At 43.6% G+C, this 113,579-nt stretch overlaps 4 protein-coding genes across 6 annotated transcripts; 1 reads left to right on the top strand and 3 right to left on the bottom strand.

Moving 5' to 3' along the window:
• Nucleotides 1–2,541: 2,541 nt before the first annotated feature.
• Nucleotides 2,542–19,356, top strand: sytl3 (synaptotagmin-like 3). Of its 2 annotated transcripts, none has more exons than XM_031581828.1 (16): nucleotides 2,542–2,957; nucleotides 9,292–9,881; nucleotides 10,327–10,542; nucleotides 11,188–11,255; nucleotides 11,871–11,922; nucleotides 12,371–12,443; nucleotides 12,537–12,621; nucleotides 13,115–13,224; nucleotides 13,418–13,546; nucleotides 14,519–14,688; nucleotides 15,035–15,137; nucleotides 15,801–15,971; nucleotides 16,658–16,760; nucleotides 17,295–17,388; nucleotides 18,084–18,289; nucleotides 18,664–19,356. In XM_031581828.1, exons 2-16 carry the CDS (start codon nucleotides 9,784–9,786, stop codon nucleotides 18,753–18,755), a joined length of 1,770 nt encoding a protein of 589 aa, XP_031437688.1. In that variant the 5' UTR covers nucleotides 2,542–2,957; nucleotides 9,292–9,783; the 3' UTR covers nucleotides 18,756–19,356. The 2 variants fall into 2 exon arrangements, with proteins under 2 accessions (XP_031437688.1, XP_042565860.1); XM_042709926.1 differs by having other exon boundaries at nucleotides 2,939–3,019.
• Nucleotides 19,357–23,159: 3,803 nt separating this feature from the next.
• On the bottom strand, nucleotides 23,160–53,112 carry ezrb (ezrin b). Of its 2 annotated transcripts, none has more exons than XM_031581579.2 (15): nucleotides 52,860–53,112; nucleotides 51,613–51,712; nucleotides 45,220–45,303; nucleotides 35,485–35,580; nucleotides 33,214–33,336; nucleotides 32,489–32,640; nucleotides 31,951–32,034; nucleotides 31,499–31,645; nucleotides 29,037–29,133; nucleotides 28,725–28,888; nucleotides 27,834–27,964; nucleotides 26,883–27,043; nucleotides 26,136–26,228; nucleotides 25,488–25,739; nucleotides 23,160–23,371 (listed from the first exon to the last, which is right to left on the bottom strand). In XM_031581579.2, exons 2-15 carry the CDS (start codon nucleotides 51,622–51,624, stop codon nucleotides 23,207–23,209), a joined length of 1,761 nt encoding a protein of 586 aa, XP_031437439.1. In that variant the 5' UTR covers nucleotides 51,625–51,712; nucleotides 52,860–53,112; the 3' UTR covers nucleotides 23,160–23,206. The 2 variants fall into 2 exon arrangements, with proteins under 2 accessions (XP_031437439.1, XP_031437440.1); XM_031581580.2 differs by lacking the exon at nucleotides 52,860–53,112 and adding an exon at nucleotides 52,146–52,273.
• A 1,813-nt stretch (nucleotides 53,113–54,925) lies between these two features.
• rsph3 (radial spoke head 3) lies at nucleotides 54,926–62,797 on the bottom strand. Its single transcript, XM_012820964.3, has 9 exons — nucleotides 62,487–62,797; nucleotides 62,246–62,333; nucleotides 61,766–61,907; nucleotides 60,961–61,106; nucleotides 59,286–59,489; nucleotides 57,015–57,177; nucleotides 56,586–56,672; nucleotides 55,779–55,845; nucleotides 54,926–55,078 (listed from the first exon to the last, which is right to left on the bottom strand). The coding sequence occupies exons 1-8, from the start codon at nucleotides 62,597–62,599 to the stop codon at nucleotides 55,787–55,789; spliced, it is 1,002 nt and encodes a 333-aa protein (XP_012676418.1). The 5' UTR covers nucleotides 62,600–62,797; the 3' UTR covers nucleotides 54,926–55,078; nucleotides 55,779–55,786.
• A 7,909-nt stretch (nucleotides 62,798–70,706) lies between these two features.
• Nucleotides 70,707–98,876, bottom strand: tagapb (T cell activation RhoGTPase activating protein b). Its single transcript, XM_031581705.2, has 14 exons — nucleotides 98,467–98,876; nucleotides 91,843–91,928; nucleotides 84,255–84,419; nucleotides 80,751–80,915; nucleotides 77,737–77,778; nucleotides 76,588–76,672; nucleotides 76,293–76,346; nucleotides 75,816–75,885; nucleotides 75,457–75,629; nucleotides 74,433–74,594; nucleotides 73,839–73,948; nucleotides 73,199–73,397; nucleotides 72,796–72,901; nucleotides 70,707–72,387 (listed from the first exon to the last, which is right to left on the bottom strand). Exons 1-14 carry the CDS (start codon nucleotides 98,509–98,511, stop codon nucleotides 71,168–71,170), a joined length of 2,682 nt encoding a protein of 893 aa, XP_031437565.1. The 5' UTR covers nucleotides 98,512–98,876; the 3' UTR covers nucleotides 70,707–71,167.
• Nucleotides 98,877–113,579: the final 14,703 nt, after the last annotated feature.

The following is a 113,579-nucleotide window of genomic DNA, read 5'->3' as shown; positions in this document are numbered from 1 at the left end:
AGTAAGTGAGTAAAAGGATTTAAGATATGGGGCATTCTGGTTGCACTTCTGACTCTCCTATTGAGGAAAACGTTGCTATTTTAGTGTTCAACCACTAGGGGACAGGATGGATTTATCATCACTGTAAGACTGCTTCTGCCTGAGCTTATTGATCTGTGTCTACAGAGACATCCACTGATTAATAACAAATATGGCACAAACCTCTCTGCCTATTCAGCGTTTCATTAGCTTTTATTAGCTAGAGGAAGAATTGCTTTGCTGTTTAAACTTTGAACACGGATAGAAATCACCTCCCCTCTCTTTGTCAGTCACAAGCACACATCTGGGGTACAGTGGCTTTGGGGTAAAGCGTCAAACAAACACACATCTGGGGTACAGTGGCTTTGGGGTAAAGCGTCAAACAAACACACATCTGGGGTACAGTGGCTTTGGGTTAAAGCGTCAAACAAACACACATCTGGGGTACAGTGGCTTTGGGTTAAAGCGTCAACAAAAAAAAATCAATTTCCTTTCTGCATTGTGGAAGAACTGAGCTAATCATCTCTCATCCGTCCTCTGGCTTCTGGTTTCAGAGCAAAAATGACTTCCATCGGGTGGAAGAGTGGGCCAAGCTCCATGTGGCGAGAGTCCGAGATGTGGAACTCCTGACGGGGCTGAGCTTTTACCACGACCAGCTAGAAATAGACAAGACCTTACAGCTCAAGACTTCCCTGAAGACGTTCTAGAAAACCCATCGCTGTGGACCGAGACACTCACTCTTCAGTCATTTTTTTCATAGTCAGGATTTTTTTTTTTTAAGGCTTTATTGTACATTTGACATATCACAAGGAAACAGCGGTGGACCAAAATGGAGGTTTACCTGCCAGTGCGGCCAAAGAGTAGTACACACTGTCTCATGTCCTGTAGTGACGGAGTTGAGATGTACAAATGCTGGAATGAAAAAAGGGCTCAAATTAACTCATTCTGGGCGCAGCTCTCTTTCTGTTTGTGAAACAGCAAGTGATTTTTAATAGCAGCATCCCTCCAAGAAACCACAGCCACTTTTGGGCAGAATTTTTGACAGAATTTTTTTTTTTAGTAAGGAATCTTGGCAGCATTTTTAACTTGATGTCAGTCATTTGTGTGTGAGGCCAGTCGGGAGCTGTGGATAGCCACAGCAAGTATAAAAAAAATAAATAAATAAATAAGTGAATAACAAGACAATAACAGGAAGGGAGCACACATATACACACACACACCATTCTGGGGCTGCTATTTGCCCAATGTTGTGAGAAGGCCTTTGTGTTTCAATTTGTTTGTTTATTTTGTCTGTTTGTTTTTGTTGTGTATATTTATGATTTGTTTGTTGAATGGTCAATGGAGAGGTCTATTTTGTTTATTTTGATGTTTTTATATTTGTTATTTTCTTGTAATTGTGAACTTTTGTCAAAGTATAAGTAAACTATTTGATAATGGTTACCGCCTCCACAAATGTGCTTGTGTAATGTTTGTACCAGTTTGACAAAAAAAACAAAACACTGGTGTCATGGCTAAATTGCGTGACTGTAATTTATGTCATCATATTTATGTCATCAGGACCATGTTCAGTAGTAGAGTTCATTTTACGGCATGATTTGGTCTTAATTTTGTGTCACCAGTTCTCAGTGAGTCTGGGTTTCTCAATCAAAAGTTTGATCTATCATAAAGCCATTTTCCATATGTAGTAAGTGAGTAAAAGGATTTAAGATATGGGGCATTCTGGTGGCACTTCTGACTCTCCTATTGAGGAAAAAGAAACGTTGCTATTTTAGTGTTCAACCACTAGGGGACAGGATGGATTTATCATCACTGTAAGACTGCTTCTGCCTGAGCTTATTGATCTGTGTATACAGAAACATCCACTGATTAATAACAAATATGGCACAAACCTCTCGGTATGGGAAGTATACAAACCAGATGAGGAATGAATTACACCACTTTTTCAAGCAATGCCCTTGTTACAATGCATGATAATGTTACGTTCAATTACATTGTTACTCCATGTGTTGCGAATGTACCACACTGTACTTAACTGAGTAGGTGAAATGTCACACTGCTACCCAGATAGTAAAGCCCAGGCCTGACGGGAATATAACATTCTGGCTATGCCACTGCTGTCTGGGTTCTGTAATAATTACTTAATTATATTGGGTACGATATTGAGAACTGTTAACTGTATTGGTTAAAATGAATTAAGAGTAATAGCAAACAATAAGGCGTTACGCCTAGGTCCACTATGTTGCCTATATCTACATTAACAAATGTTTTAGTGGACTTGATGGGTTACAGAATATTATAAATATATAACTATACCACGGATTAAATGACTGCCAACTTGTCTCTTTAAAAACGTGTATGTCACAAAGCTTTCCAGAAATGTATGGTCTACCAATTACTAACAAGTGGGCTACGAATCAAGTCCAACACCCCACCCATGCGAACGAGCCTTCATATCGACTAGTGAGTCAGTCATTTTCCTTTTCCTTTCAGAATACAAAATAATTCACTTTAGAATCCCCAAATCTAGATGTAAGCATTCTCTCTATCAGAGATTAACACATCCTGTAGTTACATGTTCGGTTACGCAACCGTCCTAAATGTTTCGCTCCGGGATACCATTATGTTGTGAAATTTCTTTGGCCAAAGGGTAACAATGAAAGATGAGGTTGGAGAATGAGTTGTAAAGGCCTACAATTCAAATAGTCACCTGCTGTTCTGCTTGATAGAAAAGCTGTGTCAGTCTCTTTTCTATTAAAGCCCCTGGCTGACCACCATCGTGCACGAGAATTTTGTATCGCTCAGGAAGGAAGCCACAGGTGACGCCTATTTCCGCTCTCAGGGCCCCCTTTAAAACTCTAGCGCGCATCTCCGCGGTAACCAGGACAGCAGTCTGAGACGAGAGGCCTCGCAACGGATGCTAAAGTGAGTCTCTGGCTGAAGTATGTCTCATGTTGCCTGTCACTTCTAATTGTGGGTTCCCATAAGTGCTTTGCTATGGCAGGTATACTTGGCGTCCCGTTTTATGTCATGTCATTAGCCTTGCTTTTGTTGTGTTTACATTGTAGCCTAATATGCAAATGTGTCCCTTTGCTCATTTCGTTTCATTGGACTCAGTTTTACCTGCCACTTATTTTAAGGGGAGAGGTGATGTGTATTGGTTAATATGAAGACTCAGCATTATTTGTGGAAGATGAGGACAGAACTGGTTTGTCTACATTTAATAGAACACATAATGTAGAAAAAAAATGTAGTGCTTTCATCTGTACTGCAATGTTAAATGTTTTAGCAGACACTCTGGCACTTGCTGCTGTGCGACTTATGGGAATAGGAGAGGTCAGTTCTATTTTCTATGGACATAAACATTTTTGGATAGAAACCCGTGTTTTTTAAGTATGCTACTTTCACGCCTTTCCCCAATAGCATAGGCTACGTACTGTGTGGTGATGCAAAAGAATAATCTTAAGCTTTTAATCTACTGCAACAGCACATTAAGTTCGTCTCAGTTGACTATGGTATTCAACGCTAATTAGATTTAAATGTTATCCTTTACTTGGCTTTTTACGTAGTACTGTTATGGGAACAAACTGTAAGCTATTTAGTGCAGTTGATGCATCCAGAATCCCTGCATAACCGAACAAGTGAGTGAAAGCCTGTTTAGCTGACCACTGGATCAGCGGGAGAGAGTGGACCTAAATGTAGCCTATTCATTTGTGTAACACCAGGCTACTGGTGACTGTATGTGTAGATATACTAAGGATATAGGATATCCCAGAGGCAAGGAAATAACCTGATGCGTAAAATGCGAGAGCAGCAGTAACTAGTAGGCTACACAATGGGGAATGCATAAGATATGAGAGGTCATATCGAGGTGCGATCAAAAAGTTCCAGGACTGCACCTATAAAGAGCAAAAAACATACCTCTCCTTCGGGATAGTTACCTTGTGCAGTGATACAGCGCTCCAAGTGCTCCTGCCACGCTTGTGACGCTCCCTGGAAGTACCATTCTTTAAGCATATCCAGCACCATCTGCGATGAGCTTTGGATCTTCTCCACTGTGTCAAAATGGTGAACCCTCAGCTTGAACTTCATCTTGGGCAAGAGGAAGAAGTTGCAGGGAGCCAAATCCGATGCTTAGGGGTGGTGGGGAGCCACAATTGTGTTGAAAACTCCTAGTTTTCTACTTGTGTGTGTGCGTGTTGTCATGACGGTGCACCACAGTTCAGGTAATTTGCGCGTCCCACACTGTCATACTGTCAATGCCAAGTTGTACTGCAATGTTCTGAGGCGTCCGAGGGTTTGAGGGACGTAACACGGTCATTATTGCGTATTTACATCAAGGATGACATTTGTTTACTGCTGACTGAGCATTTAATTCAAGTTAGACTAGGTCTACCTTTTCCCAGACGCTCAAGTCTTTAATAAGGTTTAACCTTAAAAAAATAAAAACATTTTATACTTTTTTAAAAAGTCTGCCAGGATATGTGTTTACTTAGAGGATATCCTAGATAGATTAATTGCATAGGTTTGCTCCTGCTTCCTTGCTAATACACTCTTCCAAAAAAGGAAACTTGATATTAAGATAGATAAATCACACTTGGGCAGTGATAGTTTATGATTGGTGCATTATAATGTTCACTGTCACTCTCACTGTTTTTCCCGCCATTCCTGTATTCAGAAATCCATGCTTTGGTGGATTTTGTTTATCGCTGGAGTTTGGACAACCCGCCTGGGCGAAATTGGCTGTTTCCCAAAAAATAGGGGCCATTAACTGCTAAGACAGGGTCATTGCCAAGTTTGATTAGAGAACTACAATGTCACCTTTAGTTATAGTTTGCAAAATGACCTACAGAGAAGTAAACTGCAAACAGGATTTGGAATCAGTGATGCAGTGATGGCAAAATCTGCCACCCAAACACTCATTATCATCATTATTCTGATAATGATGTGCCATTATCCTATCAACAGAACATATTGCAACATCCAAAGCACACCGTTTAGGACTTCAGTTTCTTTGGCCTTGTATTCATCAACTACAATTTCAGTGCATTCCAACAGTATTAACCACTCCGTTATCTTTTGAGAAGATGGGCCATCCATCTTGTCTGGCAAAGATTGTGTTAGCACACTGTGCATTGTAAGTCAGTGGTGCAATGGAGGAGCAGTCTGTTAGCTAACACTGCTGCTTTAACTAGAACAGGCTCAAAGAAGACAACAAAGGACACTATTGTTGCTTTTACGCTCTTTCCTACACACTTTCCTATGACTCTTTTCATATTTCTAAGTCAGATAATACTTCAGAGTTTGTCTGTGTGTAATGTGTATGAGTCTGAGTGTGCTTGTGTGTGTGTGTGTGTGTGTGTGTGTGTGTGTGTGTGTGTGTGTGTGTGTGTGTGTGAGAGAGTGAGAGAGAGAGAGAGAGAGAGAGAGAGAGAGAGAGAGAGAGAGAAAGAGAAAGAGAGAGCGCATTTAAATTTGTAGCACTTCCTCAACCCTTCCTGGATGTTGTCTGTGGTAAGATGACCCATTGTAATATTTCACGAGAACCTCTGGTCGAGCCTCAGGGGTATTTCCTACCAATGTGTCTGCATAGCCATATGATTGCTCTGTGTGTGTGTGTGTGTGTGTGTGTGTGTGTGTGTGTGTGTGTGTGTGTGTGTGTGTGTGTGTGTGTGTGTGTGTGTGTGTGTGTGTGTGTGTGTGTGTGTGTGTGTGTGTGTTCGAAAGTGTGTAGGTGACAGAGAGATGCAGCACCAGTCCTTCCTGGAAGATGTAATGCAGATTACAGCTCCCACTGTAGTGAAGCACAGTCATTTGTGCTTGTTTTAGCCTGGCATTCCCCAGCATGGAGGCAGTGCAGCAGTGCAGCAGTGCATGTGTGCCGTGTGGAGGGGTGGGTGGCATGGCTTCATGAATGAGTGAGACCATATCTGCTAGAGGTTGGCACCATGCCTGTCCCTTATCATTGTCTCAGTATGACCGTTGTGCTCTCTCTCTCTTTCTCTCTCTCTCTCTTTCTTTCTCTTTCTCTCTCTCTCTTTCTCTCTCTCTCTCTCTCTCACTCTTTCTCTCTCTCCCTCTCTCGCTTGCTCTGTGTGTGTGTGGGCTGCAAATATAGAGGGGTGGGGGAGAGAGAGACTCATGTCATGAACACTCATCAACTGTTTCTCGGTGACCACTCGTCCGCCTCAACAGTTTGAGAAGCCCTGTGACTTCAGGTAAATGAAGTCATCACCGCTGATGTTCCAACCGACCCAACGCTTAGTTTGACCTCCCGGCATTTTTGGTTTTTAGGAGGGAAGCCAAGGGTGACGCGTGCTTCCTCTCTCAGGGCCCCCTTTAGACTCTGCGGTAACTAGGACAGCAGTCTGAGACGAGAGGCCTCGCTGCAGACACCGATGGCACATATTGGACGTCACTTCTAAGGGTTTTCAGTTCCCATAAGTGCTTTGCTGTGGCAGGTATACTTGGCGTCCCATTTCATGTCATGTCTTTAACCTTGCTTTTGTTGTGTTTACATTGTAGCCTAATATGCGAATGTGTCCCTTTGCTCATTTCGTTTCATTGGACTCAGTGTTACCTGCCACTTATTTTAAGGGGAGAGGTGATGTGTATTGGTTAATATGAATACTCAACATCATTTGTTGAAGATGAGGACAGAACTGGTTTGTCCTTTCCTTGTTTTAATATAGGCATATTATCATATTGGGATATGTCATAGATCTCATGGGCCTACTAGTTTTGTATACAGCGGTGCAGTTGCCATAATATCAGAATCTGAAAAAATGTGTGTGTTACATTCACATTATGTGTGTGTGTCTGCTAGGGCTATATGAAGACTGTGTCACAGGAACTGTATTAGTCATTAACTGGTAAGACAGGGTCATTGCAAAGTTTGATTAGTTTACTACAATGTCAACTTTAGTAATATCCTAATACATAGCAATTAACTTGCGTAAATAAACAGCCATTAACAGCTAACCATAGATGTGTATTGCAAAATTGCCCACAGATAAGTAAACTGCAAACAGTTGGGATTTGGATTTAGTCACTACATTTTAGTGATGGCAAGATCTGCTACCCGAACTCCATTATTCTGATAATGATGCCACTACCCTATCAACAGGGGCGACAGTGGTACAGTGGTAGAGAAGTCGAGAAGTAGAGAAGTCGTTTAGTAATCGGAAGGTTGCTAGTTCGATTCCCTGTCGAAGCGTCCTTGAGCAAGACACTGAACCCCTAATTGCTCCTGATGTGCAGTGTGCCATCAGTGTAAATGTAAAATGTGTATACATTGTAAGTCGCACATATGTAAGTCGCTTTGGATAAAAGCGTCTGCTAAATGACTAAATGTAAATGTAACAGAACATATGGCCAAATCCCAGGCACACAGTTTAAGGTTCCAGTGCCTAATCCCAGCATTTGGATTTCTTTCACCGGAATTTGCCTGGCCTGTTCGTGCTTAATGCATGCTTCAATTTTATATTAGATTTTTAGTCTATGATTGATTTGTTTACACTGTATTTGATTTTAGACTATATTTGATTTATGACTTATGGATTTCTTGAAGGTTGCATCTCATTTAAATGTAATAGGTATTAGAAATCAAAATTCTAATTATATATTTTTTAACCCTCCCACCCCACCATACACACACACACAAGTTAAAGCTATTGAGTGCTCATCTGTTTCTGGATATCAAAACACGTAAATATGCAAGCGTGTAGTACTGTCACATGCAATATATATGTGCAAATAGTATCGTTCATTTTAAGACAGGGGACATGCACCTTGGGGGTTTGGTGCAGCGTGGGTTGATGTGGTGACACAGACCTTGCATCTTCCATCCAACCTTGCAGTGCACATAGTGTGTCAGTGTTTTGTAAATGCAACACTGTGTCTGTGTGCATGTGTATGTAAGACAGAGAGTGAAATTATATATTTTATATATATTACTGTCTGGTGCTCACTGCTTTGGCAGACGTGACTCAAGCAAAGTTAAAGGATAAAAAATATATGTACAGCGTTATTAAACAAACATGACGCAGCAATAATTGACTTCAGTGTGCCACTATCGTAACTCTTCCTTGTCATAGCTGTCCTGGGGAGCTAGTTTGCCTGCGAACAACAAAGCTAGAAAAAGACTCATGAAAATTTCACACAGGCATACTTCAGACTCTTGGGGCATATGAGGAAGTCTTTATTTAGTCATGGGTATCTTCAGTGAACCATGTACCAAGAAGCATGAATCTTCAAAAACACATTTCATCGAACTTGACTCTTTGACCTAACCCTAGCATGTTCCATTGATTTCAAATGTTAGTCAGAATGGCGTGTAAGCTGCTGAACCTCTGAACTCAATTTCTCAGCTTAATGACGTTAAGTATTGAAATACATTAGGACTGACTCAGATTGATCGAAGCTCTCATATGTAACTCAACCCATCAAAGGGAATAGCTAGTCATTATTTTGGGGCAGGTAGGTAATTCATCCCTGGCCATTTCCTCCTTGGTTTTTGAGTACTTTCCTCTGCCTTTCTTTGACTGAGCCTTCAAGAGGTCTGTCTCAAGGGGGAATGTGGAGATAACAGTCTGGCCCAGTAAAGATACAAGACATGACAGAGCACGGTCACATAACAACAATGCCCAGTGTCCCCAGGCATGGCCAAATGCACAGTCAATAGATGTACTGATTGCATTTGACGCTAATAGGCTTTTATGGGTTGCTCCTGGTTTGCCAGGATAATGCTGGGGCTGCTTTATCTCTAAGCACAAGGAACGACTGGATTACGACTGATGTGACTACCCCCCCATCTTCTAGCCTTCCAGTGTTTGAGGAACAGAGAGAGAAAAAGGGAACATTTGCCCACTGAAAAAAAAAAGCCTAGGCATCAATAATTTAAGGCTTGGCATTTACTATGTGTGCGTGTGCTTGTGTGCTTGTGCGTTTGTGTGTGTGTGTGTGTGTGTGTGTGTGTGTGTGTGTGTGTGTGTGTGTGTGTGTGTGTGTGTGTGTGTGTGTGTGTTTGTGTGTGTGGTGGTCCCTTGGTGCGTTCTGCCACACAGGTTGCGGTTTCTCTGTGGTGAAGGCTGGGGTTTGACAGTAAGACATAGACATGTTTACATGGCAGTGGGGTGGAGGGTTACTTCCATCTGTTCCCTCCTACCCCCCCAAAAAAACACAAAACAATTCTCTGCACACCGATGACAACCAGTTGGAGTCGTCCAGGAAGATAGAATGTGCAAAGGTTGTAAGTCTTTGTTTTTTGGTTTTCAGGAGCAGTAAGGAAAACACATCTCTTTGGATTGCCGACACATCAGGAGAAGAGCGATATAGCAGGACCTTAACAGAGCGCAAGAAGAGTGGATTATTTAAGGACTCTACTGAATTAGGAGTTCACTGGTTAGGACACCACACGGTCTGATGGGTCGGAACACCGTGATCAAGACATCCAAGACTTTTTTTTTTCTTTGGTGACGTGCTCTTAACGTCACCAGGAAGTCATAACTGAGGGCACTGCCCTGATAAAACTGAGTGTGTAAGGTGCAACTCATCTTTTGATCTAGGCTTTCTAGAGAATCTTTGCTAGAGATCAGTTGGACCACTTATCCTTGAGCTCTGTGGTTTAGTGAAAGAGCTTGTGACACAAGGACCTTTTTCAAAAAGACTACAAACAGAAAGAAAGGCTACCTCGGTGGTGTGTGTTTGTGGATCTGTGGGTATGTTCTGGAGTCCTAGATTCAGATAAAGAGTGAAAATCCCAGCATCATGGATCTCAGTCTACTCCAAGCTCTGGAGAGAGAGAAGGTGCTGGAAGTTCTCCAGCGGGATAAAACTCTGCGCTCTGTGGAGGAGGATAGAATAAGGTATGTCATCTATCTTTTAAAGATCATATGTGTCCACATGTTTCGGGAGAGTCTTGTGAGAGGTTTGTGTTAGTGTGAGTTTGTGTCAGAACTCACTATAGTTGAAAAATGTTATTTATTTCACCAAGTCTAATTTTAAAGGAATGTTCACTCAATGTCAAGCTATATGTTATAGCTTCATTTGGTTAATTGGTGACAAATACACTTGATGATGATGAACAGACCTGTTAATTTAATCCGATACATCAGTGAGAAGCAGTATATCACTCTTCTGATCCTTCTCCATACAGGTCTTTTTACATGTCCTCAAAGAAATTATGTATTCCTCTTTTATTTTCAATCAGTACTCTTACATACTTAGTGGTTAAGATTTGTTTTTACTGTGAACTTTAGGAAACAAAGTTTCGTGTGTTTATTTTTTCCAAACGATCTTCCTTCTTATCAGGCGACTGAAACTGGAGCTCCAGGAGCTGCGGCGGCGGGGGGCCAAGAGTTTCTGCCGGCAGTACAGCGAGCGGACGTGCGCGCGCTGCCAGCGACCCCTCGGAAAGTTCTGGAACAGCGGTGCAGTGTGCCGGGGCTGCAGCCACCGCATCTGCAGCAAGTGCCGAGTGTGTGTGAGCCCTCACGAGTGGAAGTGTACCGTCTGTCATGCCTACAGGTAGGTCAGACTAAGGGAGATGTGCCGATGTACCGTCTGTCATGCCTACAGGTAGGTCAGACTAAGGGAGATGTGCCGATGTACCGTCTGTCATGCCTACAGGTAGGTCAGACTAAGGGAGATGTGCCGATGTACCGTCTGTCATGCCTACAGGTAGGTCAGACTAAGGGAGATGTGCCGAAGCCTCTTGATACTGAGTAAATACAAATATGTAAGAATTCCTTATAAAAATTCATAAAAAAAGTAATAAAGTAGACTAATAAATTATTTGAAGACATATGCTTGCTATGTCTTTAAAAGCACTATGGAGTTCTGAATTAAGATTGGAAGGGAAGTGAACAGCCTACCTGAATCAGCCAATCTAAACGGCACTGACTGTTTATCTTTATAGTTTAAGAGTACACTGAAAGAGTTACATATTCACCACCCTGAAAGACAGAAATGGTTAAATCAGTATTCTACAAGCCTACTATGACCGGTAGAACCAAACCAACAAACAAGTCAGTTCTTTTATTGCCACAAGCGGCACACTGCAACACACACGTGTATTTTATGGAGGCGACACAGGACACACACACACAAACACACGCAGGCCAACATAATGGACGTGTCTAGTAAACCCACCCGTGTCCTCTTCTACCACAGGGATGTTAAGATCAAATCTGGTGAATGGTTCATGGAGGAGCGAGCCAAGAAGTTCCCCCGAGAGACAGGTGCGCTTGCACGGTGGTTTGGCGTTGCCGGCAGACTCCATGCTGAGCTGGCTTTTTCCATTAGACTGAATCACTACACAAGCACACCCCGTACCATACCTCCCATTCAGTTTAGAAGAAACACCCTAATCTGCTACAGACTTTACTGCCCAGAAAAAAAGGCAGGAAATTCAGATTTGACACAGTTGAGGGCTGAGTCATCTTTGAATGGTGGTCTGAAGCCACAGCATGCTTTTACTCATTGGAATTTAGTCAGAGGTGGGAGTAAGTCATTTCTATCTATTGTGAGAGACCAGATGACTTTAACGCTTGTGGGACGGCAGTATTATTCGGTAGAACAAGTTCTACTTTTGCCATCATCTCTCTCATCTCTCATTAATTGGAATGTCATACAATGCTTGACTTGTCAGACTAAACTCACAGTCATGGCCTGGTACTGTTTTGTGGAAAAAAGGAATCATTGTTCTGAATAATGTATTCATTTCCTCTGCTATGCTGAGGCATACCCCAGGAGAATAGTGCAGGAATATTTGATCAAACCGTGTGAATCGTGTGCTTCCTTTGAACCATATCCCTCATTTATTTTTTTTCATTTCTTTGACTTTCCTTCCACAGACAAACATGACACCATTGGAGAAATACTACTTAGGTCCTACCAAAGGCTCAGGTAAGTGGCCTTTGTGTTTTGTGCATTTCTACATGTATCAGCGTTTGACACTGGGGGGTGGGTCATGAGATGATGTCCAAAACGTACCCGTCTGATATAGCCTCGAGTAGGCTACAGTTGTAGCTTTGAAACTAAATTATAACAATTATAACAAAACTATCTATCATCACATGGGGCAATGGGTTCTGTTCCCAGTTTCACTGGTAGGATGCAATCACATATTGTGACTTGCACTGATCAATAAGTATGTACTTAGATTGTGTTTTTCCTATGCCCCTGATCAATGTCATCATTGAAATATTTCTGGTTTTAGAAATGTACGTTCTGTAATGTGAATTGAGTATGACATAACATAGCATACTTCATGTTTTAGAAGTAAACCTGTCAAACACCTGTTTCAACTCAATTCTGACACTGACGAGAAAATCAATTTGTGTTTCTGCTCCAGTTATATTGCAATTGTCCCGCCAACTCCTCCACCAGTGCAGAATGTGTTCACACCACCGTTTAACAGATTATCGGTAAGTGGAAGCACTGTAACGATGCACTCAAGGACTAAAATACTCATCACTGCTAATCGCTGATCATTTTATTTATTTATTAATTTATAACAGTCCTGGAAAAATTCTAAAGGAAGCCCCAAACCATTCACAAAATCCATGGAAGATCTGATGATGTCGTTCACAACCCGCATCAAAAGTAAGCACCAGTAGCTGGGTTTCTTTCCAACTTTTGAAAGCGACTTTTAACCATTTGACTAGGAAATCCTGAAAGGAAACGGTTGAAATTCACATAACTCGAATTTGCTAAATCGCTGGAGGGGGGTGGATTAACTCTCGATTTGCGTAGGGTATGATGTGATTAAGGTTAATAGAAATAGGTTTATTTGCATCAAATCACATTTGTTGTATTGTTGCAGATTGTATTCACTTTTTGATCTCACATAACAGTATGCTAATGATTTGGATGGAAACCCAGCTATTGTATCACAATGACCATTCTTATGCTTTCACGACATAACACTTACAAACATGTGGCCTTTCTGGATGTCAACTTCAACTCAAGTCGCACACATTCATTGGTACTCTGTACGTGGCTGTGAGTTGTGGTTATACTGTTCGTTTTGAATCAATCTAATAGTGGTTGATTGTTAGTTATTTATTTATGACATTCTGCTCTCACCCCAATGCAGAAATCTCCAAGTCCCAAGAGGATGTTAGGGCAGAGCCAGACCTGCTGACTGTGGAACATGGCAGCATAGACCGGAGCCAATCAGACACTGCCATCAATATATCTGCCAATGTAAGAACCAATCACATAAGGCCATGGATACTAAACTGCTACATGGATACTAAATCTACTACTACTACTAAACTACATGGATACTAAATCCAATAGTCACCACTGATAACACAATAAAGCATACCAGGAATTAGTGGTAAAAAATAAATTACCAATTTCCTTTAAATGGAAACTTTTTTTTTTGCACCTGCAGCAAGTACCGTGCTTCCAAAGCCTTTTTAAGAGGAGCAAGGAGCAGGTGCAGGAGAGGAGAAGGTCGTCCTCAGCACTTTGTGGAGATGAGGATACGTCCCAGAGCTCAGGCTACTCAGGAGAGAAGAGGGTGTGTGTGTGTGTGTGTGTGTGTGTGTGTGTGTGTGTGTGTGTGTGTGTGTGTGTGTGTGTGTGTGTGTGTGTGTGTGTGTGTGTGTGTGTGTGTGTGTGTGTGTGTGAGTACAGCGTGTGTCTGTATGAGGGAGGCGGGACAGGGTTATGTGTATGTGTGAGTACAGTGTGTGTGTGTGTGTGTGTGTGTGTGTCGGGGGGGGGGTAATGTGTATGTGTGAGTACAGTGTGTGAGTGTGTGTGTGTGTGAGGGAGGGGGGGGGGGTATGTGTATGTGTGAGTACAGTGTGTGTGTGTGTGAGTGTGTGTGTGTGTGAGGGGGGAGGGGGGGTTATGTGTATGTGTGAGTACAGTGTGTGTGTGTGTGTGTGGGGGGGGGGGTATGTGTATGTGTGAGTGTAGTGTCTGTGTGTGTGTGTGGGGGGGGGGGGGGGGGGGGGAGGGTCATATGCTAATAATGCACACATTACATGCTGTTGGATAACTTGCATGAATCATTGAATAGTACTTATACATCCAGTGGGTGGTGTTTAATAAGGTATCACATTACACAGTAAGGCTTAAGATGAAGGACTCACAAACAGCAGGCAGATTAGGCGTTTAAACGGAAGGCACTTTATCAGTAAATCAGAGCATCCTATCTTACATCCTATCCTGTCTTGCAAAATACATCAGCATTGCTCTAGTTCTCTGATAGAAATGTATGCTTGTGCTTGTCACATTTCATGCCCCGGTGGTTGGTTGTTGTACTGCAACAAAGAGAAGAGAATTAAAGTTAAAAACCAAATTGGAATTTTTTTAATAAATAACATCTCAAAATATAATACATACTATCTCCAAAGCTTTTTTATGTTGAATTTAAAATGTGTGTGTGTATCTGAGTTGATGTGTCTCTGTGCACACATGTGTTCCTGTGTGTAAGTATATTATTATTTATGTGTATTGACTTCGTCGTTGTTGTTGTTGACAGGGCAGCAGCAGTAGCACCAGCACAGATTGCGGACTGATTGAGAGCTCCGGCGTGACGGGAGAGTTGGAGCTGGCTCTGGCCTACAGCTTCAGCTCCTCCTGCTTCGAGGTGGTCGTGGGGGCCTGCAGGAACCTCACCCACGGGGACACCAAGAAGAAGAAGTGTCACCCGTCAGTACAGATATCACCTTTTAAAATGAATCCTCTAAACACTGTATTTATGACAAAGCAAAGGACTGATTTGCAACTGATTTGCATGCTATACTATTTCTGATTTGCAACTGATTTGCATACTATACTATTTCTAAGGCTGTGATGGTATCGAAGTGATTTATGTTATAAATTGACTTGAAAAATAAATCAACATCACTGCTGTGATTCCTGCTATGACTTTACACTGTGTGAAGTAAAAAATGAAAGTTGAAAATGATGATGACAGTGTCTATGAGAATGACAAGAATGAAGCTTTCTATCTCACTTGATGTTAATGTGCGCCTGTGTCCCACTCCTGTCTCAGCTATGTAAAGGTCTACCTACTGCCCGATAAATCCCAGAGCACTAAGATGAAGACAGCTGTGATAAAGAACACAACAGACCCCATCTTCCAGGAGACCTTACAGGTGAGAGCAATGACTGCCATGTCTGCATTTGATGATGTGTTCGTATTGGATTGTGTCCGATGTCTAATGAGGACTGGGAAATAAACTGGCCCCAATGGCCCAGCAATATAATGATAACTGGGGCAGTTAAAACCTGAAATGGCACTATTGACTTCTGTTCATGCTTCAGATTTGGAGAATGTCCAGGTTTCTTTCATTCTGAGCTGCTGCACACCGATGTTGCCGTGCTGTCATGAGATATTTTTTGACGTTGCATAACAGCTTAATTAGGTCAACACAAACCACTAGCGGTATTGTTTATGATACGCGCCACTAACCTACAGGAACGCTCTGCTCTATTTCTGAGAAATATAGTTCATCTTTGCAGTTTCGTCCTTACTGTAACACTTTCACATTGACCACAGTCAAATAAACTATGTGAAGTCAGTCACACCAGGGAAACCATGGATTAGCCCTTGATGAGATATAGTCACTGTCTTGGTTTAAGCGTATTCGATATTTAATGAGTTATATTATTATTGATCGTGTCATGCTGTATTAAATGCATTTCAAAGTTCATTAGAATGATATGACCTTATAAAACAGCTTATGAGAATAACGAATGGAATGGACGATTAATGAAAATGATCACTGACTAATTGTCAACGCCTTTCTTCCCCACAGCGCTCCATTGCTCGGGAGCTGCTGGCCTCACGGACGCTCCAGGCCTCAGTGTGGCATTCCGAGACCCTGAGGCGGAAGGTCTTCCTGGGAGAAGTTCTCATTCCCCTGGATAGTTGGAGGTTTGAAGACTCTAGCACACAAGGGCTCATGTGGTACCCTCTCTGTCCCAAGGTACCGTCTTTAAAATGGGTGAACTAGGCACAGCATTATACCCTCTCTGTCCCAAGGTACCGTGTTTAAAATGGGTGAACTAGGCACAGCATTATACCCTCTCTGTCCCAAGGTACCATCTTTAAAATGGGTGAACTAGGCACGGCATTATACCCTCTCTGTCCCAAGGTACCATCTTTAAAATGGGTGAACTAGGCACAGCATTATACGCTCTCTGTCCCAAGGTACCATCTTTAAAATGGGTGAACTAGGCGCAGCATTATACGCTCTCTGTCCAAAGGTACCATCTTTAAAATGGGTGAACTAGGCACGGCATTATACCAGTGTCTGCTTTAAAAGCTGGTTTAACTGCAGCGCCAAAAGAATTAAATGGCTCCTAAAAGAGCTGTAACAGTAAATATATGAAACAATGGTATTCATCCTCAAACTTTCATATAACAAGTTAATGTAGCTTGTAGCACATCTGATTGTAGGGGAGTTGAATCAGTTTTCTCACTTTCATCATTCAGGTTTTAAAAGTAATACTACAATCATACTAAATATGACAGCAGGCAACAATACCGGGCTTGTTGGCTAACACAATCACTCTGGTTCTCTGGGACTGAAATCTGAAACAGCTGTGATAAAGTACACAACAGCCCCCTTTCTGGACAGACTGACTTAGCTGTTGTTTTTCCTGTTTTTAGACAGAACAACCACAAGGGGGCAGTGTGGAGCAGGTTGCTGGGGAGCTGCTCCTCAGAGTCAAGTTCTCATCTCTCACCCAGATCTGCAAGCTGAACAGCACTGGTGAGGCAAAAATACCACTGAAACTAACACAAAAGTCATTGCTATCATGAGAACTAGCACTACCAAACCATTAATACCACCACTACTGTGACATTCACGCTAACTAATTCATCTTCCATTTACTACAACTCCTGTTTATTCTACTGACAGTGTTACATTTGCAGTTCTTATAAAGCCTATTACATATCACATTGACTCATTGACACATTGACACATGGGATTTGCAGCATCTTGATCCATGGTTTCTTTCACTATTTTCCTTACCTCCCTATATTAACCATTGGATCCAAATGGTTAGTTTAGGGACATTTTGAAGCCAAATGGCACCAATGGCACAATTTCATGAATGTATTTAATACATTATTATATTTGTTCCATTCTTTTCCATTTGTTTTGGACTCCAGTTGACATGGCTGACACTTATTTAAAACCTAGCTATTGAATCAGACACGTTAGTCTATCCTTTCTGCTCAGTGATTTTTAACCTTTAAGCCCTGGTAAATTATAAACGTAATTTCCTTTGTCTGTGTGCAGGCATTGGCCCATATGAAGTTGGCCAGTTTACTGTAGTCATTATCGGTGTCCAGAACCTGTCCAGTTCAAAACACACATCATCATTTATTAAGGGGTGAGTGACAATACCAGCAGCCTCCTGTGTGTGTGTGTGTGTGTGTGTGTGTGTGTGTGTGTGTGTGTGTGTGTGTGTGTGTGTGTGTGTGTGTGTGTGTGTGTGTGTGTGTGTGTGTGTGTGTGTGTGTGTGTGTGTGTGTGTGTGTGTGTGTGTGTGTGTGTGTGTGTGTGTGTGTGTGTGTGTGTGTGTGTGTGTTTGTGTACGTGCATAATATTAAGAGCACATATCTACCTGGTATAGTTAACACCTCTTCCATTAAATTGTATCACTTGCACTTTAAATACCATGACATTTCCAGTGCATACTATCTCGCTCTTACCTCATTAGCCTAATTCTCATCAACCACCATACAAAGCAAATTTAACCACAGTCTGTGTGTGGTCACATACATGTGTATGGTTTGTGTGTGCATCTCTCTTGTTTTTGAATGTGTCTTCTGACGTCTCTTGTACATGTCCCTTCATGTCCTGGGGGCGACACTGGTACAGGAGGTAGAGAAGTCGGTTAGTAATCAGAAGGTTGCTAGTTCGATTCCCTGTCGAAGCGTCCTTGAGCAAGACACTGAACCCCTAATTGCTCCTGATGTGCAGTGTGCCATCAATGTAAAAAATGTGTATACATCCTTGTAAGTCGCTTTGGATAAAAGCGTCTGCTAAATGACTAAATGTAAATGTAAATGTAATGTCCTCCAGTTGTCTGGCTCTGCCAGGGGAGAGGGAGATGGTGCAGAGGACCCCAGTGGTGAAGAAGGGCCCCAGCCCGGCGCAGGCCCACCAGCTGACCTTCAGCAGGGTCACCCCCCACGAGCTCCAGGACGCGTCGCTGCAGCTGGAGGTCTGGGAGCACGCGCCCTTCAGCGTCGCCGACAAACTGCAGGGGACAGCCACACTACATGGAGGTGAAGGGAAGCGCTGGAGTTTGGGGGGGGGCTGGTACTACTGAGTGAACTGATTCATTAGGCTGTGTGGTCACCTATGTTGAGAGAGAAGGAGGGGGTGGAGAGAGAGACAGAGAGAGATGGAGGAAGGGAGGAGAAAGGGTAGGAGAGAGGGAGAATGAGACAGAGTGGGTGGCAGAGGAGAACATGGAGGAGAGGAGAGTGAGAGGAGAGTGAGAGGAGAAGAGTATTTGTGAGACTGAAGAGTGATCTGGCTGTGACAGGCCTGTTTTTTTTCCCCTTCCCAGAAACAATGTCATTAACCTCTCTCTCTCTCTCTCTCTCTCTCTCTCTCTCTCTCTCTCTCTCTTTCACTCTCTCAACATCTGCTAAAGGGTTGTTATGGCAACCTTTACAACAGGCACCAAATGTGTGGCACAGCGTCAGCCTACCTCTCCGCGCCAATATAAACAACAGGAAACCATGACAACCTACAGTAGCTCGGAGAAAAGAAATGGGAAAGCAAGAGAAACATTTGTCTCTGTCGCTCTGTGAAATGGATCTTTACCCTGTGCTTCAGCATACTGTTTCTTAAGCATACATCACTGCCTAATGGTAGCCCCCTATACACACACACACACTTTACATTATTTATGAATCAAAATCTTTACATATTCACATTATATATGGATAATGAGCATTCCACACAAAACATGGAAAAGTTGATTTTATATGTCTGTTTATGTCAGTGTTACAGAACCCATACAAGACAGAATACTGACAATGGCTACTGTAAATGATGATTACTTGTTAAGGACCATCCATCATGAACAACCTAATTGAACTGTTACATGACTAAGATTATCTGATTAAATGTATGCTTCGGCATATTTACACTGGACACCAACCGGACAGTTGCATGCCTAAGACTGTTTCATTTTTGGTTGTGTATTCTTATTTATTTCTTAACTTATGAACTTGTTTTTATATGTAACAATAAAATATACAAATAAATCCAGAATTACTTTTCTCATTTCTCAAATAATCCCTTTTCAAAAAAAAAGTGCATTTCTCAAATTTGCACAAACAGCACCACAGAATGACCTGCAAACTGAGTTGCACAGAATGAAAAGTCCTTGTGTCATTGTTTATAAACAAACGTAGTCAAAATGCTTAGTCATGTTGTCAGTGCAACGGTGAACCCCTAGAAGTGTTCAACATTTTCATTTTGCTGTCTCTCTTTCACTAACAATAACTGACCATTACCACTTGTGTTCAACTTCCTGAATGTTATCCATGTCGATAATTTCAACACAAGTTCCCAAGTGGTTGTATACTGTAAACATGTAGCGGCAGGATGGAGGAAAATACCCTGAAAGAACCTGGACAGTACCCTCATTTACAGCCCGCTAAGAAACAACAGGGAAATCTTGTATGCCACGAACATTCTTTGTGAACCCAATAATTATACAGCATACAATCACAAGACTGATGACCATAGACTTTCCACCTTCATTCAAAAAGGGACCTCTAGATTGGCTGATGCAATGACGAAAAGAATAGATGTAACTAACAGTAATCAAGATTTTTTAGGCCACAAATCCATTCCCTGATGATGTTTGTGTGGCAAAAAAGTTTGCATTGACCCAAAGGACTACAAACAGTAATTTGGCACGATGTTCCTTACAAAACCTTTGTGTGCAGTAAAGGCAAATGGTGAAAATATGACTGAACACCTTGTTTTCTGACCTAGTGGCACATACTGTTACTCTAGATTTCCTCATGCTGGCCTAGCACACCCTCAAATTGGCAAATGTAAAAAAAAAAATAAAAAAAAAATGCAAAATATATCCTTGAAAAACAATAGTTTCACCATTTTACATGGAGATATTTTGGAGAGATGTGTGAAAAGGCAACCCCTCCTTTCCACCAACAGGCCTGAAACTACCTGCGACATTTAAACTTATCACCACTTTTTTACTACACGCAACAACACGGAAACACGCACACACGCATCCATGCACCACCTGCACTAACATCTCACTCACTTCCTGGTCCCGCAAACTTCCCGTCCCCCAAGAAACCCGAGCCCCAGATAATTGCCTAGTTTATTACTTGATTGGGATAGGGAGAAGCGACTGATTTGAATGTTATGTTCTTTGTTTGTAAATGATGGTAGTTTGCACTGTTCAAGTTTAGTTATGATTGAATAATAATGTTATAAAATTAAAAATGTAAACAGACCAAAATGATTGATTTTGATATTATGTAAAGCTTTGTATAAACAGATTGGGTAGTCCCCTACTGATCTTGGCATGTACCAATTTAGCTAATTGAGGGGCTTTATTTAAGCTGAGGGGGTTTCTACCTTAGGGGGTGGGAGTCTGGAGATGGTGGTAGCTTGCTGTGAGGCGGAGTATTGTTATTTCTATTGCAAATTTTGCTGTTTGAATTAAAACAACCCTCTGGTTGATTTTTTCTTTTTTAAGTATTTTAAATTTGCACAATATTTCACGTCACTTGCTGTGTTCCTCACACCCTCACCAACAACCTCTGTGAGTCCACCCTGTTGTGGAAGTGAATCGTAAGGCACATGGTTCACAAGATGACTATTCAACAGAGAAGCTGCATAATACATTTTGATCAACCTGACACATACATTCGATGCTACAGGTAACTGCAGACAGCAATAGCACACACTCATCTGCATGACTGGACCAAAGCATTTGCACTAAATAAAAAGAAATTGCTGTTATCGTGTGCACAAGTGACGAGATGATATGGAGGTTGACCAAGACCCATTTTAAGTCTGATCTAAGAAATGTGAGAAAGACCCAAATCTAAGAAAGACCATTTGTGGAACTGAATGGAATGTAAATCAGGAGTTTTTTTTATTGCCAATAAAGTTGAACACCTCATTTCAAATAAAAACAAAAAAAAAAAAAAATCCAGTTGGAATACATAACTGACAGTCAGTTATGAAGACCAGGACATTCCCATCTGCGGTGTGGATAGTGCTACATGGTAACTGAAAGCCCTTAGCCACTGTTCTGCGAACAGTCTTAACTCTAGTTTCTTAAATGGGACAAACATACAGAGCAGCCCCTGTATGCACATAAAATGTTAACATTTTTTTTTTACAGTACATTCAGCTTTGTCATTTGACTAAAACAAGACCGAGTAGGGATTTGCTGGTACTTTTAAAAAAAAAAAAGAGTCTTTCTGGAGTGGATAATAAGGGGTGTTCTTCGCAGGTTAGCTGCTGACCTACACCCTCCGCACCACGATAAGAAGAGGTCGTCTCTGTAACTGCCCGACGGCAATGACGAACCAGAATAAAAGTCTTCCAGGAAAGACTGAACGGAATGAGCGTTGACAAGCAGACTGACCACCCTGCTGGAGGATAAGAGGTGACAGTTTTCTCCGGCTGCCGTTAGAGGAGTAACAGACTCTAGGGAAAAACTTCCTTTATCTTTTTATTTGAGATGGAGGACAGGGCACAGAACCCTGCCATTAAAATCCCTCTATTAGAAACGAGCAACCACAGTCTAGTGACAGCGTCAATCAAAAAAACAGTACCTAGAGTAAGAAAAATCTTCTTATGTCATTTGAATAACATGCAGCTTGAGTAAAGTAAAAATAAAACATAATAATTTACACAAAAAAAAATCTCTTAATTTAGTGATCTCGTATGGAACAGAAACAAGAAAACTAGCTATGGTAATTATTTTTGGTCAATATAGAACCTTTGATAATATTACACGGCTTGTGATCATTAGTAGAATAGCAAAAATATACAAACCAAAAGATGAACCACCCCTTCTTGTGTTTAAATGACCCATATATTAGTATAAATATTTAACTAATGATTTTTTTTCTGCTAGAGCAGGTATTAAACATAAAATAGAAGTGTTCAAAATATAATGTGGAAAAAAAACACAAAACGAAAAAAAAAAAAAAAAAAAAAAAAAAAAAAACATTTTTTTCCCTTCCAGTAAATAAACACATTTAGGTTCTATATTGTAGTTCCCCTTTCTGAGTGGTCAAAAACAAACAGTAAGAGAGGAAACTGATGACTAAAAATCAGTTAATTGCCCTTTTTCTCCAACATCCGCTATAACAAAGATAAAGAATAAATACCAGACAGAGGCCATGCTCTGATTTAGTGATACTTCATTTTCCCTTACATGTTACCATGTAATGCCATTTTCTGTCGATCAGTCATCTCTACAACCCCCTTCAACCCCTTGCAAATCAAAATGGCAAATTGGTTTCAGTGACATAGTCAAGGAACAAGGAACTTGGAACTTCACTTCAAGCTAAGAGAAAGAAATACTAAAGAAAGAGAACATATGGTTTTTGGCACTGGATGTTTTGAATGTCACGCCTATGTTGTGTTTTTGTGCTGTGGTAAAGAGCAGAGCTACAATCTTTAGCATGTGGACACAGCAGGGTGGTCTGCTCTGCTTGGGTGACATAGTGGTGTGAGAAGGTAGTGGTGTATATTTGTCTATCTGTAGTGTGTGTGTGTGTGTGTGTGTGCACACACACTTGCAAACATCTATGCACACACAAGAAAGGACATGAAATACTTCATGTTCCTGTCAAAAAGTGCCTCTGCTCTGTATGTATGTGTGTGTGTGTGTGTGTGTCCGTATGAAAATGTATATGGTTCTGGCAGTGACCACTCAGAAAGGATATGGCATGGGGCTGGGTGGTTATCATTAGAACCCTCTCACACTGGGAGTGGAGGATGGGTGTGGTTGGGGGGGGGGGGTGTGGAGGATGGGTGTGTGGTTGGGGGTGTGGAGGATGGGTGTGTGGTTGGGGGGTGTGGAGGATGGGTGTGTGGTTGGGGGGTGTGGAGGATGGGTGTGGTTTGGGGTGTGTGGTTGGGGGGTGTGGAGGATGGGTGGGGGTGGGGTTGGGGGGGTGCTTTTATAAGGCCTCAAACTCGTCAATGCGCTGCTTGGTGTTGCCCTGTCGGATCTGCCGCAGGGTCTTGTACTTGTCTCGGCCAGCGCGCACGTTCTCCGTGTGCAGGATGTCGTTCTGGGTCTTCTTGGTGTCGTCACGAGCATAGGCCAGCTCAGAGGTCAGGGCCTGGAGAGAGAGAGAGAGGCAGGCAGAGAGAGAGAGAGAGAGAGAGAGAGAGAGAGAGAGAGAGAGAGAGAGAGAGAGAGAGAGAGAGAGAGAGAGAGAGAGAGAGAGAGAGAGAGAGAGAGAGAGAGAGAGAGAGAGAGAGAGAGGCAGGCAGGCAGAGAGAGAGAGAGAGAGAGAGAGAGAGAGAGAGAGAGAGAGAGAGAGAGAGAGAGAGAGAGAGAGAGGCAGAGAGAGAGAGAGAGAGAGAGAGAGAGAGAGAGATTGGGTGTTTAAAAGCTTGGCTCCTTTGTGAGGCGTGCAGTAAGTGTCAAATGTCCTAAGGCATGCTTGGTGTTCCTGTAGCTCGTCATCTAGTCGAGGAACTGGTTAAGCAAGGTGACAACAGCCCACTGATTCTCTGGAATCACGCCTACTGATAATATGAAAATGCGAGCACCGATAGTGGCTTTGGGGAAGTGTCACACAAGTAAATGTCAGAAAATGCTTAGAGAAAATGTACTTCGGGAAAAGTCTAGCTAATTGGGCATCTTTTTACATCACACACACACACACACACACACACACACACACACACACACACACACACACACACACACACACACACACACACACACACACACACACACACACACCCACCCACACCAGTGCCGTTCACGTCATAAGGCAGGAATGCAACCCATTCAGAAGGAGAACCTAGCTGTGGCAGACACTCCGCGGACAATGTGTGTGTGTGTGTGTGTGTGTGTGGACACATACATATATCTCCTTACTCACAGTTGATCTGATATTGTCTTTTTCTACTCCCTGTGGTGTAGTGTGTATGTGTATGTGTTGCTTGTGTGTACATATACTGTATGTATATTTATTTGTATCCACCCATATCTCTGTGTGTGTGTGTGTGTGTGTGTGTGTGTGTGTGTGTGTGTGTGTGTGTGTGGACACATACATATATCTCCTTACTCACAGTTGATCTGATATTGTCTTTTTCTACTCCCTGTGGTGTAGTGTGTATGTGTATGTGTTGCTTGTGTGTACATATACTGTATGTATATTTATTTGTATCCACCCATATCTCTGTGTGTGTGTGTGTGTGTGTGTGTGTGTACAAACACACAATCACCCATATATATATCTCTACGTGCCACTATGTGTTCGTGTGTGTGTATGTCAGTGTGTGTGTGTGTGTGTGTGTGTGTGTATGTATGTCAGTGTGTGTACATGTGTGTGTGTACATGTGTGTGTGTGTACATGTGTGTGTGTACATGTGTGTGTGTGTGTGTGTGTGTGTACATGTGTGTGTGTGTGTGTGTGTGTGTGTGTACATGTGTGTGTGTGTGTACATGTGTGTGTGTGTGTGTGTGTACGTGTGTGTGTGTGTGTGTACATGTGTGTGTGTACATGTGTGTGTGTGTGCACGTGTGTGTGTGTGTGTGTGTGTGTGTGTGTGTACATGTGTGTGTGTACATGTGTGTGTGTACATGTGTGTGTGTGTACATGTGTGTGTGTACATGTGTGTGTGTACATGTGTGTGTGTGTACATGTGTGTGTGTGTACATGTGTGTGTGTGTACATGTGTGTGTGTGTGTGTGTGTGTGTGTGTGTGTGTGTGTGTGTACAAACACACAATCACCCATATATATATCTCTACGTGCCACTATGTGTTCGTGTGTGTGTGTATGTCAGTGTGTGTGTGTGTGTATGTATGTCAGTGTGTGTACATGTGTGTGTGTACATGTGTGTGTGTGTACATGTGTGTGTACATGTGTGTGTGTGTGTGTGTGTGTACGTGTGTGTGTGTGTGTACATGTGTGTGTGTACATGTGTGTGTGTACATGTGTGTGTGTACATGTGTGTGTGTGTACATGTGTGTGTGTACGTGTGTGTGTGTGTGTGTGTGTGTGTGTGTGTGTGTGTGTGTATGTCAGTGTGTGTGTGTGTGTACATGTGTGTGTGTACGTGTACGTGTGTGTGTGTGTGTGTGTGTGTGTGTACATGTGTGTGTGTACATGTGTGTGTGTGTGTGTGTACATGTGTGTGTGTGTGTACACATGTGTGTGTGTGTGTGTGTGTGTGTGTGTGTGTGTGTACATGTGTGTGCACGTGTCTCTCCACTCACCATCAGTTGCTTCTGCACCCTCTCGTTCTTCTCGGCCTCGGTGAGGCGCTCCTCCTCCAGGCGGTGGTCGTCGAAGCCCTCCATCTGCAGCTCGGCGCTGTGTGTGCTGGTGCTCTCCTCGCCGTCCTCGCCCTCGCCGTCGTCCATGTGGTCCATGACGGGCGGCGGCGGGGGAGGGAGTGCCACCGGAGCCGTCAGCACCAGGTGAAGCTCCTCGCGCGTCTTCAGCAGGTCGTCCTGAGCATTCTGAGCCTGGGGAGAGGAGGAGGAGGAGGAGGAGGAGGAGAGGAGGAGGGTGAGGGTGAGGGAGAGAAAACAATTCATAAAAAGAGAGAGACAGAGGGTGAGAGAGAGAGAAAAGGAGGGAGGGATAGAGAGGGAAACAAAAAGAGACAGAGGAGGAGGAAAGGTGAAAGAAAGCCATTTAAATGATGTTAGAGACTACCATCTTGAAGATCTATTACATGAATAGAATTAGTCAAATAGTAATCAGATGCTTGAAACCCCAAAAAGATTCAGTATGATATTGTCCACTTGTTTCAGTATAGTTTAATCCTGTGTGTGGGGTGTGTGTGTGAGAGAGCGAGAGCGAGAGAGAGAGAAGGATGAGAAGAAAGGAGTGTGTGTGTCTGTAAGTAAGTAACTCACTCTCTCTTGCCATGTGCTGGCCTCCTCCTCCTTGCGTTTCCTGGCCTCCTCCAGCAGGGCGATCCTAGCAGTGTGTTCTGCCAGCTCTGCGGCCTGTGTGTGTGTGTGTGTGTGTGTGTGTGTGTGTGTGTGTGTGTGTGTGTGTGTGAGAGAGTAAGCAAACAGAGAGAGAGAGACATCCATGAGACATAGCTAACCAGAACCACTTTTTGCCTAGCAACTGACCTCACAACAGTTTGATAACAATGTGTGCTGTGGTGAACCGCCCCTCCAGTGCCAGGTATCGCTCAGCACAGGTAGCCCATTATTCTCCTTCTCCCCCCCCCCCCCTCTCCACCCCACACCTCCACACCTCCCACCCTCCCTCCCTCCCTCCCAAAACCCTGTCCTCATGAACCCTACCCCACTACTGACTCATGCTGCAACCGCGTTCTCTGCACCTGACTCACAGCTGCTCCTGAGAGCAGCACTGACGCTGACAACACACTGCTGTCCATGTCTCACATGCCATGGTGGCCCAGTGAGTGTGAGTGTGAGAGTGTGAGAGTGTGAGAGTGTGAGAGTGTGAGAGTGTGTGAGTGAGAGTGTGTGAGTGTGAGTGTGTGAGTGTGTGTGTGAGTGTGTGAGTGAGTGTGAGTGTGTGAGTGTGTGTGAGTGTGTGAGTGTGTGTGAGTGTGTGAGTGTGTGTGAGTGTGAGTGTGTGAGTGTGAGTGAGAGTGTGAGAGTGAGTGTGAGTGTGACCCTCACCAGCTGCTCCTGGCCCTTCATCTGGTCCTCGGCCTGCCTGGCCAGCTCCTCCTTGGCCAGCAGGGCTGCTTGCCTGTCAGACTCCAGCCGCGCCGCCTCGTCCTCAGCCCGCCGCCTCTCCTGCTCCAGCTGTATGGCCCTCTGCATCTGCTCCTGCAGGTCTACAACACACACACACACACACACACACGATGGTGAATCAAACACACAAACATATAATAATATACACACACACACACAAACCCACAATACTTAGACAATCTTTGATTATTTGTGGCTTAACTATCATATCAGCATATCAATGACAGAACTGGAGCAGCACATACGGTTTTTCCACAAAGTTACGCGCGCGCACACGCACACACACACACACACACACACACACACACACACACACACACACACACACACCTGATGCAAGATGCTACAGCTAAGAAGCCCAGGAACCATTAACGAACAATACGTTTGCATGGCAGTGGTAAAATATTGCAAGAACAGCAAACACAAAGGTCGATAAGGCCACAACAGAGTCCATAAGCTACTGAGGGTTGATGGCCATCTTATCCTGAGCTAGCCAGAGAGCACTGCCTTATCTCTGGACCGAGAGAACTGATTAAGATATCAGCGGAACAGCAAGGACCGGCGGAAGCCTGAAGATTTCAAACTGATTTAAAAGCTCAAAACCAAACAACTTGAAACCTATATTAAATACTGAATGAGGAGACAATCCTGCACAAAATCGCTCACTTTTAAGCATAAAATGATTGAGGTCATTATTCTGTGTTTTAGTCATTCCATATACACACACACACACACACACACACACACACACACACACACACACACACACACACACACACACACACACACACGAATTGACACACACAATTGGACACACACGAACGGACACACACGAACGGACACACACGAACGGACACATTGGGCTCCTACCTTTCTCAGCTCTCTTGGTCTTCTCTTCGAACTCGTACAGACGCATCATGAGCTCCTGCTTCTCTCTCTCCATCTGCTCCTTCTCGCGCTCGATGCTCTCTCTCTTCTTCTTCTCGTTCTCCAGCTGGGCCCTGCAGATAAGAGAAGCCGCTCGCTCACCCATTCGTCAGGACACAAAGGAGAGCGCTGGCGCTCGCGCTCGTAAAGCCATAAAGAGTCGCGCCACCGCTGCCGCCCGGGCACACAGGGGAGGGGAGGACGGGGGGGGGGCACCGAGGTCTCGGCCTATCATGCGTTCACAAACGCACTTACGGGTCTTATAAAACACACGCGTGCGCACGCACATCTTTAACTCTTGGCCAGTCGCTAACATGCACGCACACACACACACCAGGTTATTTCTCACACTACAGAAGCCACTCATGGACTTTGATTTCTATCCTGCAACTAAGTGCTCAATATAAGTTATTGCGTAATTAGTTGGACAATGCCAATTGTAGTGGTGCAACAGTGAAGACTAGCGTCGACCAATGTGCCGTCTTGAGGAACGCTTGCCTCCATTACGCTAGTGTTTGGCTGAGCTTTACACTGGACTGGAATATGAGGCAATTTCCATGATTCATGATTTTTTTCCAGGCTATATGAGCCATCACAGCAAGCTCACAGTAATGGCTAAACTTTCTTTAAACAAAATGTACTTACATTTATATATAAAAATTAAAAAAATTTAAAAACACACAGCTTGACTAAGCCCTGTCAAGCCAAAGCATTGGCCAACCTAAAACTGTGCAGTGTAATGCTATATCTGGCCAAGGCCTACACCAGGATAACCCAATGCAATGCTAATCTTGATATGGACTAACGCACTGAACTGAACCTGAGCCTGCTCACCGTTCCAGCTGTTTCTGGTGCTTCTCCTCACGGGCCTGGGCCTTCATCTGCTGCACCTCGATGGTGTCCGGCTTCCTGCGGCGCATGTACAGCTCATGGTTCCCCATGCACAGCTGCAGGATGCGCTTATTAATGCGGAGGCGAGGGGCGTAGAACAAGAAGTCCTAAAACGGTGAGAAAGAATCAGCAAGATACATTAGCAAAGATGAACACATAACAAGCGTGTTAGAGTCCATTTTAACAATCAGTGAAAATAGTTGTTCCTATACTATATGCTATGCAAAAAAAAAAAAAAAAAAAAACAGAACTTACTGGGGCCTTTTTGTCAATGGGCTTGATGATAAACTTCTTATCATTGAAGGAGATATTCCTGATTTCACTCCACGGAAATCCAATCTTTGGTGTCAGTCTGGATTAGGACAATACACAGTGTAAGTGACTGTAATACAAAGTAATGACTGCCTGCAGCTGTGGGCGTTAAAAATCCCATATTCTGTGGTTACCCTGAAAGATACCTTTGTGTTTGTAACTTTGGTGCAGTGACCAAGATGAACACATGACACCTGCAGCTGGCAAAATGGTTCAATAATGTCTGTAAAAGTAGAATTTTAGCGGTCAATGAATCAGTTGTGCCACTTAGTGAATGTGAACCAGGCAGGCGGTGAAAGTCGACCATTTTGAACGGAGCCTTACAGCGCTCTGGGCTTTGAACAATGCGAGTTCCTCAGAGGCATGAAGGGCAGGGCAGGGCTGTGCGCTGTTGTTCCACCCCTCGTTCTCCCCCGTGCCTTTCAAGGCTGTGGCGTGGCATTGCTATGACCAGCCTCCAGGGTGTGGTGCTCGCTGGCATTGTGTCCGAGAGGACCGAGAGGATGCCGGATACCCAGCAGAATGCTCACAGCACACAAACACACACCGTACCAAGCTGGTCCCGCCTGGGAGGTGACACACTGGGAAAGGCTGCGATTGTGTGTCACAGACGCCGAGGCAGGCTTCCAGAACATGTACAGGCATGTGGAAACCAGATAAGCGTAACTCGATATTCCAGTATTTTGTCATCTGAATTAGGTAGCATCAATGGGGCCCTAATTATGGTTGTACATCCTCTCCTTTTGAAGTGAACTGTCAACAATCATTTATGACGTGAATGCAGCGATATGCTCCTAAAGCCTTCGGTTGTCATTTCTTGTTTGTTTTTTTTTTTTCCAATTTGAACCTCCGCCTGAGGACAGACGAGGGAGAAGCCATGTAGCCCAAAGGAAGGCTGATAAAGGGGCGTTAGGGAGAAGAGTGCATCTGTCTGACAGCAGTCCTGCGTGGAGGATTACTCCTGGGGAGTCTGGCCCCTTTATGAGCAGTAGATTAGCCAAAGCCGGGTGTTAACCAACTGCCATTTTGGCTATGGGCACCAGGTTGGCACATTTGCTTTCCCTGATTGGCTGGGGACTCCTGGTAAAACTGCTTTAAAAAGGTTTCCGAGGAGAGACCAGGAGAGAGACAAGGGGGAACTGAGGGGGACAGATGGTGTTGAAGGTCCTTGAATTGGGACATGGAGGGGCAGAGGGGGGAACAAATTCATGGCTCATATTCTAGGCCATTCTCTGTGCTCTTCTTTTGAGTCACAGGTGAAGCAGGCGAACTGAACAATCACTCTCTGTCCTAGTTTTTATACAATAAAAGGCATTAGTCAGGGATTGTTAGCGTGTCTAAGGAGTGGTAACAGTCTGTCTTTCTGTGTACGTGTGTGTATGTGTGTATGTGAGAGAGAGAGACAGAGAGAGAGAACAAAAGTAAGGTTGAGAAAGAAAAAGAAAGAAAGAAAGAAAGAAAGAAAGAAAGAAAGAAAGAAAGAAAGAAAGAAAAGAAAGAAAGATCGATAGATAGAAAGGAACTGTGTGTGTGTGTGTGTGTGTGAGAGTGTATGTGTGTGTTTCTTATGTGTGCAAGTAGTGAAGTCCCTGGAGGGGTCTAGCTCCAGAGGCCCTGTGAGCAGCACCATTGTGTTGCCTTCTCTATGGGTCCCTCACTCCGAGTTGCAGTGCATTCTTCAGTGACGCGCTGCCTGAAAAACCAGTCTAAGTCACTATGGTTACAACAGAGGGCACTCTGGGAAAGCACCATTTTGCCCACATTCTTTCTCCGTCTCTCGCTCACATTCTCCCCCCCCCCCCCTGTCCCTCTCTCATTCTCTGTCTCTCACACACACACACAAAAGCATGAAAGGAGACACAATCTCTCTCCTTCAGACACACACACGTAAAGCACACAAGCACATACACACTCTTTGATTCTGAACAACTCACACACGTTGTGTCAGTTTCATGCTCAAATGTACAAAACACTCAGGCGCTCTAATACCTGGGACTTCTACACCCCCCCCCCTCACACACAGAGGAGGAACCAAGAGCTCCTTTCTCCATATGCAGGTGACATGACAATTTCTGTCTGGAGTTAGTTCCTCATGCTTGCAGACACAGAAGCCAATACTGACATTACCAGATTGGTTGGTACAAACTATTTTGTAAGATTCCACAAAAGAGTAAACAAACTATGGAGGAAATATGGACTGACCTCTTGACCCCAAACAGAGATAGCCCTAATCATAACCCCTTGACTAGGCCTACCTCCAACAACCTACATTGTCTCAAAAAATCCTGCAGACCTCATGCTGCTGAATGTTCCGACTCATCTGATTGGAGCGTTCGTGAGGTTCTGGCATCCTGTGAGGCTAAAATAGGATGTGTTACCATGGCGATGTGGCGCGTGGAACTCACTTGTCACTCTTCTCGTAGATGTTGAGTCCGAGCGCGTCCACACCCAGCCACAGCTCCGTGCCCTTCTTGTTCTTGATGTCAAAGTAGTTGACGCCATACATCTCCAGGTCCTGTCCGATCTTCAGGTACTCCAACATGGCGTCCTCTCTATGAGCATCAGAGAGTACAAATGTAATCAGTACAGTAAATGAGATTCCATACCATTTCCACATTTAGCCAGCTTTGTCCAAGAGAGCTTCCCTTTAGTGTGTCTGTACTGTATATGGTTGCTGTGTCACGAAGGTCACATGATTCATTTCTACAGATGAATGCATATCTTTCTTCCGTAATCAATGCCAACATCTGTAAGTCATGTTGGGCCTACAGGAGCAGCTGGACAGTCAGGAAGCACGTGTGCCTTTGTTCTAGCCTCTGCATGTGTATGTTCATGTGTACATTGCGTGTGCACTTACCTCAGCATGCTTCTGTGTTCCTCGTGCCACACCTGGATCCTCTCCTCCCACTGCTCTCGGGAGAGCTTGTGCTGCTCCAGGACACTGAGGAGGAACACACACACACACCGCACCCCCAACACATTTAACACATGACTGGATATAGGCTTTAAGTACACACACACACACACATATATATATATATATATATATATATATATAGTGTGTGTGTATATATATATATAAATAAAAGATATGTACGTATGTATATATATATATGATATGTATATATTACACATTTACACACACACACACACACACACACACACACACACACACACACACACACACACACACACACACACACACACACACACACACACACACACACACACACACACACACACACACACACACACACACACACACACACACTCTCAGAAAGCCTGTGGGAAAACTTCCATGGCGGTACAAACATATCCAACACACATACACACGGCAAGCACACGTCAAGCCCTTCGTACAGTTTGTCCCTCTCCTCACACCCCCTCATCCTCACCGTTGGGGCAGCAGGCGATCGGACGTGAGGTATCCAGGCTTGTGTGCCTCCTTGTTGAAGTCGCCGAACTTTGCCTGGACGGCGTAGGACCCGAGCAGCACAGCAGTCTCAGGGGGACAGTAGATCTCGTCACTCAAAAGGGCGTCCTTCACCTGTGGGATGGACCATTGTTTTGTTTTTTTTACTGAAAGTGCACTTAATAGTTTGACTGCAACACCTAACCAGGTGTGAGGCAGGAGTAGAGCATAGTATCCAGAAAACAAGACGTATAAGGGATCCGAAGCACTCCTTCTAAAGACAACAATGACATTTCTTAACATTCATAAACCATTTTTAGCCCTGGACAACCCTTTCTGCCAGGGTTCTACACAACAAATATGTGTATAATTAATATAATATAATTAATATGTGTATTGTTTATTGTATATGTTTATTGTTTGCACCATTGTACCACAAAGAATTTCTCGTAGGTGAAAACCTACTTGGCAGTAAAAACCTTTCTGATTCTGATTCTGATTCTGAACAAGGGGTCTTCCAGGGTTCCTTGCCATTGAGTTGATACCCCAAAAGGGTTCCAAAGGCATATTACAAACACCCCTTACTCAGGGCTCCAAGTAGAACTTAATGGATCATCTATCGGGCCAAGCAAAAAAAAAACTCCCATCTGTAAAAACAAGTAGGCTTGTGACCCACGTACAGGGAGATGGCTGTGGTTGGTTCCTCACCTGCATGAAGAAGAGCTTCTGTGTGATGTCCTGGATCAGCTCCTCAGCCACGTCCTCTGGGAAGAACTTTGCCCGGAACTTAAACTGCAGGGGGTTCTCCTTCTTCACGTCCTGTGAGGAGACCTGAGGTCGAGGAGCGAAGGAGGAGGCAGAAAGGTGGTAAACAAGAGGATGGAGGAAGGGGGGGGGGCAGGTTAAGAAAAAAAAACCCAGGGAAGAGGAAATGAAAATGAAAACAGAAACAATAAGGGAGAGGGAGACGAGAGAGAAACGAAAATAAAGTGTTAACAGTCTTGTTGTGGGAAATCGGTCACAGACTTGCTCATATGCACCTCGTGGGTGGACATTCAATGTCAGCTGTTCAAAATGCAAACCCTGGAAGCCAAGCTGGTGTCGTATTACAGCTCCACTGACTGGGCAGTCATATTTACATTTACATTTAGTCCTTTAGCAGACGCTTTTATCCAAAGCGACTTACAAGGAAGTATACACATTTTACATTTACACTGATGGCACACTGCACATCAGGAGCAATTAGGGGTTCGTTCAGTGTCTTGCTCAAGGACACTTCGACAGGGAATCGAACTAGCAACCTTCTGATTACTAAACAACTTCTTTACCTCCTGTACCACTGTCTCCCACAAACATCATATGCTTTCAACTGTCACCACAGAGCACCTACGCTGAGTCTAATACTCCTTCAGTAACACAAGATGTGAGAATCTGCAAGAGTTGGTTTGTGCCCCTTAATGACATCTGCTGCAAGTATCACTTCACTTTTTATTCTTGTTTTTTTTTTGCCATGGCATATGCATAGTAGTCAATTCAGCACTCAGAAGAGGAACTGTGAGTGTGAGTGTGAGTGTGAGTAAAAGCAAGTTTCTGGGAGAGAGAAACAGAGTCTGGAATATTCCACTTTCCATTGTGCGCCCAGTTTTCGCCCAGTGTCAGCACAAAAACACTCGCTGGTGGATTTTTTTTTTCCAGATCTTCCTCCCTTCTAACTATCCCCTACACCACAGGCTTCAGAGTCCCGTTTAGAAAAGAAAAAAAAAAGACTGGAAATATTCCGCTTAGGCCAGCCCCATCTGTAAATACTCAAATTTGTCCCTACTATAAAACAAATGTCAAATTTGAGCCCAACTTGTTCAACTCTGGGCAATGAACAGCCTGTTCCTCGAAGACGTTTTCGAATGGGCCGCATGCAGATCTCAGTGTTACGAGTGTCTGTGTCTTCAGTCAATATTGAGAATGGAGGGTATTGGGCTCATCAGAAACACACACTCCTGCTAGAAAACCTCCTTTCCTCACGTTCACCTTCAGGTGAGACCACAAAGGAGGAAGGGTTGGGGGTGGGGTGGGGTGGGGTGCAGGGGTGGGGTGGGGGGGGCAGGGATGCTGGGCTGCACCTGAGCTTACATGGTCACAGGGCGTCAGAGCTGGCATGCTAGCGTTAGCGCGCAAAGGGCTGTGTTTGCCCAGGGACAACAGCAGGCCACCTGGGTCCGTTTCTTCAGGGTCACATTGAGTTCAACGCAGACACACTCCAATTTCACTGTAAAGAAGGCTGTTCACTGAACACTGACAAGACAACTGACAGAGAGGTGTTGGCAGTGTGGTTGTTTACCCCATCTGATGTTTACAGATGTGGGTGTCTATTAATTCCTTGAAAGCGTGAGGCTGGTATTTGAGCGAAAGTCCCCGCGCCCCACCCTTCTGAGGAATGTGGCCATGTAGTATCAATTACAGATAGAGAGGATTGGGCAGGCTGGTCAAATGAGGCAAGGAATTTGTAATCAAGGGCCTGAACCTGCAGATGGTCAAGTCAAGGTTTACTTTAACTCTACATGCACACACTGAGAGATGGCTGCCATCACTTCTTAACTGGATCCCTAGCTTTCAGGAATCTGATCATTTAACAAACTGGCTATAGAAGACTAAAATGGTTCTGAAACTTTAATGTCCTACACTGCTGTTAATGGTTGTGTTACAAGTGTTACCAGAGCCATGTTGTGTAACAAAGGTTTGACACTCAATAAGAAACAAACCGCACAAACACAACAATGGAGTAACGCTGACCGGTTTAAATCGGGTCGTGTAAGTCTATAGTTTATGGAGTGAGTGAGCGAGTGAGTGAGCGAGTGGGAGGGAGAGAAAGAAAAGAAAGAAAGAAAGAAAGTAAGAAATAAAGAAAGAAAAGAAAAGAAAAGAAAAGAAAAGAAAAGAAAAGAAAGAGAGAGGGATAAAGAGAGAGAGAGAGAGAGTCTCTACCTTCTTATCCAGTTTAAGCCAGGTGTGGTAGCCTTTGCTGTCCATGTACTGCAGCCCAAAGTACCAGACCTCCCGCAGGCCGATGGTCTTGACCACCTGTAGGTGAAACAATAAACACATTTAGTTATACAAACAGGCACGGTCTTACTGAGTCACTACATAACACACTATTGGGGTGGCCATCTAAATCCAAACCTGTGATAATGGAAATTATGAATTACATTTAAGTTGTTTCTAGTGATGGTGTCCATAAGTTTTGCCCCAAATGTTGCCCTTTACATCATAAACCTTTCGGTATAATCAACACACACACATTCAAATCAGCATGGGTAATTATTGGAACTCTATTTATGGGTAATTATTGGAGGTCTTGACACTGTTGACCCATGCAGGAGCAGACAGACACAGTCAGGACTGCTGCACCACAGCTGGAGGAGAGCCATGCTCACGTTCAGAGGACCATGACAGTAGGCACTTCTCATACCAAGATCCCAGCTTTGTTTGGATAGCATGATTTGAGCTAACTCTTGAGGCGTGCGTGCATGCGTGTGTGTGTGTGTCCCTTAGCGCTGTGCCAGATTTACTGAGCTGTCGTGACAGCGTGCTGACAGCTCGGATACACAAAGCACAAGGCAGATGCAACACGCTCCTTTCTCACGCCATCTTACCACAGTGGCCATTTACGACCATTCTCACCACTATCAAAGACCCCATAAATGATATGTTTGTGAAAATGATTTGCACATTTTGCAGCAAGATGGCTGTGGTGTGTGATCAATCTCACTCCACTAAATTGCAGCAAGATGGCAACCCAACCTTGTCCTTAACTTACAGAAAAAGCTTGGGACAGAAAAAAAATGTTGTTGGTGATAACCTTGGACTAATGTACACATACTGTACGTACGACTCATGATATCAAATCCACCCAACACTGCTAATGTCCCAAATAAGGAATTAGTGTAGGTGATGCAACCTCATCTCAAACCAATCTATGTGGGTTCCGCCTCTCTTGGGTGGCAAGAAGCATGACCTCTAGCACAAACAAAAACAGCCAAACAATGAAGTCAGTGGAGAAAAGAACGAGGATGGAGATGCCGATTCCGTAACACGAGCCCTGGTTCCGCCGGGCACCGAGCCTAGAGGTACAGCCCTTGGAGTCAGTGTCTCAAGGCAAACTAGTCACTGTTTGTTTACAATTGAGTTTAGCCCACAATCCATTGATGTTTATGATTACGCTTCAGAATGGTGAAGGCCTTACTGAAACAAACTTTACAAAACAAAACTTTATCTGAAACTTTATTTTGCACACACACACACACACACAGAGGTGGGGTCAGGCGTTCGTCCAAAAGAGTTTCTTTAGACAGCATGGAGACACGCAGTAACAGAGGGGAGAGTGATGAGAGAGAAGAGGGGAGGGAAGAGAAAGGAGGAGAGGGAGAGACAGAGAGAAAAAGAGACAGAGGAGAGTTGGGTCACATGCAGTCAACGCCTCAACCCTGGCGGGGGACAATTAGCGGGTTTGAGTGCTCTAATGACTGGCTTGTGTGCGAAGTTAAAAGGCAGGCCGCAGAGGCTTCAAAACAAGCAGCGTAAAAAATAGAACTCAAAAACGGCAGATGTGAGTCGACTGAGGAGAAGTCGATCTGAACATACTGAAACATGGCCCACAAGAGCTCTTCACACAAAGCAGGAAGATCACAACCCTCAAAGAATCTCCTGCCTGCGTTCGGAACAAGAACTCGATCGCAACTAAATCCCTGACCAGAAAGCAGGAACTAAAATGCTAGTTGCAACATTTAGTTCTCGTCCGATCTTCAGACAGTCCGTTAAGTCCCGCACAAGAATTCACTCCCGAACTAAATCCCTGACCAGAAAGCAGGAACTAAAATCTCGTCCGATCAGGACAGAAGGCCCTCAGGAGAACCAGCAGGAATCTAAGCCCACATAGGGCCCACAGCTACCTGCAGCAGTGCGAGAGGGGGACCATGTAATCAGATCCTGCCCCGTGTCCTGATGTGACTCGGAGGGACGGGGAGAAAAAGGGCACCATGGCGTGTCATTGTTCCCTTCCATTTTCCACCCCCTGGGCGACCATAAATCCGCTGGCGTTTTTATTGTGCTCATATCTCAAGTAATAACGGCAAGGCACCGATTCTTTCCACGAGAGCGCCTTCACAATGGCACGGGCGACTGAATCAAACGCTGGCACGCTAGAGAATGGGAGGGGGGGTCAGGCATGGGTCTTTATTGGCCTGCTGTTTATGTTTACACTGTTTGCCATATCCAGCCCCCAACTCCTTAATCCCCTGTGTCCCCCAAATTCAATTGAGCCCCCCCCACCCCCCCGATGGCCTGACGCTGGCCTGACCAATACCTATTTGTAGCAAATACAAGTACCTCTTTCCTCCTCTACAGAAGCTCTTTCAGAAAAATGACTTGTGTCTACTTTTCCGACACACTCAGTCAGTGGCTTAACCTGCTTAATCCTGGACCTGAATGCTTGTGAATAAGAAACATGTGGGAGGGCGGCTTCAGTCTTTTGTCTTTTTATCTGAGCAGTCTGACTCGAGACCTATTTTACGACAACTACCTATTTCGCTCTGTTTTTTTCTCAACACTAGGAAACACTGCTGATGGAGATCATTTCCAAACACTGTTAATGACTTAAGAATATATTAAATCAAGTGTGTGGTATTAATAATTACTTTGTATGAATCATGTGCTTATGCTTATGCAGGGACATGGTTTTTCTGTGTTCCTGTGTATATGTGTAACTTTGATTATTAGGTACTGGCGCCACTTAGTCTGCATATGTGTAAGATCTACATGCGTAAGTGAAGGTGAACCTCTTGTCTATGTTTGGGTGAGCTCAGTGGTGATAGGGAGGGTCGAACTGTGCCTTTTTCGACCTTGTGTGGAACTGACATCCTTGGAAGACAGGAAGCTCAGTTAGAGCTCTTAGTCAATAGTGACTATTATGACTGAGATGACTGAGATGGCGTCAGGAGTAGATAAATCTTAAGTATATAAACCCTGTGCGATGTAACTGATGTAATTGCTTCACATTCATCCTTGCGCTGTGAGTGAGCCCGATTGCAATTGTTATTGAATAAATATACTGATCTACAACTCCGGAGTCCTGAGATAACTTGAGAGTGAATTTTCACCAAACAACTGCCGCCTATTGCGTTTCTCATACACAAGTTTCCACGCGTGCAAACACACACACACACACACACACACACAAACACACATTGACACACTCCCTTCCGCTCTCTCTCCCTCCATCCAGCCTCTCTCTCTCCCAGTCACCTAATATGAAAGGGCTAAAGTAGCGCCATAGAGACTCCTATGAATGAGTCCGATTGAGAGATTTGTTTTTTTCCCCCCTTGTTTAGAGGCATCTACCACACTGAAATGAGAGATCTGGAGAGAGAGAAAAAAAAAAAAGAAGTTTCACCTGTAATTAAACTCAACTGAGTTCTGGACACAATCACGCCTTTCATAATTTTCAGCCTTAGGATAGCAGGACGGAGAGAGGCGGTGGTGAGGGAGCGAGAGAGGAATGGCGAGCGAGAGAAACACACACACACACACACACACACACACACACACACACACACACACACACACACACACACACACACACACACACACACACACACAGAGAGAGAGAATGCCGAAGCCATGAGGAGGCAACTTAATGAGGGATTAGGTCTCTCGAGGGAAATGTCTGTGGGAGACTGCTGCACAATGAGAGATCTCTGTCCACTTTCATGTTAAAAGGAGGCTCACATATCCCAACACAGAGAAGCCACAGAAGCTAGCAGTACTCATGGAGCTTTTAGCACAACATTATGGGCCAGATTTATGAAGGGCGCTTTTCTCTTAGATGTGTCCAACTTGGCTAATCGCACGACGACCTGGTGTTTCATCACAGAATTACGGAGGGTGAATTAATAATGCAAAAGTAATTTAAGAGACGCTTAAATGTTAGAACACCCTTCGTAAATTTGGGCCTATATGTACTAATACCCCAATAAAACAACTCGAAACATCAACCCAAGAGGCTGTTTTATCTGTGGGAGTAGAGTCTGCAAGAGAGGCATAGACAGCCACTCACAGAGTTTAAAGTATTTGAGGCACGGTGTGTTTGTCCAACCCGGGCGAGCTGGGTGTGGCGGCCGACTTCAAAGCACTGATCACTGAACCCAAATGAAATCAACGCACCGGTCGCCGAGGCAAACACACACACTCAGAGAACTGCTTGATGGATCTCACACACACACACACACACACACACACACACACACACACACACACACACACACGTCTGCAGCAGCTGCTGCTGCTGCTTCTCCTGTCTTGAGCGGACGAATAAAAAAAGTGATTGTGTCAGTCTAGGTTTTTTCCCCACTCCCTTCCACCTCAGGGCTTACAGAGAAGGAGGAGGGCGAGGGCAGCGGAGGATTCTCCCCCTCATCTTGTACGGAGAAAGCAGAGTCTGAGAAAAGTTGGAGCTGCGGTGGTATAATGGGTGAGGGCACACTGTGGTGAAAAGAATGCCCCTGCAGCCAGCCCCACACACACACACACACACACACACACACACTTTAGTTCACTGAATCAGCTGACTAGGAGGATGTTCCAGTCCAGGATCACACCCATTTGAGGCCTTAAACACAACGTTCTGTGTGTGTGTGTGTGTGTGTGTGTCTTGCTCAGGCTGGGGAGAAGATGATCTCTGTAGGAAATGTTAGATGATTGTAGGAAAGGTCTTGTCTTATCTGTTGTGCCAGTGCACTTTATAATGTTCCACCGCGGGAGAGTGGGAAACGTCCTATCGATTCCTTTGTATGTCTTGACGTGCAAAGTAATTGACAATAAAGCTACTTTGACTTTGATCTCAAAAGGCATTTCCCTCCATGGTGATCATATTTACCATTTCATTCTAAGCGTTCTCAAGTTGTAGACGTAGCAACCAGCTGTTACATGAAGGTTTTACAGAGACACACATACAGAGAGAGACAGAGAGGGAGAGACCAAATCTTCTCCTGAACAAACACTTAAGGGCCTGGGCTCTCCTGGAGATGATGGTGGCGCCCCCTCTGGCCATGAGCGGAACAACAGTGGCTGGAGCCAACGCCCACTGAGGCCCAGTCCGGCCACAGCTGGCCAGTCCTCTGGGTATGAGCTCACCACTGCTCTTACTCAGCCTTTCCACATAGTTGTGGAGTCTGCCTGTGTGTGTGGAGTCTGCCTGTGTGTGTATCGTGTGTGTGTGTGTGTGTGTGTATCGTGTGTGTGTGTGTGTGTGTGTGTGTGTGTGTGCGTGTGTGTGCGTGCGCGTGTCATGGACAGACCATGCAGGTCTCTGTGACTATGAGTATAAGAGCGTGTGCAGATGACTTGTATACAACAGGTGTCATTGCACAAGTCACATGAGTATCCGAGTGGCGAGAGAGAGAGAGTGTGTGTGTGTGTGTGTGTGTGTGTGTGTGTATGTTTGTGTATGTGTCCACAGACGGCAGCCTTCCCGTTGGGAGCTTACTGTAGTCTGAGTCCTGGACAGTAATTGAATTAGGTCAGGAGCATTAGCGACTCAGTGCTCACCAGGGGAAGCAGAAGCGAGACGATTAACTTAGTCCCAGAGGCTTGACCAGGGCTGGCTGATGACTTCCTGGGTCAAAGCCTATACATCAGATGCAAACACTAGACCTGATAAAAAAAAAGTCCAAGACTAGCTACCATAGTTTAATTGGTCTAGTCAATAATCGCTACAATTACCTTTATTGTCATAATGAGGCAAATCAGCTACCTTACACCAAGAAGGGTGTAAGGCTACAGGACAAAATCTATGTAGACCGTAACCCACATTTCATTTACATTTACATTTAGTCATTTAGCAGACGCTTTTATCCAAAGCGACTTACAAGGATGTATACACATTTTACATTTTACACTGATGGCACACTGCACATCAGGAGCAATTAGGGGTTCAGTGTCTTGCTCAAGGACGCTTCGACAGGGAATTGAACTAGCAACCTTCTGATTACTATACGACTATACGACTTCTCTACCTCCTTCTCTACCTCCTATACCACTGTCGCCCATGGACACTTGATGCAAAATGTCAGAGAAGGCTTTAAAGGAAAAGCTACCACAGATGTCCCAAGAGATCATATCTTACATACATCTAAGTGAATTCAAGTAGTGGTTCTTGCAGATGGGTCATTTCTGAGGCAGCATATGTTTAATAGTGCCACAGCATATAAACTCTAAAGACTGAAGTATTACTGTATAAAGACTCACAGACTGGGGTTGTTGAGATATTAGCAAGTGTCAAGAGTCACATCCGTACTAGGTATGAATAACTTGAGGATTAAAGACAGTTATAGCAGAGGCACTCGCGCTGCAATGACGCATCGGACATACCTTTGACAGAATGTAGTGTATCTGGATGGGGGAAGGCCACTTTTAGAGCAGCGTGTAGTTGCCATTATTACTAAGCAGAGGGTTTCAGCAGTGGATGTAGGACGGCACCTAACAGAAGTAAACGCTTGCCAGAGTTAGGATGCCAACCAATTAAATAAATAAAACTCTATGGGTGTGAGACATGGGTGTAACCACAAAGCTATTTGTGGAGAGGGTTAGCGCACGTCTGATATGGTCAGCGTGCATTAATCACAATGATCTTCCCCTGACACATGTTTGGCGTTTGGCACTGCATTTTATTTTCTACAATGTTCAATGGGAGTCCAAAGGTATTAAATCAAAACAAATGGGATTTCAAGGATAGTCATTGCAGAGAACCTTCTAAATACAATCGGCCAGATTTGAGATAGTCATTATGTACCGATTTACAAGTGGCTGGCTGTCATGCAGGGGTGCAGTGCTGCAGTAGAGTGAAGTTTTTCATGGTCATATAATAGCAATTACACAGAGAACAGTGAGCGCAGTGAAGTGCTTTGCCTGATAGACTGACACTATGCATTAGCCAGAGTGTGCAATGGAGCACAGCAACTCACAACAGGCATTTCGGACACAGGTGAGAAGACTTGGAGGTCCCTCATAAATCAGTGACTAATAGAGAGTAATGACAAGGGGCTTGATGGGCCAAGTCAAAGATAAAAGTATTCTAGAATGTTCCGTGTAAGCATTATTTACATTTATGCATCTGGCAGACACTTTTATTGTATCCACCTACATGCTACCCCCAACTCAATCACAGCCCAAGTGATAGTAGATTAAGGAAAGGCCCTCAATCAATGAATTCCATCATCTGACTGATCAGGTTCCTCAAACTAAACGCCTCAAAAACACACAATTAGCTCATGTCTTCTTTGCACACACCCACGGCTCATTTGGCATTTCCAATTGTGAGATTAAAATCCCTCAAGCTCACACACCTAACTTACAAACTTGTTTGACAGGAAGTAGTTGAAAGGCACAAAGAACCTTCACGTGTACAGCCTTTCTCTCCCGCTGAGGTAATTGAGACCGGTTTAAAAATCACTGCACCTTCAGAGTTTAGGCTGTGGTACAATCCACTCCCACCGTGGACATGAAGACTGTCAAGGGTCATTGATGTTCAATGTTCAAACATTGAAAGTAGGATCTTTCTGTTCCCATCTAGAAACGAATTGAGGCCGTCAATGCATGCTGAAGTACTAGTTTTAGAGAGGTACAGTCGGCCTGTAAGACTACAAGTTTGGCCTAATGGCAACCAGATACGGGCAGAATGCATATTCCAACGTATGAGTGCATTTATACGCGTGTGTGTCCTATAAAGTTTGTGTTTAGACTTGACAGCTATCGAGGCCTCTGGCTATGCTATGAAGATATCTTGTTTTTGAAATGCTTCTATTCTATGATCAGAGTTAAGTCAGGTCTGGACATGGATACTCTCGAGGCATCATAACCACCTATTGTTAGAGTAAAATTACTCTGTCGTGTTGTTTTGGAGAGGAACCACCATACGAAGCAATTTGTTGTAACAAGGTTGAGTTTTACTGGTAGGTACTGACACAATACAACTTGCCCAACAGACAGTCAAGTACAGTCAAGCAAGCCGGAGAATTCGCATTCTAGAGTCTAAACAGAGGATGCTTGCACTTTTAAGGCCTAATTCTGTGATGTCACTTCTGGCCCCCTGCGCCGCCCACCTACACTGTCTTCCACTCGGCACTTAGTTATAACGCATGATTCTTGTGGTGTTTCCCATTTACAGAACTTCTGCTTTTAATCTGCTGACACATGTATGTCTGGAAACTTTCCTTTATCTGTGCCCCAGCCTTGACCACTTAAGATTTATCCTTTTGCCTTACTCCTCTCTGGGCTTTTGTCCCAGTTTTAACTTGCTCTCTCCTGTCCGACTCTGCTTTACATTTCCATGGTTATTTCCATATTTTAAACGGGACTCATTTCACAAATCAACACTGTGTAGCATCCTACTGAATACTATAACAGCATTGTGCAATACTACTAGTACCAGCTGTCTAGTGGGGAGGTGAGTGGACAGAATTAGTCAATTAGTTGTACTGAGGACAGAGTAAGAGTCCCTGATTGAAGTGATGATTAGATAAATTTGATAAATCAAATGTATCTTACACTAGTGAATCAATAATTCGTGACTCATGAACTCAAAGATCTGTTCCCATGCTTCACTCACATTCCTCACATCGATTTGTTTTTGGGATGCAGCGGTGGACCCTGTTCGCCTGGTTTTGAGGGGGGGGGGGGGGGGGGGGGGGGGGGGGGGCGTGTTGGGGGTTGGGGAGGGTTCTCCATTTTGCAAAAATGAGCTAATGGTCTGTACGTGTTTACAGATACTTGACATATTTCCTCTGCACAAGGCCAAATATTGGCTCACAGGCGATCCATTAGCAAACTCTGAGAGATGCTGATTTCGACGACCACGTCTCCCGATAACATCACCTCGCATTCCACGGCATGGCTTTTCTATGTGCCTATACTCTCTGTCAGACAACCGAAATTCCTTTAGGTGGATGTGGGTTGTCTGTCGCACAATGGACAAGTCTCGGTCTGGCAAACACATTTCTTTTTGGAGGGAGATAAGACCGGTCATGGCCTGGCTCTCCACAAGCCATTGAAGGTGACCCTCACTAGCAAGGACTGTGTTACACATGTTACAGATGGGTGGATAAATGGCATTGAAAGGCGGAATGCGGAACCAGAATAGGTTTGGGCCACATAAAGGGACGAAACCGTGAAAGCATGCATGAGAGCATGGAGGCCTGAAAGGTATTCAAGGAGGAACCAAATCTTCAAACAGAGCTAGATCGCTCCCACTCCCACATACAGCCTTTGAGCTGTTCATCAAGCTAATACTAAGACAAATAAATTACTACCCTACTGTAAGGCCCAATTAGCAGACCCAAGTTACGGACGTTTTCCTGCTAACTGTTCAATACTGGTTCCAGGTACAGTAGCTCAACACTAAAGTTAGAGAGTGGTTTCAAGTCTGGGGGATCATCTTAATGGAATAGCTAAATGGAATAGACAGCTGAACAGCACGTGAGATGAGATCTACTTAAATGTTGTACTGTTTGATTGGCTCACATACAGGTCATCACAGATAAAAACTGTGGCATTAAGCAGCAGTGGACCAATTATAACCAGTTCCTTTAGGTCCAGCATGTTCAATTAATGTCACAACCTTTGGATCCAGCAAGTGGTGGAAGGTGCTTCTTAGGGCCTTTAGTTACTAACCTGGTCGAAGAGCTGCTTGCCTGTGGTGCTGGGCTGGACGGCAAACTCCAGCTCCGCATCCATGGTGGTGACGCGAACATTTAGCTGGAAGGGTGGGACAGAGAAGAAACCAGAGTTAGTCAGAAAAAAAATGACCTGGAGTTCTTTGGGAGAGATTGGTCACTTGAAGCAAACAGTGAGATTGCTTCAATAGCCAGATTAAAAGGTTAAAGAGGTGTGCCCTGATAAAATGTTCACCACGAATAGCTAACTATAAAACGGAATAAGGCTGTTCATTAAACAGCAATTCAAAATAGGAGATGGGACTGATGTTTTAGGAAGAATGGAAAGAGGAATTCATTTCAACACGGTCCGTTACAGCTCCGCGACCAGTCCTTGCAGCCATTACATAACAGGATCCCAAAAGCAATACCAAGATAGGCACAAGTCTTTTTAGGAGACTCAAGTTGAATAGCCACAATATGAAAAGAAAACCCCAGCCATGTCAATGTGTTTACACAAAGGGAGTGTCAGGGACAAAGAGAGAGACACAAAGAAAGAAAGAGAGAGAGAGAGCGAGAGGGGAATCAATATTTGCCATTTCATTTCAATTGGCTATTGTGCTCGCAGCAGACAGATGAGCAACACTTCACTCTGCACATGACAGCTACTGACAACAGGAGTGCGGGATGAGTGTTTGTTGGGGTGGGGACAGGGGACAGGGGGTGGGGGAGCACAAAGGACTGAAGGACAGTCAGCCCAGGCAATGTTTACGGTAGGTATGTGCACCACAGTAGTGAGGCCAATGACGTTTACAGTGACTGAACAGAAATATATATATATTTTTTAAATTGAACACAGGAATCCCTTTAAGTCTCCATTAATGATTGACAGCAGAGAGTTCTAAACACAGACAAGGGGAGGAGGGAGTTCAGGCTCAAGAGCTGAGGGACGTTTTTATGACATGATCAGACACAAAAGAGAAAAGTTTTATTGAGGCTTTCTAGAATCAAGCCTAGCCTATTGTTTCAGACACATGAGTGGCCTGGTGACTGACAGACACTACATTTATTTGGGAAGTCATGACAGCACAAATCAAGGCAATAACACTGAAGTTCGGTTGGAATGGGGTGCAGTCTTGTTGAGGCTATAACCATTTAGATTAGATAACAGTCACATTATCACCATACAGTAGCAAGTGAGAAGCAGCCTCATGTCTGTTATTGTATGATGTATTACTATGATGGGATTGTAAAAAAAAAAAAAGAACTATAAAGGCTAATGGATTGTCTTTACCGATCAGAGACTGTGTGGGTGGGATTCTGCCTGAAATCATATCTCAGACAGAAAAGGGGTTCTTACAGTGCATGCACCTGGTACCTCTGTGCTATGAGGGCGTATTTCAGAAAAAAACTACATACATTTTCATTGTTAACAGCAATAAAGAAGTTTACCTATAAGACAAAGAAAGGCAGAGAAAGTGTGTGCAAAGGCGTGTGTGCACGCGTGTGTGTGTGTTAAATAGGATGAGCCAGAGTGTGTGTGTGTGTGAATCAAGGCCTGTTGTGTTGACTCGTGTAATTGCCAGGCAATGAAAGGTGGAGGGCAGCTGCCTCAGGTCCATACACAAGGAGACAGAAGCAGAGGCAGGTCAACATGCCATCCATCTTTCATCTGGGCCCATTGTAAAAGAGAGAGGGGCATGGAGAGAGGGGCAGATGAGAGAGGGGCAGATGAGAGAGGGCAGGGGGAGAGAGAGAGCAAGGGGGAAATAGAAAGCGAGGGAGAGGAGCTAAAAGACAGAAAGGTGTGTGATCACATGTATAGCCTCTATCTGCACCACCAGACTTTCTCTCTTGCCCCACCCCACACACACACACACACGCAAGCACGCACACATTTCTAATAGTGCTGGGGATAGGATAGCACAGCTCTTGGAAGACCTTTGGCTGTGGGGTTTGAAAAGACCCCTGCTTTGAGAACGACTGTGTGAGGAAGCCAAAGCTCTACTGCCAGTATGGGGGTGGTATGGGGTAAAGGGATGACTGGAGAGGTTCAGGAACGAATTCCACTGGCCAAAAAAAATGATCTGAAGGTGAGTCTGATTGTCTGATTGTTGTTTGTGTGTCCGTTTGGGTCAGCCAGCCACACACACACACAAACATTCAGAAAGAAGTCTTACTTCTGTCGGTCGGAAAACAGCCTCCCACCTCCCACAGCTGAGGAAGAAACTACGAGAGAAAGACGAAAAGAAGGAAAAAAAAAAAAAAACAGGATCGGAGAGGGGAAAGAGACGGCCGTTTAGTGGGCCAAACAAAGGTTCCCTTTCAGCCTAGCCCTCCCTGTGGTCCCTCTGCTACGCCACCGCGCATTTTAATGGACCCTTCCCCTCCGCCTGTTCCAGAATCTGCACAACTGGGAGGGGGGGCCTTAAACGGCCACTGAGTAAAACTGACCTCAGCTCAGCTAATTCACTGATGGAGGTGTCAGTGCTGATAACATGCCCGTTATTCCTCGGACTATCTGAAAGACCCAGCTGGCTCATTGAAAACCAGCGGAGCACTTTGACTAGAATGTGCTCTTAAAAAGGTAAGCGTGAAGGAACAAGGCAGTGAAGGGCCAGGCTGCTGAATGGCTGCATGCAGGCAAACAGAGGGGTGGTTTCAGTTTATTTCCTGGAACAGGAGCTGTGGCTGAATAGCCGGTGAGGTAGGGTGGAAGGATTCGTTTGAGGGTCCACATTTGCCACAATATCAGTGACATGCAACACCAAGCACATTTAGGGTGAAACTAAAGCAATGTCAGATTTGTCTGTGTGATAAAACAAACTGTCTTCAGTTTGTGGAACGCTGTGCTTTCCCTTTCGCAGATTAGAAATGGTATGACCTGTAGCCATTTGAATAGGGCAGATCACGGACGCCTGTCCGAATGAACAGACAGGAAGCTACTGGTGGGTGTGACGCAGCGTGTGCGTTTACTTGGAGGCATTGGCATGCCGACAGCCTGAATGTCGCCAGGCTGCTTATTCACCCAGATATTCCGCTATGAGTGCAGCAGTGATCTCGGTTCCAGAAACTTCTCGGGGGCCAGACGTGGACGGAATTTCCACTGGGCCAGGGGCCAGTCCTTTATGACATCATAATGAGCCATCAACTGTGAGGCCCATTCACCCAAGTCCGTTCGCCAGGGTTACCAGCACAGGATGTTAAAGGGGAGAATCACAGTCATCTCTCTCTCTATTTTTAACAAAGCGACCGCAATATACACACACCGTTGCTATGGCTGCCTTATACTGAAAAGAGAAGTCTGGGTGTCTGTTTGTATGTAACCTGCACCTGGACAAAAAAAGGAGAAGCTCTCCTCAATTTTAAATCATGGGATGCACACACATTGATATCTTTTCTACTGAAAGTGGAAGTGACAAGTGGGTGTGTGTGTGTGTGTGCTAGAAGCATCTGTTTGAAAGATGCCAGACACAGAGCAGTGACGGAAGAGGGTCATGTTTCTGCACTAAAAGACCATAAACATAAAGCTGCTTTTGTGTTGAGTGACAGGGTGGCAGAGGAGACAAGGGGGAGTGGAATGGCCCCTAAAACAAAAAAGGACCCACAACAGGATTGTGTTTTAGGGTAAGATGGCAGGAGCCGGACCTCCATCACAAGAAGAAGTGGTCTTTATTCATTCTGAGAGCCATCATAAAACCACAAGTTCCTCAAGACGTCTTTGTGTGTTCGGGTATGTGTGACAAACACTCACACAGCCATAGACACTTCCACAAAGGGTTTTTCACCATCAAGGTGTCTCTTAAAGACTCAAGAATGAACTTCGATCGTTAAAAGACATACGACAGTGAGCTCACCTCACTTGGTGAGTGGTGGTGTTTTGAATGGATTTTCACAAGAGCACAGGCATGGCAACTCAACTAGCTTCACAAACAACCTTAGAATATAACCATACACATGTGAGGTTGCAGCTGACTAGTCAAAATCATGGCCAAAGAGGCCTTTCGGAGGTAGTTCTTTTCAAACAGACTTCATGCTGTTCTAGCACGTACGTTAGGTAGTCACTTTCACCAATCATCCTCATCCCCTTGCTACCCACACTAGTTGTTGCCTTGATAGAGTCTGACTCCAACCAAACGATGAATGGAACTTTAATTAAACATTACCCAAAAAGGCGTCGTAACAGGCCCCATCAACAGCCTATCAATTATTCAACGCAACAAGCAGTAACAATAAGCCGTCTGACAATGAGGGGAAACACCCAGGCAGAGTGAGGCCCGACTGGCCGCACACCTCCTACGGGTGAGGTCATAATCTCACAGCGGACCCGACGCGCTGCGGGGAAACTGGATTTGGGCGATGAGAGAACGTCCTATCCTCTGAATGGCATGGCAAGGAAAGGAAAAGAAAGTCACCAGCATTCCAGGGTGGCTGAGTCACAAGGCAGGTCCTGATGAGGGGGACCCTTTGACAAAGAGGTGAGACATGCCCATGTGTGTGTGTGTGTGTGTGTGTGTGTGTGTGTGTGGGGGGGGGGGGGGGGGGGGGGGGGGGTTGGAAGATTGCAGAGAAACTTCTAGTAAGCATTCAACAGGTTATGAATCCATGACACTTAGGTGAGGTGTGGAGCTAATCCGCCTTTCATAAACACAGCCATGACATCCACATGTGACCTAATTACACAACACAGACATTAAATGGACTAGATACTGAAGTTCAGTATCAAAGACACTGTATGTAAAATGTAAAAAACTGAACTTATCACTCTCTGAATTTAAGACTTTCCCAGACATCCAAACACCCCTAAAGGCGGTGATTCAACTGGTACAGTTAGGTGAGAAAGAAAACAACCATGAAGCTCTTTCTAAGTGGACAGTTTTGAACATTTCTACCATTTCGACAAATCTGAAATGGTCCTCCTCTCTACCCCTTTCATCTTTAAGCATGTCACTAACAGTAAATAGCTTCTGCCCTAAAAAAACTCTGGCCAAGTCAGTAACCTCATTTCATCATTCTAGAAAGCTCTGCACGGCACCTCTGAGGAGGATCTGACTACACCAAACACACACAAACCCACTATTTGCCAATCCCATGCTATTTATATAATTCAGTAATACGGTTAACCCCTGTAGATGTCGTTCAAACGAATGTCAAAATGTACATTATCCTTCCCCAGTCTTGATATAATTGAAATGTTGGGGCTTATGCTTACAAATAAAACCATATAAATAAATAAATAGCCATTACATCAGTGTGTCCTTCTGACTGAGTCAGGAGTGCTGTAAAGCAGCACTTGTGCTGTTATTGATATCATGGAAAAGAAAACAACAAGCTTGTGTTTTCTGGCCTAAAGAGAGAGAGAGCTCTCTCTCTCTCTCTCTCTCTCTCTCTCTCCATCAATGGTGTCCCACAATTCACGTTGCCACACAACCCAGAGATGATGTCACTTCCACACTGAAGTTCATGACAACCCTGAGGCAGTTTCAGAAACAAACCAACAACATACTTTTTGACTGGGGCAACATGAGGGAGCTTAAAATTCCCCCCAAAAAACTGTCATGTCTGTGCAAGAAGCCAATGTCTGATGGCCAGAAGATACAATGGTGCACCACCAACATGAAGATTAAACAACGTGAAATGCTCTCCTCTTTCTCAAAAAGATGGATGAAAACGAATTCCTCAGTACATTATTATTCAAATCCTCGAATAAAATTATAAGTCCAGTCGTTCATTCACTGCTTCCATTCCGGGAATGCAAAACTGGTCATGAATGCGGCTATTTCCTGCCAAACAATGCTGAACAACGCTTCCACTTTTTTTCTGGTTAGAGAGAGAAACACCATTGTTGTGTCCCAGACTCGCCCCCGGTCTAAAGAGCACCGTGACTGGGTCAGGTCGTCCAGGAGGACTCTAGTGGATGGATGAGTCAAAGCTCACATTCGGTGGTACAGCACATCATTCATTCCCAAAGAAGCCCTTATTACAGTAACCGCAGACTTAAAAATACCAGTCAGCGGAATCCCTGATCCTCCTCGCGACAGAAAAGTGAATTCTCCCTCAAGCAGTCTGAGTAGGAAGACGTTTCTTTCAAGATTACAAGAAACGCGGCGTTGTTTTACATTTCAGATTTAATTGGATTAATGTTATTGGCAGACACTGGCAGAGTACCCCCAAACTACTGTCACACGACAACTGTATGAATGAAAAGAAAATATATAGGCTACCCTGACTCGCTATAAATGCAGCCTAAATAGCTTCTGAAAGCAGAAAGATCCAATTCACGTTGAGTGAAATACACGTTGTGTAGGCTCCACCAGTGAGCTATATGCTACAAGAAGAGCTTTGTGCTAGGATACATGACTGTTTATTTCTTACTACAGAGAGAACTGTGCTTTGAAAGAACAATACTCACCGGTTTAGGCATTTTGAATCCTTCTTTAAACTCCCAGCAGCAGCAACTGCAGTAAAATCGGTCAAACAATCCTTCAGATAGATGAAACCTTCACCGGCGTCTGTGTCAGGAAAGAAGAGAAACCAGTTTGAGGCACCCGGGCAAGACTGACTCACAGGTGGACTAGCCCTCCTTTAAAACACTCGCTGTGGCATGCACTCATTTCGAAGCACTCCATGTATAGCCTTATGAATCACGATTATAAGTGTAAATGTAGAGATTGCGCATAGCCTCTCCCAAAAGACCACAAAAGGATATTCAGCTGGCAAGATTATTTGTTCGGTCTCCACCCTTTAGGGCAAACATTTAACCATGCACTTCCACTGTTCCTCCAGGTAGCCTATGAGCCTTGATAGAAGTGAATACAATTTTGGGAGGGGTCGGATTAGGCTACTTTGGGCATCTCTATCCAGCCTGAAAACAAAAATCACCAGTTTTCCAAAACAAAATCTTACACCTACGGATAAAGGAAACATGGCTGTCAATGAATTCACCTTTATCATCCATTCCCTGTAGCCTAAAGATCCTCTCGGTCAATACACCGGCATCCTCCAAGCCTCCCTGCAACACTCTTAACATATCTGCACTAGCAAGTCAATGTAGCCTAATACAGGAAACGATGTAGCCACAGCGGGCAAGTTCTTGTTTGGGAAATGTCTGATGATATTAGGCGAAAGACAGTGTCTGATTTCAACTCATTAATTTGAATCTGCCGTTTATACTGACATTTTCTCACACAAAAAGAAACCTGCAAAATCAAAACATCTAACCATTCCCGATTTGTTTCATAAAATCCTAACGCTAGGTCTTCAACGTTAGGCCTGCCTCCCGATTTAACTATCAAAGCTATCGTTTACAGCCTCCATCCTGATGCCAGTGTGCAACTCATAAACTAACCTTCGAACACCTTATTTATTGAAAATTATCCTAGTATTGGGGGGACTGTTCGGAGTTCAGAAACAGACAACCATCGCGCCAGTTACGGTAGACGAAACCTCATCTTCAGAGCTAACTTGCTAGCATCATCCCTCGAAAATAATCCCAGAAACACCTGTTGAGAAAGATTCTTTTCATTCTGAATGGGGCGGTGTCAGAAATAAGAATGAAACAAAGTAGCCAAGCGCGAAGCAAAGACAGAGCATTCTCCCATTTTGGCTCCTTAACGTTAACAGAAATTCTGAGTCTTTTTCGTTTAAGATAAAACTTACCAAAACAGGTGCGATTTCAGTTGAGTCCGTACACAAAACTGCAGACGTGAACACTCCCCTCCCTCCTCTCACTCACTTAACTTGCCTGGAGTCAGCAGCGCGTCAATATGGCTGACGCTCCACCCGATGACGCACTGTGGGCGCGGAGATCCGCTATGAGTTCGCGCACCTCAACGCGATTGCAGCATGATTGCGAGTTTCTGTTGACCGCGCTACCATGGCGAGCAAAGCGTGTGACATGGCGCAAGGGCAACTCCCATACCCAGCATAGAAACATGCGGCAGGAGTGTGCATGTTCACCTTCTCATCGCCTTGTGATTACAAGTAATAGGATATAAATAGTCGCATTCCAAACTGATAACAATCCTATCTATGTAACCTGTTCTGGTTGGTCAGAAAAACGCTCCGTGTTTTTAATGTTATTGTGTTGACTTGATATGGATCATCTACTCAACCAACCTTTTTATTGATTCACATTCCAATTAGTATTATACCCTGCATTCCTTCCCACACCCAAGTCCATCTTCTTGATTTCGATGTAGGCTATGCTTCTAACATTATGGTTTAACTGTTAGTTTATAGGTATATTTAAGAGCTGAAATAGTTAATTTGGATACTGAGCTTGAAAACCAAGATACTCCATGTTGACTTCGGCCTATTCTTGTTGACTTGTCCTTTCTAAATTACACGCCCTGGCTTTACTTCTAAAGGATTTATATTGTCCCACTGTGTAGGCCACCGTTAATCCGTTGATCCAGATATTTGCCAATTATTAGCGAGCAGGAACATAATCATCATCCATTCCCAAATCCTATTAGTGTATGCTAGGAGAATCTTTCATCAAGATTACGCCTAGAGTGGGCTGTCATAGATTTTAGACAAGCAATGTTTTATTAAATATCTCTGTTTACAATTGTGACCAAACAGACGTTGATCCTCTCCCCTATTGTTGGACATGGAATCAAAGTAAATGTTGCTATTGTCTTTCAACAAGCCGGATATAGGTTTGTCTTTCCCCGGTGCCTTTTGTTGATGCACTCCATCGACAGTCTATGCCTCCCTAAATAGATTACTGTTTTGCGGTGAAGTGTCCAAGCAGGTCACTTCTGCACTTCCAATTCTTGTGAAGCGTTGAACTAGCCAGTACACTGAAACAGGAGTTAAATAAATGCACTCTGAGTGTGTTTGGGACAATACACTTACATATTTACATTTTCTCTAGGTCTACCTTGTGTCAGTCTACATTTCTTGATGTTCTCATAACCCCTTAACAAAAAAGTCAGTTTCTGTTTTTTTTTTTCTTTCCGAGTCTTGCAGTCGCGCATCGGTGGCGTTGCTTCCACACCCCGATACACCCACGGCGCACACTCGGAAGCTAAGTGAGGAACAGGTTGGGCGGTTTCATAACTGTGCAGCAACCAATAGTCGGGCAGGATTAAAATAGAGCCGTATATATCGGAGCAGTAGCCTACAGCCTACACTTCAACAGGAGCTGTGGCGCTAACCTGCGCGCAACAGGTTCGGAAGTTAGCCAAGCCCTGGTCTGCGACGTGGTAGAATACGTGCTAAAGAAGTTAAACAGTAACAGATGTGTGATTCAAATGATTAAATAAAACAAAGCGATAAACAAATACCCTACGACGCACCCTTTCCACACAGCACCCAACGACCAAAATCGAACTGTTGCCAGCGACATAGGGTGAAAGTGTTGGGCTTCATATTAGCCTACACATTTTAAACAGAATGTATTTCAGACAAAACAAAATGGGCCTATGTATCCAATATACACCAGAGTGTCGTGAATATGGGATACCGGTACCTATGATTTCATCCATTTAAAGTACATTTCCCCCGTTATATATGGTATCATTCTGATTCATGTATATATTTATGTTTAAATGTTAGGGAACGAGAAATTCAGTAATTGTGAATGTCAACGTTAAACGTCAAAGGCATATGAAATTAATGCATTTTAATGTTAAAACATCAGTCAATACATCGACAAATAATGGCCTAACTAAATAGAGCTACTACTTCCCTTAGGCTACATACAAACTTCACATTTGAACCGAGAACAAAGCTCGTTTTTATTTGAATCAGATTCACACAATATATCGTGCGTGCTTTCAAGACTTTTAATAATTATATAGGCCCATTCATGAAAAATCTTCAGACTGTTCTGAGTGATCAGGACAGCAGCGCCCCCTCCTGTTCATCTCCTGTAAAGACAAGATGAACACGTCACAATTTAGCCAGCCTCTGTAAGCCTTCAACTCAGACTTTGTACGAGATATCGGTCAACGCTCCTCCGAGTAGAGAAGGCTAAATGCTCACATTCAAATGCAGTTAACTACATGGGCAAACACATGACATACTGACAGATGCTTTGCCTCTGTTTTGTTATTGAAATTTGACAGATTTTTTCCCTGCAGAATGATATACTGTATGTAAGAATAAGTGAGTGAGTGAATGAATGAATGAATGAATGAATGAATGAATGAATGAAAGATTATTCTTCACTTTTTACATATCCATGGTTATTTCCATATTTTAAACGGGACTCATTTCACAAATCAACACTGTGTAGCATCCTACTGAATACTATAACAGCATTGTGCAATACTACTAGTACCAGCTGTCTAGTGGGTAGGTGAGTGGACAGAATTAGTCAATTAGTTGTACTGAGGACAGAGTAAGAGTCCCTGATTGAATCTGAGGTCTTTTGTGAGTTTACAGTTCTTCAGTAAGGGAAAAAAATATCACAACGGAATTGCACAATTCACAGGGGCCACTCATCTAAATGGGCTACACCTACACTACATTGCAATATTCAACACGCAGTAGTCACAAGAGTGAATGCTTGTATTGAGGTGTGATTTGAACTTCTTGCATTGCAGCAGTCTGCCTCTTCATACTCACTCTACTGGTCAGTCCATCACGGGCTGATAGAGCTTCAGTCTCTGCCCTGCAACATCTTTGATGAGCACTGAGAGGAGAGATGGATCGATCAGTGACATAATAACACACATTCTCAAGATTCCAACTCGTGTAGAATACTTTTATGTTCTTTGTGTAAACACCTCTATCAGTAAAGCATTTTAAAGCATCCCACACAGAAAAAAAACAGAGATACAGTGGCAATGAGGCGTTTTCAGTTTTCATAACTAAACTGACCACTAGATGGCGCTAAGATCACACCCTTAACAGTTTGGGGGAGCCTAGAATCACAATCAAGTGTTAGTATGTTAACACACACAAGGAATTTGGTTCCAGCATTTGAGCAAAAGAAAAAATATACTGACAATGTACATATTATTTACAGACTATTATTATATAATTAATATATAATTGCTTGTATAAAAGACAAACAGTATATCGTATTTTCTCGACTATTAACCGCACCATATATAGACCACATTACACTATTTTATGTAATGCAGAAAGTTTGCAAAAATCAATGTATAAACCATGGTTAAAAGTCGGGAAATGATGGTGCATAAGGCAGGTGCAAGAGTGTGTGGTAGCGCAAATTATGTGTCACATAAGGGAATACAATTGTGATGTATTTGTACAATACGGTATGTGATATATTTGTACAGTACGGTATTTGTAGTTATTAAGAATTGTAGAGAGCATGCTGTCTGATTTTGATGTAGCTGTTCCACGAATCTTAACTAGGACCTCTCTGCCAGCTGCTGATAAGGGAAAAAAAGCCACGCCACTTACTGTCCAGAACAGTTCTAGCCGCACTGTGTTTCTCCAAGGCTTCGGATACCTCGGTCATCAGCCACGGAAGGAAGTCAGTCTCCAGATCTACAGGAGCAGACACATATTGCACATAAATAACACATCATCTCTCAAGCAGTAACATCTCACAAGCAGTAACATAATTAAAGAAATGTACAGCATACCTGGGCAAAACCTGATACTATATGCAAACTGATACTATATACATACAAATATCCAGGATCAATGGCGTCTATGAGCCATTATCTTCTGATGCGTACTGAATATATACAATCATAGCTACATGAAGCTGTCAAGGAGCACTACATAAGCATGAGAATGCAGTAGACTACCTCTGTAAGCACACATCATGATCACATGTCATCACTAGACTGTCATTTTGTCAGATGACAGGAGGGGTAGACTAACCTCTCTCCACAGGGTCATAGAAGAAGCCGTGGTCTCGGAGCGAGCTGAAGACGGAGGGCACCAAGTCAGCCAGGTACTGCTGGGCGAAGGCCCGTGCCGCAATCTTGTCCGCCGTCTCGCGCTCGCGGTCCAGCACATCCCGCTGCTGCCGCAGGCGGCGCTCCTGGAGGACGCACAGACACGCGACAGACAGACGTCTGAGACACATACAAAGATACAGCTGTCCAGGCAAAATGAATGAATGTCAAACATGGACAAGAAATCTTTCTTTACAATACTGTTTCATCACAAAGTTGTGTATGTCCCTGTTGCCTACTGAAGATGATCAATGTTTTGGAATCGAGATTGTACATCAAATCCAGCTAATGGGGAAGTTAGCCAGAGTAAAATAAAATCAGAGAATCTAGGGTTAAATAATTTTAAATAAGGCACATCCTTAGCATCTAAAAGGCTCTTACATTGGTTGACAGACAAATACTTGGTTAGTTTCAAGTCCTCTTGAACAGCGTTCCATTTATGGGAAGCAAAGAACTTAAAAGCTATTTTACCTATAGTAAATCCTCAAATAGTGGCCGGGGCTTTTATTTACTTAGGCTGCACAGTGCACCGGCCTGTATTTGGGGCAGGCTTGTATTAGGGGCAGGCCTTTATTTCTTACGGCTCTTCAGAATGTTCAAAAAAGTTCTGTCGATTTGAATGGGGCACCCCAACGTTAGCAGGTCTGTAATTTCTTGATATTCACCACTGCGAAAAGTTAATGACCGCTGTCATTGGCAACGGGTTTTGTTCTTCTAATTCACATCTTTCATATCATTCCGCAAGAAGTCCGGTCATTTAACGTAGCGGAAAGTCATTGTAACTTGAAGTCAGCAAGTAATGGGTTGCTACGCAACACCTGGAACATTAAAGTTCTATTAGCCTGAAGAACAAGTAACAAGTAACTGTATAATAACAAGTTCGCCTTGTAGGCTGAAACATTTCTTTTTGCCATGAAATTAGCCAACATGAGGAGAACATGTATTTATGAAATGCATTCAATTAAATGGTGATGTCTGCTTTGTGCTGATGGACTGATTCTGGTAGGCTACAGTAAAATATGCTGCCGGTACCTTTTTTTACCCCCGGCTTGTATTCGGGGCCCGGCCTTTATTAGTCCGTATCGACCACGCCCCCGGCTACTATCTGAAGCCCGGCCTCTAATTGAATCCCGGGTTTTATTTGAGTATTTAGGGTATATTAGTTTTGGTAAGGGGGATTTCAAGGGAGATGAGGCTCTGTGACCGTGTGTTATGACAGATGGATTTTCATTTTAAAAGTGACAGAAGATAATTAGGCAGTTTTCCCACTAAGGCTTAATGAACAAATAAAAGACAGTGAGGGACTAATGACTAATATGAGGGGACTAATTGACAGGAAGTAATATAACTGATGAAGTGCTATCTTGAAGTCTGATATGATAAAGACTGTGACTCAAGATGTTCATGAGGGGCAAGGGTCCTCACACATTAACCTTGACTTATTTCTGTGACATCATTACATATTAGTATGGAGAGGGAGCACTTATCGAACTAGAGGGGCACTCGGAGAGCACAGCCCTCCACCAATGCCAAATGCCCTATCCTGCGCTATGTCCTTGGCGGAGGTAATTATGCTGAATGGTAAAGTAGTCTCAGGGTCGACAGTGGTACAGGAGGTAGAGAAGTCGTTTAGTAATCAGAAGGTTGTTAGTTCAATTCCTGTTGAAGTGTTCTTGAGCAAGACTCTGAACCCCTAATTGCTCCTGATGTGCATTGTGCCATCAGTGTAAATGTAAAAATGTATATATATATACATCCTTGTAAGTCGCTTTGGAAAAAGCGTCTGCTAAATGACTAAATGTAAATGTAGTCTATTAGCATGTAACAGGGCACTCCAGGGACCCACGTTCTCCCCTTACACCACACCATCATTAGCCAACACATTGCACAGGTCGTAATGCATACTCAATCTTCACTGGGATAAAAATACCATAAATGCAAAAATGAAAATCAAAAGAAGAGTTTACTTGTGTACAGCCTGTGCCAGACTGTACACTTTAAGTGTGTGTGTGTGTGTCTGTCTGTCTGTATTTATATATACGAGGGGTGCCTTCCTATATTTTCCCCATCAAACTTACAGCCATGTGTGTACACCAAGTGAGTTCCATAGAAAGGAAGCACTGAGCCACACAAAGAGGTTTTGGGCATTCCCACAGTCCCCCCCCCCCCCCCCCCCCCCCCCCCCCCCCCTCACCTTCTCCTCGCGGTGGCGCCGCTCCTGCTCCTCCAGACGCTGCACCTCCACCAGCTCGGCGTTGCGCAGCTCCAGGAAGGCTCTCTGCTGCCCCCGCAGGCTGGCCAGCTCCTCCTCCTCCATCACCTCCAGCAGGGATTGCTCCATGGTCTTCCCAACCAGCACCTCTAGCAGCGGACGCACCTCCATGTCAAAGTTGAACAGCTGCACCAGGACACAAGGCATTAGAGTGACATCCATATCAAAAGCCCGAGCCAGGTACTTCCAACATGACAAGAAAATAAATGATTGAAACACACATACGTAAATACACAAACAAATAGACAAACAAATAGTTAAAGGTAGAGTCCACAATTCTGACGAAAGGTTGTTGATATTTGAACTCAACAGCCAATCAAATTCCACCCTTCCCTTCCATGCACCTGAAGCAACGTGCTGATTGGCTTGAATTTTTCATGGCTCGGTCCAAGCCACTATGTTTGTTTCCCATTTACAGAGCCAGAACGCATACACAGACCAAACAGCTAGCAGACTGTGCAGAGCAATTCGCTAAATTTGACAAATGAATTTTAATTGTGGACCACACATTTAAGTGTGGTTATTTGTCCCTCATTTCTTTCGACATGACACATCATGCTTGATGCATATTGCTACATTTCTAGAGAATGCCTTTGTAAAAGTGACCACAGATGTGGAAAGACCAAGGAAACAACATGTCTGCCTTACGACTCATGTTCATTCATGCTAAAGAGCAGCAGACCCACAGGTGCTCTAGAGACTGAGCAACCCCACTGTTACAAACATCAATAGGCAATCACAAAGAACCCTGACCCATGTTCACATTCAAGAGTGCATGCCCTCTCACTAGTGGCAGGCCGATAGCTCACAGGGTTGAGGCGCTACAGTGATGGTGGTGGTTCTAAAGAACAGCGCGAGTTTTTAAATGTTTTATCAGCAGTGTTGCATATTTCAAGAAATAAGGCCACTGCAGATGAGGGTGTTCGGTGGAAGGTTCTCTCAGACCTTCCTGAAGAAGGGCAGTTTAATTTCAACATAGAGCTGCAACATAATGGTGCTTTAAATGCCAAAATCTCTCTTCTTTCTTTTAACCGCAGCAAACTAATTTGACACTCCATGGTGTATTTTACACTCCCTGCTCTGCCATGTCACCTACTGGTCGAGGAAAGTACCTACACAACTTTTGTTACTCTTTCAAATTTTCCAGTTTACAGAATAAAATATTAATATACTCATGCTATCAAAGTTTGAAACTGTTGTACTTCTTGGCAGTGCGTCAAAGGGTAGGTCTGAGAACTGTGTAGAACTAAAATAACAGATGCATACTGACAATTGTGGTATTACTCTGAAGTATCACACAAGGAGGTCAGTAACTGCACAAAGAGTGAGTGGAGTAAGAAAAGGATAGTAAATGTCACTTTATAACATGTATATCTATATCTACAGTATATGACATAGATACATTTGCATGCTTGTGGTTCTTAGACTGGAAATGGTGTTTCTTAAACTGCTTCAAAGCTCCATGTTCACTGTAGTAAGTCAATAAAGGAGGAATGTGGGAACTGTGTTCCCTGAGCTAATAAGCTTAAGTCAAATAAATAATATAAACAAAAAACAGCTCACAAACAGCAAAGTCAAAGTAATTTTTTCCACACACCTCCCCCTCCTCGATCTGCGTGGTCACGTCCCTGCCCGTCTTGGCTGGCTTGAAGAGAGGCGTGGCAGGCTTGTCCAGGAAGGCATCTGTCTGGCACTCCACACTGGACTCCTCGACACGATCACCCAGTTCCTCCAGGTACAGTTCTACAGACACACCCCATAAATCATTACCAGATTGCAGTAGGGCGGTCCATACAAAAAGTGTGTTTAAAAATGCTTATTCTTAAAATGTTTTATGTGATATTGCCATCAGTGCAGAAAGTATACTTTGTTTTCATCAAAGGGCTGACTGTAGTTTTGCACTTCAGGCCTAGTGCAACCACTGGTAAGTAGTTTCAAATCATGCAAGCATAAGTAAATATTGCATATTTACTATGGCATAGCATATAGCATGTAAATAATACATTTAGTAATTCAGCTAACAGTCCTGTGCCAAGCAAACCACTAAGCTGGGAGATGCAAGTTCTCTTCTTCTGTGCATGCGCTCACTGGAAATGGGTCCCTTGACTGGCGGCACTGAAAATGTCATGGTTCAGCAGCCAGACAGTAGGAGTACAGAGAAGGACAAAGGGGAGAGTAGAGAGGCCCTATCCATTTAACTGTGTGCCTAAGAAAGACACAGGATAGGACTATGGGAGGGATAGGACCGGGTGGGGGTGAAGAGTTGCAGGGATCTGACTGCTTTTTAATTAAGACTTGCACACACCCCACCCTCCAGTGCTTAGAGAAACACCAACCCCTGCCTCTCTCCCTCATGCCACTTATCTGTCTTTGAATATCCACTTTAAAAAAACATCCGATACCTGTCTGGACATTCATGTGCTTTCTTCCCTCCAGTGGCTCTGGGGTTCTTGGCCGGAAGTGCTCTTTGGCCCGCTTGCGAGCCTGAGTTCTCCTCCGGGCCTCCAGCTGCCTCTGGATCTCCACAGGATCTGGCTGGCAGGTCTGGACAAACATGGTTTGCATATGGTCAAAAGGGTGCAAAGAAGGATGATAATCCATGTTTTAGTATTAGCAACCCTTTTCACATTGAGGTTGTTTACGAGAGAATATTGTTTTTGTCTTGTTTATTCTGTGTACATACAGTACACTTGAACCCACACACAGCATTTAGAATAACATTCCTACACAGATGGATGGATGTAAGATGTAAATAATTTTACTCTTTGACAGATATAAATGTTGGTATGTCAGCTGTCATCCTTCTTGAGTGACTTTGCTGTCAGAGACTTCAACTTTGTTACCGCCGTTAAAGGTGGCGTGGTGTTAGATTAATTACTAACCGTTGGCAAAATATGCTGGGCATACGTATTTCCTCTGACCACCCGACGGTCGTACATGATGTTTCCGTAATTAGGTGGTCCATCATCTCTGCATCACACAACCAAATGAAAACGTTACAACTCATTTATGATATAAGCTACTACAACGTTACAAAAATGTCTAGTACAATGCTAAAATGCTGATAACAACTGACAAGCATTTTATCTACCATCATTATCAACACGTTTGATCTAAGCTTACTGATCTGCAACAAGTTCCCTGTACTTCGACCGGTTCTGAACTGGCCGGGGACGACTGGAAAAAGTGTATGTTCCATTCGGATCCCCCTTATGAGGCTGTAAAACTGAAGTCATGTCGTTCAGTGGTGCGGCATAAAGTAACTAAGCTGAATAAACATGCAAACTCAGGCGATTTGTTTAAACAATGCTACCCAGCTGGCTAGTTAACTAAGTTAGCTTCTTTAGCTCCAAACTGTAGGAGTTGTTGATATGTGCCCATAGCAACAGTAACCACGGACCTATGACTGCTTCCTGCTTTTTCTCTCATAAGGGCGCACAATCTTTTCTCACTCTTTTAGAATCAGAATCAGAATCAGAATCAGAAAGGTTTTTACTGCCAAGTAGGTTTTCACCTACGAGGAATTCTTTGTGGTACAATGGTGCAAACAATAAACATACACAATAAACAATAAACAATACACATATTAGGTTACAGCAGGAGTGTGCAAAAAAGGGATTAGAGTCCGTGTTGGGGGGCGGGGGTCCCGGGCCTTGTTGATGAGGCCAACCGCAGACGGGAAGAAGCTGCTCAGGTGGCGTGAGGTTTTGGTCCTGATGGACCGCAGCCTTCTGCCGGAGGGGAGTGGCACAAGGAGTTTGTGTCCAGGGTGGGAGGGATCAGCCATAATCTTCCCTGCACGCCTCAGGGTCCTGGATGCATACAAATCCTGGAGAGATGGCAAATTGCAGCCAATCACCTTCTCCGCAGAACGAATGACACGCTGCAGTCTGCTTTTGTCTTTGGCAGTGGCAGCAGCGTACCAGATGGTGATGGAGGAGGTGAGGATGGACTCAATGATGGAGGTGTAAAAGTTCACCATCATTGCCTTTGGCAGGTTGAATTTCTTCAGCTGCCGCAGGAAGTACATCCTCTGATGTGCCTTTTTGGTGAGGGAGATGATGTTTAGCTCCCACTTGAGGTCCTGGGAGATGATGGTGCCCAGGAAGCGGATGGACTCCACACTGTCAACTGGGGCGTCACTCAGGGTGATGGGGTTGGGAGGGGCTGGGTTCTTCCTGAAATCGACAACCATCTCCACTGTTTTCAGTGCGTTGAGCTCCAGATTGTTCTGTCCACACCAGGTCACCAGATGGTCAATCTCCCACCTGTAGGCAGACTCATCACCACCAGAGATGAGCCCAATGAGGGTGGTGTCGTCCGCGAACTTGAGGAGCTTGACGGACTGGTGACTGGAGGTGCAGCTGTTGGTGTACAGGGAGAAGAGAAGAGGGGAAAGAACGCAGCCTTGAGGGGAACCGGTGCTGATGGTCCGGGGGTCAGAGACATGTTTTCCCAGCCGCACGTGCTGCCTCCGGTCAGACAGGAAGTCTGTGATCCACCTGCAGATGGAGTCAGGCACACTCAGCCGGAGAAGCTTGTCCTGTAGCAGAGCCGGGATGATAGTATTGAAGGCAGAGCTGAAGTCCACAAACAGGATCCTGGCATAGGTTCCTGAGGTGTCCAGGTGCTGGAGGATGGAGTGAAGGGCCATGTTTACTGCATCGTCTACAGACCTGTTAGCTCTGTAGGCAAACTGGAGGGGATCCAGTAGAGGGTCAGTGATGGCTTTGAGATGCCACAACACAAGCCGCTCAAATGACTTCATCACAACAGAGGTCAGAGCAACGGGTCTGTAGTCATTAAGTCCACTGATCTTTGTTTTTTTGGGGACGGGGATGATGGTCGAGGTTTTGAAACAGGCTGGTACGTGGCATGACTTCAGTGAGGAGTTAAAAATGTCTGTAAACACCGGTGACAGCTGTTCAGCACAGTGCTTTAGGATGGATGGAGAGACAGAGTCTGGCCCGGTTGCTTTGCGGGGGTTCTGTCTCCTAAAGAGTCTGAAGACGTCCCTCTCCATAATGGATAGAGTCGTCACTGTGGTGGGGGAGAAGGGGGGGTGCTCTGAGGTGGGCAGCTGTGGAGAGGCGTAGGCCTCTGTTGTGGTGGGGAAGGTGAAGCTGATGGGCTGGAGCTGGTGGGTGGTGTCACAGGGGATGGTATCAGGACTGTCCCATTGTCTTAGTAAGCGTGATTCCCTTTTTTAAAACGTAGGCTATGGCTCACCATCATGTTCAAACAGATATATAATGTATCCTTCCCTCTGTTTTACTATGTGAAGGTTGAGAAAGGTGAGGTGTTGAAGGTGAGAAAAACAACCAATGCGAGTTTAACACAAGCCCACACCCATCCACACACTTAGTTTGATGAAGGCTGCGAGGAAGTAAATTATTCCTAAACAATTAATTCCGAACTCTGGATTTTTCATCAGTGCAGATTAATAATTTGAATCGAATAAACGACAGATGGATTTAACCTATATGCTTAGTTCAACCTACAAGTTTTGTTGTAGTTGTTGTTGTTGTTGATTACTTAAACCACACCACATGGAAAGAAGAAACATACATATAGTGTGAATACAGACAAAGTGGGACAGTTTTAATAGTATTTAATAGTATTTCTAAATCACTGTCAGAACAGCTGGATGTGTAGCCTAAACCAGTACACAACGTCATAGCACTATTGAACATATAATTGGTGAATTATAAATAAATATAAATAGATGCCTAAAGAAATGCACAAGTAGTCTAATGGATAAAACATAAACAAATATCAATAAACAGATTTGCTGGCTGTTACTGAACATAGTGTACAGAACACCAAGTAGCAGCTTTGCCAGAACTGATCGTTCCTTTTTTTTTCTTAATGGCAGCTCAGGCACCCATACACCGCAAACAAACAAATTACACGACCAGGAAGTGTGAGTTGCGGTTGCAACGCTTAAAAACAACAAACTGCTCCAATCTTATCATGCACACTCTAGTGTCAGGAGCTTAGACATATCTGCTGTCCAGCTGTTTAAGCCATGAGTATATTCAGATAAGTTGTCATCAACACAGTAGAGTTTACATGACAGAGGGAGACAACAGCTTCTCTGAGTAGGTTGCCTCTTTTCTGAGTATCAGGTTTAACAGAGGAAATAGAATGCTGAAGGCTTTCTCTGCATTGTCAGCATCCTCCAAATACACTTAAATAGGCCAGAGGAAGCAGCTGTCAGTGTTTGCTGTGGTAAAGGTTGAATGCCAGCTCGATTGTTAGTCAATGTATGCGCCAGTCCATACATTCCAAATTAGGCATCAACTCATGTTACATGCACAATTCAGGGACTAACATGAAAACAAAGAAAGAAAAAGAATATATTAATCAACGGTTGCAATGCATTTCAAATAATGGCATAATTATATGTTTTGTAAATTGTATATATTTGTCAAAGGTTTGCCTTGGATGTCCATTTTTTTTTTTTACACGTAAGAGCACATGGGAGGGTGGTGGGGAGGTACTCAACAAATCAGGCCCTAGTCAGAGAGCCAGACACTAGGGTTACACTTTGTAAGTTTCTAACCGACAACCCCTTATGTTGGAATGTATGTCACGCACAAGTTATACAAGAGCTTACTTACTGATTTGTACTGTTTTTGTAGACTGAGCCAAATCAAGAGTTTCTCCCCAGTCTAAATGCCTTACAGGATAATAGTAGACATTTAGTGTGGCTGAGTGTGGTTGTATAAGTCTCTGAGTGTGCTGAAATTTTCCACATTTGAATGGCATTACATTACAGAGTCATTTTTGGGCTACGAAGAATAAATCGCATGAGTGTGCATTTAGTTTTCGAGTGGAATGAAGTTCAGGTTTGGTAAACTTTCATCTAAAAATTCTGTCAGTTTTACTACAATATGAAATTCAGTTTAGTTTTAAACATCATGCACAGGCCTCCATCCAGCCTATGTGTTGAGTTTTCAAAAAGTGTGCTTATGTCTGTGTAAATGAGGGATATTCCTGTCTGTGGGACAAATCTGTTCATAAAACCAATCTTTTTCCTGTCTGTTAATTTAGGTGAATAGTGCCATCACCCAAGGGAAAGCCTAATGTACATAAATGGCAGCTCTGAATTGTAATGACCTCTGCTTAAATATAGAAGAATAACTGAGGAAACATGAGGTGGAACGGAATTTCAGTGTTCATTGTGGAGCGAGCATGGTGTTGGCACAGAAGACGGTGGAGCAAGGCAAAACCTCAATCCAATTACGGTACGCAAGAGTGCCTCACAAGCCTTCAAGGTCTACATTGATACATTTTGATCCGCAGAGGCAGTCCACCCGCTTCAAGCCAAACACAAACATGTAAATAAGAGGTTTCTTTTTTCCTTCCAAGAGCTGATAGTCACAAGGCCATGGTTTACGTGAATAGCCCAGACTGCTAATTTTATTTCTACCGTGGGATAGCCATAGTGGATAGTGGGTTGCCTTATTTAAAACTACGTAATGTTTATTTCTGAAGCTGCGTTCCAGGGTCTTTTCAATCTTTTGCAAAGGAGTGATTGACAGGTCACCCATGTGCAACAACAAGTATTACAAAGAAATATTCAGGAGAAAGCATCAATACGTGAGTGAAATATTCCACGTTTGTGTATCATTCCTCATTAGTGTGGTCTGAAGCGAACGCTGATTGGACTGTGAAAATAGGTCTATTATATTATGTAACAAAGAGGGTATCCATTCATCCATACAAGCCCGTTACTCAATCAGTGCTCAAGTGCAAGCTGTGTTATGTAATAGCGTGCCCCCAAACATTGTTATTGCCACCAGACAATTGTGTGTTTTGGTCACTGTATTTGTGCGATGTGCATGTCTCTCTGTCTGTGTGTGTGAGTGTGTGAGTGTGTGTGTGTGTGTGTGTGTGTGTGTGTGTGTGTGTGTGTGTGTGTGTGTGTGTGTGTGTGTGTGTGTGTGTGTGTGTGTGTGTGTGTGTGTGTGTGTGTGTGTGTGTGTGTGTGTGTGTGTGCGTGCGTGCATGTGTATACAGGCATGTTTGTGCCTGGAAGAAACAGAGATTCAATAGACTTTTAACCCTCCTATTACCTTCAAATTTATCTTTAATCTTTTATCCTTGGGGTCAATTTGACCCCAGCAATTTAAACCTCCAAAACATTATTTTTTTTGTTTCATACACATCAATAAGGTGACTGAGATGGCATTATTTGGCCACTGATTTCTGTGCAACTCCTCGGGTGCACCAAAATGGCCGAACATCTTGCTGACCAGCCGCTTAACAGTGGTGGGAGACACTGCCTCTGCCTTTTTTTACCCAAGTTTATGTGTCAGGTACTTTAGGTTTGTTTGTTGACTACCTAAATAGCCCTTTAAATAAAACAATACCCCCACCCCCCCCCCTTATACATACAGAATACATGTTACGCGACTATGGAGAAATATGCAGATCACCATAAAATCTCACTGATTGACCTAAAATTGGAAAGGGATATCCTTCTGGTGTTTTATGGCGCTTCATATTATATTAAGTACATGTTGTTGTTATCTCTAACATTTGGAATAGAAAACTATTTCTGTTATCAGGAATAGTAACAATGTGATGAAAAAAGTTGATATTTCTTATATATTACAATTAAAACAGCCTGGGGTCAAATTGACCCCAAACAACACATATGCGTACAGCATGTGTACAGGACATTGAAAACATATCATCCTTTTAATTTTGTGTTTACCCAGTTATCCCCATTAAATTAGGAAAAGTCATTAAATATGAGGCAAAAAACATTATGTCAATCATTTATTTAGAGACGTTAAACATTGAATGGGGTTTGGGGGGCACTGTGGCGCAAACAGTAGCCCCGACCACATTCGGGCTTGACGCCCATGGAGGACATGGGTTCGAATCTGGCCTGATGTCATTTCTCCTGTCCACTCCCCACCTCTTCTCCCTCTCATTCCCTGCCCCACTCTTCACTGATCTATCAATTAAAGGCATAAAAAGCCCAAAAACAAATCTTTAAAAAAAAAAAAAACATTGAATGGGGTCAAATTGACCCCAAACATAATAGGAGGGTTAAAGTAATATCAGCAGGTATCAAGGGAAATAGAAAAACAAAATGCACATAGCTAACATTGACAAGACAAATACTAGCATTAAGACAACTTATTGATCCTGTGGCAAGGTCGCAAGAGTCAGGCTGTTCTTTGTCTCGTTGTTTATTGACACACAGGAATATAAGCATCACAGTGATTCAAAACACTGTATAGTAAAGGGATCTTATACACAGACAAAGGTTTAAAGGCAAGGGTGACATGCTAGAAAAAAATAGAAAGCCTTAATTATCATTGTATGGCTTTGCAGCAGCTGCTAGGGAATGATAATCTCCATCCACTGTCACCACTGGCTGTCACTGCAGTCTGGGGATCGTTGCTCACTGGAGTCGCTGTGTCTCACTGTTCGCTGTGCTCACAATGCTGACACTGCTCCTCTTTTCCTCTTTGCATGGCCGCCAGGACAGGGCATCTGCATTGGCATGGAGACGACCGGGTCAGTGATGAATCTCACCCAGCTGCCCCTCAGGCTCCCTGAAGTTGCCAGCTGCCAGAGAGGTATGGTCAGTGAGCAGCAGGAACCGTCTTCCATAGAGGTATGCTCTGAAGTGGTCAATTCCCCCGATCACAGCAAGCAGCTCTCGGTGAGTGGTTGGCTGAGTGAGTGACTGAAGAAGGCGATCACCTGCTCAGTGTGCTTTCCCTCCTGAGACGGCACAGCAGCGACACCCACGCTACTGGCTTCAGTATCCAGGTTGAATGGGCACTGTGGATCCGGAAGCGCTAGCACAGGAGCCTCAATGTACGCTGATCAAAAGCAGCAGCGCAATCTCCACTCCACTGGAACGGCTGCCCCCTTTTTTTCGGGCTGGCTATGGTGACGAAGTCTCTGACAAAGCTTTTCTAATATGACGCCAGCCTCAGGAAATTCTGCAGTTTTCCAACATCATGGAGAACAGGCCAGTCTCTCCCTGCTGCTGCCTTCGCTGGATCAGTGGACACGCCTGCCGCACTGACTACATGGCCCAGGAAAAACAAACGCACGCACAACCCCCTATGCACGCTACAATCCATTACACCGATTAATTACACCATAATGACACCAATTATCAAAGAAAAAGCATGGGAGGGTGGTGTTCAATCGACCTAGAGTGAACGCACTGATAATAGGTCAATTAGACTCGGAATTCTCGGATTCACATACATGTTTAGCTGATGCTTCGTTTTCCCTTGATCGATTATAAGTGAAGGGGAGATCGGCTTCCAGATTAATGGACACAGCAAACAACACACTGAGGGTATGTAAACGATTTAGACTGGTCGCAGTCATTACCGATCAATAAAAGAGTTTTGGATGGAAACTGGGTCTCATAACTGCAGAGCAGGTAGGGTTGGTGTATCTAACTGCAGTACCATAAAGAGGTGTCATTTCAAAACCTTTGATTCAACTCTATAGAGGGCCTTTTTAAGTGCTTGAAGCCACCATTTTGTCCATTCTTTTTAACAGTGAATGGAATGTTGCCTCTAGAAAGTCTTCAAGGACAGCAAAATGTACCGCCAAAATCCTCTCAACCACTAAGCTTTGTCAATACTGGTGTGGCAATGTAGAACAGTCAGAGAGAAAAAATCTTATCCACAGACTGTGGGCAAACAGGCAGATGGCAGCTACTCAACCAACCAACCCAAAACTGTCCATGTGATCGCGAAACAGTTTCCGCTCTCTCTCTCTCTCTCTCTCTCTCTCTCTCTCTCTCTCTCTCAGCTCGCAGTGGAACATAATGTTCTCAATGAGGCCTGCTGCTTCGCTCTGTTATGTAACTGCCACAAAATGGAGAAGCAGATGAACTTTGAGACCAACACAGGACACAGAAACCGACTCTCTGAGTTCCTCATTATGGCGCTCACTCGCGCCAATTGGTTGTGGTAATTAGTCTTGGCCTGGCTTGTGCTGAGCTGAATGGTCTCTGATGGCTGCCCGCAGAGTGGCTAACCCGGGAGCAGATCTGCCCTTCACCAAACACACTGCAGCAGTCCTTCACCAAACACACTGCAGCAGTCCTTCACCAAACACACTGCAGCAGTTTTCAATCAGGAACTGTGTCAAGCCAGTCACCTGGAAGAGACAAAAAAGATGATACTTCCACCTACTGCGCACCAGTTCCACGAAAAGGCGAAAAAAATTGCACCTTTAAAAACACACCTCTCTCTCTCTCTCTCTCTCTCTCTCTCTCTCGTGTCCAGGTTGTTCTCATGCAGAACAGAGATACTATCATGTTCTCTCAAAAAACAGGACATGTTGTATTAGTAGAATAAAGAAGGTGCTTTATTGTAGTGAGAAGAAGACACTGTAGTTAATAAAAAGAAAAAGCTAATTTACAGATGTGCTGTACTTGACTCAACAACAGCAACAGCAACAACATACATTTAAAGAGTTTTCAACACATATCTTCACTGGACAAATATAACTCTATTGCAGGAGGTATTAACAAGGAAAATATACTGTGTGTTCTAATTCCACACGAATGTACATAGCTTCTGGGCTGGAACATTTGAAGAAATTTATATTAGCATATTTAAATAGCTTTAATGTGTTTAACAGTATAGTTATTTAGAATCTGTACTCTAAACAGTACTACTTCAGAAGGTTCAACCTGAAAGTTGTACACTGTACACATCCAAAGAGGGTGAAATAGTGTCCATAGTCGGTGACAATTATCCTTAGACAAAAGACTTATGCTAAGACATATGCAGGTTTTATGCTTAGACATAAGACTCCTTGGCATAAGAGATTTCTTCAAACAGCGGTTGGCTGCAGCGTCGCGCCACGGTGTCTTGGCGTGACCGTGACACAGATTCCGACATGGCCCTCGCTCGGAATGCCGGGGTCGGCTCAGACACGCTGGGATCCCCAGGTTCGGGGCGTGTCTGGAAGCAGTCTGTGAAGCGGTTGACATGGCAAGGGGAGTTGACCCTGCGGCCCCGATCACGGGCGGCCTGCACGGTCAAGGGGTACTGAGGGGGGGCACAGTGGGAAGAGTTGAGTAGCGCTTGCGTGTAAGAGGGCGGACTGCAGGGGTGCTGGCTGTCCACGTGCTGGAAGACCTCGATGGCCGAGAGGGGTCGCCGGCGACGGAGGGGCTCCCCGGGGGGGTTGGGGCCTTCGGGGGTCTCGGCCTCACTCTGTGAGTCCTCGTGCAGAGGGCCACATGGAAAGGCAGGCTCCCTCTGGGGCTCCCCTGGCTTCATGGTGGCCCGGCCGAACAGACTCCCCAGGCCCTTGACCCTCATAGACTGGGTGCGACGCTTGACCTCCCCTTGCGCCTTGGGCTGTTCGGACTTGGAGGGGGGCTTGGACGTTACCGACTGGGACCTGGAAGACCCCTCCTGGTACTTGGTGGAGTGGGACCTCCTGAGGGAAGCTGGAGAGGACAGGGGGGAGCTGGCGAAGACGGAGCCCTCTGAGATGTTGGAGGCGGCACTCTCCAATGAACAGGACGAGGAGCAGGAACAGTCCTTGGAGGCTGTGGAAGCCCGGTCGGAAGGGCGCAAGGAGAGGTCCGTGGTCAAGCTCCCGCTCAGCTTCCCCAATGAGGGCTGGGCCAGCCTCCGCTCTGCCTGCCTGGAGAGCAGGAAGGAGTCCTCCGATGTCTGCTTCTTCAGCTCCTGGAAGTCCTCACTGTGGGCCGAGAAGTCATCATGGCTGCGTGCCAGGCCTTGCATGGCGCGAGAGCAGCAGGCCGCAGACGGGAAGATGGCGGGCTCGGAGCACCGGCGGCTAAAGGGGTTTGTGAAGGTGGTGAAGATGGCGTCCGAGGAGCACGAGGCCACGATGGAATGCTCTGTCCTGTGTGTCGCCATGGCATCAGGTTTGCAGGGGCGTACCGTGCAACGATCCACTGGCGATGCTTCTCTGGGGTCACCATCAGCATCAGGGTCGGTGCTGTCATAGGCCGAGTCATGCTGATGGGAGGACATGGAATCTAGAGAGACAAATATGTTTGTTAGCCACAAGCCAAGTATTAAAGATTAAGCACTGCAAATCTGTCCTATATAAATGGCTTTTAAATGGGCTTGTCTAGTGGCTGGTATATTCTAGGCTAATGTTCTATACAGAGTTTGATGGATCAGGGATTTGGTCATTATTTGTGGCACATCTGATTTGTGCTTGAAGTCCCTAGTCTCCATACTATGCTCCATAGTATTTATCATGCATGAATCAGGTGCTTCCTGTCAGCCTTAAACAGAGCTTCATAGCTAAATGTTCAGTAGGCTGAATTAGAGTGTTGGTTCAAAGCAGTATTGTTTGGAACTGTTTGGAACCATGTTTGTTTTTTGTTTGTTTGTTTGTTTTCAGAAAGTGTTTTGGTTGAGGGTGAAGCATTCTCTACCTAAGTTGTCAGCCAGTTCCTCATCTGGATCCCCCAGCAGAGTCAGAACATCTTCACCAAACACACTGCAGCAGTTTTCAATCAGGAACTGTGTCAAGCCAGTCACCTGGAGGAGACAAATAAGATGATACTTTCACCTACTGCGCACCAATTCCACGAAAAGGCGAAAAAAATAGCACCTTCAAAAACACAGCGCTCTCTCTCTCTCTCTCTCTCTCTCTCTCTCTCTGGGGGGCCAAGCTAAAAAAAACAGCATACAGCTTGACTGAAATGTTATCAAGACTGCGGTCTTCTTTGTGACTGTCAACCACAGTAGATTACTGAGAATAAGAACCTCGCGCATGTGTGATTTGACGTCGCTTTCGAGCCTGGAGGAACACAGAAGCAGAGAGAGGAGGCTCACCTTCTTCACCTCCTCAGATTGCATGAACGCATCCTGCGTCGTCTGGCTCCCCGTCTGGTGGAGGAGGGAGGGGGAGATGCACACTGCCAGGTTGCTGGCGTCCATCTTGTTGACATGCGAGCTCTGGCTGATGTGGTGCAGCATGCAGAGGAGGTGCTGCAGCAGCAGGATGTTGGGCTCAGGAATAGACTCAATCACGCTAAGGACAGGGAGGGGGGGGGGGAAGGAGAAGAAGAGATAGATCAGTCAGGCGCACTTTCTGTCTTTCTCATTCTCAATTTCACCGAGAGGGGTTGAGAATAAAAGCAGTAGGGGCTTATCTAACTTCCTGAAGGCAGCTGTCAAGTTCCCCATTCGAATACCATTTTTAAAATAAATAAGGTCAAAGGTGGTACAGATAATTTAGTGTGTCAGTTTTGGCTGTGCGTATGAGAGCATCTGATCTATATTTACTCCATATCTATATTTATTTATTCTCTGCATACTATCTGTTTGGTATGTAGTGGAGCATTCAGAGTGTGCATGCTAGGTGTTAGCAGAATGTGGGTGGATGTTTTTTTTTCTGTTTGTTATCTCTGAATCATCAATGTGTTAAAGGCTGTGTGTGTGTGTGTGTGTGTGTGTGTGTGTGTGTATATACCTCTTGATCTCTGTGAGTCTCTGATGTTCATCTTCCTTCTCCACAGCGCTGATCCACTGGTCGTATCTCTCGGCCACCAGCAGACAGCCTGGCAGTTCCTTCAGGAAGCTCTGTCATTGCACAAAGATGGAGGACAGAAATAGTCAACACACAGATGCACTGGAAATAGGGTTGGTAGTTTTGAACACCACAAAGAGCTGCAGAGCCCCTCTTTGAAACCTGCGGGCTTAATGTGACCCACTGTGTTCAAACGAGCAGAGGAAATCACACCCTGTTAATAGTCTATACTGTGAAATGAGACTTTCAGGTCGATGAATCAGTTCTGAATTTGCAGTCACCTGGCAGCCTTCCAAGCTCTTTTACACTCTGTTCACTGTACACAGACTGTGGATATTTAGTGCTAAACACTGATCACCTGGTTTAAAAACACTGGGATGGGCAGGTAAATGGTTTTGACAGTTTTCAAGATTAGAATGCAGAAGACAGGTAAAAGACTGAAAATGCATCGATGGATCCATTTGGAAATATGAGTCATTGAATGTCTGGAGGGAGATATGTACTGATTGGGACAGATGGATGCAGGGACCTGCTCACCTTCAGCAGTCCAACCAGCTGCACTACAGGCAGGGCCTCCATGTCCACCTTGGCCCCGGTGTTGAGCTGCTCGCGGATGGTGGTCAGATTCCTACTGTTCCCCGCCTTCCTGAAGACCCCTTCAGTGGCTGGGCCCTTCTTCCGCAAGAGCTGCAGGATCTCCTGAACACACAGAGACAGAAAGAAATGTCAAGTTACATAACCCATATCTTGACGCTCCAATCCCCTACCCACCTCCCAACACACGCACACCGGAAAAAGTTAGATACCAGACAGGGTAAAAGAGAAGAGAAGAGAGAAGAGAAGATAAGACCCAGTGGTTTTCACTGATCACTGATCAGCTGGAAGATCTTTGTTCTCACAGATGGCATCTGTGCAAAGATGCAAAGCTTAGGCTGCAAGCAGCCTAAGGGTTCAGAACTGTTGGCCAGAGCAAGGAAGTCAACATTAGATCACTTTGATCTTTTTGTTATCTGCTTATGAACTTGTCCTAAGTACACTGTTCAGTAGCTTGGTTATATTCTGACATTATCTTGGAAAAAAAAAACACTGCTTGTGGGTAGATGTAAAATGAACATGAAATATATTGCATTTATATATCTTCTAAAACATGTTAGTACGCTATAAAAAACTACAACTGTGTCAAAAAATGCCAAAAAACATGGAGGAATTGTGAACTTAAACACAATAAAACTGTCAGCCATGACCACATTGTCCATTGCATAAGCTGAAGCTTCTCAATGGCGTGGCTGGTCACCTCAAATAGAGAACTATCCATTCAGACAGTCCCCAGAACAGGAAGGAAGAGGAGGAAGAAGAAGAAACGGTAGAACCGTGACAGAAAAAAAGAGCTTACCCTTCAATACTCTAATCTAACTGAACCATTCAACTGCACCATAACATAGCCATCCACACAATTAGCCTATCAAAAATATTTAGATGAAGTGAAGCCTATATGCCATGGTAAAAAAAAGCTGTCATATACAGTTGAGGTGAACATAAGGTTGCAGAGGTGGAGACGTACTGTGATGGGTTTAGGGAGACTGCCATCATCCAAGCAGATTTTGGAGAGAGGCTGCCCAAACAGGACGCTGCTGGATCTGGAGTCACTGCGAGAGGAGGAAGCATTGTGTATGGAGCTTCTCTTCAACTTCCTGGTGATGAAGCTCAGCTTACCGCCCTGATTGCCAGTGTGACCTGTTGATATACAGATAATGATAATGGAGGGATTACAAATGTGTGTGTGGTCTGAGGCTGTTGTTAGTCTCTCTCGCTCTCGTTCTCTCTCGCCTTCTTTCCCTACATCTTCTCTTCTCTGTTAAGAGCCCCTAACCACAGCTGGCATCACAGATCCATTTTTAAGATGCGTTATTTCAAACTCACCAATGGGCTGCTTCTCTGACTCCTCCTTGTTATATAACGGCCTCTGCGAGGCGGAGACTTTGTCGTTGCCCTGGAAACGAGAGCAAATTGTGGTCAGTGCTCATAAGGCAACAGGGTAAGAGGAGTGGCTGGCACACACACACACACACACACACACACACACACACACACACACACACGCAGCCACCACCACAAGCACGCCACCACCCATGTGCTACACTTGAAGCATATCCGCCCACCCCACCGAAAGTACAATCTCTTCTAGAAATATTGTCTGATATTGTTCAATAACACAAGCTGCGATGAATATGAGCACCATCACAGCACAGGCTGAAAACCCTTGGTTAGACTTCAATCAGTTTCTTGGCTGGTCTGGTGAACAAGCCAAATAGCTCATTTGTGTGTGCCCAGAACACATGCAGTCGCTGTAATGCGTGCTACTTTCTGCTCTGGTTGGCATCATAGAACACAACTCACCTCAGGAGGTCCATCCATGTTTTCTTCCGTTCCTCCTTCTGTTAGAGTTTTAGTCTAAGAGGGCAGAGAAGCAAACGACACATTTAGAACATTTGATCACAGCCAAAGCAGCTTTGAGTACACACAGAACCATACTACATGGTTCACTTAGGGACGGCCCCTCCCAAGCAGGACAGTGTTTAGTCACAGTAAAAGGTTGAAAAGTGAGAGACGGGAAATTAATGTTGAGAGAGAGAGAGAGGTGATACAGGAGGGTTTAGGGAGGGAGGGGCTGTGGGGGGGGGGGGGTACCTACCATGATGCTGCCACTCAAAACCTTCATTAGGATGTCCAGAGGAGGGGAGCTGGAGCCAGACCTCGCTTGCACTTCGGTAATCTTCCTACAGAAGGAGTGGGAGAGGGAGAATGAGCCTAAGCAAGATGCTTTGCTTCTGCTTCGCCCGTCGCTGGTTAAAGGACAAATGCTACGAGGGTGTTACCAAACCACATTCGCCCGCTGCATTCGGTTTCGTGTTTGGCAAAGCGGTGTGTGTTTTTGTGTGTGTGTGTTTTTGTGTATGTACGAGAATGAGTAGTGTGTGTGGGCAGATGTATTTGATGTTTGTTTGTGGGAACAGATGCTCAAGATCAGTATATCTGTATACCTGTGTGATATTGATTTGTGTGTTTGTGTGAGAGGAACTCTACTAAGAACTCTAAGTAAGAGTATGAGGCTTATGAAAATACATGTTTGTTCATGTGTGTGTGTGTGTGTGTGTGGTGTGTGTGTGTGTGTGTGTGTGTGTGTGTGTGTGTGTGTGTGTGTGTGTGTGTGTGTGTGTGTGTATGCATGTTTGTGTAATAAAGCATTGCTTTTGGGTATAAAGCAGACAGTGCCAGTCTACTTAAACTGATAAAGAAATTCTCACAAGTCTATCCACACAGCACTGAATGCCACTATACAAATGTCCAAATAGCAGATGATTACATAACTTTCACAAATGAAAGCATTTAACAGAGCCAAAGTATAAATGGCCACTGGTACGGATGCATTTCAATAGAACACCATTCCCTAAAGTCCCCAGGAATCACATCTGAATTACATTCATTTCAAAGTGTGAAATTCATGTTGAATGAATCTAGCTTTTATTGTATGGACGAATCAAGTGGGTAAAAAGCTCTGACAGAAATGTCATGATAGTCTAACAGCTTAACCTTCCCTCTGTTCTGTCATATAGAACATTAACATTCAAAACATAAAAAAAATCTCAAATTCACAAATGACATTACAACAGCGCCCAATACCTGGTGATATCAATAATTAAGTATTTTATGAACAGGTAGTTATCAAAGTGTCTTGGCCAGACCGTATATCATGTGTCTCTGCCATTCAACTTCAAACGCCCGTTTGACTTTAAATGGATAAATTAACAAATGAACACATCAAAAGCTCTCGTAGTCTTACCTGTGTAAGGTCTCTACCCAGCGTTCTTTCACCTCAGGCGAGCTGCAGGCAAAACAACAGCATGGCGTGAGTCACAGAATCCACGGGACAGAACCAAAGAAGTGAACACGAGGAACTTAAAACACACACTGAGAGGGACACGCCTCGTAGCAGTGTTTTCTCTCTCACGAGTGAACGCACTTTGGAAAGTTTGGCGGCCCAAGTCATGGGGACAGGAAGCAGTGTCATAGCGACACCTTTACTTCCTCTTTCTCGGGCCGGCGAGGGGCAGGGCTAAGCTCCAGTGTGTGTGTGTGTGTGCGTGCGTGTGTGTGAGCGAGTGGAAACTTTCTTACGGTGATGCTACGTCTGTCTTGGGCTCTGGGGCACAAAATATGTGGCGTAAAGAGGACCCCGCTGTTGGGTGGGAGTGCGGGTGTGTGAGGGGCTGCGAGAAAGTGTGTGGCTGCTAGAACGCGTGTGGCTGCGAGAAATGGTGTTGAATGTCACCAGTTTGACACCTGTGTGTGTGCGTTTGTGAGGTGTCTATCAATGCTTTCATACGAGTGGAAATAAAAGCTCCATGCAGGTGTGCGTATCTGTGATCATCTGTGATGTGTGTGTGTGTATCTTTTTGTATGTGTGTGTGTGTGTGTGTGTGTGTGTGTATATATCTATTTGTATGTGTGTGTCACAGTGCATGTCTGAGTTTTAAAACCTTGTCACTGGGTGAATGCCACCGCCTCAAATACAGGTGTCTCTTCATGCGTGAGTCGTGACCTTTAAGTAAAGGCCACCAAAGACACCTCCACATCCTCAGTGCTAATGCCCAGCCTCTGATGCCATCTCAGTCAGAGTTCATGTCTGTGTGGAGGTGTTCTCTCTCTTAATCTCACCATAGTCACATGCTTTAGAAATCCAACCAGGGAGATGCTATTGCCAAGACTGCTTTTAAAAACATAAAGGAAATACGCATTCTGCCTACATCATCAGTTTTGTTAAGGCTATTGGACACGATCTTGGTTCTGTTGTGCAGCATCTCCCATTCATCCCAGTTTTAATTATGGATATTCATATTACAATTCAAAAGGCATCTTGTATTGGTATTGTATATGCAGAAAATGGAATAACGCCGTTTAGTTGAAAAAAAAAAACCTCCACCATATTTTCCAGTTAGACTGATGTCTCTTCAGCTGGAGTGCCCAGAGTACGCTTTGAACACTCTGAGAATGTGACACTTCAAAAAAACACAGCATTCCGAATTTACAAACGGTTCCAAAGTATCCTGGGAGCACTGGGAGTGTCAGTTTACAAACGCACCCTATGTCTATCAGCTCAGTAACGTATCATAGCAACAACACACGCAACCAATTTCCACATGTGGTTTTTTTTAATACTCTCATTTTGGAATAAGTCTGGTGTTTAAGAGACAAAAAAAGCATCTCAATATGAACATCACAGCAGTCTAGTTTTTCTCTAGTCAAGTCGTTCCATAGAGAAACAATTAAAATTAAGCAAGTAGGGGGGGGCACTGTGGCGCAAGCAGTAGCCCCGACCACATTCGGGCTTGACGCCCATGGAGGACACCGGTTCGAAATCTGGCCCGATGTCATTTCTCCTGTCCACTCCCCAGCTCTTCTCCCTCCCATTTCCTGTCCCACTCTTCACTACACTATCAATTAAAGGCACAAACGCCCAAAAATAAATCTTTAAAAAAAATTAAGCAAGTAGTTAATTGTGGTGGCTTTTCAGAAAGAATCGTCAACAACGAATATCTTTACCAAGATAGCAAAAGACCAGTGGACCCCTGTCAGCACACTGGGGCCAGAGCTGGCCTTTGCTCATCAGTTTTCGGGTGGTGAGTTACAGACAGCCCACAGTTTTGCCACTTGCTTTAAATAAAATAAAAATAATACTTCATTCATTTTCACCAACCCTGGCTACATCCATTTTTTATGGATGTAACCAGTGTGTAACATGAGTCTTTAATTGACTGTCATTTTCACCTTGAGAGCCTTCTAGTGCCATGGACTTCTTCTGTTTGGCAGCTGATATTTCAAATAGACTTTAGACTACATAACATTTTATGTTATTTTCTTACTATCCAGAACCAGTGGAACTAAAAATGATGGTGGTCCGAGTGCGGACCAGGAGCGGCACCACACCAGTGGGGTGCCAACCAAAATCCACCTGCGGACCGATATTTGCTTGCTACCTTGGTACTCTAATGTGCCATTTCATGCTGACACCAATCTGTCACCATAAACTCTTTGTTTACAAGAATGACCCAGCACGTTTCAGCCAGAACAAAAAAAAAGAAAGAAAGAAAGTCAGTCTTGTTTCTCCTAATCAGCCTTTTTCCAGACAAAGCCCTGGCCTGGCCAGAAAGCCCCTGCGGTTACTCAAGCAGCATATGACCCAGGCTGTAAAAAGTGCAGTTTCACTCTTCCTGCTGCAATGGCTTCATGTCTTGTGATGGTGGAAATGTGTCTCCTACTTCCGTATACACTGGCTTGGTTGTGGTTGTGGATTGGATTTTCCGACGGACAGCACTGTAAATGGAGGAGGTCCATGGGCTGTTTGACGATAACAGATCTGGCGTATCAGAAAAAGGTCGTAATTTCACGCGCGTTTGTGATTCGAGACTGTTGAGCTGTGAATGTCTTTGTGATTATTGGCTTTGAATTAAAATGCATTTGATAAGAGGAACTTCACTTCAGTCTCGAGTGTTTTGTGGGCATACGTGGGCGAGTGTGTAAGAGAGAGTGTTTAGCTGTGTGTTTATGTCTGGGCAAGCCCCTTGGTGTGTGTCGTGTTTGTGTTTGTGGTGAAGTGATTGGCATTTGAAAGGTTAGGATTTCACACAGTGATGAATTACTGAGTTTTACTGTATTATATGACTTTGATAGTAGGCTAAACAGAACTGAAAATGTTTGTGCGTGTTTGTGTTTGTGTTTGTGTGAATGTGTGCTTCAGTGTGTGTGTGTGTGTGTGTGTGTGTGTGTGTGTGTGTGTTTGTGGCCATTCCAACTCACCGAAAGGTCACCACGCAGAAACCCAGCGGCCACACGAGAACCAGGGAAGTTTTGAGCTCAAAGTCCATGGGCTCCTCCTCCTCTTCCTCATTATCATCTTCACAAGGGTAGAGCCACAGCTCCTCAAGACTCAAGCGATGTTTCAAACGGTAGCTCGCACTTGACCTGACACACACACATATACATACACACACACACACACAAACACACACACACACACACACACACACACACAGTTTCATATAAATTACCAGAGTGTCAATTATTAATCAGAATTAGACCATTTGAAATTAACAGACGTCAAAGTGAAATTTAATTTAGCAGCCATTTGTGCTCTTCTTCCTCCAACCTCCTTCTGCACTTTACCATGTAATTTACACAGTCATTGACTTAACACTTATAACAACAACGAATCAACTGTAAGATTTTGTTTTCTGATTTTTTCAGTTATTTTTTTGTGGTATAGTGATGTGATGTGGTAATCAGGAGATACAGGTGCATACAGTTACAGTAAACACACCATGACTCAAACCTCTCATAACCAGACCACCCACCCAGTACACAGGTGCTACACAGATTCATGTGTGTTTGTCGATGTCGTAGTCATGGAACATTTCAGATGGTAACCGTGAGCCCAGTGATGCGTTTCCTGTCTGAGGCCTTCAAAAGAGGAAGTGCTGCTCTATTCGCCTGGCCTATATTCATATCCCCACCGTGCTCACATGACGCACTGCAAAGGCCTCACATGGTAACCAAAGTGTGTGTATGGCTTGTGAGAGTGTATGTGTGCGAGTGTTCACGTTTCTATTTCTGTTTTAGAGAATCCCATCATCTCCCATCACCATGTGACAGTTGAAGCTGAAAGTTCAAACTTTCTCCCAGAAGTGTTATGACTCCACACAATGGTGAACGATGTATGTTTTGTAAATTGTGTTTGTGTGCATGTGTGTGTGTGTGTGTGTGTGTGTGCGTGCGTGCGTGCGTGCGTGCGTGCGTGCGTGCGTGCGTGCGTGCGTGCGTGCGTGCGTGTGTGCGTGCGTGCGCATATTGAATAACTCATCTCCTGTCATGCAATGGCAATGCGAAGCCCTCTCAGATTATCACTACACGGTTTCTTGTCTCCAGCAAATACACAGTACATCACAACGGCTTAAGGTGGAGTGGATTAGATAGACAGCTACACACGCATAGAGTGAACATACTGCACTTCACTACTATTCACACAAAAAAAACACATAAAACACTTTGGCTTTTCCATGAAGTGCAATTTCTTGCTAAATGTTTAATGTATTTATGATTTGGATTATACATGACACAGTAATAACTGGTTGATTCGAGTAATATAACATTCTGCACCATCAAACGCATTTGGATAAAACCGGCAGGAGAAATTGTTTGTCAAATCTTTTTTTTTTTTTTTTTCAAAATCTGCCCTTAAAGAGAATGTGGTCTTATCTTTTATGGTTTGAAAGCAGGAGATTGGATAAGGTCTTATGTAACAGCATGAGTTCTGTCCTCCAGCTGAATGGTCCTAATTGGTTGAGAGGAGAGGATCTGGATAGCCACTGATTCCGGATCAGTTCCTCCATCTTTTCATTTTCTCTATCATCATTCGCTTCGGACAAAAGCGTCTGCTACCTTATCTCTAGCTCTAGCTATCTCTTCCCTTACAGGTGCTACTTGGAGAGAGGAGAGCACACAGACAAGCGGCTGACTCAGAAGTGTCAGAACAGATGTGTCTGTTAAACCTATCCATATGCATGGCCTACACTGGTATAGCCTCTGCTCTGAATGGTAGAACTGACATTCAGTCTGACAGTCAGTACTTACATGATATGGGGAGGTGGCCTGGGAAGAAGGAGGAGAAAATGGACGAGGAAGACTAAGCTTTATTCCTCCTCATGAGAGACACATTCAGTCCAGACAGGCAGACAGAGCCAGTATGACCATGAGAAAATGAGCTACCTGATCATCCTCTCACTACAACGGCCAACTCGGTCTCATTACTTTTATTTGACGGAGGCTTTGGTGCCGCTGTGTGACTTCCATGGGCACAGTAATTGATTTCACCCCGAGGACAAGCCATCTCTGAGTCACATTTTCTGGAAAGTTCCGATGGAGACATAAGTTACATTCATAACCAACTTAATGTTTATTATGTTGCCAATGACGAATAATGTTATGCATATTATTAAAGCAGATGCTGGATTCTGCTGTTGCTATTGACGATACATAATTCTAGCTGCAGCTGCTGGTGCCCCTGCTGGATCTCTTCTCAATTCTTGTGCCCTAGTATTCTAGTGTTCTAGTCTTCTAGAAGTCTAGTGTTCTCAACATAGCATATATATAGCCTGCCACAGGTGCAGATGGACTGTGTTAACTGAGATGAGAAGGGGGTTTGCCAGTGGGATTGCCCTCTCAAAAGTGAAATGTCTCTCTCAATTTCTGTGTATGTGTGTGTGTGTGTGTGTGTGTGTGTGTGTGTGTGTGTGTGTGTGTGTGTGTGTTATTGTGTGTGTGTGATTGTGTGTGTGTGTGTGTGTGATGGCTGATACTTCCCCTTTTGCCACGGGAACACCCTAACTTCTCCCCTCTGTAATTTCTAGGTGAATACCCAGAGGAGGAAGCAGCCAACGGGTGTTTGGTGATGAGAGAGGGAGGGAGAGGAATGGATGGAGATTGGATAAGATGTGAGAGTGAGGTGTGAGGAATATAAGAAGACAAGAAAGGAGGTGTGAAATAAGGGTGAAGGGCGAAGGAAAGAGAAAGAGAGAGTGTGTGTGTGTAACGATAAAAATACAAGATACCTCGCGAGTACACCCCTGTGCAATGTCACGAAAAGGTTATTCACAACAGCATCACTTTACAGTAAGAGTAAATTATTATTATTCTGTTATTCAACCGTAGGGTATTTGGGCTTATGCAAAATTAAAAACGAACAATTTAGATTTACCAGAGACAATTGTTCTAGGCTCTTTGCTGGAGGGGTTGTGTTGTTCTACCTTTCTCTTAAAGTGTTCTGATGGATTCAAAGGTCATATCGCTAGATTTCTTCTTTTTTATTTTTTTTAGAAACTCTTGCTTAATTTTTGCAGTGTGCTTTGTAACGTTATCATGCTGGAATATCCCTCTTCTGCAAAGCTTGGGAGATCTTGTCAGCCAGTATTATGGTATACGCACAGCCATTCATGGTGCCATCTTTAAATATCATCTCCCCAACACCTTTTTCAACACCTTTTTCACTCACGCATCCCCATATCACAGTAACACCTCCATGCGGTCATCCAATTTAGAAATAATGCAATTATTAACAGGTGATGCAATTTTGAATCATTTGACATTTAAATTATATTGCACATTATATTGCTCACTTCTTTTGTATGCTGTATATGAATATCCAGAATAAACCAGGATGGGAAATGCTGCATAACAAAACAGACAATATGTGTACAAATCCAGAGTACCCTGCGCATGTGTACATCTGTGTGTATGTGCAAGCCTCACTTGAGCTTGGCGATGACGAGCTCCTGGCTGAAGAGGAAGAGGTGTCTCTCGCGGGTCTTCTGGCCCTCGGTCAGCTGCACACACTCATCAAGGGCCAGAGGGGAGCTGTCACCGGACAGCCCCAGCACGAATGGACACTGCTCCACCGCCACTGCCGCCTCCTCCCTGAAGGGTAAAAGGCACACTCAAGGTCACAGGTTTAAAGCAAAAGGGGTGTCACTACACATCACAGCCGTCACAAAAGTCACAACAGCCAATAAGACAGTCCAAAAATACAACATGATCAGATGGATAGGTGCAAAAGACTGTTCCTTAATACACCTGCGAGTCTATTAGTGGTGCACGCCACCATGGATCGTGTGGTGTGAAAAAAACTTTAATGATGGAAACCTAAACACTTTCTCATCAAAAAAAAGATAAAAGGATTCAGATACTTTCAAGAATGAACAACATTGGATATATTTATTTTCAGACTCTCAACTGGCCTTTTTCAGAAAACAAAACTGTTGTTTTAAATTTTTCATAGGGATATTTCATGCCATTTCATTTAGCTTCCGACCTAATAGATATTTTGGTCATGGCGGGGGTGGCATGTGAAGAAGGGAAATGTCAATAGGAGTGTTAATTTGCTCATCACAGAGTGGTCCGAGTATGCCTGGTCCTTCACTTGGGTGAATATATCATATATCCAGCCCTTAAAAGGGCTACTATTCCATTAAATGGAGCAGAAATAATCTTTAAATTAAAAGCGAGGAAGGTGTTGTGGCCAGCTGTCCACTGCTTTGAGAATAGATGTTATCATTTTTTTTTATGACTGAAAGGGAAATTTCAGGACTTTTTTAACCTATTTCAACATGTTTTTGGGTCCAACCATTTGGTAGGGACAATCAACGATCGAAATCAGCCATACCTTTTCGAGAAATGTCATGTTTATAGAGGATTTAGTTCTTATCCCTACTCATATGCCAGCTGCAGGACTTCACTTAATCTTTCCTCCACAGATGGATCAATGATGAGTAATGAGAGAACAGATTTTCTGTTTGTGTTGTTTTTCAGAAGACCTAAGAAAGGATATTATTGATAAGTAGGAGAAAAGTTATGCTTTTGAAGAAAAAAAGTATATTTTCTTGGGTCATCCTTTATTACCTTATTAAGGTGTTTCTTTACACCACAAGAAACCAATATGGTGCATTGCCTCGATCTCGTAAAATAAACTGCTTTTCTTATCATTCTCCTCCTCTGCTCCACATCTCCTCTACTTCGCATTTTCCCTCTTAGGCCTTATGCACGTTGGCTGCGCTGCGTGTGCGTTGCGGCTGCATTACCTGTTGATTTTCATTTAGGCGCCCATGTTAAGAGGTTAGAGCATGCACACTGCCAACGTGAGACACGTGTCTCTGGCACAGCTAGAAAATCAATGCTAAAACAGGCCTTAGTCCACGTCTCTGTCAGGCTGACCTAGGTCATTCAATTCAAAGATTCTGTTCTCTTTCTTTCTTTCTGTACTTGGAGGGCCTCTTGTGAGATCCTGTGTTCTGTGCCAGCCCAGAACACTGGTCTGGGTCCTGAGAAGACCTCTTTCTTCCAGGATCCATTGAAATCTTGAGCAATGTGCAGTTGATCAAGCCTGGAGATAAGGTGGGAGCCAGCGAGGCCACCCTGCTCAACATGTTGAACATCTCGCCCTTCTCCTATGGGCTCATCATCCAGCAGGTGTACGACAACGGCAGTGTCCTTAATTGATGTAGCCCTGTGCTAATATTTCATTTATTTTTCTTTATTTCAAAAATATTTAGAAATATATGAAAATACATTATGAGAGTGTTCTACCAAAATGCATTTATTTTTATGCCCTGTTTTTGAATTGAATGGTAAACATTTGAATCTTTTGATTGAAGTTTAATGCCTGATTGCCATTGAGACGACTTGGCCAGCTGCAAGGGAAGGAGTGCAGAGTAAAGAAGAGATGAGAGAACTGACATAAAATGTCGGATAGATGTCTACGTCGTGAAAGTATATTTGAGAGTTAAATGAGAAAAAAAGGAGTTAGGATCTGTCTAGTGGTGGAGCCAAGTGTGGCAGCCATTTTAGCTAGCTGATCAACATGAGTGTGCTTAGTCACAGTTGCATGTTAAACGGTTATCCACCATATAAAACGTATTCGCTGCGACACCATTGAACTGAGTGACGGAACTCTGCTACCATCCTGCTCCAACGAGGTAACTGCCATCGCCATTCTTTTTGTTTTGCTCCCTTGAGTGAAGCGGCCATTTAGTTTGGGGCCTCAACGTGCTCACGCAGCGTAACAGATTACTGCAAACAAATGACTGTAGGGTTGTTGCTGGCATAGGGTACATTTTTCTGTTGCTTGACATAGTCATGTGAATTCATTGGGCTAAAAAGGATTGAGTATTTTCATTTCATTTTGTACATGACAGGTGTTGTTTGATATTTACCATTGGGGACTTCGGGCACCCCAAAGGGAGAGTTAGACTAAATTAAAGTGTCATGCTCATCACCGCGGCATGAGGGCGCGACATTGGGTAAATGGACAGAAGCTACTGCCACCAGGATAGCTTATGTCGCAGTCCTAGTTTGTAAAAGGCTTGGTGGAATGGAAAAACACACAAAAAAAATGCAGGTTGACAGTGATTTTCAGTCTTACAGTAAAGCATCATGGTTTCAAATATGTAAGCTTTATAAGAATCATATGTCTTGAGGCAGTCGGCCTTGACATGATCCAATCGCTCATCGCCATCCTTTACACACTTCCTCATTCCACAATGTAAACAGCGCTGAATACATTTTGCACTGCCAAAAACAAACAGTACTCAATGGCCCTTGACTTGTTTAATTGGATTCTTAACTTTTGAGTGACCTCTTTCAAATGATGCACTTCACAGCAAAAGTGATCCAAATGATCTGCTAAACTGGTTCTACGTTTCGTGTTGCATGGCATTCACCCTGTTATGACTCAGCAATATCACTGCTCCCGAAACAATCATTGAAGTCAATGAAAGAGAAACTCATTGCGGTTTGGATGTTTATTGATAGACTCAAGACACTCACATAAATATTTTAGGACCTTGACAACAGGTTTTTCAGACCTATTCTGAATAAATCTGTATTTTGAACTGCAGTGAAATACTGCAAATTGAACACACGCATGTTCCTACAATAAAAGCATATCCAAACACTGATATCAAATTATGTCTTTGTTCATAGCAGACCGTGATTGAGTGTTACGGTGAATGGATCAGTGAGAAACCAGTTATCTGCACCCTTCAGGGATTTCCAGTATTTCCATCTCCGTTCCGCGAAACACACAAGCACACAGAGTAATGATGAAAGGCCATGGCAGACATGAAGGAGAGGACTAGGACATTTCAATGCAGCCCAGCGTCCCTTTATTGATTGTATTGATGGAAATTGATATTACCATTCATTTATATACTTACCATTGCATTGCAAGCATGTTCTCCTGTGTGTGTGTGTGTGTGTGTGTGTGTGTGTGTGTGTGCCATGTGTAGTGACAGTCTGGGCACACCCTTGGAAAGCCACAACCATGGCCTCTGCTAAGTAGGCCTCAGGAGCAAATGGTCATGACACCCTAGCAGACATCCTGCCTGCCCCAGGTGGGGGAATACACATCACCTATCCACCATCTTGCCTTTCTGTGTGTGTTCCGGAACCTTCCGTAGGAAGGTCACCTCCCCTCCCCTCCCACTCACATGCCCCCTTCCCCACCCTGACCTGTAAACGCATCCCCCAATGTTGACCCTTGACCCCACTGTAACCTCCCATGATAGTCTTGTATATATACTGTAACACTGTGAGACTCTTTAGTCTTTGCCGGCCTCTACTTGATGTTGGAATTGACTCCCTGCAGGAGTACCTTGAAATACACCTCCAGAAACCTTTGATTCACCTCGTGGTCCTTTGTCTAAAGTTTGTCGTCTATATTGCGATTCCATCAGTATCTGTATAAGTAGAGTCAGTGGTGTTCAGTTCAGCGTTGCGTATCCACTGTGATGGCACTCAAAGCACGACTCCCAGGGGCAGCCAGCACCCCTTGCTAGATCAACACTACAGTGGGATTTCATAGCACCTCACCTCACCTCACCTCACCTGGACCTCTGCATGCCTTTTTTTTTTTTTTTTATCTGCCCAGGCAGCTAGATTTAGCACACACAAGGTGCAACTGGCTGTACACTTGTGATAGGCATACCGGTCAACACGGGGCTTTGAAAATAATGGAGATATTCTGGGAACCCGCACCATGCCCTGCCACCACCCCTCTGGCTGTCATCTTATTCTTACCCCTCACATTTGCACATAGGGAAACCTGACATCGTCACTAGGCAACCACAGCGCACAATATGAACGAGGATTGGATGAACTAGTTCCTACATTGACTAAGTGATTACGGTTAGCTGTTTCACTGGAGGAGGAGTATAGCAACAACACATCACTATAGACCAGTGGTTCTTAACCTTATTGGAGGTACTGAACCCTGCAAGCTTCATCAATGCATTCACCGAACCCTTCGTAATTGGAAAAATAAAATATGATTTCTTCAAAACATAGGTATATATATAAAAACGACGAGACATTGCTAGTGTGAACCGGCTATACTGTGTGTGTTTTGACCCCTGCCGAACCCCTGAGAGTGACTCAACGAACCCCTGGGGTTCGATCAAACCCAGGTTAAGAACCACTGCTATAGACACTGATCATTCCAGTTACGTAGGCCTAATGCTAAGAAAGGTATAAAAATACCGGAGATTCAGGGAAATATATTTAGTCTCATTAAGGCTCATTAAGGCTCATTAAGGCTCTTTAAAGCTTCAGCTTGAAGGTTCATTAAAGCTTCAACTTTATCCTGCAGGGAGATGCAAACAAACTGGTTGGTGAATAACCTCAGACAAAATAGACAAATGCCTGCTGGGTATTCGGGTAGGATTAGACCGTAACACTTGTGCTCTTTCACTGTCACAAAGGGACTCTCCCTGTGGGTGGCTGATTAAACAGCTGCACCCTGAAGAGGGCAAGCATAGAGCGTGCACACTCATACACACACACACACACACACACACACACACACACACACACACACACACACACAAGCATCTCACAAACACATTAAACGCAAGGCTTTTTATATTACACCCACTTAGCTGAAACCTGCTGTCAAAAGCACTGCTCTGTGGTCTCTTTGCAAGGAGTGGGACCGAGAAAGAGTGGGACTGTATGTGGAGGGGGGGGGGGGGGGGGGTGTGTGCAACTGCGGAGTGAGAGACAGTAAGGACAGAGAAGGATGGAGCTGTTGTCGTATGTGTGCAGAAGAGAACATTTGAGTATCTTTTTGATTAGATAGGACAGTGACAAGCATAGAAAGACAGACATGCATACAGACATATGGACATAGACACGTACATACTCATAAGTAAACACACAGACACACACACACACATACAGAGTACATACATATTTATAGACATGGTGTGACAGAACCTTCCGAAGCATCTACCATCTAGTGGTCCATTTTCCCTCCCATTTTCTGCGATCCTTCACCCTTAAACCTTTCAGTGCAGACCTTCTGAAGATAACCTAATTACCCATTACATGTATGTTTCAACCACACATTGATTTATCAGATATACAGTAGCCCCAACCTTTCAGTAGGAGGTTACAAAACTGGGATGCACTTTACTGACTTCATAGACTAACTTCACTCCTATATTTGTGTGTGTGTGTGTGTGTGTGTGTGTGTGTGTGTGTGTGTGTGTGTGTGTGTGTGTGTGTGTGTGTGTGTGTGTGTGTACATGCGTGCATGTGTGTGCGGGATGGGGGGTTTGCATATACAAGGGAGCTTCTTGTACAGGTTAATGTACAAATTTCTTGCAAGGTAAAAATAAATCCCCCCAAAAAACCCGCATTTTCACCTCCACCGCTACCAAAACCTGATAATGCACTCACTGTGAAAGGTGTTTTTCCCTAACAGCCACTGTGACCCCAGCCTATCTGTTAAAGGTCTAAGGGTTTGGACTTTTGGCTTCTTTAAAGTAGTCTAGTCATTGAAAATGCCAAATGAAATTGATTTGAACTGGATGGTGGAGAGAGAGAGAGAGAGATTGTGCGTGTACATGGGGAAGAAATACAGACTGAAGAGAATCCGAATAAAAGTTCAGGAGGAGCCTTTTCTCTTAGAGACTGAATACTCTCTACTTTCCCCAGTTTATTAGTTCATCTTATCTCTACCCCTGGGTTACTTCTGTCATTGGATCAGTTTCCTCTGCATCACTTGCCCTCCTGTTTCGTTGTGTAGTTCCACTGAGGTATTATTGAAATATAGCCAAAGGTTGTCTAACATGCACCACCGCATTGCTTACCTAGAACCTTTAAGGAAATGTGAACTCCTGAGGCCTCAAGATGTCTTTCTCTTTGTGTGTGTGTGTGTGTGTGTGTGTGTGTGTGTGTGTGTGTGTGTGTGTGTGTGTGTGTGTGTGTGTGTGTGTGTGTGTGTGTGTGTGTGTGAATACCCCAAAATGTAACAAGGCTAATGTGCTGATCTCCTCACATCGCTGGTGATTCATGATCTATCCCATTTTCACCTCTTCCTCCATACATTAGGCAGAGTGTATATAGTGTCTTCAAATGTGGAATATCTAAAGACTGCATAATATCCCATTATATAGCTAATGTGCCATCTGGCTAAGCAACCTACATGTATAATGTCTCTCTCTGGACCAAAAGGACCTACTCAATGCAAATGTATTATGCAGTAGTCACTTGCATACATATAATGCCATATATAAAAACAGGTAAAGGCCCTTGCTATCTAAATTACTCTCATATCTCTGAGCAAGAGCTCTTTTTAATCCAAGCACACTATCATTGAATTGAGATTTATCATCCTGCAACCTCATTTCAGGATATCATCAGCCTGAAATGCCCCCCCATCTTTCTTGTATAATTTACACAACAGGGAAGAGTACTCTTACACAGTACGTCTCTGCCTGTCTATTTGAAGAGAGAGATGGTGCCCCCATGAGGCTGGGGGTGGTACTGCATGCCTCAGTCTTAAATGTATAGCAGTTGGCTCATTTGCATTGTGAATGGTAGCCTAAGCCCAATTGCAGCTGCTCAGCGTATAGTGCTACTTGATACACAAGGCTCCAAGACAACAGCACTATTCATAAGCCATTTCAAAAGGCAAACATTTCCCCATCGAATGTATATGATACAGAAGACCCTTATTTGCCAGTGGTGGTCCTTCAGAGTTCATGGATCTGAGTGTTAAAGAGCCCTCAGGTGGATTCTTCAAAAGGCTCAGAGTGGAACATTTGAGGTTCTGTCTTTGATGCTAAATATCCCAGGATCTGCACGGCACTTTGATTTTTGTAAGAGGCTACATTTTACATTTAATTCTGCAAATGCCTCACCAGTGGTTTTGCTTTTTGGTTACTGGAGATGCTGCTGGAACAGCGCTACATTATGCTAATATCTCGGGACTTGATCAAACGCCCACCACACACACACACGCACACACACACACACACACACACACACACACACACACACACACCTGATGAGGTTCCAAGGGATTCCAAGGGCTCTCCCAAACACCAGGGATGGAGCAGATCGCCGCCTCTGTGCCAGGCTGCGGAGATGCTGCAATGAGGAAGAACATTGGGGAGGTCAAAGGTCAAATTTCATCTCTGAAAAGTCTTGACACACGTTACACTGGTCTAAAGAGCTCAGTATTCAGATCAGCAGACTACATTGTTTATTTTCTTCTTCAAACTTATTTTTCCAGAGAATGCTGACGGCAACATAGAACCAAAGTAAAAAAGTCATTCAGATTCCATGTTTAGAGGGAGGCTTATTATGTTGGTCTTGCTTTAGGGGTGTCACATGTAGCTGTTGAGTCCAGCCTCTCAGCATGGGTCACACATTCTGTTGCTAAGTGTGTGTGTGTGTGTGTGTGTGTGTGCTGATCACACTGTAATTGATTCCACTAAACCTTGTTTTATATTAATATTACAAATCTAACACTCTGTATGTCTTTGTCTGTGGCTGTTATTGCCAGTGCTACAGAGAGGCACTTTTACGCCATAGAAGCTAAATAAAATCCATAACCTTGCAAGTTGAAAAGCAAATGTAGAATAAGACTCAATGACCGTAACACCACACTTGCTTTCAAGGAAGATGACTAATCTCACCCTGTGGCATCTAAGAGCTGCGTTTATATTCACAACATTCTTTCCCTGTTTACTTTACATTTAAAAGACTTCCATTCAACTAAGTAGATGGCGTGTGTGCTGAGGTCTGTTTTTCTGTCCCTGCTTTGGTATGTAAAACTGGAAAAGTGGAACGTAAAGGCCAAATGTCGAGGCTAGCACATGTGTGTGTGTGTGTACGTGTACACACGTGCTGTTATCAATCCATTATTCACAAGTTTGGTTATGTGTCTGCAGTCACGCCTGAGTGACAAACAGCGATAGCTTCCTGGGAGCATGGCTTTAAACTCAGCAAGGGCTATCAGCATCTAACTGCTTGCCACTGGCATTTCACTCCATCGGCTTGATCTACAAAGTTGTGGTGGCTGCTGAAAGGTACAAAGGGTCTTTTAGTGCACACAACAAGATAATTAGAGTTGAAAACATTCGTTTCCATGCTTCCCAAACTGCATACGCATGCGTTTAAGTCATTTTGGAGAATTATTTCGTCTCTATTGCAAAATCTTAGAACTGTTATCTAAACACCATACGGACACGCTAGGCTTGATGTTCTAAAATGTCTCTGGAAAGAAAACTGATATTGATATGAGGTAGTGACTGGGTATGCATTGATGCATTGCGTTTTGTTGAGGATGGCTCACGGAGTTGTGAAAGTGAAGTGTTGAGCTACTTGAGAATTGTCTGACAAAGTGTCACAACCTGGCTCAAGAACATGACCAAAGAGGACATGGAGGACCCGCTCAAATCCAACGAGGTGTTTCAATGTACAAAATGTAGCCATTTTTACAGTGAAGTTGCAAGCTTTTGAGCACTTCAAAAGTTGTTTTGTCAATGCGACAAAACATCTAATCTCAAAAAGGTGAAAACAGCTGATGTGACCAAAATGGGAGACCACCATCTGATACATCTAGTTATATGACTCACAAGTCTAGTAGCACCAGCAATCCCCTCGAGTTGCCCACTGATGACCTGCGGTCAGGAGGAAATAGGATAACGAACTGAGGTAAGCAGGCTGGGAGGGCCATCACACGGGCATCTCCATTACATTTACATTTAGTCATTTAGCAGATGCTTTTATCCAAAGCGACTTACATATGTGCGACTTACAATGTATACACATTTTACATTTACACTGATGACACACTGCACATCAGGAGCAATTAGGGGTTCAGTGTCTTGCTCGAGGACGCTTCGACAGGGAATCGAACTAGCAACCTTCTGATTACTCAACGACTTCTCTACCTACTGTACCACTGTCACCAGATGATCTCCACAGAAGAGAGTGCTCCCCCGGTGGGAACAAGATTGGCAAATGGATTTTTTTTTTTTTGGGGGGGGGGGGGCTTTTTGTGCCTTTAATCGATAGTGCAGTGAAGAGTGGGACGGGAAATGAGAGGGAGAAGAGCTGGGGAGTGGACAGGAGAAATGACATCGGGCCGGATTCGAACCCGTGTCCTCCATGGGCGTCAAGCCCGAATGTGGTCGGGGCTACTGCTTGCGCCACAGTGCCCCCCTGGCAAATGGATTTGATTGCTTGGCATGCAATGCACATGGTTACACTGTCAAGAGCTGGGGAACCTGTAGTGTGTACAGTGCAAAGGTCAAGGATTTGGTCTTCTATATACGTAAGTGCAGTCATCAAGGGGGAGTCTCCAGTGCTGATTATATATATAGGGAGTGTTTTTTAAGTGGCTTTTCCAGCAAGGCTTGTCGACACTAGATCAATCACCAAGTGCAAGGGATCACTCTAAATGCTGCACTCAGTGTGGTCCTCCAATTATAAGAAAAAGGAACAATTTTCACCCATGGTGCTTATGTGTAATAATAGAAAAAATAGGCTTTAAAAAGCAACTTCAGCATAAAAGCCTGTGGAGGCCTGTGGAGTGCAAACATTTCTCCAAGGTGGATAATTGGGGCCAATTTTGTGGCCCTAAACAACTTTTTAATCCAAGCACACTATCATTGAATTGAGATTTATCATCCTGCAACCTCATTTCAGGATATCATCGGCCTGAAATGCCCCCCCATCTTTCTTGTATTGTTTACACACCAGGAAAGAGTACTCTTACACAGTACGTCTCTGCCTGTCTATTTGAAGAGAGAGATGGTGCCCCCATGAGGCTGGGGGTGGTACTGCATGCCTCAGTCTTAAATGTATAGCAGTTGGCTCATTTGCATTGTGAATGGTAGCCTAAGCCCAATTGCAGCTGCTCAGCGTATAGTGCTACTTGATACACAAGGCTCCAAGACAACAGCACTATTCATAAGCCATTTCAAAAGACAAACATTTCCCCATCGAATGTATATGATACAGAAGACCCTTATTTGCCAGTGGTGGTCCTTCAGAGTTCATGGATCTGAGTGTTAAAGAGCCCTCAGGTGGATTCTTCAAAAGGCTCAGAGTGGAACATTTGAGGTTCTGTCTTTGATGCTAAGTCTCTATATTCGAAGTCTCTATCTTCTATCTTCAAACAGGTATGTCTCTTTTGAATATCATGCAATTATGGTAACTGCTCCGGTTAAAGCTTATGTGGTTGTTATCTACCGTCCACCAGGACAACTGGGTGACTTCGTCCATGAGCTGGACACCCTGCTGTCATCCATCCCTGAGCATGAGTGTCCAATACTCATCCTTGGCAGCATGAACATCCACCTAGACAATCCCAACTCAGCTGACTTTCGGACCCTGGTTCACTCTTTCGACCTACAACAGGTCCAATTTTGTGGCCCTGAACAACAAATCCAATGAACCACCAGTGTAGTGTCTGGTACAGTGACTAAGTGGAGATGTAAACCAACATCAATTCAGTTTAATGTTGGCAGTATTCATTGCTTTAATGTTTAACATTAGTAGTATCCTGGTTAATGGGTGTGAGTTGCTGGGTTTGGCCAAGGCTCATTAAAAATCATGAAGGGCAGGGTAGCTCTCTTCATTTACAATGATCCATAATTAATGCTCATCACTACTCCCTCACACACACACACACACACACACACACTCACAAACACACTCACACTCACACACACACACACACACACACACACACACACACACTCACACTCACACTCACACTCACACGCACAGGCACAGGCACACATACACACACACACACACACACACACACACACACACTCACACTCACACACACAGGCACACACACACACACACTCACACATACACTCACACACACACTCACACACACAGGCACAGGCACACATACACTCACACACACACACACACTCACTCACACACACACACACACACACACACACACACATACACACACACACACACACACACACACACACACACACAGACACACACACACACACACACACACACACACACACACACACACACACACACACACACAGACACAGGCACAGACACAGGCACAGGCACAGGCACACATACACATGCACACAAGCCCCACAACCCCCCGGCTGCCTTCTGCACGCTGCTTGCTTCTAAGCATTCTGGGCCAATCATGCGACTTAAAACAATGGCCACTTGTTTCAAAGAGGCCAAACACACACTCACTCCCTCTTTCTCACACAGACACACACACAAATACTCATACAACACACACAAACACACACATAACACGAAACATATACCTGTGGAGACACACACAAACCTTTGCATACTAATTTGATTGTTCTCTCCCTTGTACGTTGCTTTGGATAAAAGTGTCTTCTAAATGACTAAATGTAATGTAATGTAAATGTAATTCTGCTCTCTCTATTTCTCTCTTTCTCTCGCTCTCCCTCCCCGTCTCGTTCAATTGTCTTTCACATACACACACAGAGAGGCACACAAACATAGCCGCAGTATTCTGGTTCTTGTCAGGCATTATCCTTGACTTGGAGCCTTTGATACAGCAGGCTAACCTATATGGAGTGAGACCATCCATACATTAACACAGCATGGTAGACACATTCATCAAAAGCTTGATTTTCCCTGGCGCGCTTTCCCTGCATGAACAACACAAAGAATGTATCTTCTTCACGGATATTCATTAAATGTCATTAAAGTTTCCAATTCTGTAAAGTTTGTCTTTTTCAGTGCCCGGTGTATGACAACCATAACCACGGATTTAATTCAGACATCAAGCTCTTACTACAGAGGTTTTCCACAAGGCCTAGCCTATGTGCTGGAACAGACACTACGGCAACACCAAAGCTTACTGTATGCACCAGTAAACACACAGACACAAAGCCAATCATACATGGGTCACTGACAGAGTTAAAACACATCACTGGGGGGGAGGGTGGCGCAAGCAGCAGCCCCGTACCACGGATGGGCCTGACCGCCCCCGGGGACCCGGGTTCGAGTCCGCCACGCGGTCATTTCCCAATCCCACTCTCTCTCCAGCTCGCTTCGTGTCTCTCTTCACTGTCCTATCCAATTAAAGTCAAAAATAAATCTTAAAAAAATAAATTAACTCATCACTGGACCGTTCTCACAAGAAGACAAAACAGTGACTAGGTTTGACCTGGTCAACACAAAAAGACTCAAATACCCAAAGTGGCAGATCTGGTGAAAAGAGGAAAGCAAAAAAACTAAAAACAATGTGAAGTGAAAAAGTGGGTCAGGTGCAGTGGCGTAACGTAGTTACGACGGGCCCAGGTGCAGGCTATTATGACGGGCCCTAGTCAGTGGCGTAAGGCAGTGGTACCAAACATTTTACAGTCCCGTACCCCTTCAAACATTCAATGTCCAGCTACAGGTACATACCCCAATTTTTCATGTTTGTAACCGCCGCCGCCACGCCCCCTCCCCCCGCGCACATATTCTGCCTAGAACACTTGAAACTGTGAAATTGTCAGCATAGATCACTAACCGCTGCCGCCGCACCCCCTCCCCCCGCGCACATATTCCGCCTATAACACTTTAAAACACCCAAACTAGCTATTTTTGGCAGTGGAATTATTTCGCTGAATATAGGTATACATTTTTGGCAATTCGACTTGGCTATTCAGACTATTTAGATTGACATAAATAGGTCTATGGGCCCCGGCTACGGGCCCCAAAGACCCACGGGCCCAGGTGCAACCGCACCTGCTGCACCCCCTATAGTTACGCCCCTGGTCAGGTGTCCAAACAGAGATGCTTGGCCAGCACTCCTGCACGGCAAATCCTCGTCATCATCACCACTGAAGAAGAAGACCAGCCTCTCTCTCTCTTTGGAAGTGATATTTTCCAGTACATATTGGCACCCTAGCACAGTGTCCTGTATGCTGCCCCAAGCTAAATGAGCAAAAAAAAAGCTTTGACCTTAATGGGGCCTTTCCCATGGAAACAAGGAGAAGGTAGCACGACGACAAACAAAACAAGAAAAAAGACATTTCAAAAATAGACAATAGACTTCCCATTTAGTGAAGACACCAAAATTGAGCTATTTCTGTCTCAAAAAGAAACAAATTAAAAGTCGTAATGAATTGAAAGGTACATTTTTCAGGTATATTTATTTGAGAGTCTGTGTGTGAGAGAGAGAGTGTGTGTACATAATAGCTAGGTGTGTACCGATGTTTTGATGACTTCTTTGTATTCCTGATTGTGTCATTTTTGTCATCTTCTGATGCTTAAAGAAGTGTGACTGTGTGACTGTGTGTGTGTGTGTGTGTGTGTGTGTGTGTGTGTGTGTGGGCCTCAGTAATTGTTAAAAGTTATTAGGATGTGCAATTACAACTGAAATCAAATCACAAAACGTAGGTCAAATGTTCCAAAGGATCTACTCTAATACAGTTACTCAGCAAACTGATGGTAGAAGACCAGATGAGGACTGTGTTTTGAAATTGAATGAGTGGGATTTAATTGAATTTAATTGATTTAATTTAACAACCTACTCTCAAAATAATTTTTAAGTACTTTCGAAAACGACAAGGCTGAATGAGTGCTCATCCAAAATCCATCCAGCAGAATCGACCGGTGGAATCACCAAGAGGTTCAGGTTCAGATTACTTACGAGTCGGATGGAGACAGACGTATCGTCGTAGCTTCCCCTCCTCATGGTTGGAGAGTGAGAAAGCGATGGAGACAGGTGAGTCCTCCTGCACTGGTTCTTCTCCTTGTGTGTGAAACTCTGCGGTACTTCAGGATCCTGATGTCAGTGCTATACTTGTGTGAGCGTGTGTGTTTTTGTGTGTTTGAGTGTGTTCCTCCTGAGCCCTGGTTTGGGTACGGACGGTAAACGCCTCTGGGAGTGAGTGAGTGAGCGCCCCTAAAGCGGTGTAGAAAGAGGTGCCGTGTGGTGTGTGTGCATGTGTCTATGTGTGTAATGCTATGGGTTTTGTGTGTGTTTGTGTTTGAACAGCTCTGCTGACCGGCTTCTTCAGCTGTTCGTAATGAGGCTGAGAACAATGGGGGCTCACAAGGGACAAAAAAACTGTGGAGAAGGGAGGGGTGTGTGGGAGTGTGTAGATGGAGAGGGGGTTCCGCTTGACCTGGGCCCCAGCACGTCTCGTCAATTGCATTCCCACCCCCCCCCCCCCCCCCCCCCTGCTCTGGGTCTCGGTTCCTGGCTTTCCCCATCGGCTCCAGAGCCTCCCACCAAAACAGGGCACGCAGCTATCCAGGGCTGGAGGATCTTTTCATCTGTAATGCTTCCTTACTTCAATGTAAACACATACAACGTGCAATACTCCCCAATACATTCTAGAGGCAAGAGCTTTACGCACATCTCAACATGAAATACTCCCCAATAGATTTTAGAGGCAAGAGGTTTATGCACATCTCATTATGTGTTTACAGTGAAGTATATATACAGGTGAGGCATGAGCTGGAGGCAGCTGTGGATATATTGCCAGTGAAAATAGAAAAAGAAATTGGATTTTCACTGAAGTGTCCATCATCGATGTTCGTGATATAAATGCAGTCCATCCATCCAGCTTTGTTGTGTAGTATGTGCTGTAACAAAGGGTCCAAACATGCCCTTGAATCTATTCAGTTCAGTAAATAGATTAGATAGATAGATAGATGGATACTTTATTAATCCCGAGGGAAATTTAGATTAGTATTATCATGTATGGAAGGAAAAGTACTGTTGAGCAAGTGACGGTCAAAAATGTTTGTTGTCACAATGAAAGCTATACAGATGTAAGTGCTATGCTACACCCACGAACACACGTCATGAACCCATGGTTCCTCAAGGCTGTTGCTTCTTACAGGCACAGATACGCCTGTAATCCTTAGACCTTTTTTTCATTTGCTTGTCCGTCTTAAACTTCACCTCAGCTTGCCATGGCTATTGAGGCCATCTTCTTTGGCCACCTCACAAAGGGCACATGCCACAGAGAGAGAATGACACCTCAGTCAGTGATGGTAAAAAACACATCTTCAGCTCCGGTCAGTGGCCAAGCCAATCCAAGAGCTAGTCCGCTCCCCAACCCCCCACTCCAAAATTAGTTTTGAATGGCCTGTCACAGACAACCACAGACAACCCACATGGAGGCAGATTGAACTGATTGAACAAGGAGGCCTCATATCTAACCAACAACAACAACAACACAAAAAGCGAAGGTGCCTAGGGGTTATTCGTCGTAAGGGTTGAAGCTAAGTTAATCAATTGTCCTTTTAGCCCGTCAACATTAGCGAGCTGATTGAGAACAGGAAATATCGGTTCGTCAACGGCTCATCCGCCTCCAAATCATGTGGTTTGGATTTCAACCAGGCTAAACTTATCAGGGCAATTGCACGTGCACGTCCTACTTTAAAAGGCAGGAAAAGTCGATCACCAAAACAATGATTTTCTAACGGTATAATGGTTCTAAACTATTTTTTTCTCCGCTGGCGAGCAGGAGATGAACATGAACGCTTATGAAGAATGCAAGACCATAAACATGGCAAAATTCAACACCGCCACCGTTGTGAGAGCAAGACAAGAGGGTGTGGGTTGGGATATTTATAGCATTATATTGATGACTGAAAATGTGACGGCAAGACTGGTACAGAGGATACCGCTCTCGGGAAGTACCTGCTAGGTTGCCAGTTTGATTTCCCTCACCTCCTATCACAGTGTAGTTTTACATTTCCTTGTAAGTCGCTTTGAATAAAAGCGTCTCTTAAATGACTAAATGTAAATGTATTAATAACAAATGCAATAAATTGAAGCAGTGAAAATAAATTGTGTGTATTTCTCTCTATTCTTATCATGAGTTCACATAAATAATTTTCTACAATAATGATATGCTATGGTGTACTAATAACACTGTCGAATAATTATGAGTGCTTTGTTCTCCGCATCACCGACACTACAAAAATGTACCATTCGCAAAAAAGCGCAAGACATTCAATGTTCGACTGTGGTGTTCGCAATAAATGACTCGAGAAGGTCTTGTAAATTAATTATTCCTTGTCGGCTGAATCGCTAGCGCTCATACAAGAACTCATCACGATGGAATAATGGATCTTGGCGATCGCAAAGAACTCTCTCCCTACGCTAATCTAACTATCTAATATCAGTCCTTGGTCAATGGGATCCCTCCTTTTTCCGGGGGTGTGGCAAGCTTATCCAGCTACACTTAAGTTAGCCTGTGCTGGAGCAGGTTAGTGCTAATTGATATGTTACTATGGTGATTTATCGAAAGTTGCTTCCACGAACCAAAATAGGGGCTTTTTGATCTTAGCCTGAAAATTAGCTCGCTAAACCGCTTAGCGAGCTACGACAAATACCCCCCTGGACAGAACAGCCAGTTCTTTGGCCTACTGTTAAGAATAGACAGTACAACAATAAAAATAATCTCACGTGCAGGTACCACCAGTCTGGGAAAACTTTGGTCCATTTCTCGAATCATCCTGAACAAAACAGGAAGTGCTTTTCTCAAAACAATTCGTACAAACAGCACCAGGCAATGGGTATCCTACAAAAGTCTGTAACTCGCCACTAAAATGCAAGCCTTCTTGTCATGGTTTGTAACCAAGATGGTAAAAAATACTTAGATTACTATACTAGAATTAGATCCTGGAAATCACTCTAGAATGCATTTCACTCTCTCTCTCACTCAGATCTCACTGACAACAATTACAATTCAACAAGACTCCAAGTGATAGTTGAATAATATCGTAGCAGGATGCAGAACATCACTTGAGAGACTGGACCGTAGCAACACATACAACCTGTTGAGAAATAATGGGAAAGTCTTGTATGAGAAGTAATGTTGTCCAATCATGATGATCATAGACATTTCACCTTCATTCTGAAAAGAACGTTGCCAGTGGATGAAGCAGTAATCAGCATCCATCCACCAAACCATTCCCTAATGCTGATTTTGTGAGGCAAGTTTACACAGACCCAGATGACCCATATACAGTGCCCTCCAGAATTATTGGCACCCTTTAGTAAAAATGAGCAAAACGAGATGCGAAAAAATATCTTTATTGTTTATCCTCATGATCTTTCTTTCAAAATATTCACAAAAATCTAACCCTTAATTGAAGTAACATAATTGAAAGAAACAATAAATTCTTATCATGAAACAAATATTTTTTCTCAAAAATATGTGTGGCACTGTCATGGCAAAAAGTGACCGGATGCCAAAAAGGGCCCGGGTGATGTAATATTGGCTTTCGAACGACTTTTGAGTGACAGTTGCTATACCAACACTTGCATTACGTAACCCGGACACTACGTAAGCCGGGCACTTTTTGGTCAGTCTCAAGAGTCGTTCGAAAGCCATCAGCTACTTGTTAGTCACTTAATATTGTGCCTAAAACTATTAAGTATTCCGTTTTAGCTACACCTGCCGGTATCCTGTACATCAACATTTGCAGTCAATACTACTTTTTTAATCGCTATATATTGTGGCTAAACAAATTTTTACCCGGTAAATAAAGTGTTCCATTTTAGCCGTTTACATCATCATTTGCATTTCAATTGAAATTGTTTAGAGTAGAAATTCGTTTTTATAACAAGGAGAAAATATACTGATATACGGTGCTTGTTTATCTACCGTTTTAGCAAGCCAGCCAGTTAATTTGCTAACATCTTAAATAATATACGGTGCTTGTTCATCTACCTTTTTAGCAGGCCAGCCAGTTAATTTGCTCGTCTTAAGTAATATACGGTACGGTGCTTGTTCATATACCTTTTAAGCAAGCTAGCCAGTTAATTTAATAACATCTTAAATAATATATGGTGCTTGTTCATCTACCTTTTAAGCAAGCCAGCAAGTTAATTTGCTAACATCTTAAATACTATACGGTGCTTGTTCATCTACCTTTTTAGCAAGCCAGCCAGTTCATTTGCTAACATCTTAAATAATAAACGGTGCTTGTTCATCTACCTTTTTAGCAAGCCAGCCAGTTCATTTGCTAACATCTTAAATAATTTAAGATCTACCATTATTTGTTGATATAGGCCTATTTAGAAAGACTTGGGAGAGTTCATACTAGCTTGCTAGCTAAACACTAAGCAAAATAATGTGCCCCAGCTAACGGAGTAATCGCTAACGAGATGCTAGCGGCGAAACCGGTTGAAATGTACTTACTTTGACACTATAACAAAGTTGTGAGTCAACAACTTTCCTAACACAGTCAAACATCAAGCACATGGTTGTTTTGCTTGGTTTATTGCAGGTAAAATACAGGCAAGCTGGTCTCAGGTAGCGAAGTATAATGCGAGATGCTCTGGGGTAAATTGCGTTATTGAGGTTGTCTGACTTCCAAAAAGAGCCCGGGTGACGTAATGCTAACGTTGGTATAGCAACTGTCACTCAAGAGTCGTTCGAAAGCCAATATTACATCACCCGGGCTCTTTTTGGCACCCGGTCACTTTTTGCCATGACAGCACAATTATTGGCACCCTTTCATTTAATATTGTGTGCAGACTCCCTTTTCCAAGATAACAGCTCTGAGTCTTCTCCTATAATGCGTGATGAGGTTGGTGAACACATGGCACGGGATCTGAGACCATTCCTCCATACAGTATCTCTCCAGATCCTTCAGATTCTGAGGTCGACGCTTGTGGACTCTCCTCTTTAGCTCATCCCACAGATTTTCAATGGGGTTTAGGTGAGGGGATTGTGATGGCCATGGCAAAACCATTTTTGTGTAGATTTTGAGGTGTGCTTCGGATCATTGTCCTGCTGGAAGGTCCAACCACTGCCCATTTTAAGCTTACTGGAGGGGGCTGTTAGGTTTTCATTTAATATCTGCTTGTATTTGATGGAGTCCATGATACCATGTATCCTAACAAGATGTCCAGGGCCTTTGGAAGAAAAACAGCCCCACAACATCAAAGATCCGCCACCATTCTTCACATTGGGTATGGGAGTCTTTTCTGTATGGCTATCTTTCTGTCTACGCCAAACCCACCTTTGATGTTTGTTGCCAAAAAGCTTTATTTTGTTCTCATCTGACCATATAACCCGGTCCTATTAAGTCCCAGTAACATTTGGCAAACTGTAGGCGCTTTAGTTTGTTGTTGATTGACAGCAGAGGCTTTTTTCTGGAAACCCTCCCAAACAACTTGTGGTGATGTAGGTGGCATCTGATGGTAGTTTTGGAGACTTTCTGACCCCAAGACTCAACTCAACAATTATCCACTTGTGATCCTTGGAGATTCTTTTGCCAGTCGAACCATCCTCCTCACGGTGCGTGGGGTCAATGTACACACACGTCCTCTTCCAGGCTGATTCCTGTCGCTTTAAACTTTTTCATTATTGCCATGATAGTGTAAATGGGTATTTTAAACAGTTTAGAGATTTTCTTATATCCATTTCCTGATTTGTGCAGCTCAACAACTTTTCATCTCACATCGTCACTTTTTTCTTGGGTCTTTCCCATAGTGATGAATGACTATGGGAATTTGGCCTGTGTCACCTCATATTTATACTCCAGTGAAACAGGAAGTCATGGTTGACCACTTAAGAGTTCCTAATCAAACTTAAAAATGAAAAACATGACTGGAAATACACTTCAGTTAGATTTTAATTATAAAATGTACTAGGGGTGCCAATAATTGTGGCACACATGTTTTGGAGAAAAATATTTATTTAATGTAAAAAAATGTCTTTCAATAATTTTACTTCAATGAAAAGGTAGGATTTTTGTGAATATTTTGAATGAAAGACCAAGAGGATAAACAGCAACGAAATGTTTTCATAGCCTTCGTTTACTCATATTCACTAAGGCTGCCAATAATTCTGGAGGGCACTGTATAGTAGCTAATTTGACATGCTGCTTCTTACTAAACCGCTCACATTCTCATGTATGAGATCCCTGTGGATGATTTTACTTTAAGAAGGTAAGACTATGTGTTCTGTAGAGCAATGACAAAAAAGAACATGACCAAACACATTATCGTCTCATATAGTGTCACACTGTGACTGAATTTGACCTCCTGCAGGTCTGACACATCCACTCTGGCTTGGTGAGCTATGAGGTTTAACAGTAATTCTTTTCCTTCAAACAAATTGAATCAATCCTCATCAACCACATCTAAACAATCAAGGTTTGATTGACAAGTCATTTTGCAAACATACCGAAAATAGCAAGTCACTGACACTGATGACGCATACGTATGGTTGACACATAATGATAACTGGTTGAACCCATTTTGCATTCCATGGCTTGCACAATGAATAGATCCCTAGATGTTTTGGGCGATAAGACTAAACAGCAGACGACTGCTAAATGTTCAAAATAGTAAGAAATTCCTGTGATGATGTGCACAAATGACTAGAGAACGCGGAGGTTGAGTAAGCAGTCGAAGTTTAAATCTGCTCTGGGAAATGTACCAAAGCAACTGAGAAACTGTGATGTGTTCAAATGAAAAAACCACTGCTTGCACACTTTCATATAGGGCCAGTATCATGTCCTTTCACATACGAGACGGTCGCTCAACTGGTAGAGCAACCAAGATCATGGGTTCAATATCCAGGAAGCACACATACTGCTGAAGATCTACACTGTACAGTGCAGTACAGTAAGTTCTGTTGGATAAACTTATCTGCTAAATGCATTGATGTAAATACTACCACTTACGTAAGCCAAAAGGACATGACCTTGAACGGGATGAGACAGGATATGTGTTATTGCAGTGGCATTTCTCCTCCTGCTGTCTTGGTAAACAAAATCCTAATAGAAGTTTCCATAGCCAAAATATACAAACTAATGCAATATAACATATAAGTAATGTGAATCAGTCTTCATACCTATTTTTTATACTGATTATGAATTTTTTAATTATATTTACTGTATATATATATATCTGTCCACCATACCTTTTCAACAAGCATATTCTCCTTTTGCCTTTCATCCTCTCTGCTGAACATGCCGTGAGATCAGGCGGTCAGTTCTCCATTTCTTTGCCACCTAATCATCAATGGACAATTGTGCATTAGTTTCAATTGATCTTCCAAAGGATGGCATGGAGTACATCAGATCTTCATTTGCCTGTGATGGCTCAGAATATGGGGGAAATGACATGGACAGGGAAATGGAGAAATAATTTCCCTCTCTCGCAAAGAGTCTAATAATAATCTGTGACAGTATTTAAGATGTCCAAATGAAATCCTACATTAGGCACATAACAATGACAAATTAGATTATGCATTTCCTGAAGGAAATACCAGTGCATGATATGCAAAAGTTAAGAAAGGAAGAAGAAAGGAAAGAAGAGTGAAAGAAGAAAGGAAAGAAGAGCGAACAAGAGTCTGCCACCTATAGCTTTGCTGGGTTTATATAATACCATAAGGGTTTTTATTTCAGTCGTGCCATAACATCTACTAATACCTTCATGGCATTTTACTCTTAATAGAAGTGCTTTTAAAATCCTGCTAGGCAAACAGCAGTCTTTTGCCAATATTGAGTTATTTGCGCTTTATCTTTCTCTCTCTCCATCTCCAGGGGCAGGCAGTGGTACAGGAGGGAGAGAAGTCGTTTAGTAATCAGAAGGTAATCAGAAGGTTGATAGTTCAATTCCCTGTCGAAGTGTCCTTGAGCAAGACACTGAACCCCTAATTGCTCCTGATGTGCAGTGTGCCATCAGTGTAAATGTAAAATGTGTATACATCCTTGTAAGTCGCTTTGGATAAAAGCGTCTGCTAAATGTAAATGAAATGTAAATGTAAATCCATCTCTCTCACCCTGTCTCTCACTTCTTCAGGTCACTCTCAGTGCATGTGTTGAGTGGATTTCCGGTAAAGTGTGAGAAAGACATTGCTGTGATGTGTATAGATAATAATGTTCTGAAATGAATAGGACATGGTGTGCAGCAGCAAGGATGAGACGGCTCAGCAAGGGTTATATTGCGAGAGTAATATCGAGGCTAGGGACAATTCCACATCTTCAAGCAACATTCCAAGCACTGAGGGCTATGAGTCAAACGTGTGAAAAAGGACTGAAAGAAAAGATAGAATAGAGAAAATATTTGGAGGAAGATGTTATCAGGATTTATCAGAAGACTGGTGATAGCAAAGTGTCATAATACAAAACCATCACAAAGCGTATTACCATTCATCCGCTAACACTAGAAGAGATGGTAACCAAAGAATTCACCTTCTCAACCGCGGGCATGTGAACAAACAGGCTCAACCCAGAGCTGTCAATCACCCGGTGGGCAGAGGGGACCTGTGGAACCTCTACACCTCACATCCAATAAAAACAAAGAGTGGGAGCGAGAAATAGTGAGAGCGAGAGGTGTAGAGCGAAATATCCCTTTGATACCTGAGCACACACTATAATTAAACATGTCACAGCAGAAGACAATTTGATTGAGCCATTCACGATACACTCTTGAGATATTAGCTATACACTGAAGTTATCAAATCCCTTTGATATCTGAGCACACACTATAATTAAACATTTCACAGCAGAAGAACATTTGATTGAGCCATTCACACTATACTCACTGTATTATAAAACTCACTTTAGGCCAATTATGTGGGTTGAGGGATGTCACCAGTGTAACCTACAGAAGCTAATCCATCAAAGCCCAGCACCAAGCTGAAAATTAACTAGAGATACAAATCGATATTATGGCAGGAATTTATCCGAGCAATTCTCCACCTTATGTGTCAAATAAACCTTAATGGAATTTTCCTGCAGAGAATTAGCCGATGCATATTACAGGCCAGAAATCAAGCATGAATATGTCGTTTGGCAGTGCGCTGTGAGGGCGGTTTGTGTGAAAATTCGGGGAATCTGCCTCGGCACTTCATAGTATGATGTCATCGTCTTTGGCAAAACCAATCTGGGCTTGTTTCACGGTAATCATGCTGTGCACACCAAATGGGTGATAATGGGCAATTATGGTAACATAACTATGCTGAACTCCATTCCATCCTATCGCCTGCCCAAACCAATCGTCTACTCCCATTATCTGCCAATTGTGCTTGTTAGGCTTGTTAGTGACAGTCACCCCTCAGTTAAGTATTGCTCAGAAGCACACTAGAATTAGGGTGTCTGTGTGCATTACTGTCACACTGAGCAGGATAATAAATATCTGCGGTAACAATGTTGTTCATGTCATTATTTGAGTACAACTGAGTCATTCCACAAAGACCATTTTTCTGTGTGCCCAGCATTGTATCCTCTGGGGTTAGGACAAAAATGAATTGAACAACAGAAACATCCTCCAAGTGCCCTTGTGCCATTGCATAGGCGATAAAAGCTTTCAATAAACTGGAAACATGGCCACTGTTGTCATTTAGCGCAATATTCACTCTTCGTGACCTCAGTTTGTTAATGGACAGAAGGTAGGGGCTGGTAAGGGTTTTGTTGGGCAGCAGCAGTAGTCCTGTGACATTGTGAAGAGCTTTTCTTTTTTTTTAACAGGCCTCTCATGGTCGGCAGTCTCTGCTAACTGAACAATAGGGACTCCAAACTATGTATTTCAGTAGAGTGTCATCTCTAAGGAAACCAATTTATTCCCTTCACATATGGAGAAAGAAAAATCCTCTTGACCATTTCTATGTTTGTGATGTGTGTATGAGTGTGTGTGTGTGTGTGTGTGTGTGTGTGTGTCTTCCAACCATTTCAAAACCTCTAAGGTTCTTTTGGTGCTAATCCCTATTACATAATAATTACCTTTACTTTGTGAGTGGCTACATTAGCCTGGACAAATGGTTAAAGTGGGAAATTGACTTAACATACTAGACCAACTCAATCAATACAGGGGTTTTGAAAACTGATGGGGTCAGTCCACTTCATCTGTTATTCGATCAACAGTGCTCGAGAGACTGAATTCAAAGGCAGATTGTTGATCTTGTGTCACTTCTATCAGGGGACATGCTCATCTGCACAAATCAAACAAAAAAAACAATGTATGAGTCACAGACATTAGACGACAGACGGACTGATGGAAGTTTATTGAACCAGTCACAGCCAAGGGACATGGGAAAAACGGGAACAAAAAACAAAAACTCAGAAGATATACTTGAACGTAACTAAAAAGCACAAAAGATCAGGTTTCAAAACTGCAATCCTCAAACGGTTAAACAAGGGATAACTAAGACTAAACTTGAACACAAAACGAGTCGTGGACTACGGAAACATAACGGCACCAGAGCGCAGGACTAAGACAGAAGGATCTGGAAGTCGCGGCGTAAACTTGCGTGAGTGTAGCTCTGGCGCTTGTGTCGACTTGGAGAGTATTCCATAAGTGATGTGAGACCAGACACCGGAGTGAGGGGAGTGAGAAGGTTAAATAGGTGAGTGCCAGGTGTGTGTGATCAAAACTCAGCTGATTGTGTAGTGTAGTAGCCGGAGGGGGCGTGGCAGTAGCAGGATTTAGTGTACGTCTCCTCACCTATTATGTTTATTTATTTATTTATGTATTTAGTAAAGTTAAACAAAAAAAAAAAACGATTATATGTCTTTAACTCCGGAACATCCGGAGACACGGAGGACTGGAAGTGTGAATTTTGGTTACATATGCATGGTGACATGTTCTTCCCAGACAGGGAAGATTTGCAAGCAGCAATCACAAACCATCATGCCCAAGTCTGATTTATCTATCTGGCAAAAAATATCATGTCCCCTTTATTGAAAGGGTGGTGCATCATATTTCTGTATTAGCAAGGAAGCAGTGGCAAACTGTGTTATGAGTTATTGCAAATTAATCCTGGATATCCTCAAAGGTAACACATATCCTGGCAGACTTTTAAAAAAGGATAGTTTTGTGTTAAAAAAGACTCAAGCATCTGGGAACAGGTAGTGTAGCTTGTCCGACTTGAATTTAATGCTCAGTCCGCAGTAAACAAATGTCGTCCATGATGTAAAGAGTACACAATAATGATTTTCGTTTTATTTCTATTCACATACTGTAGTTTAGTTAGACTGAGGCAGAAGAAGAATTGCAGCACCACACCAGTGCATTTTCCACAACAGATGCATTAAAGAGATTGCCTTCAGGTTATTCCAGCTGTTCACACCCATCAATATAAACATAGGTCCCAGCCTTTCCTATCTTATGCATCCTCCATTCATGTGGGCTACTGGGCACTGCTGCTTTGCATGTTACGCATCAGGTTCTTTCTCTGTCTCTGAGATATCCCATATTGTAAGTATATCTACACATATAGAACCAGTCAAAAGTTTGGACACACGTTCTGATTCAATGTTTTTTCTTTTTTATTATTATTATTTTATACATAGTCGATGAATACTCAAGACATCAAAACTATGAAAGAACATGGAGTTATGTAGTAAAAAGTGTTAAACAAACCAGAGTATGTTTTATATTTTAGATTCTTTAAAGTAGCCACCTTTTGCTTTGATGACAGATTTGCACACTCTTGGCATTCTCTCAGTCAGCTTCATGAGGTAGTCACTGTACATACTGTAGGCTACAGTCACCGGTAGCCTCGTGTTTCATCACGTGTGGCATTTGTAGACTATCCTGTTGGAGAAAGGAGGGAAAGAAGACCACTAACATAACCCAGGTTGGCATACAAAAGAGTTCATTTGCCTTTGGTTAATTTGGCACACTCTTTATTCCCAGATGGGGTGGCATGGATGCAAAGAGATTAAATCACACCACAAAGACCAATAAGGACACCCCTAAATAAACTGACAGCCCTAACATCTGTCATTGTTGTTTTCATATTTAACAGTGTAAAAGCAGTCAGTGGTACAATATTCAAGTTGTATCTCAACCTGTGTGTGTGTGTGTGTGTGTGTGTGTGTGTGCTCGCGTGCATGCTCGCTTGCTTGTGTGTGACTGTGTCTCTCATGTCACACTTGCGGTTGCTATGGCTCTTGTAAGGAATTACAGTATAACCTGCCCGAGAACATAAGAAACACGACAGCAGCAGCCGCTGCGACCACCAAACATATGGTCAGCATAATCTTTTAAATGTTAATCTTATCATGGTAACAAGGAAATGTTACCATCCTGCCACTGCTCAAACATCCAGTGTCAGGAAGCAAACTGAAGTGTGAGTGACAGCCACCAATTGTTGTATGGGAATGGGGGTAGGCCATTGAGAATCATCACAGGCAAAGGGTCAAAGAAAGATAATAATCTTATAGAACATCAAAGGGATGCCAGACCTGACTGCATTAGAAACCTAATTCATTTTCATTAGGAGCCTAGGAGGTGTCTTTTTTTTTTAAGATTTATTTTTGGGCTTTTTATGCCTTTATTTGGATAGGACAGTTGAGATTATGACAGGAAGCGAGGTGGAGAAGAGGTGGGGAGAGGATTGGGAAATGACATCAGGCCAGACTTGAACCTGTGTCCCCTCGGGCAATGTAGCCCGTAAGTGGGGGGGCTTTATCGGCTTGCGCCACCGTGCCCCCCCCCCCTAGGAGGTATCTTTAAAAAAGCATTTACAGTCCCCTTTACAATTATTGCCACCCCTGGTAAAGATGATTAAAAAAAAAATATTTTTTAAGGTTTTAATGTTAGAAACTTAGTAGAAACTTCAGAGCAGTACTTCCTGTTTAACTGTGGCATAAATATGAGGTGACACAGAGGGCCAAATGACCTTACATTCTTCAACATGAGAACACACAAATCAAATAAGGGAAAAGTGCGCTGAAATGTGTGAAAATGCCCATGTCTATTGGAAGGGCAATAATTAAAAAGTTCAAATCAACTGGAACTGCAACAAACTTGCTTGGAAGAGGGCCCAAGTTTATTTTGTCCCCATGCACCGTGAGGAGGATGATAAAAGAGGCATAAAATCCTCAAGGATCACTGAGGGATGACTATACTGAAAATAACCTGATCCCCACTCTTAAGTATGGTGAAGGGTCTGTGATGTTGTGGGGATGTTTTTCCTCCAAAGGTCCTGGGAATCTAAGGTACATGGCATCGTGGACTCTGAAATACCAGGATTTTTTTTTATATATAATTATTTTTATTTGGTAAGAAGGTAACAGAAAATATGAAAGGGTACCAGGAATTACAATAATCACAAATCATTTAAGGAAGCATCCAGTTTTACAAGCAAACCCATCATTTTAAGCTATCTTCTAGTAATTCATGCTTCCCCTATCATACTACATAGGTGGTCCCATCTATCCCCACCCCTTCAGTTCTACCTTATATCTCTCTCATCAAACCCCCCTATCCCAATCCCTCCCCAACCCACTCACCCCCTTCCAGACCCTTCCGCAAATTTTCATTAGTGGTTACCTTATATGAAAGAGTCAAGCAGTCCTTCCATTTATCTTTCATGTTATATCCTAAGTCTTAAGTCCACTTGTTATAAATATTTTCTAGTAGCTGGTCACTGCCTTCCTTTTTTTATCAAGATATTGTATACAGAGCCTATCAGCTTCTTCCTTTTCCCCTCCTGGTTTAGGAGAGTTGACAACTCTGGACTAACCTGCATACTAAAATCAAAGTTGGAATTAATCCAGTTTTTTTATTGCATATACCTCAAAACTTCTACATCTTTTAAAGTATATTGACTTTTTAGTTCCCGGAAGGGTAGAACTGAATTCTGTCTAATAATGTGTGATATCTTCTGAATACCACGGTTTGACCACATATCCCACTGTAATTTTGGATATTTATTGAAGAGTTCTTCCAAATCTGTATATGTCTAGGTTGCCCTATTTCTTGGCCTAGAATTCCCTTGATTTTGTTCCAAGCATTTAATGTACTGTTGATAATAAAGTTTGTTGATTTAACCCTGTCCCTGGAAAAGAGAGCTACTAGTAGGCTGTTTTTTTGTAATTGATTGTTTTCTATCTCTATCCATGGATCTTCGTCTGTGTTATTGATTACACGATCAACATAGAACATCTGTGCAGCTACCTGGTAAACCTCAAGATTGGGAAGGTTTAGGCCTCCCTCCTCTTTTGGATAGTGCAGCAGTTTTCTTTTCAATCTACTTGCTTTATTAGACCATATAAATGAAGACAGAGTGGAGTTTAAGTCCTTGAAAAAAGATTTTGGTGGAGTTATAGGAATAGTTTGGAATTTAAACAGGAATTTTAGTAGCCACATCATTTTGAAAAGGTTTATCCTTCCAATTAGATTGATTTTGAGATCCTGCCACTGCTTAACATCCTCCTTAAACTCTTTAACAAGGGGAAGAAAATGGTCTTTAAACAACTGTTTTTTTGTCTGAACTAATGTAACAACCCAGATACTTGATATTTTTTTTTCTGCATCTGAAATTGCTTCAAACTGTCACTGTCCGTTTTGCAAGGGTTCCAGGACATTTTAAATCAAACTCTGGCTGCCTCTGCCAAGAAACTAAAACCAAGTCATCGTTGGATCTTTCAGCAGGACAATGATCCAAAACATATGTCCAGATCAACTAAAATCAAGCTTCTGCAATGGCCATCTCAGTCCCCTGACCTAAACCCCATACATAACCTGTGGGATGAGGAGAGGACCTAGGACCCTGGACAATCTGTAGAGCTTCTGTAAAGAGGAATGGTCTCAAATTCCCCGCTCTGTATTCTCCAACTACCAACCAATCACATGTTACAGAAGACTGTGTGCTGTTTTACTTACAAAAATGTTCTCATTTCATTCAAGTTCATTCAGTCAATAATGAATTAAAGACTGGTGCATCAAACACAAAAAAAACTTTATTTTAGCACAATGAAAAGTCTAAATGTAGCCATTTTTTAGTTTTTTGTAAAAATGAACTAGAGATACATGACAGAACATTC

The sequence above is a fragment of the Clupea harengus genome, chromosome 15 (genome assembly GCF_900700415.2).
Source record: "Clupea harengus chromosome 15, Ch_v2.0.2, whole genome shotgun sequence".
Taxonomy (NCBI): domain Eukaryota; kingdom Metazoa; phylum Chordata; class Actinopteri; order Clupeiformes; family Clupeidae; genus Clupea; species Clupea harengus.
Note: the sequence above shows the minus strand (reverse complement) of the source record. Positions and strands in the feature narration are given on the sequence as shown.

Coding starts and splice junctions, on each gene's coding strand:
- rsph3 (XM_012820964.3), bottom strand. CDS start 62,599: ATGACTTCAGTTTTACAGCCTCATAAGGGGGATCCGAATGGAACATAC. Junction 59,490..60,960: donor CGCAGATCGAGGAGGGGGAG/GTGTGTGGAAAA, acceptor GTCCTGGTGCAG/CTGTTCAACTTTGACATGGA. Junction 57,178..59,285: donor GGCGCCACCGCGAGGAGAAG/GTGAGGGGGGGG, acceptor TGCGTCCTCCAG/GAGCGCCGCCTGCGGCAGCA.
- sytl3 (XM_031581828.1), top strand. CDS start 9,784: ATGGATCTCAGTCTACTCCAAGCTCTGGAGAGAGAGAAGGTGCTGGAA. Junction 12,622..13,114: donor GTTCACAACCCGCATCAAAA/GTAAGCACCAGT, acceptor ACCCCAATGCAG/AAATCTCCAAGTCCCAAGAG. Junction 18,290..18,663: donor GACAGCCACACTACATGGAG/GTGAAGGGAAGC, acceptor CATCTGCTAAAG/GGTTGTTATGGCAACCTTTA.
- ezrb (XM_031581579.2), bottom strand. Junction 28,889..29,036: donor CCATTGACAAAAAGGCCCCA/GTAAGTTCTGTT, acceptor TCACCGTTTTAG/GACTTCTTGTTCTACGCCCC. Junction 23,372..25,487: donor GGGTGCAGAAGCAACTGATG/GTGAGTGGAGAG, acceptor CTCTCTCTCCAG/GCCCTGACCTCTGAGCTGGC.
- tagapb (XM_031581705.2), bottom strand. CDS start 98,511: ATGAGGAGGGGAAGCTACGACGATACGTCTGTCTCCATCCGACTC. Junction 84,420..91,842: donor ATCCCTTGGAACCTCATCAG/GTGTGTGTGTGT, acceptor TTTACCCTTCAG/GGAGGAGGCGGCAGTGGCGG. Junction 77,779..80,750: donor TTCTGCGTGGTGACCTTTCG/GTGAGTTGGAAT, acceptor TTTTGCCTGCAG/CTCGCCTGAGGTGAAAGAAC.